Source organism: Puma concolor, chromosome B1 (genome assembly GCF_028749965.1).
Source record: "Puma concolor isolate L17-30 chromosome B1, mPumCon1.1.hap2, whole genome shotgun sequence".
Lineage (NCBI taxonomy): Eukaryota > Metazoa > Chordata > Mammalia > Carnivora > Felidae > Puma > Puma concolor.
Window position 1 is genome coordinate 168,678,486 of NC_141670.1, and position 144,179 is coordinate 168,822,664.

Consider the following 144,179-nt stretch of genomic DNA (forward strand, 5'->3'; position numbering starts at 1 on the left):
CTGTGCCGGGCATTGTGCCAGCTGCTGGGTCTGCAAAGAGAAACGAGACACCGGCCGACACTCCAAATTACCAACGATGATTAACAAAAAATAGCAGAACCTTCGTGAGCCTGGGGAAACGGATTAGGTACTGCCTTCCCTTGGAAGGCAGATTCAGAATCCAAATGCGGGAGAGAAAAAGGCAGCAGCCCCCGAAATAGAGTCAGGCAGGAGGGAAGGTCAGGGGGAAGAGGGAGACTTCTTTTCCCAGGGAGGGAATCTGTCAAGGCCACTCAAACGTTTCTCCAAGGCTGCGTGAGAGAAGAGGTTTGTTTTTCTTTTGGAAAGACGGAGCCCTTTTCCCTACTGGGCTCTGATTTCTAGTAGGAGAAGCCCCGCCTCTCAGGGCCGGAGATTGGCCCAACTCGTTCTCAGATAATTTATGCCAGCATCCTCTCGGTCTTATTGGCTCCCCTGCTCCATTCCGCCGGGAGTCGCATCCTACCTGGTTGGGAGGTGTACTGCCTTCCCACACTCTCCCTTCTCGTACTCACTCACCCGGCTGCTGCTGAGGTGGGAGAAAAAGTCCTGGCTGGGAGAGCTGAGCGGAAAAAGCAATCCTGATGGGTGCTTGGAAAGCTGTTCTCTTCTCCCCTTTTCTTTTGTGGAGCCAAAGTAGAGTGGTGAGGCTGATGTTCTTGTTACTGACCCTGCATTTGGGAAACTGGTGAGTACGCTCAAGGACTTGAAACTATTCTGTGGTATCCACTCCCTCCCCCCTCATTTCTCTTTCTTAAAAAAAAAAAAAATCATTCTAAGTTAAGTAATTTGCATTCCCCTGGGCACAAGTGCGATATTTTACCGTCATTTTATTTTCCGATTAGATCTACTTGTTTTCAGATAGAATGAAAGGAACCTATGTGTGAAAGCGCAGAGGGGAGTTGAGTTTGGGTTTGTTTTGTTTTGTTTTGTGTGACTTGACACAGTGGAAACTAGTAAAGGTTCAGTTACTGGGAGCAGGCAGGGGGAGTAGAAATGATTTTGCTACTAAATTTAGTGAATGGATGTCACTGATGAACTTTCTGGATAATTCTGCATTTTAAAGAGAAAGTTATTTTAGAAACTTGTTACACAACATGGTATGTATGATGCTTTTCTATAAAGTAACGTTGATTTTTCCCTTATCTTTTTTTTTTTTTTTTTTTTTTTTTTGGTATTCTGGAAAAACCAAAGTTTTACATCAAGAGAGATTATAAATATGGCTTAAAAATCTTTTGGGTTTGAGGGTGTGCTATATATAATTTGGAGATAACCATGTATATTTTATTGAGGTATGTAAATAATTTTTATTTTAATTGGTTGTCTACAAGTAAGAAAAAAAATGTATGGATGTGAATGTGTGGGGTGTGTGTGTGTGTGTGTGTGTGTGTGACAGAGAAGAGAGACAGAGAGGCAGAGAGAGAGACAGTAGCATCCCCAAGCCTCCAATTTAACAGGAACAAGACTCGAGCTTCTTGGATTGTAATATCTTCCGATAAAACTTTGAAATAATTCTGGTAGAAAAATAAAATGGTCAGGTATAGAGGAGTAGTAGCTGAATGGAATTAAAATATATTAACAGACACTATTTAGGTCTTGGATATACTATAAATAACATGTAAATGTATTTTGTATAAATGCATATTTAAAATTATATTATGTTATCCTGTTTAGAACTCCAGAATAAAATCACTATGCAGATGGAAACATGCCTCTATAACTACTTGTATCATTACTGAAATAAATTATTATGACGATTAGTTGTAGTATATAGCTAGAGTGAATATTGTTGTCATTACCAGCAGATAGAACAACTGTATTTTCTCTCCAAAAACAGGAAATGGATTAAGCTATACTAAGCAATATTAGGCTTGTCAGAAAATGTTTGACATGCAATGTTTTTTTTAAGTATTACAGTTTTAGTTTATTTACCTTTTTCCCTTAGAAACTTAAATGTTCTGCATGGGCACAAGCATACTACTGACTAATTATTTGTGGTATATAAGTTGTACCATGATGGCTTATTTCTTTGAATATATTATAAAATTATAGAAGATATTTTGATAGATCATGTATCAGTGCTTTCATGAATCTTCATAATACTACAAATGAATCTGTGTTCTCATAAGTAAAAACAGATTTACCCAGTGGCTTTCTGAAATAACAACCTGTATGCTCCTTTACCTTTGTAAGTAGGAGTTTCCCTTGCAACCTAATAGGCTGATTCTTAAAGGACATACCGTCTATCTACAAAGATGTTTTATTTAAGTAATATCTTTTTTTTTGAGGATATTTACATTGCAGTCCTCATAATTCGCTCCAGAAGTCTCTTCAAGCTGCTCAGAATTAAGAGTTGTGCAGTGTAGTTGACAGGGATGGGTTCTAGAAGTCTGGAGACATGATCACCTGTGTCAAGAGTCCCTAACCTCCTTGAACAGGTTCTTCATCTAGGAAATGAAGGGTGGTTGGAGATCATTAATGATTTCTACACATTTTCGTAGTCAATATGTTTACTATTTGAACTGAAACATAAAATACCTCAGTGGTTGCTCTACTGGGTTTTCTTTGCAGTTTTCAAGAGTGAAATTCTAATTGAAATTCCATGTAGTTTGTTTTACCTTATGTATGAGTCAGAGAGGAGGCTTATGCAGTTAAAATTATATATAGATAAATAATTATATATAGATATATAGATAGATGTATATATATAGATATATATAGATAAATAATATGTATATATAAACAATTCATTTTATCACAAGACTACAGATAATTTGGATTATTCTGGCCAATAAATAAAAAGAATATTAAAAAATAAAGCTATATATTGCTGTTATAATTAGCTCTCAGGGCCTCCATAATGAGAGTTTGTGTCTTCACTTTAAAGTAGCTACAGTTGTGGTGAAGTTTTCATCCTTTTAATATTTAGTTGGAGATAATTGGTTCAGCATGTATAAACCATTTACATTCATATTTCCTTCTCCCTTTCTCCTTCTTTTGAGGGGCCTTTCTAAAACTAATCACAGTTCTGTTTTTAAGAATTTTGATATGCTGGTTTCTAAAATAAATCTTTAGAGTCATCTATTTGGGGATTTACCAAATTGGGGGTTATTATTTCTTATATCTAATCAGAGACAATAGCTTGCTTCCTCATTAGTTTTCATCAAGTGCACAAAGAAGAGACACTATATTGATTTTTATATTGCTGAACTCTGAAAGCCTATCCTCTTATTGTAACTAAAAGCTGTAGTCATGGTACCTGTGTTTCATTCTCTGTGAGGCTCTATGGCATCTTGATAAGTTGGTTAAAATCTCTTAAGCCTGATTTGACTTATTTGTAATGTTGAGAAAAGCTAATTATAATCAGATTTTTAACAAGAGTTGTAAAAGTAGTCGGAGGTTTTAGTTGTTTTAAAAAGTAATTTATGATAAGCTTTGACTAAGAAGTTATATTCCGAAAGAGCCCAGGGAAAATAACTTGTTTTTTTTTTTTTTCAAACAATTTCATGAGTCAATAATCATACAGTTTAGCGTTCAGTTGCCCAAATGAAAATATTCAAATACGTTTGCTTTATAAAATATATTATTTTCAAGTAATTTCAGTAATATATTTTATGGAGGTACTAGTGAATGATTTTTCTTTAAGCATTTAGATTTTTGACTTAATTTTCTAATACAATACAATGCAAACTTGAAGACAAAATTACTGAGTAATGATATTCCATGATCATAAAATATTCAAAGAAAGACTAAGAGACAAATGCTTTTGAAGCTAAAATGCAAATATCATTATTGATAAATCTCTTGTGTTTAGACTCTTTTAGTTATGCCCTTCTTCCATTTTATTCCATAATATATTATGAGACACGCTTTTGCCTAAGCAACAAAAGGACATGTTTGACTTTTTATTCAATCATTAAATAGGCTAACCTAATATTTTATAGTTATATAAAGGTGATTAAAATTTGTCTAAGAAAATATTAATGAAGGCAGGGTCCCAAAGGAGAGGAGACAAGGTAGGGTGGAAAACCAAAAAAAAAAAAAAAAAAAAGGGCTCTTGAGATGTATTTATTTAATTATTTATATCAAAATATAATAAATGACTGCCATGAGAGAAAGAGGAAAGGTGGGCATAAATTAAATGTATGGACCTCAAGAGAATAATTCACAGGTACACATGGTACCAATTGAGAATCCTGGACTTGGCCATTAGAATGTAAATTCTAGTTTTAGCTCCACCATTTCCCACTAGGGTGATTTCAGGAAAATCTTTGAGACAGAGTCCTCATTTGTGAAAATAGAAATGACACTCTCCTTTCCATCTTGTTTCAAGACCAAGGGAGAAAATTTGTGCAAAGTACATAGCATTTAAAATTTTAACTGAAAAGATATAACGATGGATATTCTGGGAATTACAGTGATTCTAGTATAATTTATACTGGTTAAAGTTGTCTCAAGTACGGTAAAGTCCTTCAACCCTTATGCATTATTAGGTATCTTTGCGATTCCAGTGAGATCATTCATAATTTCATTCAACAAATACTTCTTGAATGCCTGTTACATGCCAAACAAAGTGCAACGTGCTGCGTTTGCAGTGGCAAATAGACTAGATATGCGTACAACCTATATGCAGCTTTTACTCATGGTAACTCCTGGATTTATGGTATTAATCAAAGCAAAACATCTTATAGTCACAATAAGGAAATATACATTCAGGATGCCAATGATAAACAGAAGAGTCTGCTGTTGGAACAGATCTCAATCAAGGAAAGAGAATTAGAGAGCCAAGAGATTTCTCACCAGCAATACCCGAAGGGGGAAATGTCTCCAGAATTCTAAAGCCACATGTTCAGCATAGAACATTATACTTAGCCAAATTACCAATCAAGTATGAAGGGAGAATAATATTTGCTTCTATTATTCTCCCCGTTTTACAGATGGGAAAACTGGGGCACAGCAATTTTTAAACTCGCTAAACATCTTGCTGATAAGTGCTGAATCCAACACTCAAATCCATGTATTCTATGCCCAGAGCCTGCGTTCTTAACCACCACACTTCTCAGATTACAAATGCAATTTAAATCAAAGCAATTAGCATGACTGTAGATGGAGGGGGGAAAAAAGGAAGAGAGGGATGAAAAGAATGATGGAAAGAAAGGACAGACCATGCAGTTGATGGAAGCATAGTAAGTATAAAAATTTGCGTCGCTATCACATAATCTGGAATACTATGTATAGTGCCAGATTAATTATTTTAAGAAAACCTTTAACAAAGTGGAACACTTGATCTAGAAAAAAACACCATAGGATAAAGAGTTAATAGCAAGAATTTGGAATCCAGAAAAGGTTTTTTGAGGACTCGGAATGGCAACTTATTTTTCAGGATGCTAAATAAAATCATGGTTGAATTTATTACACATAGGTATAATAGACATACCATCACTGACTAGTGGAAGCTACGTGAAGTCACATTTTCTTTCAACACAAAAGGCCTCTAACAAAATTATGGATGCCTTATCACCAGACTTCTTCAAGCAGAAGCTTGTTAGAGTTCTTGTGCACTGTGGGAGGCAGATGAAATTTATGTCTCTTTCTATTTTTAAATATCTCAGAATCTAATTCTATCTACACTAAAATAGTGTAACCAATTGAAGCCTCATGTTTCAGGAAATAGTCTTAGCTATTAATTCACTCAGTAAACATCTATGGAGCATTAGCACTCATTCAACAAATATTTACTCAGGGCCCACGGTGTGTTAAGCAGAGTTCTGACAGCTGGAGATGCACTGGTAAGTAAGACAGAATCCTTGCCCTAATAACATTTGTGTCCTGTGTATGGGGCATTTATGGAACAGAATATATGCTCAATGTACAGAACAAAGAAGGCAGAGTCCCTGTCCTCAGTGAACCTGCATTCTGGTAGTTTATGTTGATGATAAAATGCTATATAATTGGTATTCCGAATTCTAGATGAACTAACTATAGTGCGGGCATCATAGAGGCTGGCATCAACTGCAACTCTGGGAAAGGACTCAATGTCATGGGCATAAGTTTGGGTCAGTATTAGTGAAGAAGAAAGACAGAGTGGGAGAGACAGAGAGAGAGAGAGAACATTTCCTTAGTAACAGTTCTTTTTGAAAAAACTTCAAATTGTCAGAACCGGAATGACTAGAAAGATATTTTTCTTGTTTCAGTTCTACCCATTTGTATTCTCTTCTTTTTTTTTTTCTCAACGTTTATTTATTTTTGGGACAGAGAGAGACAGAGCATGAACGGGGGAGGGGCAGAGAGAGAGGGAGACACAGCATCGGAAACAGGCTCCAGGCTCTGAGCCATCAGCCCAGAGCCTGACGCGGGGCTCGAACTCACGGACCGCGAGATCGTGACCTGGCTGAAGTCGGACGCTTAACCGACTGTGCCACCCAGGCGCCCCCGTATTCTCTTCTTTTTTAAGTGAATGGTCTGAGAGGATCCTTATGTCAATGAATATATTTTAACCTCTCATTTTGTGATTCTAAGAGTTAGGGAAAAAAGGTGTATTTTTCTGCATTCAGAGGAACTCATTGCCATATCTTTATTCCACTCGATTTTAAGATCTTTTATTATGTTTTATAATTTAATAAGCTTCAATATTATGTCTCCACTTTGTAAAATTTTTAGCTGAATTATAGATTTTATCTGATGCATAAGAACATCAAAGGCATAGAGAATGTGAGTGTCATGAAGAATTTTACCGTTTCTTTTTTTAAAAAAAATTTTTTTTTTCAACGTTTATTTATTTTTGGGACAGAGAGAGACAGAGCATGAACGGGGGAGGGGCAGAGAGAGAGGGAGACACAGAATTGGAAACAGGCTCCAGGCTCTGAGCCATCAGCCCAGAGCCCGACGCGGGGCTCGAACTCCCGGACGGCGAGATCGTGACCTGGCTGAAGTCGGACGCTTAACCCACTGCGCCACCCAGGCGCCCCAGAATTTTACCGTTTCTATTGTATGTTCTCTCAGGGTCTATGTATATAAATTCGAACAATAGAGAATTTGGTGTTAATTTTAATATACTTTTAGCCCAATGGTCACTTTTTTAATAGATTATAATGAAAATTATGGTTTATTTTCCTTCCTGTAAGAATATGTTTTCTTTTTATTCTGGCAGGGCAAACTTCATCTAATAATTCTTTTTTCGATAATTTCCTATAAACTCCCATACTGATTCTTCTATTTAGTTATGAGGATTTTAACCTCATACATGTGAACTATGGGATTCTGATTAAAACTTCATTAAATTTACAAGCTAATTTGGGGATTATATATTAACGGTAGTGTCTTGTAGCCAAAATATATACGTTGCCTTTATGTTTTGTTTCTGTTCCGATAGTCTTCTGTTTTTTTTTTTTTTCACATAAGACTTGTACCTTCCCTGTTACATTTCCTCTTACTAATTTTATGTCAATTTTATAAGTCTGACAGTATTACTAGTATCAGAAAGTTACTTTGTTCTTTGAAATTAATTTTATATTAGGTTAGCTACATTAATAAGTTCTCCTATTAAGGCCAATGATTTTTGTTTTTATTTGTTTGTTTTCTTGATTCACTTTAATTTTACTTGCAAACAGCAAGATGGGCTCGAATATTCTTTCCATTCACTCAGTGAATTTTTTTTATGGGACACCTACTGGGTGTCAGGCACTGGTCTGGGTGCCAATGATATAACATTGAAAACCTTAACCGCTGCCTTCAAGGAGTTTGGAGATGTCCATAAATAAATAAGGTAGTTAAGAGGCCCCTGGGTGGCCCAGTCGATTGAGTGTCTGATTTGGGCTCATGTCACGGTGTTGCGGTTCACGAGTTTGAGCCTCGCGTCAGTCTCTGTGCTGACAGCTCAGAGCCTGGAGCCTGCTTCGGATTCTGCGTCTCCCTGTCTCTCTGCCCCTTCCCTGTTTGCACTCTGTCTCTCTCTCTCTCTCTCTCCAAAATAAACATAAATAAATAAATAAAGTAGTTAGTTAAGATGCAGTGTGGTCAATTTTATGGGAGAATTAGATACTGGACACTTTGGAAACAGAGTGAAACACACTGAATGTTCCAGGTTAGGGTCCTTTCTCCTTCCTCAAACTTCCTAAGTATTCCTCTTTGTGTGTGTTAAGTGATGAGTCTTACATTCTCTCGTGCTAAAAGAAAAATCATAGAATTGAGTGGGCTATCATTTCACCTCTCTTAACCTCCGAAAGTTCAGATCTGTAACCCTGTTATCTACCAGGCTTTTACTTCTTCTGCTTCCCTACTAACTTGTACAAACAATAAAAATGATTCAGAGCTGCAATTGTAGAAGGGAGCTTTGTCTAAAAAAAAAATTAGCGGCTAGAATATAGAGGAAAAAAGAAAGCAAGAAAATTCGCTTTTTTATTTTACTTTCATTTTCTTGGAATTTCAGATCTAAAATCAATATCTAGTCTCTAAAAACTAGCTCCTGTAGGCTTTGGCATTAGGATATCTCCTACTCAGAAACATGAGAACAGGTATGTTTCTTTCCTGGAACTTATCACTTGTCTTATGCTTATAAAAACATATTTGAAATTTATAAACAAAGGCTAATCTGTCATGAACAACAGATCACAGATGAGGCCTGGCTTTGAAGTATCATCTTGACCCTCTAAACAGATTAATGGAAGAGTTTTCCCCAGGTGTCAGAACCAGGGCATTTGAAGTCACCTTTATATGCACTATATACAGGGTGACTATGTAATTTATCATCCAAATTAGGTCATTTTGTGAGTAAAAGAGGTGCAATTATTATTCTAGGACAACAGATAGAAACCACGGCCATCCTGGGCAAACTCTGATGAATGTTTAGCTTATGTATGAAAGACAGTTTATATTACTTGATTGACTTGCTATAGACCTATTTTATTTTTCTCTGGCTATAAAGACGGTATAGCATATGTAGCGTTACAATTCTGTTTGTAATTCTCCTTATAATTATAGGGTTTGGTTTACTTAGTCTGTTTTAATTATTATTAGTTCAAAGCTCTTGCTTGTTTTATTAAGAATAGTAATAACTCATTAGAGTAGTTTTTCACAAACAGTAAGTATATAAACTGATTGATTTGTATAATGTATTAAAATAGCCTAGTAAAACAAAAACAAAAACAAGAAAACCCAACACTGATGTATGTGACTCAAAATTTTTCTTTAGTAAATAGTTAGCAGTGTCAGTTAAAAAATATGTGGGAGGCAGAAGCTTTGGAGAAGCGGATACCAAGCTGAGATTAGACACGTAAGAGAGTTTTTAATTTTTTTTTCTTACATTTATTTATTTTTGCGAGACAGAGAGAGACAGAGCATGAGCAGGGGAGGGGCAGAGAGAGAGAGGGAGATACAGAATCAGAAGCAGGGCTCCAGGCTCTGAGCTGTCATCACAGAGCGGACGCCAGGCTCAAACTCATGAACCACGAGACCATGACCTGCGCTGAAATCAGATGCTCATCCGACTGAGCCACCCAGGGGCCCCAAGAGATTTTTGAGAGCAATGCTTATGTAAGGTAAGCAAGAGGAAGTGGACATAAGGAAAGAGGCTTCAGATAATAATGGCAGTCTGACACCCGTGAACACGGGGGAGAAAGAAAGTTTGTGTCAAAAGAGTCTCAGGCTTCTAATCAAGTTTTGCGCAGGCTAGTGAGAGTTGTCTAACATAAGCTGCCCTTTAGAGGAGTCCCTGGTCCTGTAGGAATGGAGCTGTACGACTAGGATTTCTACTACGTTCAGTTATTGCTACGAGCAGCCCCAGGGAACCTTGGGTCTCCTGTAGATGCAGGTCTGGGCCAGAGGGCCGGCAGCTGGGCCATCAGTCAACCACGTTCCATGGAGGGAAACCTGAGGAGCGAATTTTCAGGGCTGCCCCTGCTGTTTTCTTGGCAGAGTATAAAGCCCCGCTTCGCTCTATAAAAGGCTCTGTTGAATTACTTAGGTTTATGATTAGAAATTTATTTCCGAACACTATCTGATGTATAGGAAAAGGCAGTTCATTTTTTAGGTAGGCATTAATGACAAATTAACTCCTTTTCGTGTATTTGTATTATAAAATTCCTCAGAAAGGTCATAGCATACTATTAATATACAAACAAAATTTAATTTTCTATAGCTCCACTAGTGTAGAATACTTAGAATACTCATTATGCAGCTTTCCCACCAAATCTTCAGCCATTATTATACATAGGCTTTGATAAAAGCAAATTGTTATATGTTATATATAATTAAATCATGAAAATAATGTTCTATTTTTTACAGACTGTTCAATCTGTATGGTACATCAGTCAAATGGGTACAATCAATCAAATCAATCAAGTGGGTACATTCATTACATCATAGGGCTCTATAATTATTTACTTAAATGTCCTCTTAGTATTTAAAATTTGTGCTATTATAAATAATACTGTAATAAATATCTTTATATGTTATGGCTTTCTGTGTCATTTGTTTAAATAGGTTTCTCCTTTATTAAAAAATAAGATAATCTAGATCAGTAAAGCAACTTTGTCTTATTTTCAGGACTTAGCACATTTGTAGTACATGATATTTACTCTATAAATGAGTTAAAGCATTGGATTGGAAGTTGAGCACACATGTTAGAAAGTCTTTTTCATCAGAGCATGTGGTTGTGATTCCTTGAAATTATTATTCTAAACCTTTGGAATTCAAGGATGGAGATTAAGCATCCTATTCGTGCACAATCCAAATATACGAATTACTTACCGTAAGAGTTGCTGTGTTCTTATGAATTAGAAAACTCACAGTCCAACCACCCTGAAATTTTTAATGAAGATAAAATGTGATGGTATTATGGAAATTTCCAAAAAAAGAAAAAAAAAAAAAAGTGAGAGAGACAAAACAAGTCTTCAAATTAATCAATATTCCTGGTTCTATTTTTTAAAAGGGTATATCCTGGAAATTCTAGAAATTTATTTTTTCTATCTGTAAAATAGAAACATTAATATTTATTTCGTGGGATTACTCTGGATTAAATGACATAAAATGTGGAAAGAACCTAGCACAGAATTACCAAAACATGGTAAGAACTTAATGATGCACTATAGGTATTCAGTAGTTGATAGTAACAATAAAAATGTCAATCATTAAGATAACAATTATTAAAATTTTATACTCAGTGGTCTAAATGTATTTCCACTAACTATAAAATTATACTTAGTTAAATTATTTAAAAGAAGTGCTTGAGTATGAGTCAAGAAATTCTCAGTGTTACCTAAGAAAATCATACTTCTTTCCCCTATGTGAATAGTCACTCAACATATGTAAACATTACAAATATCCCCCAGCCTGTGAAAGATACCGAGACATCAGATCAACTATGTGAATTATTTTTAAAATTATGACAAGTACTTTTTAATCACCAAAATAATACCAATAAGGTCTTCACATACTTAATGAATATTCTGAAGGTAATTTAGAAAGCTTGGAGGGAAGATACAGAAAAATTAACCATCATGAAATTTTCTTTCTATTAGTGCCAAAAATGAGGACAGTTAGTTTTGTGATAGCACTGAGAGTCTCATATTACCTTCAAGCCAGCTGGGAAAAGAGGACTATAAATCACTATGAACTTGTACTTTGGGATTATCAGGACATTGCTACTGTTAAAAAATAGAAAAGGCTTTTATTTTTTTTTCATGGAAACTTCCATTTGACTACAGTCATATTTCAAAGAAAGATCGACTGCTTCTATGTTCAGTGGCCTGCTTCAAACCACCAGATGTTTCACTCCATAAACTGGGAGTTTAAGCTAAATGGATGCTCTAGAATTTGGGTTGTTGCCAATATCTTAGCAATTCTAATTGGATAAGATAATGTTCCTGGAGGACACACCAGCAGGGACTCTTAATACTTCACTATTTTTAGTGATTTCGTTTATGAATGAATGTAGGTGTGTGTATATTTCATTGAGAGAAAATAAATTATTTTAAAGATGATCATATAGCTAGATTTCAGTAGTGTATACTTTTTGAAGTTAAATACAGCAATACAAATAATATAAATGAGTGCTTCCTTGAAAACCTGTTAACTAAATGTACCATTGAGTTTACGTAGGAATTTAAGTTGTATACAGTGGTAATAAAGTACGCCCAAATCGCAGTGGCTTACAACACTCAATGTTTCTCACTGAGGATGCATGTCCCTTGTAGATCAGCTGTGGCTCTGTCCGTGTTGCCTTCACTCTGGGAGTGAAGTAATGGAGTAGCTTCTACATGTTTCTGGTCATTTGGCAGAAAGACAAGAGAGATATGATGAACTGTGCTCTGACATCAAATCTGCTCGATAGTGATGCAGGCCACATATATTCCATTAGCTAAAGCAAACCACAGGGCCACCCCTGAATTCAGTAGAACAGGGAAGTACAATCCTCCAGCAAGGAAGGAGCATTTCAAGTCACATGACCAAATTAGAAGTCAGTGGAGTGAGAAGTATAATTTTCTGACAAGAAGGAGAGAAGAAATACTGAGAATAATAGTCCTCTCCATTATCTGTTGATAATAACCATCAATAGAATTACAATGGAGAAGAAATGACTAGTCCATACTTTAAAGATGAAGTTTTCATTTACAATGTTAATCTGTACTCATTAAGAATAAAAAGGGTGGATGTTAATTAAGCTTATTTATCTTTAAATATACATATAATTATGTTGTACACCTTAAATTTGTACTATAATATACATTGGCTATATCTCAATAAAACTGGAAAAAGTTTTTAAAAGATGAAGAGGGGGAAGGCTGCATTAGCAAAGATGTTTTAGGTCCAAAGCAAAAGAAATCTAAATGGATAGTGTGGAAAAATAAACTAAAGATACTGAGATAAATTTGCATGTTTACTGCTAGAGGGAAGCCTATCTCTGAAATATTTGGAAATAACTGATATATTTTGGATTTACCTAATTTCACCAGTGTAAGAGTTTATCCTTTTGACCCTTTTTCACTGGAGGGCTGAGATTTACTGGAGTAGGTGTTAAGTCTAGGATGATCATACTCATTTGAGGATGGCATTCTTTATGAATAATGAAGAGTAGTTTGTTACTTCTGATGAATTGTAGATGAATATCTACATTGCTGCATTTTCTACCACAACGCAGGATTAAGCTGCATCCTTATGCTTGTTAAACACAGGGGTGTAGTAGGAAGCATTAACTGAAGAGTTAGTTAGGACTTGTTTTTCAGTTTTCCTAATAAAAGTGAGTTTGTGCATTGGCTAGTTCCCTACTGTCTTCAGTTTTCTCATTTACAAAATGAAAGCAATGGTGTTATTTGGTTTCTAAAGTTTCACTTCTGTTCATAAAACTTGATAGTCGTGTCCCCCTTCATATATGTCAGGTGAGTCACCCATTCAAGATTTGATGACAAGACAATCTCTGAAAAAGTTCTTAGAATATGATATCTAGGTTCTTCTGAATTGAAAGAAGAGGCATAGATGTATTGAATACTTTTTCCTTTATTCTTCTTTTCTACACATGCATTTTTAAATATCTCACTACAGCAATTATTACAACTTTTCCTGTATTTATTTACCTTTTAATTTTTGGGGGGGATGTGTTGTGGCTGAGTCACCATAAACAGTTGTACAGATTCTATACCGCACAAATCTAAGACCATCATTCACATTTCCAGTGCATAATCTCTATGACCTTAAATGACACTGTGGATGTGGTCAAGATTTAACTTATTATGTAAAAATTATGTGCTACACTTCTTGTACTGAATTCTTAATTTTTGAGTATTATTATATCAGCATGATTCATATGAAGAAAGTATCAGTCTTACTGAATGTAAAATATTTTTAATGCTTTTTTTCTCCTCTTACTACTTCCTAATAAAGAAATAAGAATTATGATTATCTTAAACTGTGTTTTTAAGTACACAATTTGTTGAAATTTCTATCATTTTTGAATTATTTAGTGTTGATAAAGTGGATGACGAAGATGATGAGGATTTAACAGTGAACAAAACTTGGGTCTTGGCACCAAAGATTCATGAAGGAGATATAACACAAATTCTCAACTCATTGCTTCAAGGCTATGACAATAAACTTCGCCCAGATATAGGAGGTAAGTTTGAATTATCTGTTTTGGATTTTGGTGACTATGAAAATCTTATTTACTGATGTCATTTTAATCATATAACTCATATTCCTTGAGTGTCTGATGTATGTCAGAGACTGTTAAGTTTGATAATTTATTAGTTAAATTGGCAGTGTTAAGAATTCACAGTCTGATGTGGGAAGAAAGACATAAATATTTTTGATATAATTATTTTACAACTGCTACAATAAAGAGTACAACAGCAAAGTTTTGATAAAACTGCCTGAAAAGCTGAGAGATATTTCCTAAAAGAGATTATTTGAAAGGTAGGTAGGGATCTAGTTTTGTGCCCGTGCAGCACTGTTTTAATTAATGAATTCTAAGCCAGTAATAGTGCAGGTAATCTTACTTTGTTTTTCTCAGTCATTTGTATTTAAGTGTAAGTTTTATAATAATTAACTTCTAAGTGCCCCCCATGACTTTTTTAAAACAAACAAAAAATATAGATCAGCCAACATTTTCATTGGGATTGCATTAAATCTATGCTCAATATAGAGAAATTGAAATCTTTACCATATTGAATTTTTACCATACCAAGTTCATAAGCATCATCCCTCTCTCTCTCCCTCTCTATATATACATATATATGTATATATATATATACATATGCATATGTGTATATATGTATATATGTATATATATGTATATATAGTTTCCTGTGAAGAAATGTTGAATATATTTTACTAGATTTAATTCTATATATTTGGATTTTGTGTTGTAAGTGTAAATACATTTTTAAAAATTTATTTTCTAATTTTACATTAGCAATATATATAAAAATGGCTAAATTGCACATTTTTTGTCTTCAGAAGCCTTGTGAAATTTCTGTATCAATTTTAATCATTTATTGTTATATTCTTCTAGATTTTCTATAAAGATAGTTGACCATTACAAATAATTACTGCATTGCAAATAGTGTCTACTTTGCAAACAAAGAATATTTTACTTTATTTCCAAAATTATGCTTTTTTTCATGCCATGTTGAATTGGGTAGGACTAGAGTACATTTTGAATAGTCTTGGATTGTTCCTGGTATCAGGGAGAGCAATTCATACTTCACTATTAGGTATGATTGCTGTAGGATTCTTTTTTAAGATGCTTGTTAGTTTCTCTTATTTGCTAGAATTCTTTTTTTCCTCAATGTTTTGAATAATTTCTGTGCAACCACTGAAACAATCATATTGATTGTGTTTTGCCCTTTATTCTACTTACTGTTTGTTCTATAAGTAGCTTTGTCTGATTTTTAAAACTTTGCAGTTCTGTAACAAATACCAGTTGGTTGTGATATGGTAACTACAAAATATCACTAGATTCAATTTGATAATATTTTGTGTTGGAATTTTGTATCTATGTTCATGAAAGACATTAGCCATTTATTTTACTTATTTAATGTCTCTTTTAGTTGCAGAACTGAGATCATGATAGCATCTACAAATGAGTTATGGTTTACCTCCCTTTTCATCTCTGAGTTTATCTAAAATGGATGATATTTTTTCCTTAAATATTCAGGAAAATTATTTGGGAAGTCATGCTGGTCTAGAGTTTGATTTGGGAAAAAAATTTAACAGTTCAATTACTGTATTTTATTTTTTAATGTTTATTTATCATTTTATTTTGAGAGAGAGAGCATGCAAGCACAAGTGGGGGAGGGGCAGACAGAGAGGGAGAAAGAGAGAGAGAATCCAAAGCAATCTCCACGCTATCAGCACATAGCCCAACTCAGAGCTTGATCCCACAGATCATGAACTGAGCCCATATCAAGAGTCAGACGCTAAACCAGCTCAACAGAGTGTGAGCCATCCAGGTGTGCCGGTTCAATGAATTTAGTAATCAGGTTTAGTAGGCTGAACCTCTTAAGGAATATAAATTTTCAAATTTACTAGTGTTAAGTTGTTTCATAATAACATTTGCGGTATTTTTTGTATTTAAGATCTGAGGTTTTTTTTCCCTTTTTTGTCATTTCTTTTTTTAAAACTTTTAAAAGTGTTTATTTATTTTGAGAGAGAGAGAGAGAGAGAGAGAATGAGAACGCACAAGTGAGAGCCAGTGTGTGAACAGGGGAGGGGCAGAGAAAGAGGGAGAGATAGAATCTCAAGCAGGCTCCATGCTGTCAGTGAAAAACCAATGCAGGGCTGTATCTCATGAACCACGAGATCATGACCTGAGCCGAAATCAAGAGTCAGACACTTAACTGACTGAGTCACCCAAGTGCCCCAAATATCCATGTATTTTTATTTTATATTTTGAAATACCAAAATTCACTCTTATTATCAAAGTGTTTTTTTTTTAAACAATTTTTTTTCAACGTTTATTTATTTTTGGGAGAGAGAGAGACAGAGCATGAACGGGGGAGGGGCAGAGAGAGAGGGAGACACAGAATCGGAAACAGGCTCCAGGCTCTGAGCCATCAGCCCAGAGCCCAACGCGGGGCTCGAACTCACGGACCGCAAGATCGTGACCTGGCTGAAGTCGGACGCTTAACCGACTGCGGCACCCAGGCGCCCCCAAAGTGTTTAAAAGCAATTAGTTTTTACCATGAAATTATCCCATTTGTTATTCTTTACTTTCTTCAGTACTGTGTCCCCATTTAGAAAAAATATTCCTTACAGTGTTTCTTTTGGTGTAAATTTCAGGGCAAAAAATTATTTCTGTTTTTACATGAAAAATATTTTTATGTTGCCTTCATTTGAATGATATTTTCAGTTAACATTTAAACCCAGGATAGTTGCTGTTTCCTTTCCAAATTTTATTAACCTCACTCCATTTTATTCTATATTCTATTATTTCTGTTGAAAATCACTTTTCAACAACAATGTTGCTGTTCTAGAAATAAACTATCTTTTATCTCTGCAGGGTTTTTTTTTTTTGTCTTTGGGTTTCTGCAGTTTTATGTAAGGTCCCCAGACTTTTTGTTTTGTTTTTGGTATTTGGGAGAGTTCATAGGGCTTCTTGAATCTATTTGTTGGAATCTTTGATTGCTTTTGGAAAATTCTTGGTGAATATTTCTTCAAATATTTTTTCTATGTCAATTTCTTTGAGACTCCATTGCACATATGTTTGACGTTTTCCCTAAGTCTTTTTTTTTAAATTAATGTTTATTTTATTTTTGAGAGAGAGTGGGGGAGATAGTGTGAATGGTGGAGGAGCAGAGAGAGAGGGAGAGAGAGAATCCCAAGAAGGCTCTGTGCTGTCAGTGCAGAGCTCACTGTGGTGCTTGACTCCATGAACCATGAGATCATGACCTGAACCAAAAATCAAGAGTCAGATGCTTAAGTGACTGAGCCACCTAGGTGCCCCTCATTCTCTTTTATTATTGGCCTCTTTTCTGGATCAATAATTCTTACTTGCAGTATTTGCAAATGATTTTTAAAGTATTTCAAGTATTTATCAAATTTGCCATCTTTTTATCTATTTTCTTATACATATTAGCTGTAATTATTTTAGTCTTTGATAATCACAGTATCTTGATCACTTGTGTAACTTTTTAAAAAATTTCTTTTTCATTTTATGTCTTGGTTTAAGTTGATTTGCTTGTTTCATTTATTGTATGTTAATTTTTTATTGAATGCCAGTAGAGTATATTAAAAATAATGGAGGGGCGCCTGGGTGGCTCAGTCGGTTGAGCGTCCGACTTCAGCTCAGGTCATGATCTCACAGTCTGTGAGTTCAAGCCCCGCGTCGGGCTCTGTGCTGACAGCTCAGAGCCTGGAGCCTGTTTCCGATTCTGTGTCTCCCTCTCTCTCTGCCCCTCCCCCGTTCATGCTCTGTCTCTCTCTGTCTCAAAAATAAATAAACGTTAAAAAAAAATTAAAAAAAAATAATGGAGACTTAGATGATGTTATTTCCTTCCAGAGAGGATTCTAATTTTGTTTTAGTAGTCAAGTTAAGGAGATTGCCTTTATTTGGCCCAAACTGGTGTATTTCTTTTTGTAAAACTTTGCTTTTCCTCAGGGCATAACCATTTGAAGTGTTTCCACTGACAGCCTGAGGTTTGTACTAGGAACCCCTCTCCTTGATGGCCCCACATATGCCAGAAATAGCTGAAATCTCTACATATTATTTTAGATTCTGATTTATATTTGGTTTCTCAGCATCACACTGTGCATATGCACAATTTAGGAATTAGTAAATACCTTGAGGAGAAATTGCAGGTAGAATGTTTGATTAAATTCTTCTCTGTTGGTTCCTTTTTTTCTTTTTTTAATATGAAATTTATTGTCACATTGGTTTCCATACAATATCCAGTGCTCATCCCAACAGATGCCCTCCTCAATGCCCATCACCCACTTTCCCCTCCCTCCCACCCACATCAACCCTCAGTTTATTCTCAGTTTTTAGGAGTCTCTTATGGTTTGCCTCCCTCCCTCTCTAACTTTTTTTTCCCCTTCCCCTCCCCCATGGTCTTCTGTTAAGTTTCTCAGGATCCACATAAGAGTGAAAACATATGGTATCTGTCTTTCTCTGTATGACTTATTTCACTTAGCATAACACTCTCCAGTTCCATCCATGTTGCTACAAAAGGCCATATGTTATTCTTTCTCATTGCCAAGTAGTATTCCATTGTGTATATAAGCCACATTTTCTTTATCCATTCATCAGTTGATGGACATTTAGGCTCTTTCCATAATTTGGCTATTGTTGAAAGTGCTGCTATAAACATTGGGGTACTAGTGCCCCTATGCATCAGCACTCCTGTATCCCTTGGGTTAATTCTTAGCAGTGCTATTGCGGGGTCATAGGGTAGATCTATTTTTAATTTTTTGAGGAACCTCCACACTGTTTTCCAGAGCAGCTGGACCAGTTGGCATTCCCACCAACAGTCCAAGAGTGTTCCCATTTCTCCACATCCTCTCCAGCATCTGTAGTCTCCTGATTTGTTCATTGTAGCCACTCTGACTGGCAGAGAAGTCATAGCTGTTTGGACAGACGTTAACTTCAATTTTGTTTCTCCAGCCCAATGCAGCAGATGCAAATTCTAAGCCATTTCTGTGCAGTAAAACAGCAAATGCACCAATGGGGAAAAGTGGCCAGCATAATGTAGAGCTTACATCACTGCATTTCCAATCCTTCAAGGAAATTGTTGCATCAAATCCTGATTTTGTTAGCTGCTGTGTGATTCTTTCAATAATTTTAAAATTTTTAAATAAATTTTATAGTTAGTTCATTGGGAAGATTAATTTGATACCAAATATTTATCACAAGAAGCAGAAAACTGTAGTTCCATTTTATTTATCATACTTCACTATTATTAGTTGATAGTCTGTTTTATTCCAATAAATAAATTCCCTGAAAGTAGAAATCACCATATCCCTAGTTGTTAAAGCAATGCCTGAAGCATAAGGTTCACTTAATATTTGCTGAATGTATATTTTCTGAATAGAAGCCAGTACATATAGTCTTTTTTATTCCATATGTAGGTATTTTGATAGCTCTATTTAATCAATTTACATTTTAAGTATATTATTTCAGATCAAGATATGGGATTTCAAATTCTATGTACATCTGTGACATCATCACTTTGCTTAATAGTGTAGATTAAACATGTCCCAAGAACCTTGATAATCGTACCATGCATAGTAGCACTTCATCTGTGTACCTCAGAGTATACATAATGAATAGCTGACTTGTTTAGGTGACCTTTGCAGGCATTCCTCTCTGTCCAGAATTTCATCGCTATCTTTACTCTTCATTGATGCTATGAAAATTTATACAGTCAACTTATTGAGGACTTCTAAGCTTAAGGCAAATTAACATTAAAAGGTTGTCTAATTCTAGTGAATTTTCAACTACTCTATGTTGAATCTTCTTTTTTTTTATTTCTTAACAACTATTAAGATAGGGTCTATGGCTTTCCAAGGAGTTTTAGTGATTCAAATAGTTTGACCTAATCTAAAAATTAATATCTGAACAGAATCAATGCCATCACTCTCCTAGGTCATGGGGTAGGCAAGTGCTACTAGAGAGGGACTTGGTGGGGTGAGGTGGTGAGGAGGTGTATCTGCTCTTTTATTCCATCTGCTTAAGTCTTTGAGGTTCTTAGTGATGGGAACATGCAGGAACTACCAAGGGGGATGGTCTTCCTGTTCATTTCATTGGATGCAGTTGAAACATTTGTCTTGTTAGTTTCTACTTCATTTCAGGCAAATCCTAATTAGCCCTTGATATCCTTTGAGAGGCATTTGTATAAATAACAACGTTTATGAGTAGGAGGGTAGGATTGTTTTCTGTTGTTTGTTCATAGGCGTTTTATACTGTTTACTTCCTTGACCTGGGAAACCTAGATGGTTCTACCTTTCACCAGCATTAGCCCTTCCATCAGTAGATATGAGATGTGTGCTGCTGGTGCACAACTTTCTTGGGTCAAAAACCTAGTGAGATCCTTCTAGCCCAGTCAACTTCTTTTGATGTGAATTATGCCCACAAGAAATTAAAATATCCTAGACACACAAAAGAATGGGTGTGAAGATACTCCACTGCTTTTCTCTCTAGAACCCATGGCTCCTCTGTTTCTTTTACCTTGATCAGGTGTAGGAGCAGGAGCAGGTTGCTAAGTCTGCTGCCTACAGAGATGTTTAACTACAGAACAAGAGGCCCATCTTATATTTTCCTAAGAAGACAATTTCAGTAAATAAATATACATATATATGCTTAATTAAATATATATAAATTAGGTTATATTAAAAAAATTTAATGTTTATTTATTTTTGAGAGAGAGAGACAGAGCATGGGGGAAGGGCAGAGAGAGACAGAGACAGAATCTGAAGCAGGCTCCAGGCTCTGAGCTGTCAGCACAGAACTCGACATGGGGCTCGAACCTGCCAATTGCGAGATCATGACCTGAGCTGAAGTCAGATGCTTAACCAACTGAGCCACCTTAATTTATAGGTGCCCCCATAAATTAAGTTATATTAAAATAGATAGTTAAATATATATTAAAATTGTCATATATGTGCATTGGATACTTAAGTTGGTTATTGGCTATTGAGTATTGAAATGTTGTTTGTTTGGCTAAGAGAATACAGTTTTACTTTAATTTGATTAATTTCTATTTAAGTAAGCATATGTACCATGCATAGTAGCATTTTACCTGTATTCATAATAAATGACTTGACTGTTGAAGTGCTCTTTGTAGGCACTTTTTTCTATCCAAAATTTGTGTTAGTATCTTTTCTGGATTTTTGTGTTAGTATTGTGGCTACAGTATTAGACTCACTTAAGTACTTATTTACCCATGTGTACCTTTTCATCCACACATAGCCAAATACCTATGTGCCCATATGTAACCTGCAGAGGGAAATGGTGAGTGCTAGTTGACATTTCCCTGTTAGCAAGTCCTGGAAAGAAGTATCTGGACCCAAACCCAAAAAAGTATCTGGGTTGAGAACCCCTGCTGTCTTTTCTATGGCAAGAAAAACATTAATTATGGTTCTTTCAGAGTCAGTGTGTTATAATGGTATCATATGAATCAATGGGTTTGTTTCTTTTTTTAATGGAAAAGACTGTTAAACTTATGTTCTAGGATTAGAGTTTTTAATTGACCAGAATTAATTTTTAATTAACCTTAATTAATTAATCAGAATTAATATAAAATAGTGACCCAGAAGCTACATGATCTGCTAAAGATATCTTTATTTGAATATGTCATCCAAGAAAGCATGGTTAAAAATGATTATGAAGAGAATATTTTTTAAATCCATTTTATTTTATGTCTGAAAAATAGGTATCTGGTTTTAGCTATCTGGAAGCTGAACATGGAAATTTCATTGACCTCACTGCTTTCTTTTTCTTTTTTTTAATTCTTTTTCCTTCTTCATACTATTCTCTGCACTTTCTTTAAGGTGCCCAAAATGTCCATTCTTTCCATATATTCACTCCCACCAAGAGTTTATATTCTGGTGAGATACTTAAAGCAAAGTACTTAGAATCACAATGCAGAGAGGGGCTTTGCAAAAATAATCCAGTGTTGTCTACCTGCCTTCCATCTATGAAAAATGTAATTTGCTATGGAAGTACATGTTTTTTCAGCATTGTTATGTTGTCACAAAAAAGGAGATCTCTCATTTCCATGTGTGTTGAAAAATTAAACATAGTCTATGGCCACTTTCTAACGATCACTTAATGAGCTTGGAATGACAATGTTCTTTTAGTTTTCTTTTTTAAATACCACCTCTGCAATTAAACAACCTTGGACTGAGAAAATCATAGTGCTAAGAAAAAATATTTACTCTTCCAAGAAGCCTATATTTTCAGTGATTTCACCCACAAGTATTGTTTATAGTATGAAGCAATAAAAGTGGTAATGAGTCACTATTAAGGAACAATGCAGATTTCTGTTGTTTTCCTCATTACTGTATATTTTGAAGGATATCATCTCTAGCTGTAGTTTCAAAATTAATCTGAAATATTTTAGTCCACCTTCAGGCTTATTCTTCCTCATGTTTTGGGCCTGAAGTTTAAAGAACCGAATGAAATACAAAGAACCCAAAGATATAAAATAGAAGACACAATAACTTTAAAAATACTCCTGGTATGCAAATATATATTTGTTAAGTTATTTATTGAATATCTTCATCAATAGCTATGTTCTACATGGGACTCACTAAATGTGATTCTTCATTCGTCCCATCCCAGATGGACTTGTTTTATGTTGCTCATGAAATATTTCTGTGTGGCTATGCCTTATAATTGGTTAAGGAAATATTGATATCAGGAAACCAGGATAGATCACTCAAATCTAAAATGTTCTACACTGTAAATGTGAAAACTACATCCTGTATATAGAAATGTCTTCAAGAATCTTATTTCTTGGCATAGACAATGTTCAGCCCTTACTATCATGCAGTAAAGAGATGTTTAGTGTTTGTTGATTTATCAGATGAGCTGAAAAATAATCTAATTAAATAAGTTTGAACGTTGCCCTTAATTGCTTTAACTGGCAATATATATACTTACATATGGAACAAATCAACCTATTTTTTATTAATTGGGTTTCATAAAATCCATTAGTGTAAATCTGACCAAAATTATCTTAATTTTGTATGATATTTATTGGCTTATTTCATAGTCAAAAATAAATGGCAAATCATCTCAGAAGTCATCAGGCTTTATAAAGCCTTCTATAAATCATGTGACCTTACGTTTATACAAAATATAATTATTGGCTAGCAGATTGAATAACACAGTCATGTATTGTACAGGTCTACAGACCTAAAGTTTTGCATACTAAATCTACTTTTAGCAAATCTCATTTATCTTTCTAGTAAGGAAATATATATGCCACCTACTAAAATCTTTATTTGAGGAAAACAAACTATGTAAATGTTATTATGTTTTTCTAAGTGTAGTTTAGTTTTAATCACAAACGGTAAAATTTAACATTGTTTCAAAATTCTCTAGGCACTGTTTTTGCCAAATGCCTCAAGTATTCCATTGAATCTTGCTGGTGTGGGAGACCCTCTAGCTTGGAAGTTTCCAATACAGGGGCCTTGGAGCAGGATAGAGACTCTGACAGGTGGACTCAGCTATGTGTTAGAGGTGGATGTGTGTCCTGAGAGGTTGAACATAGTGTCAGAATTGTAAGAATGATAAATATTAGGCCAGAAATGGGAAATCAGATAAAATTTAGCAAGGGGAGCCGAGTAAATATTACTAAACATGCCACTTTGGTATAGAAACTTTCAATCTACAAGGTGTTTTTTTTTTTTGTTTGTTTTCTTTTGTTTGCATCATCTCTCTATAAATCTCTGTGAGGTATCTAATAGGTTTTCTTCTTGAAATGGTTTTCTTCTTATCTACTTTGTGAACGCTTTACATTCACTCCTCAACAAGTATTGTTTAAATCAATAAATGAACCCTTTATATTTTATTTATTTTTTTTTTTTAAATTTTTTTTTTTTCAACGTTTATTTATTTTTGGGACAGAGAGAGACAGAGCATGAACGGGGGAGGGGCAGAGAGAGAGGGAGACACAGAATCGGAAACAGGCTCCAGGCTCTGAGCCATCAGCCCAGAGCCCGACGCGGGGCTCGAACTCCCGGACCGCGAGATCGTGACCTGACTGAAGTCGGACGCTTAACCGACTGCGCCACCCAGGCGCCCCTGAACCCTTTATATTTTATTTAGTAGGATAAGGAGAATGAAAGAAACTATGTGACAATGTTTTTCACGGCAAACAAAAAAGCACAATTAAATATGGTGGCATTGTAGGTGTTTATTTAATCATGTCATTTGACAACATTTAAAAGGCTGACCTGCACTACACATTTTGATAGAATAGAAAAACAATGATATACAGTATATGCCATTTAAGACCAACTGCAAAGACAGAAATGGTTATGTATGAAACACAATAGATGAACTCTATAGTGACATCTCTACAATATACTCTGTGAAAGTTAGATAAAAATACACCTAACTCTGGGGCACCTGGGTGGCTCAGTCGGTTGAGCGTCCGACTTCGGCTCAGGTCATGATCTCACAGTCTGTGAGTTCGAGCCCCGCATCGGGCTCTGTGCTGATGGCTCAGAGCCTGGAGCCTGCTTCCGATTCTGTGTCTCGCTCTCTCTCTGTCCCTTCCCTGCTCATGCTCTGTCTCTCTCTGTCTCAAAAATAAATAAAAACATAAAAAAAAATACACCTAACTCTGGAGCCAACTTAAACAACCTAAAGGAATGTTGTTAACATGGGAGAAAGAAGAAACAGCAAATATTTATGAAGCTCCCCATAAGAATCAGACCTGAACGTAGATGCTTGACAGACATTATCTCTTTAATCCTCAGAACCATGCTTCAAGTCCATTGTGTGCTAGAACATGCTTATATTCGCTCACAATAGCTACTTGATATTGTCCCAAGTCTGCTTTCAGCAACTTCCCATTGGTATCCTTAAATGAGTCTCTGTGGGAATAGTCATCCATGGATATCTGTAAGAACGATAAATCAAGGCTTCCTCCCCACCCACTACTGGAGCAAGGCTGTTGTTAAACATTTACCAGCACACCATTGATATGCATTAAGTAGAATTATTTTATATTTAGCTTCTAATACCCATTCCAATTCTAAAATCCTGTAATATTGCAGAAAGCAAATTATCTAGCAATTTTTATTGAATTAACTTTGTTAATTTTAATGAATGATTTAAATATTTATAACACTTTTAGGTTGTACATTAAAATATTTTAGTTAAAAGTGTTAATTTTTACATACATAATTGATTAGTAAACTGAAAAGGTGTTTGTGTTTTTGTAATGGGCTATGTTTCCTCATTTTCTAATGAAGGATATTTTGTTATTTAAATGGTAAATGTTATTATTTATGAAGATTTATTAAAGCTAAGATTTCTTTAACACAACTTCTGATCTAACCTTTGACCACTCCTTGTGTTGGTATTTTGCAGTGAGGCCTACAGTAATTGAAACTGATGTTTATGTAAACAGCATTGGACCAGTTGACCCCATAAATATGGTGAGTAATGAATATTAAATAATTGTTTGCCATAGAGTTCTTGAGTATATACCTTCACAATAAAATGGTTATGTGACTAATTCTGATAGCTAATTCTGAATGAGCTCAGGGCAACTTGTGAAATTACTGTATGCCAGGTTCAGGGACTAGAGCTAGAATATTCCCTATCTATGACTGTGTAGTCTGTTATTCCGAAGTGCTGTGTTTGGTAGGAGTGATGCCAAGGCATAAAATTATCTGTAGAAATCTGGAAAGAGAACCAGAAGGACTGAAGGGAAAACAGAGAAGAAAAGGACTTACTGGGAGAGTGGAGAGCACACACAGAGTCATGGAGAAATGAAACAACCTAACAGGATCAGGGGAACTTCCAGCAGTTTGATAACACTGGAACATAAGGTGATATGTGAGGAAGTGAGGCTGAAAGATGCTTAAGGTCTTTATTAAAGATAGTCTTCCAAGCCATAACAGAAGGCTGTGTGTTGCATGAATTATATCCACTTGGATCAGAGAAATGACTGGAAGCTTTTCATCAGGAGGGTATCATAGGTGGATGTATATTTTAATAGATCACCATTATAACAGTGTAGAAGATGGGTAAGACCAGTTAAGAGAGTTAGAGAGACCACTTGAGAGGTTGCTTTAATCTGGGCAACAGATCTTCTATTATGGGGCAATCTAAAATTCATATTCTGAGGGAGTAGGGCATAGGGCTTTAACATATAAATTTTAGGGTGACACAATTCAGCCCATAACACCACCTAAAGATAATTCTTAAGATTGCTGATTTACTCTCTTACTTCATTTATCCATTAGTACAACAGTCAAATCATGTCTTTATTATAGATCTTAACCACTTTTTTATCTGAATAACCGTCATGCCTAACAATTGCCTGTGTCTGCTGATTCCTACAGTATTACTGTGAGCCCCAGGTTTTCTCTCACTTAATATGATGTTCACGCACTTGTCATTAGCTTTCACAGCTGCCTGCATTGACTACTGTACTGACAGTATTTTGGCCACACCATAACTGACATCCTTGTCTCCTTGTTGCAAATGAATATGAATTGGCTGTGGAAAGAAGTTGAATGTGAGAATCCAAAATGAGGAGCTAACTCTCAGGAAAAAGAGCTAGAACAAATATTTGTCAGAAATTAGCTAAACCTCTGAGAGATGGGAAAAACAGTCTTAAAGAGAAGGAAAGAAGGAATAAATATCAGACCGTAAGGAACACATACATTGAAAGACCTGAAAAATGAAGTTGAGGTAGTAGATGAAACATCAAAGCTGGCAACAAAAAGAAGATAAACAGTGGCAAAGAAACCAAGGAAAAAGGAAGCTCTAATAAGTTTTTGAGTATTAGCTCTGCCCAAATCGAATTCCTAAACAAATAGTTGATTTTTGTAAAGATGAAGCATTCTATATACTTGTGTGTATCAACATTATGTAAATTTGATTACCAAAATGCTCATTTTCTCCTTAGGAGAATCTTACATAATGTTTAATTCTAATTAACCAATGCTTAAAGAAAACAACCCTACTGCAGTTTATGGAAGGCTACGTTTTCTGAACTGTGTGTGTTTTGTCTTGGGCTCTTGTTTTTAATTTGTTGAATTCATTTTAAAAATGTGGTCATTGGGGCGCCTGGGTGGCTCAGTCAGTTAAGCGTCCGACTTCGGTTCAGGTCATGATCTCACGGTCTGTGGGTTTGAGCCCCGCATCGGGCTCTGTGCTGACAGCTCAGAGCCTGGAGCCTGCTTCAGATTCTGTGTCTCCCTCTCTCTTTGACCCTCCCCCATTCATGCTCTGTCTCTCTCTGTCTCAAAAATAAATAAACATTAAAAAAAATTAAAAAAACAAATATTTAAAAATGTGGTCATTAAAATAAAGAGAAATAGGATTTAAGGCTTTGTTAGTATTCCAGAGATGTTTTGACAAGAATGGCTACTGAGAGGCTTCTATAGTGTTTTTGTGTATAAAAGTTTCATAGGATTAAAGATTTAGTTTTCCCAGTAGGGCAAACTACACACTTGTAACCCTGGCCAGTGATAGTTTTTTAAAAAGCTAATTAAATGAAGTTGCTATTTAAACTGGTGATACTAAAAGCACATACAAGGGGAAAAAAAAAAAACACATGGAATAATTGATAATGTTTATTAAAGGGAAACATTGTCATACTGGGGATTAATAAGAAGCAGTTTACCTGGAAGTCTGTTTTAACTAAACAATGCAGGAAAATTAGAATTCAGTTTTCATAAAATGAACAAAATTGCTTTGAATGTGAGTGTCATTGAGCAAGCAGACTTGAGTGTAATTAAGCAAGTAGGAGGAGAGGGTGTTCTTTTTTTTCCCCTGTTAACTACTCACAAATTTAAGTTACTGGTAAGGAACAAAATTAATGTAATAGTTTAATGGTTTTATTTGTTTTAATTAGCCAAAATTTGGTTTCATGTACAACGGTTATTTCTTTTTCAGCTTGGCTATATAAAATGGTTTCTCTGTAAATTACTGAGAAGACCTAAAACATTATTCTACAGTAAGATATATTTTTCCTTTTTTTTTTTCATGGTTAGATTAATGGTTTCAATTTTGGTTTCACTATCAAAACTTAGGATATTCAGTAATTGACCACTGAAGAAATTAGTCAATAAATAGATTATTTCTATAGTTTACATTTAAATTCAAAATGAGTAACAGAGGCATTAATGAAGACTGAACAAAAATAAAGTAACTTGGATAAAGGCTGTTCAACTACTTGTGCTCTAATTAAAACTCTGAGTAATTTATGAGCACAACAGTGTATAAAATTGTTGAATCACTATACTGTACACTTGAAACTAATATAACACCATATATTAACTATACTGGAGTTAAAATTTTAACAAAAAAACCTTAATAATAATAAAAAACAATCTTAAAAAGAAAGAGAACAAAAATATACAATTGGAATTAAAGGAAAAATAATGTTAAAAGAGGTTATTAGCCGGGAATTAAAATGTGTTTTAATCTCTTCATTTTGGGGGCTTTGGGAAAATTATGAGTTGTTACTCTTCTGAATAAATATCTCAGGATAATGTAACAATACCAGCTTACCCTCTGACAGCTAAGACAGCATTCAACGCGTGTAGTAATTCTCTGACTCAAATGGAAATCACTAAGAGTTCTAGGCAATCCAGGATGACGTTATGGGTATCTAACAGAAGGGTAAGCACAAAGGGAATAAGTACAGAAACAGTCATAGGTGAAAATTCCAGGTATAGTTTGGAGGGAAAGACCAAGCAGGCACTGCACCAGGCGGTGGAGATGGGCTGGGGAATTGCGCAGGCAGGCACCATGATCTCCCTGGAAAACAAGCTCACCTTTTTCACTGAGGACCACTCCCACATCTTCACCTTTGGCGGATACAACCTCCAACCCCTGTGGCGACTCTATCTTTGGTCTGGCCCCCATGGCGAGCGACACGGACCAGAAGCCCTCCGCTGCCATCCTGTGTGGCAATGGGCCTGGCTACAAGGTGGTAGGCGTGAGTAAGAGAATGTTTCCATAGTGGATTATACTCACAACAAACACCAGGCTCAATCTGCTGTGCCCCTGTGCCCTTAGACCCATGGCAGGGAAGATGTAGCGGTCTTTGCCAAGGGCCCCACCAGCTGCATGGCAATCATAAGCAGAACTACTTTCCCCACACAATGTTACCTGCGTCGGTAACAACCACGACCACTGTGCTTTGGACAGCTGGAGAAGCAGATCCTCTCCAAGCCTCCTGCTCCTTCTGCTGGCCCTGCTCCCCTGGGCATTTTATTTTGAAGGCCCAGGGCCTGGGCCCCCACCAGCCTGTGACAGATGGCCGGTCTTCCTCTCTCAGTGCTGCCCACTGCCTGGGAGACCACACCTCAAGAACCGGGTAGGCGGGAGGCTTCACAGCCTCTACAGCTGCCAGGAAGAGGACCCAGGAAACCAAAGACTGCTGCCTGCCTCACTCTCCTCTGGAATTTTTCACTGGGGCCAGACCAGTTCCCGGCCTCCAGCCTTTGCTCCCCTCCCTCCCTGCTGCCCCTTTGACCAACAGAGTAGGTTTCTCTTGGGTAGTCAGAGAATACAGACTGCAGAAATTCTCAAAGCATCTTATTTTCCTAGCAAACATATTTCTCCAGGCCTGGAAGCCCTGGAGATTCCATGGAACATTTCGGATCTGACCTTTCCACTCCCCTCACCTCTAGAACCACCAGGTCTCACCATGCTCATGTCCCAACCTGCAGGGGAGAGAAAATCCTTCTCTGCAGGATGGGCAGTTTGCTCCCTCACTTTCCAAGGCCCAGGAATGAGTGAACTCCTGGGACTGGCCATCCAACCCCAGAGTGGCAGGGCTGGGAAGAGCAGCCTGGAGAAGCAGGCACTGCCCAGCTCTTAACATCCATGCCCACTCCTCTCTGAAGCGACACTCGTGTTTGGAATGGCAGTAACTTATTTTCTCTTTTTGGTGTTGGTTAAAAGGGAATACAAACCATTTAAATAAAACTTTCCAAATATTTGAGGCAAAAAAAAAAAAAAAAAAAAGGAAAGAAAATTACAGGTATAATTTGGATGTGACTTTACTTATAGACACTGGTGCATCCTTATATAGTTCAATATTAAGAGATAACCGAGATTAGTATTTTGATACCCTGGGCCAGAGAAACAGACTCAACATGGATGGACCTAGAGGGTAGGGCCTTAAGGCTAAGAAAAATAAGTCAGTCAGAGAAAGAGAAATATCACATGATTTCACTTGCATGTGGAATTCGAGAACAAAACAAATGAGCAAAGGAAAAAAAGAAGAGGAAGACGAAGCAAGAAACAGACTCTTAACTACAGAGAACAAACTGAACAGAATTTAAATAAAAACTTAAAAAAATATATAGGTAAAGAATGAGGTCCTAGTTCATGTGTGAAAAACTTACTTTATATCATTCTAACTGCCAGAGTAGTACATCACACAGTCTTAGGATATGGAGCTGAAGCTCAATAGATTCTTCCTGCATTAAATGGCGATTGGTCTTGGTAATGGAGTAAGGGCACCCGTCCTGAGGAGTGCGAGTTAGAAAGTAGCTAGAGCGCCAGCCAGACTGGATTGCAACATAACTACCTGCTGGAGATGACTACAAGGGGGTGAGCAGGACACAAACAGAGTTGAGTGAACTTAGCAAGAATCAGGATGCTTTCTTTCTGATCAGTATAGACATACTTAAAAATAATGCTCCCTTACAGATTCCTTTTACCAGAAAAGGAAAATCCAAATGTTCCCCATAAAAGAAAAAAAAAATACTCTTAAACAAAAGTATATGTGGAATCACAAAAGTAATAAACATGATTCATTATGGACCAGAAATAAGGGATTTTCCCAGCAATCAAATTTTGTTCTACTCATTTAAGTGGAACAGCCAAGTATCAAATGTGTGTATCGAGGGGGAGAGGGGGTTGAGGAGTTAGGGATTACAGTTAATAATCTGTGTGAAAATGGTGAGAGCTAACTTTTAAGTCTTTCATTACTTTATCTTATCAGACTCATTTTTGATAATAAACTCCCCATGCACATAACTTGTGTCTAAACATTCTAAATATATTGAGAAAGCTGGTGCTCAGATAGAGCTTTTTCTTGAAGAATTTCTTCCACTGCAAGGAATATATTTCTTCAGTATGTTTCATGCAATTGGTGCTAATATTCAACTGATTTCTCTCCTTCTCTCTCTCATTCCCTCTTTTTTGTCCCTGTTGCTTCTGGATTCCAGGAGATAATGCTTTAGGCATAGCTTCAACATATCAAAGAAACCCTGTTTATTCCTTTTGCTATATTAACAGGAATTAGTCACTCCTTGCCAAGTACATTAAGTTGAGGAATTATGAAACTGAAACAACAAAAGCATAGAAACAAGATATATATATTTGTATTTGGATAATTGACCTGGATATGCTAATGGAGAGGAAGATAAAGGGTTTTTGTTTTTTTGGCCATGACAAACTAACGTACTTGAAGAAATGTATTTATATTTAACAATTTTAAGTTTATTTGTTTGGTTTGTACGATATTTTAAGGCTTGTTTCCATGGTTTTAATTTTTTAACTTCTGCATATTATATTAATTTTTTGGCATTTGTTACCCTAAAATCTATTTATTTTCATAAGCTTTGTCTTAAAAACATTATAAATTTAGGAACTTTTTGATTCAACACTAGTAAAGATAAAATTATAAATGAACGAATGTTATTCTCATCTTTATGCTTCTTTGATCCAGTGTGCTCATTTGCCCCATAAGTAAGAAGTTAAAGCTCTAAGATTAAGAAATTAAATTAATAGCTGAATATGTAAAAGTTATTAAAATAATATTATTATTATTATTTGATGTAAACAAATACATTTTAATTTTTATTTTGTGGTTTTGTTTATCGTGCATTTATTTCCTGCCTGTATTATGACAGTTGGTGCATTGGCTACTAAGTTATAAAAGATAAGACCATCTTCCTTCAGAGAAGCATAAATCCTAATGGAGAAGATGGCTAAAAAATGCAAATCAGATCAATACAGAAGGGGGAGTACTCAAAAGAATACTGTGTATGAACCCATATGTATTTAAGTTACAAATGGTGACCTTATACTATTTATGTATGTATGTGTGTATGTATTTGTTTATTGTTATTTATTTATTTTTGAGAGAGAGAGAGAAAGAGAGAGAGAGAGCAGGGGAGGAGCACAGAGCAAGGGGGCTTTATGTACATAGTATTACCAAATGCTACAATATTATATATATTGTTTTGTAACTTTGTATATTTGCACTTATTATATCATGACTGTTATTCCATTAATTATTTTTTTTAATACCATTAAATTTCGCATAATATTTGGGAATGTATTTGTGCCATAATATATTAATAATCCATTATTTAACATTTGGAATGTTCCCACTTTATTGTGATTAAGGCGGTGCATATTTTGAATTCTTTTCTAATGATATGCCTCATGGTAGAGACTCTGGGCTAGTTACAATTTGAGTCCTTTATGAATTAGTAAATATAGAATGTTGTAGAATGTGCCTGTACTTCTTGGTAGTTCTGGCCTCAAGCTAGGCTTTAAGAGGGAAAGTTCTGGCAGAATGAGGGTCTAGATAGTATGTTTCAACTTGTGACTTTCACACATGTGATTAAAAGCTGGTTTTGGCCTTGCTTTCTTCTTCCCAGCTGCTCTAAGGCACTTTTTCATTTGTTATGGTAGATTCAAACATACCTCTGGATTCCTCCTTTTTTCACCCCTTTGTTTAAAACTGAATTATTTGGGTTATTTGGTACCTACCAAGGGCTTTCAATACTGAACCCAAAGTTAACAGGCAACCACTTGAAAAAAATTGTTTTGTATCTCAATATAAAATGTATTTATAGGAGGAGAGTGATATGTGTTAATGCTTTGCTAATAATATAAAAACATAACCAAACAATAAATGTCTAGGAAAAGGCGGTTTTGTACATGTAGTGGTACTTTAGCATGGCCTACGTTAACTTCAAGGGGTTACTATTTCCTCATTTTAGAAGATTATTTTCTAAAATTGTGTAGAGGTACATATTTTAGTTGAATGTTAAAAACCATACTTCTCTTAAATACACACACACACAAGTTCTGCTATGCTGTTTAATAAAGGGAGCTTGTATTTAGAAAGATGGCAGTCTACATGGTTCAGTTTGAGAGAAAACTACACAAATCTTCCCATTTGTAGATATCAACTCCAAAGTGTGTCCAAATGTCCTCAGCTCCTGCAATTAAAGATCTATTATTCTGTATAGCAAGGGTGTCTCTCTTTCTCTATTTTCTTCTACTTTTTTCTTCCCTATGCAAAAGCCTAGTCAATATAGTATAGAAATGCATTGAGGAAGGGCTAGAATCTTGTCAATATTTTCCAACCCTGTATTACTGAAACTGTATATAAATACATTTTTTAAAGAAAAATCCAAATTCTCAGCCATTGTTCCAAGAGACTTCGGTTAAGTAATTCATGACAGGGATCTGGAATCAGAAATTTGAAGTGTTCTTCAAAGACTTCTAGTCAACCAGGTTTGGCAGCCACAGCCTGAAGCCATATCCAACAATCAGAGATTAAATGGGATTAAATGAAAGTAACAAAAACACCTACAGAAGTATTTTTATGGGAGGAAGGGTCATTGAAAGACGACATGTCCATTTCAGTCTTTATCCTAGCTTATGTTTAAAAATTTTAAAGTTAATTTCTAACATTTTATAACATTCTCATGATCAACAATGTTCTCATGATCCCTGGACTTTAGAGCTCAGAAAGATCATAATAATGATCTTGCCTTGTGCCCTCATTTTTCCGGTGAGACAGAATAAGTGACTTGGTCAGCATTATATTCTAGAAAGTCACAGCTTTGGGACTATAGTATGATTTCCTGATTCCATCCAGCCAGTGTTCTTTACAACGACTTCTCACTGCAATATACCCTTTCAGTATCAGTATCCATTCTGTTATCTAACATGTATTTAAAATTGTGCATATAATTCAAAGAAATGCCTTATCTCTTATTCAATGTGTTATTTGTTCATTTTTTAGTAGAAAGGATTTTAATAAAATACTAAAGCTTTAGGTCTTAAATTGGCAGTGAATATGAACGAACATCAATTGCTCTACAATTTAATTAAAATGTGAAAGGAGAAAAACTTGTATAAATGTCTTGACATTTGATGTTTTGCTAAAATGGAAATTATGGCAAATTTCTATAATGGGAATTCTGCAAATTATGTGCTAAGCCTTGGATTTTCTAATAACACTCAGCTTTGTGATATGCACAATTATACCCAAACTATTGAGGTAAACACTGGAAGTCAGTGCTTCTAAAACAGTACACACAATGCCATTCTAGCAGCATACGACAGTGTCAGAAAATTCATTTTCTGCATTAAGAATATGGACAATGGAAATAATCTATAAAGTGGTAATTAATATAAATAATTTAAGACATGAGACATGTAGATTCTTTCTAAATACAGTATTCCATCTTGCTTAGATAGGAAGAATAATTCTTACAGCAAGAAATGCTTTTTTTCAGCTTTATTGAGGTGTAATTGACAAAAATGTATATATTTAAGGTGCACCACTTGGTGTTTTGATATATATATAGTTTGTGAAGTGATCAGCATAATCAAGCTAATTAACATAATCCATCACCTCAGAGTTACTTTTTTTCTTTTTCTTTTTTTCCTTTTCCTTTTCCTTTTTTCTTTTTCTTTTCCTTTTCCTTTTCCTTTTCCTTCTCCTTCTCCTTCTCCTTCTCCTTCTCCTTCTTCTTTTTCTTTTTCTTTTTCCTTTACTCTTTCCTTTTCTCTATGTGTGTGTGTGTGTGTGTGTGTGTGTGTGTGTGTGTGTGTACGTGTTGAGAGCATTTAAGATCTATCCTTTTGGGGCACCAGGGTGGCTCAGTCCATTAAGTGTCTAATTCTTGGTTTCAGCTGAGGTCATGATCTCACAGTTTCATGAGTTCAACCCCTATGTGGGGCTCCTACACTGGCAGCAGAGGGCCTGCTTGCAATCCTCAGTCTCTCTGCCACTGCCCCACTTGCACTGTCTCTGTCTCTCTCAGAATAAATAAATAAACTTAAAAAAAGAGAGAGATCTATCCTCTTGGGTTGTCTGGGTGGCTCAGTCAGTTAAGTGTTCATCTCTTGATTTGGGCTTAGGTCATGATCTCAGAGTTCCTGAGATTGAGCCCCACGTCAGGCTCTGCATTGATCGCCTGTAGCCTGCTTGGGATTCTCTCTCCCCTTCTATCTCTGCCCCTTCCCATCTTGTGCTCACTCTCTCACTCTCTCAAAATAAATGAATAAACTTAAAACAAAATCTATCTTCTTAACAAATTTCAAGTATACTATTGTTAACGAATATATTTTTAATACAGTGTAGTTACAGATGCAGGAATACTTGTCACACTCAGACCACAGACAAAAAATCTAGCCATCTAGCATTGAACCAATCAATGGCATTTTGCACATGTAGATGGAAAACAGATGGTTCATTGGTGATAGGGCTTCTCTAGGAAGCAGAGCCCTCATTTGAATACCAATCCTCTGTTGCAGGGAATTCCTTACCATGCTTTTAAATGTTTATTTTTGAGAGAGAAAGAGAGAGAGGGTGAGAGAAAGTGTGTGTGTGTGTGTGGGGGGGGGGGGTGAGGGGCAGAGAGAGAGTGAGACACAGGATTCAAAGCAGGCCAAGCACTGACCGCAAAGAACAGAGAGCCTGATGCAGGGCTCAAACTCATGAGCTGTGAGATCATGACCTGAGCCAAAATTGGACACTTAACCTACTGAGCCATCCAGGTGCCCCTACCATGCTTTTAAGAGTGTCCATGATGATTATTTCTTTCCAGATGTCATGATATGTATTTATAGGTTTCCCATTTCGAATGTAACCTTCTCTCACATGTTGACCTATATTTGTATGACTTTAGATCATAGACCTGTAACTATGAACTTAGCCATGAATTTATGAGATTTTGGCCTAATTCTTGAAGATTAATTCAAATGCATTGTAGACACCAGGGAGGAGATATATATATATATATATATATATATATATATATATATATATATATTTCATTTATTCCATAAACAACTATTTATTGTCTTTTATATGCCAGATGCTATTTTTCAGCTTTGAGTTTACAGGTCTGATTCTGCTTTTTATTTTTTGTTGATTCATTTGTTTTGTTTTTTAGAGTCCACATCTAAGTGAAATCATATGGTATTTTGTCTTTCTCTGTCTGGCTTATTTCACTTAGTATACCTTTTAGTCCCACCCATATTGTCACAAATAGCAAGATTTCATCCTTTATATAAGGCTAGGTAGCATTCCATAGTGTGTGTGTGTGTGTGTGTGTGTGTGTGTGTGTGTGTGTGTGTATACATATATATACATATGACATCTTTATTCATTCATCATTCAATGACACAAGCTGCTTGTATATCTTGGCTATTGTAAATAATGCTGCAATAAGCATAGAGGTGCATATTTCTTTTCAAATTAGTGTTTTCATTTTCTTTGGGTAAATACCTAGGAGTGGAATTATGAGATCATATGGTATATCTATTTTTAATTTTTTGAAGAAGCTCCATATTATTTCTACAGTGGCTATACCAATTTAGATTCTTGCCAACAATGCACGAGGGTGGGAGGTATATAGAGGTTGGACAAAATGAGTAAAGCGGAGTGGGAGATATAGTCTTCCAGTTTTGGAATGAATATGACATGGGAATAAAAGGTACTACATAGGGAATATAGTCAATGGTATTGTAATAGTGTTGCATGGTGACAGAAGGTAGCTACACTTGTGTTGAGCATAGCAAATCATATACAGGCGTTAAATCATTATGTGGTATGCTTGCAATTAGTGTACTATTGTGTGTCAACTGTACTTCAATTAAAAAATAAAAAAAATAAAAGAAGAATGCATGCTAAACAAGAGTTTAGGTTATAGTATTGGATAATCAAACACCCTTTGTCCTCATGGAGCTTACATTCTAGTTGGGGCAACACTATAAAATAAGTAAATATATAACATATTAAGTGATAACTAATAAAATATAGAGAAGTGAAGCAAAGCACTTGGTAGAGAGGGTCAGGATGGTGGGAAGGTTTTAGTGTACGCAGTATACAAGGGAAACATCACTCATTAGGTGACATTTGAATAGAAATCAAGAGTGTTCAAGGAGAAAGTCATGCAGATATCTGGAGAGTGCTTTGTCAGAGGCAATAGCAGGAGTAAAGGCTCTGAGATGTGCATGGAACAGCAAGGAGAACAGTACTGTTTGTAGTAAAATTAAGAAGGGTTAAAAGAGGTAGGAGAAGTTGTTGTAATTAGGGTTCAGATCATCTGGAATTCTAAATACATTTAAAGGTTGTAGCGTATTTTTTTTTTTTGTCTGAATGAGTGTGAGAATGTGATAGAAAAGTGTTGATCCACAGGAGTGATAATGATATGACCTAATATTTTCAGTGAGACCACTATCCTTCTGAATGAAGGACTAAGTATAAGAGAACAGTTGTGGAAGCAGGGAAATTAGTTACAAGTAATTGCAATAAATAAGGAAAAAGTTGATGGTGAAGCAAATCAGAAGTTACCAGATCCTGGAAGTAATTTGAAAATGGTGATTCCAGGGTATTTTGATAGACCAGATGTGGAGTTTTAGAGAAAAAGAGGAGTCAAGTATAACTCCAAGATTTTTTTACTTTAACTCAGAAGGATAAAGTTGTCACTTGATGAGATGGAGAAAAGATACAAGATTTTTTTGTTTTGTTTTGTAGGATAATGGAGATCAAGAGTTCTGTTTTGAAACTTTAAACATGAGGTGTCTATTAACCAATCCAGATGAAAATGTTAAGGAGGCAGTTACACAGACACGTTGGGATTTCCGGGGAAGCAGCTGTATATGGAATGTAGCTTTTGCAATTTTCAGGCGATATACGTGATACTTATAGTCACGAGATTGGATGAGATTACCTTGGGAGTAAAGAGAAGGGAACAGAGTGGTGCTAAACTAGGGCACGGCATTGCTCAGGCAGATTAAAGATGTAGAGGGACTAGCAAAGGAGACGGAGAAAGAGTGGCCACTGAAATAGGAAAAAAAACAACTCAACTGGTGTCCCAAGTTTTGAGTGGGCCAGATGTTTCATGAAACAGAAACTGATTAACTGATTCAAATTCTGCAAATGAACTAATAATATGAATATTTAGAATAAATTAGCTTTCCAGAAGCTAGAGACTTTTTCCGACTTGGAATATTGGTATTAGAACTGGCAGTCTCTATACATGAAGAAATTTCTTCAAAAATAAAACTATGTCTATAAAATGTTCACATCTTCCAGAGGAGGCATTGCATGGCTGTGTCTTATAATCCCTGTAAATTGTAATGTTTGCAAAAGCCCTGTTGCCCCCTTTTAAAAATGCTGAGAAGAGGGTGCCTGGGTGGCTCAGTTGGTTAAACATCCAAATCTCAGTTTCCGCTCAGGTCATGAGCTCACAGTTCTGTGAGTTCGAGCCCTGCATCAGGCTCTGCACTGATGGTGTGGAGCCTACTTGGGATTCTCTCTCTCCCTCTCTCTGCCTCTTTCTCTCTCAAAATAAATAAATAAATAAAATTTTAAAAAATAAAAATGCTATGAAGTCTTTCCTTTATTATTATGACCATAATATTATAGTATGCTTACCGTGTGTGAAATCATTGTTTTAAGTAATTTACATTAAATATTAGCAAGAACCTTATGTACTAAGCTCTGTATTGTCCCGATTCAAGAGGAGGAAAGAGAGCCATAAAGAGCTGAGAAATTTGGAGTACCTGGATGGCTCAGTCAATTAAATTCATCTAACTCCTGATTTTGGCTGGAGTCATGATCTCATGAATGTGAGAGTGAGCCCTGCGTTAGGCTGGGCCCTGGGTGTGGAGGTTGATTGAGATTCTCTCTCTCTCCTTCTGCCCCCCCGCCCCAGCTCACACGTGTGCACACACACACACACACACACACACACTTCCTCTCTCTCAGACAAACAAGCAAAAAAGAAAAAAGAAAGAAAAGAAAAAAAAAAGAAAAGAAAAAGCTGAGAAATTTACTTAAGGTCAACTAAAAATTATTATATTCAGAATTCAAGCCCTAGAAGTCTTCCCCAAAGTGCCATTCACCCCAGAATCACTACACCAAATTGCCCTTTTTAAATGCAGTCTCACCTCATGGGTTCAGAATAGTCCAGTTATGCATACTGAAAATAATTTGGGTTTCTCTTGACTATATATCAGATTCCTCACTTGGCTGCTTTTTCTCCAGCCATTTATGTTTCTGTTTTGGTGCTCGATGCAGTGCTATAGTGAATCTGGAGAGTCTTTCTTTTGCCTTCCAGATTGTCTTTGTATCTCACTTCAGCTCCCTGTGTGGCAGACATGTCTGTTCCTCTTTTATATCCATCTCAGAAAAACGTGGTGATGTTAAACATCGTTTTGATGCCTATGCATTGGGGAAGTTCGTAGAATTTTTTTCAAGAAATTGTCCTTCCATGTGATATTTGGTATCAGTTGCTCACAATTTTGATAAAATTTCACAAGACATGCATAACTATGGAAGGTTGAATTCACAAATTTATAAATGTTTAGGGGACCTTATTGTTTAAAGATCTGAAGTAATGGATTGCTCATGGTGTTCTGAGAGAAGGAGATATTGACATGTCCAGAACTTTTCTTTTCCTACCAGTAGATGCCCTGGAAGAGGACAGTCCATACTTCTTATCCTCCTATGAATGTTGCAGGGAATAGGCAATATTGTATGTTTGATCCCATGCAGTAACCTTAATGTAGGTAACATTTTGGAATTACTCTGCAAATAATCATGTATGTTATTTTGGAAGACCTCCAGTTGAACACTAGAATTTCAAATTTCATTATCTTTATGCAATACCAAAATTGAATCTGAAAACTTAACAAATGAACATCTGTATGGAAAAAAAATGGTAATCTATATTTTCTGGAGCATATTTTGTGTTTGAAAGGACCAATAAATAATTCTCCCATTTTTATCCCTCTGCATGGATTCTGAATCTACTGACAAATATTCATAGAAGACAGGCAAATGGAGATAAAATAAACAAAAAAAAAAAAACCCCAAATTTCTCCTACTAGTAATTAAAATGGGGCTGTAGAATAGGGTTGGGAAGGTGAGACTCAAATCGCTTTGACGGCACTCCTGTGCACCTACCTAACTCCCACCTTCCGGTAAGATTTTGAGACATTTCATTCAGATCAAGTTCAGGGTGCAGCACATGAAAAAGAGATTAGAACTTATTAATAAATGATTTTTAATGTACCCGATTTAGTCAGTTAAGAAATATGGAACAAACTTCTCTGAGAGGTAAAGTGAGTAAGAGATGGGACAAAAAGGAGAGTGTAGATTTATATAGAAAACATGAGTTGAGGAAATGTGATTCTTCCTACCACAAAAACTAGTTATTGTAATTTATCTAGCAAATAAACACATGCATAATTTTGGTTAAGGCCTCCTGAATCCATGAATATCCCACTCCTACTGCTGTAACTGTATAACAATGGTCTATTTTATGTGTCACGTTGGCTATTGTATAGTACCCAGATATTTGTCTAGATGTTGCTGTGAAGGTTCCTTTTAGATGTGACTGACACTGAGATTAGTAGACTTTGGGTAAATCAGCTCATGCTTTGTAATGTGGATGGGCTTCATTCAATCAGATAAGGCTTTAGGAGAAAGGACTGAGGTCCCTCAAGGAAGAAGAGATTCTGCCACCAGGCTGACTCTGATTCAAGACTGAAACATCAACTCTTCTCTGTTTCTTCAGCCTGCTGGCCTGCTTTGCCAGTTTTTGCCTTGAAAGACCCCAGAATTTCATCAGTTACTACCTTTAAGTAAATCTATCGATCCTTTCTGGCTATCTCTCTGTCTGTCCAGCCATCCACTGACCCATCCATCCATCTTAAGGGGTCTGTTTCTCTGGAGAACCCTGACTGAAACAGGTTCATAAGGGTTGTAAGGATCTTTCCCATGCCAGATTATTGGTTATTTATTATATACATCTAGAATCTAACTCTTTCTTTACTAGTATATATTATACATTTTTTAAGGAGTGGGAATTTTGTTTTATTTGTATACTTTGCAGGATTTAGCTGTCTGTGATCATATTAAGATTGATGTCTTACTCTTTGAAATTGTACATCGAATATTATAGAATAAATATTTAGCAGGAAATGTATGATTAAGCATGATGCATAAAATTAACACACGGAGTATTAGGGCTTTCAGTTCATAACACTCAGTTGAGTAGTACATGGGGATGGAATGGTGTCTAGGTTCCAAGTCAATTATTGGTAATTGTTGTCAAAAACTCTTACAGATGTAGAATTTTCTGTGTGTCTGAGGTATGCACATTTCCTGATGGACACAAAATACACTACGTTTTTCATTGTATATGACTTAAATTTTTTATCCCCATTATGCCCTACACTTTATTACCTCTTTACTTCCTCCCCACTTCTATTATTCGACCCCAGCATGTATCTGAATGTTCATAATATCCTTCAGTGTTTGGGTAAAATACTACTTCTGTCATGAAGTCTTCCTCAAATTTCCCTAGCTGAAAATCACCTCTACTGTCTCCATTTCTCTTTATCTGTACGTTTCCTAAGTTTTATTAATTTCTAATTTTTTATTTTTTGTATATAGTATATTCATAACAGGAAGGCTCTATTTTCATCTTTGTAAACCCAGAACAATATAGAAGTAACTTAATCACTGAAAAATATTTTTAAAAAGTTAATCGGTGAATGCACATGATGTTATGTTCTTTTGAAAATCTACATTTAGAGTCATAAAAATAAGAGCCCAAAGGGTTGGTAACAGAACCCAGGATTCATGTCTACTTTTTGATTCTCTCTCAGTATATTTCTGGATGACTTCAATGATTTATCATGACATATCCTCTTTGTTCCTTATCTCTTTTTCTAGTTGAAAAATAGAATAGCACCAAGCTTTATACTTAACCATATTGTGATAGTTTTAAGAATTGGTGTTTTTATAATAACTGAGCAAAGTGGAGCAGCTACCTATGAACTTTTACCACTAAAGCTATTTGTACTGTGGATTAGCTATGCCTGTACCTTTTGTCTACATGTCTGTAGCCTTCACATCTAATATATTGATAACCATTATTTGGCCCAGTATACTACTATTTTGACCACGGGAATAGATGGTTTAGGGAGAGATTAATGCCAAGATGTGAAGACCAGATCAGGATCAAACAAACTTCATGATGAAATTATACACCTACATTAGTTACGTAGGTCTGCATTTTGTGTGAAGTTTCTTCCATTACTAGGACAATAGTATTGAAAACTAGTACGTTTAATTGTGAGACACAGTGCATAACTGCAAGTCTGACCATGTGGTAAGAAGACTATAAGGCATATACTTTCGTCAACTATGCTTTGATTTGATTGAGTTAAAAATAAAATGACTCACTTCTTCGCCTTTATTCATGAATGCTGTTTTCTCAGCTAACTTGCAAGGAAAAAAGTAAGTCTCATAATGTACATTGGATCTCAAATGTTAAATGTACTGTGCCTTATTTCAAATTGTTTATCCTAGAAGCTATTGTACTTGTCCTGAGTGAATGGACATTCCTTTTCATGTTTTTTTTTTTTTTTTTTTTTTTTTTTTACTTATTTATTATCCAGTTAATTATAGCTTCTAAATAAGAACATGAAGAACAATAACACAGTTTGATCACTTTCTGGAAGTTGTACTAATACAAATGAGTAAACGAAATTGGATTTTTCGATTACATATAAAGTAGCAGAAACTTTAATGACCTTCTTATCTCAGTGAGGCACTTATTAAGGATTAGCAGTTTAAAAGAGCTTGAAAGTATTAGCATCTGCAACGGGTTTAGGAAGGTTGGATTATCAAGACATATGCTCTGTGTCTTTCTCTTCTTGGTCCTCACTTGAGGGAATAATTATGAGTAGAAAAATTTTCCCATTTCCCCCAAGACTCTCTCCTGGGAGAGTTTACTCTTTAGAAATCATAACTCTTTCAATGGCAATTAGCAGTTTTATCAACAGGTATTGTAAAGAAGATCCTGTCAGCTGCTAAGCAGGATTTTCAGCTGCTTGCTAATTCCCACCCCTAGACATGTTAGTTCTCAAGTGCAGCCTTTAATGCCCTGTTAGTTAGGAATACTGCAGCCAAGTATATGTCAGGTAGCATGATGTCCCCTTTACCAACCAGTGTTGGAGCTTTGCGAAGCCATAGTCCTGGCAGGAATGTAAGCCTTATCCGTTATCTTAAGCAGTTTATACTGTTTGATTCCATCCAAAAATACAAAATAATTCTGGCACATAATGTTATTAAATACTCTTTTTCGGATCCACCAGAGAAGAGACATGAGCATTCTTCTATTTGCATTTGCTATTAAAACCAGAAACCATGTCATTAACACATGTTACACTGTTAGACTCTGAGTGGTTAATTATTTGTGTCAGTCGAAGAGGCTGCTTCGATAAATCATAATTTATTCTAAAGAAAAGACATCTGGCTTGAGAAACAGGAGGTCAGAATAGGGGTTAAAGATAACTGTTGTAAAGCTGGCCAAGAATTTTCCACAAGATTTAGGGAGAAAGTACCACTGATAATGTCTGGAAGGACCCATTTTCGCCTCCCACCCCCAATAATGCATGCCTAATCCATTCATATTCCTTAGTGAGATGATTAAGCATCTACAGAGTAAATATACTTCAGTATTATGTATTATGAGATATGTCTTGCGTTACAACTCAGCTTGAGTTGTGAACATCAGCAAGTTTGTGGCTATGGAAGGTACTTGGTTGCAAAAGAAACTTCAGCCTATATTCCACAGTACAATTTGATCCCGTGCCATTCCATACTCAATTGGAAAAAACTAAATCTCAGTCATCTCTCCCTCTCTAAATTTCTCTGGCAACCTCATGGCAATCAAAACTATGTAAAGGGGAGATCATGATGTGAGTGTTTTTGTGCCTAAGGACTTCAAATCTTCACATCCATGCAAAACAATTGACTGGCTAGATGCTAGATGATACTAGACGCTAAATATATGGGTAGAGTATTGAATGATCACATATTACATCATTATATGGACAAATTATCCTGAATAATTTATCTATATTTCTTAACCCCTTTATAAAGAACATTTCAACTGTGTAATGTTTAGGCCCCTGTTGGATTTTAAATACAGTAAGACCTTGGATTGCAAGTAACTTGTTCTGTGAGTGTTCTGCAAGACAAGAAAACATTTCTAATAAATTTTAACTTGACAAACAAGCGATGTCCTGCAATACGAATGGTATGTGATGTCAAACATCACAGGATCACAACTGATCCAATGGTTCTTGAAATTTGCTTTGATATACAGGTGCTTTGGATTATCAGCATGCTTCCAGAATGAATATGCTCACAAACCAAGGTTTTATTTTAACTATTAATATGTACGTGCCTTCCCCAAATTGCAACACTGTTCATCTAAAATAGATAAGATGAGGGGCGCCTGGGTGGCGCAGTCGGTTAAGCGGCCGACTTCAGCCAGGTCACGATCTCGCGGTCCGTGAGTTTGAGCCCCGCGTCGGGCTCTGGGCTGATGGCTCAGAGCCTGGAGCCTGTTTCTGATTCTGTGTCTCCCTCTCTCTCTGACCCTCCCCCGTTCATGCTCTGTCTCTCTCTGTCCCAAAAAAATAAATAAACGTTAAAAAAAAAAAAATAAAATAAAATAAAATAAAATAGATAAGATGATGGTAGTTAAGGTGGTTAAGGGTACAAACTTGTAGTAAGTAGTAAATAAGCCATAGACGTCAAATGTACAATAATTAATATAGACAATAATGTACCATAATTATGTAATATGATAAATATTGCTACATTGGCAATCTTTGACAGTACAGAAATATATCAAAGTAACTTTACGTATGCTGTATGCTGTATGCCTTCAAATCATACAATGATGGGGGCACCTGGGTGGCTCAGTCAATTGAGTGTCTGACTTTGGCTCGGTTCATGATCTCGCGGTCTGTGAGCTCGAGCCTCGCGTAGGCCTCTGTGCTGGCAGTTCGGAGCCTGGAGCCTGCTTCGAATTCTGTGTCTCCCTCCTTCTCTCTCTGCCCCTCCCCCGCTCATGCTCTGTCTCTCTCTCTCTCTCTCTCTGTCAAAAATAAATAAACATTAAAAAAATTTTTAATTATACAATGTTACATGTCAAATTTATTCAATAAATAAAAATAAAACGCCAAAATACATAAAATAAGGTTTTCCTTTCTATTCTATATTCCTTATCTATTCTATTTCCTCTATATTCTAGTCAAGTGAATTATACTTATAAATATTCTGCTGGGAATTAGGATTTGATACAACTTTCCTCATAACAAGTTAACTCCTAGTCTGTGTACTTATTATTCTCTCTACCTTTTTAAAAAATCTTCATTCAATTGGTCAAACTCCTAATTACACTTCTCTTTCTTACACTAAACATGTCCGTCCATGTAAATTGGCCAATTGCTAGCCTTACATCGAGAGTGAGCAACCAATCTCTCCCACAACAAGTAATTCATATACTATTTCATATTTTTCAATTTACTCTTTTCTGTCTCTCTTAATATCAAAGTTGTACACATACATAATCACTTTCCTCAACAGCATCGATAATTACCGCATTCTTATTCATTAATTTTATCAAATCAATTTTCGTGCTTATAATGTGGCAGACATTTTGTCAGGATACAAAGGTAGGTAATACCTAATCACTTCCTCCAGGGTTCTCTCATAACCCTGGAATTTCTTATATACAGTCGCTGATAATGGGCACAGCCTGTGCTCTAATACCAGCACCCATCAGGCTCCACTATGACTACCATTATGTATGGTTGTCGTGGATGTGGATTTTGGATTCAGCCTGTGGTGATTCAGTCTCCTTATCATTTGCTTATTACCTTTGTGATGTGGGGAGAATTATTTTACTTCTATATTGCTCAGTAAATGCGACTTAAAAATAAAGGTTATAGCAGTACCTATTTCACAGGGTTGCAGTAAGGATTTAATGACATGATACATACAAAACTCAACATACAGTGCTTGGCATGTTAAAAGCGCTTAATAAGGGTATGTGTGTGTGCTTTGAAAATTTTGAGAACAGCGGATTTAAATAATTGTAATTAATTTTTTGGACAAAAGAAAATGTAAGGGATTTTAGGTAATTTGGTATTTGCATCTTGATTTTGTATTTATTTGTGATTTTTTTAACCGATGCTCCATGTGAATGTCACAAAAATTGATACAATTGTTGACATTAAGGTAATTTGCTTTTATATTAAATGACTATATACTACATATTATAAAATCTTGAATAAAATTTACAAAACAATTATGAAGCCGCACTAGGAAGCAGTTATTACTAGAAATCTTGGACTTCATCTTATATGACTCAGGCAAATAATTAAAAATGAAAATTAAGGTAATGGCATATTTTTTATTTGAAAACACTGAGTTTCAGTGCTATTCACTTACAGAAATTTTATAATGTAAAAATGAAAACATCTAAAAAAAGTCTAAGTAGTGACTTTACTATAAGTTGTTACCTTTCTTTTTATCTTTCAGGAATACACAATAGATATAATTTTTGCCCAAACCTGGTTTGATAGTCGTTTAAAATTCAATAGTACCATGAAAGTGCTTATGCTTAACAGTAATATGGTAGGAAAAATTTGGATTCCTGACACTTTCTTCAGAAACTCAAGAAAATCTGATGCACATTGGATAACAACTCCTAATCGTCTGCTTCGAATTTGGAATGATGGACGAGTTTTATATACTTTAAGGTAATACTGTTTTAAAAAATATAGCTGCTTTAATTTATTTTCCATACTAATATTTGGTCAAGTCACAAATTTTCCTTTTTCAGTATTACAAAGAAAGAAATATGGAGTTCCTTTCATACACTAAAATCTAAAATAGCGGTATACTTTGGAAACTTTTTTTAAAGCTCAGAGTAACTAGCATATGAAAGGAATGAAAAACAAACAAGAAAAATCTCTTGATTCCTCCCTCCTTCCCTCCCCAACTCTGCAACAAAAGAGGGTGTGGTGTGAACATTATGTATTTTAACCTATGGTGCAAATAGTTGAGATTTTCTCTAGGAGCACAATCTACTATAAAGTTTTCAATAATGTAATAAAGCATCCTTAAGAAAGGATTAAATGAAGGTTGATGTATATAAGATTCAAGTTTATTTAATTCGTTGTCTTGAACATATCTTAACATATCTTATCAAGGATCATCCTAATCTTAAGAATCATCCTTAGTGAAAAGATGTTCATGAAAACTTAAGAGAAAACAATCACCTTACATAACCATGTATACTCAGTTAATTGTGTGTGAGTGTGTGTGTGTGTGTGTGTGTGTGTGTGCAATGTGTTTTTGTGATCCTGAAGTATAAAGTTTTAACCGTAAGCAGATTTACTGAAATGTATATAGTGGTAGCTTAATTGGCTGGAAAGGAAAATGTTAGAATTTTCATACTCACTTATGAATGTTACAATATTAACATTTAAAACTTTGAAGTATTATAATTATTATTATTTTCTAATATATCACAGACTGTTATTACAGGCCAAAATCATTCTTGAATATTAGACAAAGGATTTTTAATGCTTGAAATTATTTATTATTTAATATTTATTTTTTCATTTAAATAGATTGACAATTAATGCAGAATGTTATCTTCAGCTTCATAACTTTCCTATGGATGAACATTCCTGTCCGCTGGAATTTTCAAGCTGTAAGTGACAAAATGCATGATAAGTTCATAGGGTTTTAGCCTCAGACCTGTTTATTTAAAAATGTAAAATAAAGTGAGATAAATGCAATTTATATAATTTTCTCAGGTGGGGATTATATTCTTCTCTCAGATAAAATAATTACAAATGACATATTTGTTTCTGGCTTTTGAATTAAAAAGTGACAATGAATGCATAGTAAATGTATATTTTATTATTTCATTCTTTACAAATTTTGATTTTATCCCAGTGCCTTTTCCTATTTTGATTAAATAAAGTAGTCCTGAAGATAGTGTTCAAATGTTTTAATACTCCCTTGAATAAAATGTTGATTCAAATTTTATTTGTCTCCCTGAGGCAAGATTTAACTTTATTACATTGGATTTTAAAATATGTTTCAAAGATTGGTTTGGTGAATAATATTTACTACATGAATACTAAATCTTTGAGACTTTAATGAGTTGGAAAAGCCAAGGTAGAAATAAGTTTATTTTATTTGAAAGAAATATTGAAATACAGAGAAATGATTAGAACTAAGTAATTTTGATATAAAAATATTTTATTTCAAGAAAATAATTGTTACCTTTCTATATGAATATCAATTCTATTTCATAATTACTGACATATTTACGTATATATCTTATAAAAGGTTTTTCTAGACAATATATAAATGAGTAAGTCTTAAAAACATGTAAAATGATTTTAAGAAATATTATTGCTTATATCCACAAATTGTCTAGTGCTATTTTCCTTCTATTGAAATTTGACTTCTTTGTATATTACATACTAAAATCTATTCACACTACATTTTATGTATTCACAAGTATTATCCTGCTTCTTCACTCACAAAAATCCCCAAATATCTCTTGTTGCTTTTATTGAATTTTCTTGACTTTTCTTAATGATTTGTGTCATATTAAAATATCCTTTTAAAGTTATAATCTATCTCACTGGCCAAATCATACCAAAGACTTGATGAATACAACATTCAAAGAATAGTTGATATGAAAATATTTGAAAATGTAGCAATTATTGTACTTGCCTCTGGATACCGTGACTACATCTTTGGTGTGATATCTCTTTGACTATGATTTGGAAATTAATTGTTGGAAATAAATACTCTATCCTTGTGAATTCAATTGGTTGTCACCTACATAAATATAATGATCACAGCTAACTTTTTTCAGGTATTCCATATCGATCCAGTAGAGAATTAAGTTTTCTATTCCTAATGTTTTACAGCAAATATATTCAAAATATTTCAATATATCCCCATTTCAATAGTCAATATCATGAAATTTAGAGTAATTAAGTAATGAGCTCACTGTTTTTATTTCTACCCACACTCCTATATACTATATTGGATCAACAATGATAATTAAAAAAATAGAGATTATGGAAAAGCAAGACGGTTAGAGCCTATTGAACAAGACAGAAAGCGAAAAAAGAAAAGAGAAAACAGATTTTTAAAACAAGTTAGTGGAGAGATGACAGCTATTTTATCATGGCTGATGAAGAGATCCTGGTACAAAATGATATAATGTTCTGGAAATTTTTAAGGTTGATAGTGGATTCTGTTCTTATAATATGGTAGACCAACTCTTCTGTTGAAAACAATTTAAAACTTATTAAAAACATTCTCAAAAACATGTGAGTAATCACCAGGAAAGAATTGAAGCAATAAAAATGAAACCAGAAAGTTGAGCTTTGAATTTGACAGATTTGTGGATTAGAGATCTATTAGAACATAATTTGTACATACAGCTGGGTTACAAAGGCTGGGAGCTTAGGGTAACATGAGTAACCTCCCCTTCCCCCATATACACTCTCTCTCTCTCTCTCTCTCTCTCTCTCTCTCTCTCACACACACACACACACACACACACACTAAAGTCTAAAAGAACAGTTGCCTCTGCAATCAGCATACTAGGGGTGAAATAACTCCTTGAGAGGATATAATTGCAGACCCACCCTCACATGAATTTTCAGCCTGAATTTCCTTCACTCGATTACTTTAAAAAGCCCTTGTGGATTTTCCTGACCTGTGTCAGACACAAACATTTTTTGAAAGAATGCACCTCCATGGTAGGCAACTACATTTCAACACAAGTAACTAACAAAAATCTAATATTCAGAGTATGTAGATAACAGACTAAAAAAGGGGGGGTGGGAAGAAAATCCAATAAAAGAACAGGTAATAGAACAAGCAGTTCTCCAAAGTAGAAACCCAAGAATCTAATAAACATATGAAAAAATTACTAAGTTTCATTCATAATAAGGAAAATGTGAAATAAAATATACTTAGAGACCAGTAAAAATAGGCTGTCCACATCAAGTTAAATGAGACTGTGGATCCACGTGTATTTTCACACACTGGCTGGTGAGAGAATATATGGTATGCTCTCTATGAATAGAAGATTGGCACTGTTTCATAAGGTGGAAATTCTATGCCATCCATGACCTAGCTCTTCCATACATAGATATATGTCCCAGAGAAACTTTGTGTATATGTATTTTGTGAGGCATGCATGGTAATGGTACAAACAACACTGTTAGTAAGAGTCAACAAGAAACATTATAAGCATCTACAATAGCAAAATGGATAAGTAAATTTCAGTACATCTTTACAATGGAAGAAATTTACTAAAGCTGCGTACATTGGCATGGATGACTATTATAAATATCATATCAAAACAAGTAAAATATAAAGTAATGCATGTAGTATGGCACCAATCAAGTAGAGCTGAAAAAACCTAAAATATGCTATATGTTTCAGAAATGCATATCAGAACATCTATTTTCTGATTTCAGAAATCAGGTTAGTGGTTACATTTAGTTGGGTGAGGGACTACTACATTGGGATGGGGACATGAATTTCCCTAAGAAACCAGCATGATTCTGTTTTTTGATTTAAGTGGAGTGGCATGGATTATCATTATTGGATCATTATATGGTTATTTTTAAACTATACACATATATTTTATGCTGTATTTTCTATATTTGACATATCCTATCATACAAAAATGAATTTCAAAGAACTTGTCTTTGAATAATGGTATTGCAACAGTAACAGATTTGGATCTTGCTAAACTCTATATGTTTATTTTAATTTTTTTATCTAGATGGGTACCCTAAAAATGAAATTGAGTATAAGTGGAAAAAACCTTCTGTAGAAGTGGCTGATCCTAAATACTGGAGATTATATCAGTTTGCATTTGTAGGGTTACGGAACTCAACTGAAATTTCTCACACCATCTCTGGTAAGGAAACACCAATCAGTGAATGATGCTAGCATCAAACGGCTTTGTATTTAAATCTGTTGGTTCAAACCTATGCTTTTATGTATTTTAATAGCAAAAATAAAACTTTTCTTTTCTTCTAGGGGATTATATTATTATGACAATTTTTTTTGACCTGAGCAGACGAATGGGATATTTCACTATTCAGACCTACATTCCGTGTATTCTGACAGTTGTTCTTTCTTGGGTGTCTTTTTGGATCAATAAAGATGCAGTACCTGCAAGAACATCACTTGGTATGATATGTAATATTATGCTATAGTATCATAGGACTGTTGAAATATTTCAGTGTGAAAGAGTTTGTAGTTGAATATATTCGAATATCGCTCTACATTACAATCAAGCAAAACTTTAAAAAATACTCCAGTGCAATACAAGGTTGAAAGGAATATATGAAAAACAAGTAGTAAATTGAATCACAAAGAATTTAATTTCAGAAAATTTTATATTTTTTCCTGCTCATGGAGTTCAAGGGAAGCATAAATACTCAGCAAGAATTAATAAGCGAAAACCACGCATAATTCCTGAATCTTCATTTGGTCAATATTTTCAATCACTTTTCATCAAGATTTTTATTCTTTTGCTGAATCATTGATAGCCAGCATTTATTGACTGATGTGTGTTTAGAAGGCTTCGGAATCTCCTGCTCTTACAATGGTGCTAATCAACAGCCAACTTTTCTAAAGGGCAAGTCGCTGAAAGGGACAAAAACTGCCAGGCTTCTGTAATCTATAAAATGTGTAATTAGTCTATGAATATTTTGAGAGTTGCCTGTACAATAACACTGATTAAAAGGGCAATTTGTGATTCATACTTGATAAAATAGACCTTTGGTTTCTTTCTTTAGCAGTCAATTGCAATAATCAAAATCATATAAGAAAATATGCCTAATTACTATACATTTGTTTAAAAGAAAATAACATCCATTTATGTATTGATATACAAAGATATCTTATTGATCAATTTCATTCCCAAGATCAGTACAAAACATGATCATACTACTGAAAATTGTGTCTTAAAAAATATAAAGTTGGGATAGTCTATTTTCAACAAAGGAGGTTTTCATGTGGTTTCTATGATAGCTGGTGAATAACTACATTTAATAAATACAGTAAAATGCAAATCACACAAAAGTGGCAAGGTAAAGCCCGAGGCACCCAGCTCTGTATTTGAAAATTCAGTGCCTTTGAGAGTCTAAAGAGAGGTGTAGATATAGCCAGTGAATAAAATGTACTCATACCTGAGTTTTGTTTCCCTATTTAAACTAGTATTATAATTTCAAATTATTTTATGTCCTAAAGTAAGTAAAGTATTTCAGATTCTTTGTATGCTACCATGAGTTGTTTTAAGAAAATTGGAATGGGTTGTTCTATTCTACTATTATATTTGTATAAAGCCAAAAAACATGCCATAGTTTCAGAAAGGGTATAGCCAATTGTGGAATTGTGTTGTTATGTGAATTCATAGTTATAAGTTTTAGCATATCAACTATGAAGCCATAGCCAGATCTATCTTGAAGAATATCTCTTATAATTGTGGGCCCTATGTGTTTGGAGGACCAAGATTTTTCTTAAAACGAGTGTAGGTACATGCATACATACATACGCACATAATTGAAGGACAATTTCCTGAGTTTACTTATGTCACATTTATCAAATGTTTTTTTATGAAACAAGCAGTGTTTTGGGGGCTTTAGTGTTAACAGTGAACAGTAGTTATAAAATCCTCATGTTTATGGCATTTATGTTTTAGTGGGGTATGCAGGTAATGTACAAATATAAAAAGCATATAATATCAGTGAGTAATAAAGGTTATGAAGAGAAAGCAAAATAAATATAAGAGTATGTCAGGGGATGTGCATAAATATGCTGTTTGCTATTTTGTGTTATGGAGTCAGGCCAGACTTGTTTGAGGAAGGAGCAGAGACCCAGTCAAGTGTGGGAGCTAACCTGGTGGATATCTGGTAGAACGATAATCCAGGCAGGGAGAACCACCAGGTCCTAAAGTGGGATCTTCTTTGCCATGCTGTGCTTGAAGTCCCGGAAAAAAAAAAAAAAAAAGCAACAATGGCTAGACTGACTGAGAGGTGGTAGAAAATGAGATTGGAGACATGCCGGTCGTTAGATCATATTTTTAACAGGTCATTTTACAGACTTTGGATTTTATTCTCAATGTGATGTGGAAGACTTGTAGGATTTTGAGCAAGGGAAACCAAGGAGGCAATATCAATGAATCTGCTTAATAACCCAAATATTTTTTATCATTATGGATTCAAAGATATTTTATAGGAAATCCACTATCTTATTTTTATGTGAAAGACTGTGATATTAATTACTAAATTAAAGACATAAATATCTGAAAGCTAAGTTCTGTAGCTTTCATTGATTTATGAATACAAATGTAATAGTACTTTAGTAAAGTGAAATTTAATGCAGTCACTGATATTGAAATCAAAGCACACATTGTCTTTAAATTTTTTTTTAGTCAATTGGGACAAAAGTATGGAAGCCAGGAATACATTTGGAAATCTATCGTTTTCTGAGTGTGGCAATGTTGTGATTTGATAAGTTACCAGAAAAAAAGGTGTAAGGTGAGGAAGAGGAAAGACTTGTTTATTCGTGGTAATTGTTGAGCACTTCCTGTATGCCTAGCCTTAATAAATAGTTTTGGTTTAAAAATCATCGCAGCAAAATTGTCAGGAATAATAGGGTAAAAAAGAAATCTGTTATCATATTTGGATATTTTAACATTCTTTCTCACTCATGGTAGAACAATTACGTGGGAGAAAGATCAATGAAGATGTAAAAAATCTGAATGAAATTATCAACTACTTGACCTGATTAATATTCATAGAAGACTATCCCTAACTACAAAACATACCATACTTTCAAGTGCATATGGAAGTAAATTAAGAATTAATATACATAATATAGATAATAGTGGCCTTATCTATTTGGAAATTTTAAAATGACCTTTTAGATAACCCTTGGGTCAAAATGGAAATTAGAAAATATTTCAAACTAAATTTTAATAAGAATTTAACACATAAATATCTGTAGATGCAACTAAAGCATTGCTCAGAAAGGAAGTTATAGTTTTACAATGCTAATGTTAGAAAGGAAGATATAAAATCAATATTCTAAGTACCTACTTTAAGAACTAATAAATAAAATAAATACCTCATGTGTAAATTCGTTATAAGTAGTAAGATATTACTATGCCAGTTTTTTAGATGAAAGGCATAGAGACGTTAAGAAACTTCCTTAAGGTCACAGAACTAAAGGAAGAGTCAGAATTTGGGGCCATGTCTGGTGGACATAGAATGAGAATTGTAGCAGTTTAGGTAAGAAGAGATATGGTATGTGCAGCTGTGAGTTAAGGGTGCCAAGATGAGCTGTGGTAAGAACCACAAGAAAGCCATAACTAAACACAAACAGATACCTCCAGAGATACATACACAGGGCTGGGGCCCAGGGTGACATCCCAATTTTATATGCTGAATTCTTCAAAATATGAAGATTTTCTCTGTGCTTTTTAGGTATTCAATTGACATAATCTTGCTCCTATTCTTTACTTAAACTTGAGATTAAAAAATAACTTTAATTCAAGTTATTGTATAAGAAAACACTGTACTAGTTTGGATTCATTTTAATTGTCTGTGACAGAAAACCGCAAATCTCTATAGCTTAAATTAGGTGGAAGAGGATTTGTTTCTCATGTGAGAAGCCAAGAGGTAGGTAGTGGAAGGGCGATTGCAGTGTGAGGGGCTCAGGCTCCTTCTAGTTTTTTGCTGTGTTGTGGATGATTTTAATTCTCATGATTATCTAATGTTCTAAGATGGCTGCTGGTGCTCTAGCCATCGTATTCCTGCAGAAAGCTCTGAGGAAGAGGGAAAGATGGGCATTTCCTATCTCTTTAATGCCATCTTTTATTTTTATTGAAATACAATTGACATTATATTAGTTCTAGAAGTACAACATAATGATTCAATATTTGTGTATATTGCAGATCGATTACCGCTGTAGGTCTGGTTAACATCCATCATTATACAGTTACAAAATGTATTTTCTTGGGATGAAAATTTTTTTTAAGTTTATTTATTTTGAGAGAGAGAGAGAGAGAGAGAGCAGAGGAGGAGCAGAGAGGAGGGAAAGAATCCTCTAAGTAGGCTCCAAGGTGTCAGCATGGCCAGACCTCACAAATCATGAGCTGAAATCAAATGTGAGTTGCTTAACTGACTAAGCCATCCAGGTGCCCCTGTGATGAGAACTTTTAAGATCTACTGTCAGCAACTTTTAGATATACAACACAGTATTATTAACTATAATCACCATGCTTTATATTACATCTCCATGACTTACTTTAATTTTTTTTTTTTCAACGTTTATTTATTTTTGGGACAGAGAGAGACAGAGCATGAACGGGGGAGGGGCAGAGAGAGAGGGAGACACAGAATCGGAAAGAGGCTCCAGGCTCTGAGCCATCAGCCCAGAGCCCGACGCGGGGCTCGAACTCACGGACCGCGAGATCGTGACCTGGCTGAAGTCGGACGCTTAACCGACTGCGCCACCCAGGCGCCCCTCCATGACTTACTTTATACCTGGAAATTTGACATTTTTGACTCCCTTTTTGCATTTTTAATGCCATCCATTGGCCATTGTTTACACCCTTGACTTACTTCTCCTCAGCTGTGTCCACACATAACTGAGAGAAGGGGGCAAAGAAGTTCTTCCAGGCAGCCACATGCCAGCTAAAACTTGGAGAATTTATTGCTGTGGAGGAATGGAAGAATGAGTACAGGGAGTCAGATATCTGCAGTCCACAAATTTAGATGAGGAAAACTCATACAGACACATGGGTCTCCTGGGTGGCTCAGTCAGCTAAGCATCTGACTCTTGATTTCTGCTCATCGTAATCTCATGGTTCCTGAGATCGAGTCCCACGTTGCGTTCTGCACTGACAGCACAAAGCCCACTTGGGATTCTCTCTCTTTTTCTCTCTCTCTGTCCCTCTCTCACTCACTGTCTCACTACAAAATAAATAAATAAGCTTAAAAAGAAAAATAAAATTAATACAGACACAAAGAGCACATTGAACATAATGTAGCTATGGTTACCAGTAATGTTTTGTGTAAATCAGGAGTAATCATATCCTTTTGTTTCCATTGTTTGTGACCGCTTACAGCATTGCCAAATCAGATGGAAGAACTAAAATAGTCTGTTACTTTTTATCTCCTATTTTCCCCTCCCTCCGCAGGTATCACCACAGTCCTGACTATGACAACTCTGAGCACAATCGCCAGGAAGTCATTACCTAAGGTTTCTTATGTGACTGCGATGGACCTCTTTGTTTCTGTTTGTTTCATTTTTGTTTTTGCAGCCTTAATGGAATATGGCACCTTGCATTATTTTACCAGCAACAAAAAAGGAAAGACTTCTAGAGATAGAAAGCAAAAAAATAAGAGCTCGGTATGTTATAAAAATCTGTTTATAAAATGTTTATAAAATAACATCAACTTATTATAATAGAGATGGTGTTCTGAATACTCATGCTATACTTGCTTAGACAAATATGGATTCTTGAAGTACCCAACAAAAGATAAATAACGTTAAGATGACACCGGAGTACCTAACATGGCCTACCAGGAGAAGTATATTGATAGTGCCCCTTAGAAAAGACTCTAAATCCCCTTGTAAAGGGTGGTTTCTTACATTGTGGATTTTCCCCAACTGGTAGATTTTTTGTACCCCCCAAATTATTTAAGATCTCTCTTTGATGCTATTTTTGTGTTAGGATTTTCACTTCTAACAAAAGGTGGCCCACAAAATTACTTGATTTTTAGAGATAGAGAACCCTCTTTAATATTAGTATTCAGCTGTGTTTGAAAGTCATAGCTATGAAGTGTTTTTGATTCGCCTATATTTGTGCTCTCTTACTCCCCCTTCCCTATCATGTATCTACCCCAACATACATCACATCAAATTGATATATTAGAAGTGGCTCTATTGATTTCAATATACTTAAGTATTGGATGACCAACTATAATCTATTATAATGGCAATTGCAGCAACCTTCAAGTAATATCCAGCACTTACTGAGTATGCCAGGTATTTTATGTGCATGATTTCATTTATGTTCCTATGAGGACAAGTTCAGCGATTTGCAGAAGGACAGACAGCCTTAGGAACTGAAGAATCCAAGACTCAAACCTAGGTCTTTTTTGGTGCCAGAGCTGAAGCTTGTAATCACTCCTTGGTATTTCCTGTTCTTATAGGACTCAGAAAAGTCAACATCTGTTCCTCCAGTATTGACCAAAAAAAAAAAAAAAAAAAAAAGGCCACTATTTTGCTGATTCCAGGAAATGTTTTTTTTTTTTTTTTAAAGCGGATTTTTTCCCCAAATACCTAAATTAACGAGAACAGCTATCCTGAGTGGCAAGCTTGTAAGCCTACCATAGAGCGTATATAATAAGTCACGGAGTTTTCTATATTATCTCCTAACTTAGCAAGTTCTAGGATTCAATGCTTTTCTCCCCTCCTCCCATTTTTCATTAATTTCTTTATCACACTTTGACATCATTTTCAATTGTATTTTACTTTTCATATTATACTCCAAGGACCAAACCCTATGTGTCTTTGCTTTCAGTTTCCCGCAATATTCCAAGAAAGTGGAGCACATTGATGGCAGTACACATTTGATAACCTACATTGCAGAATTAGTCTGTGACTTTCTCAATTTGACTTATTTTAGCTTACCCATAGGACATAATATAACCCCTGAATGGATAAACCATCAGGGAGCCATAATGTCAATGTTAATATCCATTTGCTACATTTTTAGGTAAAGAAAAATGCAGGTTTTCTACCATTTTCCTTTAATCAAAGCCAAGCATCCTCTCTGGATTTTCCATTTCATCATTTACTCATCCATAGCTATGTTCAATGACTACTTTGAAAATTTTACTTCTGGAAACTGAATAAAAGGCAGGAAATCTATAATCTCACATAGATTCTCTAATTTCATTATAAAAATATACAATGTAGCGACTATTATTATATTATCAAAGACACTCAACCAAAAAGTGGCTACTCTACGACTATAGCGAATCAGTTTGGCTATCACATTCACTCAGTAAACTTAACCATTGGAGTGCAAATTTTAAAACTATGATTTTTTAAAATAATTCATTCACCAAATATTTGTTGGGGACACCCATATCCTAGGCAATGTTCTAGAATTTAAGGGAAAAAATCTATACACTGGGTATTTAAAATTTAGCATCAGGCCCAGGAGGCAAAATAATAAACATGAAAAAATAAGGAATAAAAATTAAATAAGAGCTTTGAAGCACTAAATTTCAAACATTAAAAGTTAAATTGATATATATTGTTGACTACCTAGGTACAAAAAATATTTTTATTAGAGCTATCCAGAATAAAGTTCTGTAGTCTCTCCTTTCTGTTCAGTTATGTGATTTATGAGCTCTTTTAATAGTAAATGACATTTTGATTGAAAAACCAGGATCAGTAATCAAATCTGACTCCCTGCTTGGTTTTGTGTTCAACCATATGGTCTTACTAATTGAGTAAATCAGATTGCACTTTCATGAAGAATAAACAGCTTTGCTTGTTGTCTCGAGTGCTCTACTTAATGGTTTTGTGGAGTCTGTTCTTTCTTCTGCCAGCCAGGACAAAAAATTGCATAACCTAGACCCAGAAGTCTTGAAGCATCTTGGCTTTACACCTTTTCAAATGTTTCTGTTGTTGTTGTTGTTGTTGTTACTGTTCTCATCTTCCTGTTTTTCTTTTCCTTCCTCTTGTTCTTCCTCCTCCTCTTCCTCCTCCACTCTCCCTCCTCCTCCTTCTCCTTCCCCTTCTGTCTCTCTTCCTTCCATACCCCCACTTTCTTTCATAAACTCAAAATTCTGAGTAGTTTAAAACATAGCATTTTCCCCTTTTTGTTCTCTGAATGACTTACAGGAACAGTCAAGTCAGAACCAAAGACCTCGACTAGAGTCACTGAAAGATCAGCATGTCTATTATTAAGCAAAACCGAAATCCCCTTCTTGAGGTCTCTTTGCTTAACTGAATCTCAGATTATTCAATTTATTTAAAAAAGCGATAATATTTGAATACAATAGATTTTTAGCTCCAATGACCCTCTTAAAAAAACAAATTAATAAAAATACTTTTCACCTTACTCTCCATGTGATATATTAGGCCTTTTCTCTATTTCCCTTCCTTTTTCTGTTCTCTCTTTCTCTCTCCCCCTCTCTCTCTCACTCTCTGTGTCTCCCCCTTTACCTCCCATCTTCCTTCCTTTCTTCCGCCCCCTGCTTCCGTCTTTCCATATCTATTTCTTTCCTCTTTATTTTTTTTTTTATTGTGAATATCATTGACATTTTAATTTGGCCCATATTTCCATCCCATATAATACATATTATTGTGTTTTTATTCATACTCATTAAGAACATGCTTCAGGTGTGTTTATGTCAACATCTGTTTTGTTTTTCTTTTTTAAATCTAAGAAGTTAAGAGTGTTGTAGCATGGAATCCAGACTCTACAAAACAGGTAAAGGTCATAGAAATACAATTGTAGTAAGCCATTCATTATTAACTAAAGAGTAGTTCGTGTTGAAACTAGAATATTCATCCCATAGATGATTAGAAATCTCAGAAAACCATATTATACCTATATCAGGGGCCTGGTATACCCATCTGAGGAGAGACTTACTTATTTGTAATCTCTTAATTTGGTTAAAGTATGCAATCATGGAAATGTACAAGGCACTTTGGAGAGAAAAAACAATAGAATGTGTTCTTTGCTTTCATAGATCTTAAATGTAGTTATGGAAAAATATAATATACATGTAAACATAAGATAAAGTATAATACAAATTAAAAATAAAAATGAAGATAATAAGAGAATTAGCTCAGAAGACTGGGTTCAAATACTTTTTCAGAAGCAGTGTTTTCTATAGTAAATATATATTAGCATATTTTAAAGGAAATGTTCATATTGAAATAGAGACAAGTACCATGAAGCCTGACCTATGTGGTTTATCCCTCGCATTGAGGAAGTCCAGAAACACCAGGTGACGTGGTCTGTGAAACACTGACTTCAGCACACAGTGCTGAGAGGAGGTTATGTTAATGTGAGTCACGATGGAATGGGTGGTTTCCTTCCATTTCCGGTGTAAATAACTCACTCAGAAAGTTGTAAAGTAATGCTTTCAAAGGGGATTTGACAGAGAAAAATTCATAGGAAGTGTGATGTCATCGAATTCGTTCTTTCAAGAGTAAGTTACAAAGTTCAGGAGAACAAATTAGGAAGAATATTTAAGATAAAGAACCATGTGAGCCAAGCTGAGTCTTATGTGAGAATAAGATATAGACTTATGAGACTTATGAGAATAAGATATAGATAGACTGGTATATGTTCCAAGCTGTATTGTCCAGTGCAGTAGCCATTGGCCATATATCGCTAGGTTGATTTAAATTGATTAAAATTAACCCAAATTTAAAATTCAGTATCTTAGTATCATTAGTCATATTTCAAGTGCTCAATAGCTGCATCGGACTAGTGAGCACCATGTTGAACAGTGCAGACACAAGACATTTTTGTCATCATAGAAAATTGTACTGGACAGTGCTGGTCTAGAAAATAGGAATCTTAGGAAAGAAAATAACCTAGGTTGGGGATAGAAAAGCGGTAAATGGCCAAGTTGTGGAAAGTCTCCAGTACCAAGCTAAAGAATTTATATTTTGTACTGTCAGGACTGTTAAGCCATGAATGTTTTTAGGCAAGATGGCATATTTGTATCTATGTTTCTGAAAGACGATTAGAGGTAGCCTGGAATATGCACTTGAATGACAGACAAGGCAGGGAGATAAATTTGGAAACTATTGCAGTAGTTCAAGAAGTAATATATCACAGAGAGCAGGACCCAGGATATTAGAGTGAAGATAATGTGTGGGAAAGTTTTTGTTTGTTTTGCCCATAATCCCCACCCCTCAGCTCCTTCTCTTCAAATAAATGATCTTATTTTCAGTTAGTACATATCTATATAAATATTCATCTACCTTTGAGAATACTGAAATAAAAGCCATATAAATACGCAGTTTCACAAATTATAAATCTTTCCCTTAATGGCATTTGGCAAAGCCTCTAGGAGAGATCATTTGATATTGATGAGATGTGAAATACAAGGTTACTTAAATAACTGTAAGGTGTCAGTAGGTGTGGGATGTTGTCAACAGACAGCATAGCCATTTAATATCAGCTGTGACAATGGTCATATAAAGATCCTCGGGAGGTATATAAATACCAACAACAGTAGCTCTTTGTTTTTTTAACCTCGATTTCCAAATAACACTAATATTTCTCTACCTACTTAAACCATCATAGATTATTATAGCTGAAAGGGACCAGATTAGTCACAAGTAAAAAAAAATCTCATTGAAAAAATTAATTTTAGGAGTGCCTGGGTGGCTCAGTCAATTAAACATGGAACTCTTGATTTCGGCTCAGGTCATGATCTCACTGTCCATGGGATGGAGCGCCATGCTGTCAGCACAGAGCCTGCTTGGGATTCTGTCTCTCCCTTTCTCTCCGCCCCTTACCCACTCGTGCCTGCGCATGCTCTTTCTCTCTCTCTCTCTCTCATGCACAGTTGAACAAATCAAAAAGTATAAAATGTACAAGTGAAGAATAAAATTCTGTACCGTGAACACTTGCTCCTAGTCTTTAGAATTAACCACATTTTATCATTTTGCTCTTACTTTCCTCTGATGATTATTTCCATTATATATCCGATTCTTAAGGTACCAAGTTTATTAAAGTTGTGACTCTTTGGTATAAAAGAAAAATATAGCTTTCCCACCATCTCCATCTTATGCTTTCCTTTAATATTTTATCTTCCTTTTAATAACTATTGTTGACTACTTCTCAAATTTCAAATAATACACTTAAATATCTGCCTTTTAATTCATTATCACTAATTATAATGCCAATCTGATTATTATTTTGATAGTAAATCTTTCTCTTTCTGACCTGAAAATTTTCATCTCATCTCTTTTTCCATGGTGTTAAAATTTCTGAGGGCCAGTACACTCTCTGTTTTTTTTTACCTCATTTATTTCATTACTTAATATTCCTATCTTCTATTTCTGAGAATTTCCTTGATTCTTTATTTCAATTATTTTCTGTTTTCTCCTAAATTCCTCATAGAATTCTTACTAGATACATGTAGGCCTCCTAGGTTAATTATCCATGTGTTGCAGATACTCTTTTTTTTATCCTATTTTTTACTATCCTATTTGTTATTGATACATTCTTTGTCTGTATATTGTGGGCAACTTCCTTCCTTAAGATTTTATTTCACAATGTTTTAGATTTTTTTTCCTGAATTTACAATGTTTTCCTTAATTTCCGAGAGCTTTTATTTTCTAACTGCTCTCTATCCTGTTTTCCTTAAATGGATACAACTTATCTCTTTAAGTATTTCTGAGTGAACTAATGCAAAAGGTTAATATTCTCTTATGTTTCCTGAATTATTAGAATCAGTAATTCTAGCTGTTCATCTCCATGTTTTTCTTTTGTAGTGTTAGTATCTTGAAAGTTCACCTTGGAAGTTCTTGGCGATTTTTCTCCAATAGGCCCTGCAAGCTTGGCATGTCATTCTTGAATTTCCAAGGGTCAGATTTCACTTCCGTGGTGGGGGTGGGGATGGGGACCACGACATCTTAGTGCTTCCAAACATGCACACATACACTCTAAATGATGATGAGGGTTTTACTAGGACATTCCAATACCAACTTCAGGAGCCCTAATCCTCCCTGGAGTGGCATGAGATGATCTGATGGTCGAAGTTTCAAGGTTCTAAACGTGAGCAGACATCAACCTGTGTGCATCTCTACTTTCTACATGCGTGGATGAGTGATGGTTCAGACCGCAGTAGCTATTCCGGAGATGGGCATTTCACAAAGGCCATGTTTTCCATCCTGTTTTATCATTCCCATTCTTCCTGCTTTAGAGTAAGCATCTCTGAAGCTTTGATGGGAAGAACAGCTCTTCCCCTCATGCTTCCATTTCCTGAGCCTCTTCCAAAATGTGGCTTCCTTTGGTCCACTTCGCTTGTTGGCTTGTTTTCACCTGTTCTTTGTCTTTCAGGAACAGCACAAACTCTGACATGCTGATTGGCCACTCAGCATCACTAAGATCCATCTCACGTCTGTTGTTAACACTGATGTGGATTTTTGTAGGTTTTGAAATGGATTTTATAAAAGTACGGTGTCTTGAGAAAACCTGTGCTCAGGCTGGCATTCTCGCATGTAAAGTTTTAAATGGGAAATTAAGGACAGTAATATTAGTCAGTGTTTCATAATATTGATAACATGACCTAATAATATTTCATATTCACATTATTGATATTTAATAACATTAATGATGTTAGTGTATGATACAAATAATAATATATAAGCATACATAAATATAATTTGTACATAAATGTTTTATTTACTACTTAATAATATTTATTTGACATTAATGTGTCTTGATGCTTGAAATATATTTTGTATACCTATCTCCTTTATTAATATCTACATAGTGTAGTCCTTAATATATAACCAGACATACATATCTTTAATAATGAGACCGTGATCAATTTATTGTAATGTTAAGTTCAGCTATATTCTTAGTGACGTTTTCAAATAACAATATAATGGTATATTCTCAAAACTATATTATTTAAAGTAAAAAAAAAAACTTTGATTATGTAGTTTATTTTTATATCACTTAACCTGATTTTTTAAATTTTTTCAATGCTTGCTATTTTGGGGGGGGAACAGGACCTTTACTTGAGAAATTATAAGATGGGTAATAAAGTTGCACTTCAGATAAATGAGGATTGGAATGTGCATATTCTACTGATTAATTTTTTAGTGGTTTCCAGGTCACAATCTGTGTGTCAAAATATTTTGTTTTATTGCTACTGTGTCAGCTCTTGGGATATTTTTCTCAGCACATATAAAATATATTTCTGTTCACATCCATCATTCATTGAAGTGTAGCTTCTTTCGGTTTATGGACTTGTGGTGTTTTGAGGGACAGCAGGAAACTGGAAAATTGTCCATTTAAAGTGTCACTGCAATAGAAGCTCTCCATGATTTTGAACACTACAGATTAGTCCATTTTTAAAATTAACCACTTGCAGTTTTTCTCCACCTTTGTGCACTTTAATGTTTAATCATCCCCTCATACACAACTGATACCTTCTAACAAACACACCGTCTTCCTATTTATGGCAGTGCTGAGGGATATTTGGAATGTATTTTGTGCCATATAACCTTGAAATTGCCTATTAACAAAGTTGTATTTAATTTTTTAACTTATTTATTTATTTATTTATTTATTTATTTATTTTGAGAGACAGAGCGTGCACAGGGGAAGGGCAGAGAGAGAGGGAGACACAGAATCCAAAGCAGGCACCAGGCTCCAAGCTGTCAGAACAGAACCTGACGCAGGGCTCGAACTCCCGAACTGCCCAGGTGCCCCAAACAAACTTGTATTTTAATCACTTTCCACTCTGATTAGCACTTGAACATATGTTATTTAAGTACTAAGTGACAAAGAAATGAATACCAATTTGCCTCACTTTGTACATAATTTTAGTGCTCCATTAAAGTTTCAGAGTCTTATTCAAGTATCCCCAAGTGTCAACCTGAAAAGATATGTCGTTAACATTTAATAATATACTGCTTCTGCTTTTTATGATACATCCAGGCAAGTGGAGTCATGAATTGATTTGTGTTTAAGGCATTGCTCCTTATCTTTAGGCTGCACATTTTGTTTCTAATATTATGACTTGTGTGATGCATTTATCTTTTTAAAATATCACTCTATGTAATTATTTGCTACTTTTTACATCTACTGAATTTTAACATTTAGTAGTTTGGTTTCTATGTTTCTGTTGAAATAAAATGGATTTTAGTATAGATCCAAAGTTTTTTAAATTCTCTTTTGTTTAATTTTTAAAATCTTTTCCATACAATATTTAATATTCAAGGCTTTGAGATTTGTCTCTTTCAAAATGCAGGATGAAAAAATGTAAACATTTTCATTAGGAAGAATTTAGGATCAGGTTAAAATAATTTTTGTGATCTCAGCATTATATTTAGTGTTTAGGTAATAAAATTAATGAGTCTTACAAGTTGTAGGATTCACATTTTAAGATAGTCCCTAAATATGGAGAAGTTCTGAAGGAAGAGTTATGGAAACTGGAATCTTCATTAATATTTTAATTGCTGTTTTATTCAAGGGTTCATTAATTTTTTTCCCAGTAACATTAAAAAAAATTTTTGACATTATTTATTATTGAGAGACAGGGAGAGAAAGAGCATGAGCAGGGGAGGGGCAGAGAGAGGGGGAGACACAGAATCCAAAGCAGGGTCTAGGCTCTGAGCTGTCAGCACAGAGCCTATTGGGGGCTCAAACTCACAAACCAGGAGATCATGACCTGAGCCGAAGTCAGAAGCTCAACTGACTGAGCCATCCAGGTGCCCCTCCAGTAACATTTTTTATAAGGTCCATGTTGTTGTTGTTACTGTTATTGTTGGTTAGCACGTCTTTTATACCAAATTGTGATATGTCTCCCACAGGCATCAACACTAGCAATGGCAATAAGATTACCTATTGGCAGCTGAATACTTGTATGTTTCATATTTTGCTTTGTGCTTTATGCACATCATCTCATTTAATCACCAAATGGATCTGTGTACTACTGTGACTTTTGTACAGCAGAAGACACGGAGACAGAAGGAAGAGCACTAACACTTCCTGTTCGAGGTGACATAACTCTGCTGGGCAGAAATGGAATTGTTGACCAAACCTGTCTGACTCCAACGTGATTGCTTTAATGTCTCACAGTATCCTGGACTTGCTTGATTTTTAAATATTAAAAATTTTTTTATTATATAAGTATTATTCGGAACCTGGTATCATAAAAAATTAATTTGATATGGGTCCCACATGATCCTGATAAAAGTAGCTGCTATAAGTGGGCAAGATGGAGCACTTATCATTTAAATAAGTCATGTAATATACTCATCACAGCCATCACAAAAATCAGGTGCTGATATAATTCCAACTATGAGGCTAGCTATATTGGTAGAATGTACTAAATTTTGGACACAGTTGTTCTCAAACAAAAACCTGAGTTTTTAACTCCTGCATGTTGTTTCTTCCAAATATGATGCCTTGCACTTATCCTCTACTACAAACCCTGTCCATGTCTTTTTTTATTCATTCACAGTTCTTCAAAGCTTTTCTGCATTATCAAAATTCCATCTTTGCTATTTGCTCTCATTATCACCAAAATAAATAAATTATGTAATATAATAGTAGCAAACAGACGCTTAGAGAATTATAAAGGTTTTAGTGTAAAATATATATTTTTGTTTTAGAATTAGATTCATGGTTAACAATATTTTGGTGGGCCAGTTTTCTAAAGGTATACAATATATTGCACATTTGAGCATTTTTTTTCCCTGAAAGGTCTTTGGAATGTATAATAATATTAAGTTATGTGTTACAAAGTAAATTATAATCTAAAAACGCGTTAGGATTGAACACCTCTCTGATTTCTAAAAACTAAGATTATTTTTATTGCAGAGTTTGCCTTGAGGAGCCAAACTGATCTTTCTTTATGAGATTTTTTTTTTCTGAAAAACTCATTTATTATTTTACTCAGATGTCCCCTGGACTCCATCCTGGATCCACTCTGATTCCAATGAATAGCATTTCTCTGCCACATGGAGAAGAGGATTATGGGTACCAGTGTTTGGAGGGCAAAGATTGTGCCAGTTTCTTCTGCTGCTTTGAAGACTGCAGAACAGGATCATGGAGGGAAGGAAGGATACACATACGCATTGCCAAAATTGACTCCTATTCTCGAATATTTTTCCCAACAGCTTTTGCCCTATTCAATTTGGTTTATTGGGTTGGCTACCTTTATTTATAAATTCTGTTCACTAGGCAAAAACCATAAGAAGTTTAACTAAATCTGATAAAATCTACTGCACTTCAGTAACAGGAAGTTTTAAATTTAAAATGCAGGAAACCAATGTAAAATTAAAACTATTAAAATGTAAAACTATTGAACCATTCTATGGCTTCAAAGGTAAATAAAGTAGCAGCTTTCATATTAATTTACTTAAATGTATGTAAAATAAATTAGTTGCAAAATTCAGTATATAAAATACTATTATATATTTTTACTTTAATCTTATTTATTTTACTTATATCCCATTAGGATTTTGAATTTGTTAAGTTCTGTGATTCATATGTTAAAGATGGATTACTTTAATTATTTTAATAATATTATATTTAAATATAATCTGTCCCTTTTTGTAATGGGAGCATAATCTCATGCCTAATGTTTATATAGTAATTTTTTGCTTGGAAAATATTGTTATTTTCATTTTTCTCTTACTTTTTATTTGTATGCCCTGTTTTCAATAGAGCTAGTGAAAACCATGATTTCCTGGCATTTCTATCCAGATGTTTTACTCCCAAGAACAAATTAAATTAGAAGAAAAGGCCAGTTTTTACCTTATTATAAGACCAGTTTTTAATCTGTATTTTAGTCAAGTCCATTTCCTGACACAATATTAAATAGAACTCTAGTTACATTTAGTTTTGGTGATTTACCAACTAGGATGGAAACCACCAAGGTCATTTCTTTTAAATACAAGGGGAAAATAAAATGTTACACTTATCATTTTATTCTCTGCCTCACAGCATTTATGAAGTATGAAGAAGTTAACACTGAAATGTTTGGATCTACCAAGACTGAAATTAAATACAGAAAGAATTGATTTTTTTCTTTATGCTCTACAAAAGCATTGCATTCTCTAAATTAACAAAACGTTGAAGAATAGTGCTTGTATATACTTATTGTGGATAAAGAATTATTATGTAACAAAGTGAGTAACAGTTCATATTGAGGATATGGGCTTAAATATGTATCATTAATAATTGCCGGACTAAAAACATTCTAGAAATATAGTTTTAGGTGCGTGTCATATATTGTCTTTCCCAGCTCCTACGTTTGGCTCCTGTCAGTTTTACATCTTTGTTATAAATTGTTATGATGTTCTCTTTTTTAAAAAATGAAAGCAAGCTCAAAAATCATGTTAAAAGTAAAATTCTATTATAGGCATCTCTAAGGAACATGAGTGCAGGAGCCCTCTAACTTCTTAGAGATAAAAGCAGAGAAAGCCTCACTGTAGTGTAAAGCCTGTTGGTTAATAGTTTCCCAAATGCCTCTTTCATGAAGAGGAGAGTTAAATTTAGGCTTTAATCATTACATTCTTGTAAATAGTTTGGCATATCAGTTGTTTATTAAGAACTCCATACTCATTCATCTAATTTGGGGGGAAATCACCAAAGTGATCTTGGTAATAACCTTTAAAAATAGTTTCCATTGCCAGGAGCAAGTATGAGGATAAAGAGTGCTGTGATCAAAGCCTAGCCTACGGAATGTGGAGGAAGCTCACACCTGTGCATTTGACACTAGTTTTTAGTACAGAAATTCCCCCAACTGGTTAGTGAATACATGAGTGAGGCTTTGACATGGTTATACTTATCTTTTTAGAATATATAGTTTTTTTAAATCTAAATACATTTCATTGTGTGTTCCTTAGCTAAATCAGATTTTTTTTTTTACTTTGATTATAAACCTCTGAAAAAAAAGTAAGCATGAATTGACTGGTAATGCCCAAAATATCCACCGACACTACCTTTTTTGAATGGAGAGCCAAATTAAACTTTGGCCATGTATATATTCACGTACAAATTATTCACGCGTTCATTTTTATAACGTTGAGTATTGATGGATATTCTTAATGTGAACATTCATTTATGGATAAATGAAAAATGAACTATCCATGGAGAATAAAACACTTCACTAAAATGTACTATGGCTATTTCTGTGTATTAAGCTATAACCTGTTCATTTTCATGAAGGCAATTTTAATTCTGGGATTCCTCAACTCTATCTGAGCATGACTGTATTTTAAAATACTTTAAAATGCTTAATATAAATAGCTTGGATGTTCTCATTGGTGTTCCATGAACTTGGCTTCAAATGTTGGCAATATTAAGAAGTGGAAATAAAATTGATGAAAATATGAAAGATGCTTTACTATATACATTCATTGTATATATCATGGAAACAAGCACTTTGCTTTCAAAGCAAGTGGCATTTTGAGCAGTTTGATTTAAATATGTAGATCAGAAAGGTGTACAAATCTTGTTATTTCTAAAAATGAGAATAAAAAGAGGAAGATGCAGCTAGTCTCTTTTTACAAGAATTCGGGACGAACTTATTTTCAAAGCAAATGCAGTCTAATTTCTGACGGTCTCTTCCTCCAGGAAGTTTGACCATCTTGAAAAACAATTTTCGGGGGCTCCTGGGTGGCTCAGTTAAGCGTCAGACTTCAGCTCAGGTCATGATTTCACAATTCCTGAGTTTTGAGACCCGCACTGGGCTCTGATCTGACAGCCTAGAGCCTGCTTCGGATTTTGTGTCTTCCTCTCTCTCTGCCCCTTCCCTGCTTGCACTCTGCCTCTCTCTCAAAAATAAATAAACATTAAAAAAAAGAAGAAGAAGAAGAATGATTGATAGTACTCTCACATCAAGGGGCCCATAATTGTAAAATGTGAAATTGTATTCCAAGTCAATATTGTTGACTGTTATGGAGCCCTTGACAAGCCACTGTAAAGTCACAGAAACCATTACCAAATCACCGTCAAAAGCATTCCAGATGGAGTTTTCAGACACAATTGACATGGTTCTAGTAAATACAAGGTCAGTTGTGCCTCTTTTGTGTTTGCATTTTAGAAGTGACATAACCTAATTCAAAATGTTTATGCAGCACTTTCTATTGTCAAGGTCCTGATTTAGATACAATGGGGAAGGTATAAAGATGAACTACCAAGAAACATATATGAGAGGATTAGTTACATAATTTAAGGGAGGGAGGGTAACTGGGAAACTTTCTAGAGATGGGAATTGCGAATGAACTATGTCAGTAGGTATGGGTAACTGTAGATCACACTCTCCAGTTGAGTAACCAACTCAATTAAAACTTCCATTTTCATTGAAAGTTAAGATGCATACGTAGACAATTAAAGATGAGGCTACAAAGCTAGGTCGGGCCCTATGGTAAAGGGGCAAGAATACAAATCTCAGGAGGCTGCATGACATTCTAAATTCATGGAGAGTTCACAAAGATACCTAAGTACAAGAGACAGTATTAATACTGCAGAAGTTTCATCTTACCAGGGTCTGATGTTTGGAGTAGGAAAAGCCAAAGCCAGTTCTAAAGCAGCTATAAAACATGAGGTGAGGGAGGATGAAGGTTACTACTGCGGGGATAGACATTCAGGGGAGGAGGGGGAAGATAGCCCCTAAGTAAGGAAGGACAAATGGAGACATGAAGCTGTAATTAACAGGCAACATTAACAGAGTGACACCGTGTGTTTGTGAGGGGAGCAGGGGTCCTGTATTGAAGAGTACGGATATGTAAATAGATACTAAGACACTACAAGGATGCATTACAATCTTGTTTGCTGTTCCTTTAAACATTTTAATCAAATGTCATTTTTTTCTATTGATCTATGTTTTTACCATATTAGGGATGAAGAACAAGAATAATCCCTGAAGTACATATCACAAAGAAGGTCTACTAAGATTTATTATTATTGTTATTATTTAAATCTGTTTCTCATTAAAAGGGATTTCTCTTCAGATAATTTTCTCTTCTTTCTGAGGAAAAAAAAATGTATTCGGACAAAGAATGGAGGAAAACGGGGAATAGAACTAGGCTGCTGTAGGACCAGACAAATCCAGGAAGTTGATTTGTATTCTCAATTTCTGAAATGTTTGTCTCAAAATGAATAAATACATTTTTATTGTTGGACAATGACATGTACCTGGACCATGAATAGTTTGAATGTGAATAGTTAAGATAAGCCTGTGATAATTATAATGCAATTAAGCAGAAAGGACTAATTAACAGATTTACAGACATGGCTGACCTAAATGGAAATAGTTTGGATTTCAGTAAGTTCCTGTAATAACAGCTATTTGAATCCATTAAGTGTATGCAGTCACTCCATATAATAAAAGTTTTATGGCTTGTGGTTGTAATGGCTCCTGTTGTCTGTCTCTGCTTTATCATTTTGGGGAGCATTTTGTGAATGTAAGGCAAAGTTATGTCAACTTTTCAAAGTATTGTGTGCTTTCATGATCCTAAGCGCAAAAAAAAAGTCAGTAACTTGTAATAAAAAAAAGTTACTTTCTCTTAAAATGTGTTTTATAAAAATAGTTTTCATACAGATACATCCCTTTATTGTTTTATAGTATATAATCATGACTTTAGCAATGAAATTAATTTCTGATCAATGTTTCATATTTTTCCAATTAGGAAATTAAATGTAAGGGTTTCCCTTTGATAGAGAGTTCTGAAAATGAATTGAACTTTAAAAAAGTAGATAAGGAGAGCTCGTATTTATGCATGCTTTTCACTGCAAAGGCTATGAATTTCTGGATTCTTCTAAACAACTTGTGACTTCACCCTAATATGAACTGCCTGGTATGCTTCCCCAGGTGAGTCAGTGAGAGCAATATATATTGCATGGATTGATACCCAGGCCTTTCCAAATATCCCATGTTATGAGAATGTCTTATGTTATTTGAGGAAATAGTGCAGGAAAATTAAAAGCCAGAAAATCAGCAAAGCGGGTATTTCCTGCTGCATCTTGCAGTCCTCTGTTCTCTGCCACCATGGTCCAGTACTTTTTTATTTTTTTGAAGGTTTTTTTTTTATGAGTCTTCCTTCAGGTCCAATGCTGTTTCCATAAAATGCTGAAGAAGATGGAGGAGGATTTTTTTTAAAGCTTCTTTTCCGTTATTTAAATTTTATTTTATTTTATTTTAAATATTAAATTTATTGTCAAATTGGTTTCCGTACAACACCCGGTGCTCATCCCAACAGGTGCCCAAAGATGGAGGACGATTTAATGTTACCTGAGCACCTGCCATTGTCTGGAACTTCAAGCATTATATGTTAATAATATAGTATTCACAGCAAAGAGCTCTATTTCATAGATGGGAAAAACAAGCTAAGAATATTAGATTCATACTGTAACCTGAAGTTAAATGCAGGGACCTTTATCTTTCAATTACATGGAACTACTCTGATGACAAAATGGTTGTTCATATTCCAACACTAGAGCGGGTTTCCTTCTCCAAAGAGGAGTTTAGATCTAAAGCACAGCCACTCACTTCTTCAAAGCACAGAAATACCCTATAATTTAGTAGGAGCATGATCTTCATCAGCTTATTTGTTATTTCTAATGTGAACTTCATTTCGGCTGAAATGTTTGAAATATGTACTGAAAGTGTTCTGAAAAAGTCTCCGGCCATCCAGTCAAATATAATACAGAGTACTGACTTTTTAGAAAAGGAGTTGGCAGACGAGGGTCACAGCACTGGTGATTTGAACACAGCCTTTCCCATCCGTGTACATATCATCTACAGTTACATTTACACTGTAATAGCAGAGGTAGGTAGCTGTAACAGAAACCAAGTGGCCCATATAGTGTAAATATTTTTCTCTGGCACTTTACAGAGAAGGTTGGCCAACTTGTATTTTTGAATAACTTTACTTGTGGCATTTAAAAAGGGACCACATTTTAAAAAAGGCCTTTTCTTAATTTTCTTTTTAATTTTAATTTTAAAGGAAAATAGTCTTGGCTGAAAAGAGTTTTATGGGAAATAAATGCAATCAATCGCCCTCCAGTGTACTTTAAAGTTTCAGCTCCTCTCAAAGAGACACTAATCGAAGCTATGTTCTCTTATTTAGAATTTGTGAAAAAAACATCCTCTAAATCTGTTTTATTAATGGAAATACATGCTTCCTCATAATTGTGTCAATGTTATTTGAAACAGATAAAGTAGATTAATCTAGAAAGAAGATTGCTGTTTCCGCTAAAATTGACACAAGATGCTTTAAGTAAAAGAAAAGTGATAAATGCAAATCTTAAAGTAATTTTAATATTTTCCCTCTCGAGACAACATGAAGTATGTTTCCTCATTAAAATTGTTTGTGTCAATATAAAATCTTGCTTTTAACATTTTTCACAGTATTAAAAATCTAAGCAGCCCTTTCTGAATAATTTCACTGGAATAAATATTTAATTTACTTTGCACATTACTCATGTACTTTCCCTCCACATTTCAGGATGTGCACTTCAATTATTAAAATTTACATTTCAAATAGTCACAAGGAGTAGTTTGTTAAAAAGTGCACATTCTGAGTAAAATAGGAAAGCTTCTTTAAGATACTATAAGAAACTTTAAGATAATAAGAAACTTTAGTAACCTACTACATGTTGACATACTCAACATTTACCATAAACCAAATTCTTAATACTGTTTCAAGTACACCACTAAAGTTTTCTTATATTCATATTAAGATTGAGATTTTTAATTATTTTTTAGCTTCTAACCTTCAAATTATTGTGCCAACATTTCTTCATTCTGATTTGTCTTTTTAAATGATTACTCATAATAAACATTTTGACAACCTCACTTTACACTAATATGAATAATTAATATTAGCCTACTGCTTTACTGCACGAGCTTCTTTATATTAATGATCTCAGCTGACCATTAGCAAAGTCTATGGGATATAAGAGACCAATAGTAAGCACTCCATTTGGCAAACAAAACAATAGTGAACCAGACACTGTGGGAGATCTAGTCAATAACACGCATCAAGCTCAAGCCTTTTTCTTATAAATTCTGTGTTACAATGTAAACTCCAAATTTTAAGAAATTTAAGAATATTTATTTTAAGAATAAATACAATATTTAAGAAATATTGTAAAAGAAATTGAACCATTTGTACAGCATGCATAATCCCACCCATCTTCCCTAACTCTGTCTCTCTTTTTGTAAGAAAACGTATCTCCACCTCAGTGTTTTTGATGTGTTTTTCATTATGGTCCCAAAAAGAGAATAATGAGATATTGGAGTTGTGTCATGTGAGAAGGATTTTTTTTTTAATTTTTTTTTCAACGTTTATTTATTTTTGGGACAGAGAGAGACAGAGCATGAACGGGGGAGGGGCAGAGAGAGAGGGAGACACAGAATCGGAAACAGGCTCCAGGCTCTGAGCCATCAGCCCAGAGCCTGACGCAGGGCTCGAACTCCCGGACCGCGAGATCGTGACCTGGCTGAAGTCGGACGCCCAACCGACTGCGCCACCCAGGCGCCCAGAGAAGGATTTAATAAAAGGATAATTTATGAAAGTATGGACAAGTATTAGAAAAGTTCCCAAGCATCTTCCAGAATCCTGAAACTAATTACAGAAGGAGGAGCTGGTGCTAAAGGACCAATGGTAGGGGAAAAGGCAGGAAGCTAGAAAGAAATATCTGTGGGCCAAAAGACATTTGACAGGCATTGTGACCTTCAGCTGAAGGACACTGACAACTCATGGCATCTTTGCTGGAGGGAACTTGTAGAATAAAAATCTCACGGCATCTCTTCCCTCTGATTTTCTGCTAGTGTTCATCATTGGCAAACCCTACTGGAAGCCAGGGGTCAAGGGCGATTTTGATATTATCCTTACAAGTCAGTTTTCTGGGATACAGAGCAGACAGCAGAAGGCTAGAGAGATTTAAAGGGAATATGGAAAATACCAAGAATAACGTTTGAGGACACAACTGGGAGATTCAGAATTGATTACAATTAATACACCTTATGGTCATATATTTATTTTCTCTCTACCTGGAAAATAAGAGGTAGAGGCACCCCAGGCAATTCTGAGGTCTGTGCTTCCCACTGCAGGGTCAGCAGCCATGGTTGGGCCAGGATGTCTTGGCAAGCTAGACTCATGCATCCAGGAAGCTTCTCTGTCTCTCTGGCTCCATTTTCTATGATATTGCCATGTAAAATTTTTGGCACATTGTTGCAGTAAATTTCTAAGTATATATTTGCTCTAAGAACCAAGGACTATTTTGCTAGATTTTTTAAATTTTCATTTGTTGCCCAAGTTCCAATAAGACATTATTATTTTATTATTTTTTGTCTCCATTGTACATTTTTTTTTTCTTGACAGTTTGAATGGAGAAAGAGAAGCTGGACTAAGAACAACTAGATCTGGATATTCCTACTTCCTCCTTTCTTGCTAGGATTACAATGAAGTGACATACTTTCTGACTTTGATAGTTGTCATAAAGCAGAAAATAATATATGCTGAGCTTTTACTCTGTGCATAGAATTGTTTACAAAAATTCAATCATGCATGAGTGTGCAAGTTTAAAATGTATTGACAGTATTGGCTGCTCTCACAATTGAATATTTGTGATTCAACATGAGCACACCATATAGTTCAATTCTAATGTAACCACTTTTGACAAATAATCAATATAGGAAATTGCAGGTGGCCCGTTGAATAACTATGGCGGGACTAAGAGCCATGTTTTTTTATCATGACTTATGAGACAGAATGGCTTCTGAGAATAAAAAATGAGTGTGCAATAACAAATATCATGACAGTAAGAAAAGTAATTATAGTTAGCACATAATATTTACTTGATATAATCCGAAGAACGTTCTTCATAATAACTAGCCTAATCCTTAAAACATCCTAAGAAGTAGCTAGTATTATTATCCCCAATTTACACAAAGGGAAGCTGAGGCACAGGGTCCTTGAGATATTTGCCCAAAGACACAGAGAAAATGAGTAGTACAAACAGGATTAAACCCAGGCGTCCCAGCCTGTTCTCTGTATCACACTACAAAACTGTCTCTCTAGGCAGCCAGGTTCCATATACCCCCTGCCAAGCCCTAAAGTATTACTGTAAATGCATTTCTTCTGTAGTCACTGACATTGAAGGATAGAATCAGCAGGACATGCATGTCCAGAATGGGATTAAAAGCAGAAGATTTCATTAAGAGTCTGACAATCTTGAGAAACAAGATTATATATATGGATCCATATAACTGGAGAGTCAAAGGCCACAGGTTAATTCTTGTACCATAAAACTACAAGGATGCAGGGGAAAGATTTCCAAATGAAATATATATATATATACATATATATTTTTAATTATTTTATTGATTAAAATTACTTCCAGAACGATCCAGCAATACTGTCTATGTCCAAAAGAATTGAAAACAGGATCCCAAATGGATTATTTGCACACCCATGTTCATTGCAGCATTATTCACAATAACAGGTGGAAACAACACGGTGACCATCAATAGAAAAATGGATAAAGAAAATGTAGTATATACATGCAATGGAATATTATTAAGCTTTTAAAAAAGGACTAAATTATATGGCATGCTACACCATGGGGGAAACTTGAGGACAATATGCCAAGTAAAATAAACCAGTGACAAAAACACAAATACTGTAGATTCTATTACTATGAGGTATGTATGTATGGTGGTCAAATTCATAGAAACAGAAAATTGAGTGGTAGTTGTCATGAATGGGGGAAATTCAAAGTTGTTCAATAGGTATAAAATTTCAGTTTTGCAAACTGAAAAGTTCTAGAGATCTGTTGCAAAATAATGAAAATATAATTAACACAATTATACATTTAAAAATGGTTAAACTGATAAATTTTATATTCTGTGCTTTTACCACAATTAAATATATATCTGTTAGTAGATTGGTAGATGATAGACAGATGATAGAGAGATGATAGATAAATTAGATAGATAGAGATGATAAATTAGTTTTAAAATCTTTTACAGAATGGATATAGATGGGTGGCATCTGGAATAGTCATTATATTTAGGAAAATTGAAACCCTTTTTGTATAGTATAAAAAGAAACAGCTTTTGAAATTATGTAGAATTGGAATAAAATTCTAACCCTCTCTTATTTTGTGTGGCCATGGACAGATTCCATACACTTACAAGCCTTGCCATTTTGTTTTAACTGATTTAAGAAAGATTACTTTTACAGAAACTTTTGGCATCTTTCAGATGCTCCAAAACTATTAATATCTTCCCTGATGATAATGTGAGGAGAAAGACTTATGAAAAGGAGGTTTCTTGAAATAATGACTTTCTGATCCAGGATGGTAATAAGAAGCATCATTGTACCCCTGCTGAAAATGTGATGCTGATTCAGATGCCCAGTTTGTAGCCCCGCTCTATTAGCTACTGACCATAGGGCACTGGGAAAACTGCTTAACACTTCCAAGCCACCCTCATCTCGACTGTAAAACATGGACAATAAATGCAGTGACTTTATAGGCTATGTGTAGACGAGGTGAAGTGAGTGCTAAAAAAGAATAACAGGTCCTTTCTTCCCCCAGCCTTTCTATTCTACAGAGTCAAAAGAAGAAAATAAATATTTGTCTCCTTATACTTTTTTATAATTTAAAGATGACCACGTGAGCCAATTGCCGGATTAGTTCCATTAATTTAAAGAGTATCTGAGTATTCTTTCTGGAAAACTCCTTTTTCTGTTAAAAATTATACTAGACTGGAGTGTGCATCCAGTCCTTAGATCTGTTAGCTTTTGGCCTTTCTTTCCTTCCTCCCTTGAATTCAGACACAAGACCTGGAGGTGTAAAAGTTGATGTTTGGGAAGAACAGGGATCATTGTACCACTTCTGTGTTGCCAAATAAGCCTTGGACTTCTTATTCCAGATTTCTTGTCTTTATGAGTTAAAAAAAAAAAAATAAACCTCTATTTTTTAAGACACTGTACAGGCATATTGCAAGCAGTGAAAGAAGAAAAGGAAATAAAGCACTTATCACAGTGACTTGCCTACAGCAAATTATTATTGAGAGACATATATGTCAAGTTGAATATACATCTCATGATGCTTCTATTTCATATTCTATGATGCAAAACACATGTTAGAAGAAGAATGCATTAGTATCAATTTCCTTGTAAGTGATAATTCAATATTTTTATCACTTTATTAACTTTTGCCAATAAATACATGATCATAAGAGGCCAATTGTATTATGGGTTTCCTCAGTTTTTTACAGGGCTGGTGTCCAATATATTTTGACCGATTAGTTGAACAGTAAGAAAGGTAGACATTCAAGAATGTATGTGAACATATGGTAAGAACTTTCAAAGGGTTTGCAAAAATAATCATTTTTGGTAAGGACTTCATTTTGCATTAAAAATTTGCATGTGCATCTATCTGGTTTGGACCATTTTAATGAGTTTAAAATATCTCGGGGGGAGTAGAGTGGCTATACCATATGCTGAAGCCTTAGTTCATTGATTAGTTTATTGAGCCGTGCTGACTTCCTAGTATAAAGCTGATTCATTCTGTGATTCATCATAGGAAAGTTAATAAGTTGAAATGCTTCTTTGACTGTTCAGAAAAATGTGTTTCCTAATGGTCTTTAAATGGTGTGGTTTTCAACCATGACCCACTCTCCTTAAACTATCAAGCTGAAAATTAAAATAACATTTAAAGTTAAGATGATACATTCAATGAAGTAATGATGTGACTGACTCTTTGCAAGTAGCATATAAAGCAAATCATACTTGCAGAGTTCCATTATTTACTGAATCAATTGCACGGTGGATTGTGTTTTCCAGAAAGAGGTGTAACAACATTTACAATGCACATGCTCTTTTTACTATGTGATTTTGACCTTCCTCCAATTAAGAGGTAAGACTTATGTTATTTCTTTATAATCTAGAAAGGCTTGTAACTTTAGTGGAAGTAATGATGTGAGCATTCCAATGTTGGATTGTGAAAAGAATATAACTTTTACCTAGTTCTTTTGGGGTACTTAGTCCTACAACTTAGCTAGTCTGCTGTGAAGAAGCCCAAAATAGCCTACACAGAGAAATCACATGGAGAGATAATATGCGGGTGGTCTAGCCCTTAGTCCAGCTAAGGTCCCAGCTGACAGCATCAAATTACTGAACATGTGACTGAGATGTCAACAGATTAATTCCTGTCCTCAAGCATTGAATCGCCTCTATCCAATCTTCTTCCCTGAGGTTCCAGACATATTGGAATCAAGACAAATCATCTCCATTGTGCCATATCTGAATTCTTACTCTACAAAAACTGAGAGCATATTAACATGAATGTTTCATGCAGTAAGTTTTGAGGTATTTTAAGCAGTAATAGCAAGTACTGAAACTTTTCTTCTTTAGAAATCATGTAGCTATGAGTGATAGAACCTAGGATTCTCACTATATCCTGTCTCCAATTATTCTGAATAATATGAACCTCACAAATTCAGGGATATGTATTTATCTTTTAATTTAAATACCCTCTAGGCCAGGTGGATTATCTAAATATACAATTTCTGAAACAACCTACCCAATACTGGTATGGGTAGATAGCGTAGCCACCCTAAAGCATATAGTCTAAGTAAGGCATTTAAATTAATATTTGCTTCAATATTCTGGGAAAACCTATATATACTATACACACTACATACCTATTGTTTCTACCTTCAGATTTCTTTCTTTTTAAAAAAAATTTTTTTTACATTTATTTATTTTTGAGAGACAGAGAGAAAGCATGAGCAGGGGAGGGGCAGAGAGAGAGGGAGACACAGAATCTGAAGCAGGCTCCAGGCTCCAAGCTGTCAGCACAGAGCCCAATGTGGGGCTGGAACCCACGAACCGGGAGATCATGACCTGAGCCTAAGTTGGACGCTTAACCGACTGACCCACCCAGGCACCCCCAGATTTATGTCTTTATAGCTCTACTCATAAACACTATCTTCATTACATCTCTTGAACTCCTAAATTGGTTCAAGACTCTGTTGTTACCCTTTCCACCCTTATTCATTACAATCTATTCTCCACACAGCAATTTGAAGATTGTTTGTTAATATAAATTCATTAGTTACTTATTTACTAGAAAGTCCTTTAATATATGGCCTTGCCAACAAGGCCAAACTAAACTATACAAGATTATTTAGTGCCATTTCAAAGATGCCGGGATATTCACAACTAAGAACTTTAAGTATAATTTATTATTTCTGTTTAGATCATTCTTTCCCTTACAGTTTGCTTTGTTGGCCCTTTGTTATATTTTAGATCTAAGCTTAATTGTAATCTAAAGGAAGCATCCTCTGACTTTTCTATAAATGTGGAATCCCACCATTATTTTCTGTTCTCTACATCTGACTGATCTGAGTTCATTTATTCACTTTATAGCACTTATTATAACAAGTAACTTTTATAAATTTATACACAAATATTGATTGATTAATTAATTGATTGTTTTCTGTGTTGTAAATTTTAGAAAGTCGGGGCCAAAATAGCTACCACATAAGAGGAAATCAATAACTATTATTGAAAAAATTATTGAAATAATGATTTAAACAGAGAAAAGCTGGAGTGTCTAGGTGGATCAGTCAGTTAAGTGTCTGACTCTTGATTTCAGCTCAGGTAATAATCCCACAATTGTGAGATTGAGGCCCATGTTAGGCTCCACACTGAGCATGGCATCTGCTTAAGATTCTCTCTCTCCCTCTCTGTCTCTCTCTCTTAAAATAAATAAATAAACGAAAACAAAGAGAGAAAAACTATAATCATACTCCAAGTTGAATACAACAAATTTGTGAAAAATTAAGTATGGAATGCAAGATATAGTCAATCAAGTAAATAGACAATATTTAATGTTATCATCATCAACTAGAATAAAAGAAAACAGATTGAATAAAAATTCAGACAAATAATATAGCATGTGCAAGAAAACTGGAAAAGAAAATAATAAAGACAGAAAATTATAAATTGATAAACATGACACGAATTTAATGGATTAACACAAGCAAGCAACTAAAAAGTAAAGATGAAAAATCATGGTTAAATAAGTGAGAATAAAGAAGATAATTCATGTAATCAATATTGGAAATGTAAGGAAGATGAAACATCCGATAAAGACTTGAGACATCTTAGAATACTTTGTACAATTACACAATAGTAACAGGGCAACAAGAACTACCCAAGATTGACATGGAAATATTAACTATTGAAATAACAATGGGAATCAAGAATGAAAGGCACTAGAGCCAGAGAAATGTAACAAGGAACTATTTTACATTTAAAGGAAAAGACTAGAAATATTTTTTTTAATTTCTCAATTAAACTTTCCCAGAAAATTTATTTAATTTCTGAGAAAAGAAAAAGAGGAACTGGTAAAACTATAGCCCTATTGCCTAAGTGTTAGTAATACATTTTATATAAAATTCTAGCCAATAAAATTCAGCAATCATAATTCCACGACTGACAGAAAATGCTGGCTACATATCACTAAGATCTTCTGAAATGATAATCCAAGAGGGTTGGGATCACCAATATCTCACAGAAATCGTGAAGACATAGCTAAAATATATTATGATACATTCCTTATGCATTTCTATTATAGATGTGTGTGTGTGTGTGTGTGTGTGTGTGTGTGTGTGTATAATATGTATATAAATAAATACATTGTTTCACTTAATTTCTGCAGTTTCCCTATGAAGGGAAATGAAGTAGTGCAGGTTTTGGTGCTAGAATTTTCTGTTCATATCATGTTGTTGGTAAATGGCAGAGTACGACTTGAAGTTCGATTAGCCTGACTAATTACAGTGTGTGTGTGTGCGTGTGTGTGTTTCCTTCCTTCACAGTTTGATATAGAGAAAAATGAAAGAAATGTGGTTACCTCTATAAAAAGCAAAATAAATTAACAATCAAATCACAGAAACATTAGGAACAGTGGCTCTCAATGTGAAGTATTATAAACACCATGGATTTTTTCCTCAGATGGTATTGTTTTAGAATAATATTTCCAGCTTGCTGAAGTACCACAAACACAAACATGTTCTCATCTCAAAAGTACATTAATAAGTAATAAAAGTGAAGTGAAAGTAATAAAGTAAAGCCAAATTGCCCTCAGGATTGATGAGAGCACCTATTAATGAAATAAGACTTTTAAATGCCATAAAAATAACAAGTAACAAACTTAAACTTTTCTATTAAATTGTAAAAAATGGAAATAATCAGGCTGTTTGTGATAATCATTAAGTGCTTGAGGAATATTGCTATTGCTTTAATGCCTATTTAAATTGATTGGAATCTCAATGTGATTTCTTTGGCAATGGATTTCAGTGTTCACAAACCATCCATAACAAAGAAAAAAACCATGGACTCAGCTTTCCTCTTCTGCCTCTATCAACTTTCCCATGGATCACTTAAAATTTTCAGTTCTACTAAATATAGAAATCCTTCACTAAATATTCAACATTGAATTTCAGAGGACGTTTACTCAAGGGTATATTAACAAATTTCCAGTTTGAAAATGTTTTCTGTTATATTTGTTTTGTGAAATTCTGACTGTAATTCTAAAGGTAACCATTTGATATATATTACACCTAGTCATTTCATATACCCCAGGAAAAAAGGTGCAATTAGAGTCAAACAGACCACTATCCATCTACTCTATCCAATCACATTAAATAAATTACTTGAGTTTTCCATTTACCAGTCTGGAACAATTAGATACAGTCCAAGTGTTTTGAATCTCATCTTTAATATCTGAATCAAAAGTCCTTCCAATGTATGAAAAACCATCTGTTACTCACTTCTGTTTCAGAAACTTCTTCCAGACACACTGCATGACATCTATTCGTCTTGAGAATTAGCATGGAAATATTTGGAGACATAAGATCTAACATTAGAAATTAAAATCCATCAAGCAATTTCAAATACAGTTGATGGTATTAAGAGTAACAAGACAGCCTCATCTCACCAGAGAATCAATGTTTTTTCTCCCTGGTACTGGTTTCAAACTACAGGTGTATTCTATCCATTTTTTAATATGACCTTTTTGAAGTAATGTATGTGTGCAGGGTAGGGTAGTACATGTAAATGTATGGTGGGATGGTTGGTAGTTCTCTAAGAAAAAGAAAGCCATGATGGGATAAGTTATGTAAAATATTTATTAAGAGGGATGCTAGAGGAATTACCATTACCATTTCTACCTTGTATGGTTTTTTAAAAATAAAAATTAGATATAATGTAGTTAAATGGTATATTTCTACACCTAGGTTATTAGTAAATGTTATCAGTTTCTTAATATGGAAATGATATCTATAGATATCTATATCTATATTTATCTCTTGACTAAATTTACCTCATTCCTAGGCAGTATTCCATGACATTCCCATCATTTCAACAATAGAGGAGAGATCTCATCTCTGGAAACTTCTGATAAATATTCAAACACCTCTTCATAATGGCAGAAGGCTTCCAGGGAATTGTGACTGCCTTCCTTCCACTGGCATGGATATGTTTATCTGAATTGTAATATCTACTTGCTTTTTATGTGTTTTACTGTTTACAAGGCACCTTAGGGAACCTTATTTCATTTAATCTTCAAGCATTAAAAATACAGCTACAGAGAATTACTTAGCCCCACTACACAGTTAAGAAAACAAGAGGTAGTTGTTTTCTGAAAGTTAGGGAAGTAGTCAATGAAGGCCAAAGATTTGAGACCTTTCAGGGCTAATTCCAGAGTTCTTTCTGCCACGACACCATTCCTTTCTGATTAGTGACTTTCACTTTGTCCAGCCCAGAAAAATCTAGCCTTGTGGGATGTGAGGAAGGAGACAGAGGATTCTGGCTGAGATAAGGGACTGGGCCCACAAGAACAAACATCCTTTGTTAAAAGACTGAGATCATTTGGACTGGTGGGCAACAAGGAAGCAGAGTGGCGAAAAGCTGAAAGCATTGAGAAGTAGAAAAAGAAGACTACAAACTTCCCTAGGTGTGGTCTACCTATTGCCACATAGGAGATCCAGTACATTTCCCCAAGAAGTTCTACAAATCTAATATTGTAATAAAAATATTACAGTGTTGAATAGTCACCATATATGTCATAATTAAACTATACCAACTAACTTGATTCATGAAATAATGTTTTGATATTTAATTTTAGAGCTAAGAAGATTGGAATTTAGAGAGGTTTGGTGACTTTGATAGAACTCATCAGCCAGCAGTTTCCAGATTTGAAAACAGAACCAGCTATTGACAATCTATTCGTGCTTAATTTTCTCTACATAAATCTCAGTGAACCGTGCTTGTCATGTGTAAGACATTTTGGTCCTTTGAGTCCTAATGACAACATTAAGAATAGAATTAAGAATAATATTTAAATAATATTATAATTCCTATGAAACATGAAGTACTAGGTAAAAGGGAAATCATCTGAATAGACAGATTTCACTTTTCATGATGATGCATGAGTATCTTTATTTCTACATATCTAGAATCAAAATGGAATTGGTTTTGACTGAATTTTAGTATTTTGTCTTTTCAAGAAAATCTTAAAACATGTTACATATTCAGGTGTCTGGGTGGCTCAGTCAGTTAAGCGTCCAACTCTATTTTCAGCTCTAGTCATGATCTCACAGTTCATGAGGTCAAGCCCCACCTTGGGCTCTGTGCTGATAGCATGGAGCCTGCTTGGGATTCTCTCTCCCTCTCTCTCTTCCCTCCCCAGCTCCTGTGCTCTCTCTCTCCTCTCTCTAAATAAATAAATAAACTTTAACAGCAACAATAACAAAACCATGTTACATGTTCAATAATGAGAGATTTTCATACAGATTATTTCTTGTTTATCAATTATCGTACTGAGCAAGCAATAAAAATAAGTTTGGGAAGATTAATTAATTATAGTTATACTCCAGTAATTTATATAAAACCAAATTTGTGGCTTACCATTAATTCATTGGGGGTATAATTATTTAACAGTGTTGCTAGAAGAGTTAGCAGGAGAAAGAGCCTAGTGAGTAAAATATGATTTATTGATTTTAGTATCATTTTTTTGCGAAGGAATTCATGGGAACATGAAAGCATTAACATAAGGCCAGAGCAGTATTTGCCTACAAAAATAGTGCTTATAGGATTTTTGGAATAACTACCTGAACATCAAGAAATGTTACTTATGAAAGTCACTGCTTATAATATATTTCACTGCAGAAAAACACCTCACTATAAATTTAATCTACACAATGTCAGTAAAATGTACTGACTTTTTTCTGATAACATTTACAAAAAGATGATTTACACTGTTACAAGCTCAGTTAAACTAAAAAAGAGAACTGAGCCATCAGTGATGGAGTAACCCATTCAGGCAACAAACCAAAATGAAAGTGTTAAATCTGTAATTACTTACTGCTATAATTTATTTTATTTTATTTTATTTTATTTTATTTTATTTTATTTTATTTTATTTTATTTATTTTTGACAGAGAGAGAGAGTAAAGAGACAGTGAGCACAGGGTAGGGACAGAGAGAGGGAGAGAGAAAATTCCAAGTAGCCTCCATACTGTGGAGCTGAGCCTGACATGGGACCCAAACACATGAACCATGAGATCATGACTTGTGCTGAAATCAAGAGTTGGGCACTTAACCAACTAAGCCACCCAAGAACCCCTACTTCCTGCTACAATTTAAGCAAAAGTTTGAAACTGGAAAAAGTTTCCATCCCCCCATTCCATTTCCCCACCTCAAACAGCACACCCATCCAGTGTCAGGAGAATAGACAAAGACATTGGGGTTGGGTTGGTTCACTGTTGAAGAAACCCTGAACAAGAGGTGCTGGCAGACTTATGGACTTGGGATTGGGGGAGAGACCAAAGAGGAAGGGCTAGGAGTGGAAAAGTACTGGGTCAGCCTGAGTAAATGTGCCATCAGGTTTTCTTCCCCCTTCCCGCATAAGGAGGCCTCAACAGAGGCACTCAAAGACCTCTGCCCCAGGCCTCAAGATAGGGACGTAAGGAAAGAAAGTCCTATAGATAGGAATGTACATATGAGAAGAGAATGTACATATGAGAAGAGAATGAGAAGTGGGTCCTGAGCTCTTGACTTCCCTTCCCCCCAGTGGCTGCAAAATAGTGGCTGTGCCCCAAATCTGCTATGGAGTCTGGTGTCCCCATAAGGTCTGCCATGTAAAGCCTTTGTAATTACCTGTGGCTGGGTCTGAAAAAATCACACAGGTTTGTAAACAGAAGCATATTCCTCATACATTTCTCTCTTTCTCCTTGTGGAGGCAAAATTTTTTAATTCTAAAAAATAAATGATAATTCATGATGAGTGCAGATAATTATTCTTTATTTTCAAGACGTATCTTCATTTGTCAACTGTTGCAACTATGGTACTTGATAGGTCTGATTAAGGAACTTTAATCCTCTGTTCTGTTTTTAGGGGATAGAAGTTGGTACTTAGTTCTTAACCATTAGACCATTTTCTTTACTAATTCACTCACATCCTAATTGATTTCATCCAGTAAACATTACTTAATGCTAATGAGTCCCCAATTCATATCTCTTCCTTGAACTCTATACCCAGCTACCAAATTATCATATTTTGTTGGTTCTCCAGTAGACATCATCCTCTTGCCACAAGCTCTTGAGTTCCATCTCCTTAAACATGCCCCTCCTTTAGTCCTCTCCCTGTTAATAAAAGATATCTGCATCCTTCCGGTTAGTTGCTCAGGCTCAGTTTGGGCCTGACCAAACATTTAGCTTAGGCACAAATCATGCTGGTTCTTCCTAAAAACATGTCAAATTTATGGTCACTTTCTGGTTCTTCCAAAGCTCTTTCCATGGTGACAAGTTACTATCATATCTTGCCTGGATTGAATAGACCCTTCATTTGCCTCCTCTGTTCTCCACACACCACAGAGTGATCCCTTTGAAATGTATGTAAGACAGATCATGCAAGTCCTCTGCTTGAAATGTTTTCATGGCTTCCCATCTCTATCAAGTAAAAATCCAAAATTTTCAAGCCATAAAGTCACATGAACTGAGTTGGTATTACCCTCCAGACTTTATCTACTTTCACCCTCTTCCTCTTTTTTCCCCACCTCAGCTGCACTGGTTTCCTTGCAGTTTGCTCAAATACAACGTGCACACTCCAGGCCACACTTTGTACTTGCTGTTTCTTCTGCCTAAAAATGTCCTCCTTTGGATATCTTCATGATTAGCCTGCTCGCATATCACTGCTCACATATCACCTTATCAAAGAGGCCTTCCCTAACCTACACAAAATAGCAACAACTCCTTTCCCCTGTCTCCACTGCAGTTGATAACCCCTCACTTTGCTTGACTTTTCTCCCTGAATTTTGGTGGCCATGGTGAATAAATCAAATGATTATTCCCTGCTGTTTTTTCTAAATATTCTGTTAAAGTGTTACTAAGGTTAAGTATTTTTTACTTAGGATTTTTAATGGATAAAACTATTGTGTTACAACCCAGAACTGGTGCTCAACAAATCCTTTTGAAATTACGTTCTTTCAGTATTCATTTTAACTAAACTGAAGCCCTTTTTAATTTTCTTAACAAGTCAATATGTGGGGCTAGAGTTTACTATTATGTAAAAAAAATATTATAGGGGATAATAAGTAATTTGTGAGATACTTTCTTCTGTTGAAACAAACTCCTCAAGCATTGTCATTCATTTTTCTTTTCATTTAACCATTTATATGTACAGAAAACTTTTACTTGGTTCCTTCTACATATATCAGGCTCTAAGTTAGCCATCCTATTTGCAAATCAAAAAAAAAAAAAAAGCATGGCCCCCACCTTTATCTTTTTCAGAAATGAAATGTCCGATTTAATCATAATTGTGATCTAATCAATAAAGCAGGTCCAGTTAAACTATCCTTACGTGTCAACACCATTGAAAACGACTTCATATTTTATTATCTTGGTAAAAGCTGATCATCTTTAACCAACTTCCCAAAGATTCTGGTTTTTCAGCAATTCGGGTAGTATTTCCTAATTCCACATCAGTGAAGTTTGATATTATCATTTATTTCTCCCTTGCCAGAAACTGTTTTGGGGCCATTTAAAAGAAGACTAATTTGTTCCTGCAATATCTTGCTGAGTTAATTGACATAATTTTCATCCACCTATATCCTTTGCAAGATGGATATACTCATATTTCAAGAAACTAAACTTATACAGTATCTGCTGTAATTCTTAAATCATGAAGAATAGGACTACTTACACTGTTTTATTCAAGAAGGGCTAAATTCACATCTAGATGACTTTGGATATACATAGACTAGTGGAAAATGTTTGCATTTTCTTCATTAGTCAGAGTTTTCATTCTTGCTCCATAAAAGATTTCTTTAAAGCAGTGAGGTGTCCTAACAACAATTTTCACATGGTATTACTTATTATAATAGATCCACATGCATATGAAGTTAGATGTTAGAAGATCTAGGTTAGATGATTTTTATAATATATGTTCTAGTTATAGAGAATCTATTTTTAAATGCCTTGATATTTGACTTTCCAACTTTAGAGAAGACAAGGAAATTTGATAAATCGAAGAATGATCTAGAAATTTTAATAAACCATCCATACTGTAATAATTGTTTTATACTTGTCATTTTGTGACAGTAGCTTCAAGAGATATTTCAAATTAGATTTTTAAGTAGTGATCAAACAGATGTCCATTATGACAGGATACCTGCCTACATCAAGCTTTGAATTACATCAAAAAATTACCAAATGACTTTCTGTTTCTATAACTGACTATTAGCTTTTAATCTTAAGTCAAAATGATCTCCTAGGCTCATGGTGCATACCTGCATCTTCCCAGAAGCTAAGAAGGAAAGAAGAGATATAAAAAAGGATAAAATAATGCCCCTTAATTGTAAAAACTTACAATTTTGTTAGTTGTTATGACAAAGTCAGCTGACATTTCAATTACTTTAGGATATGAAAATTATGATATTTTTAGTCAGCATTATAAAAATATGTTCAACTTGGGAAAAGTGATAAATACAGAAAGCTCCTAAATTTTTTTCTTATAAGGTCAATATTGTTTCTGATAGGTTTATTTATTGCTTCCTTATTGTTTCCTTAATTTTCACCAACTTAGAAAATGTAACCAATGGAAAAAAAATTGAGGTAGAGAGAAAGTACTATGGATCAGGTGGTCAGCAAGGAAATATCTAAACAAACAATTATAAAAAATAAAGAAAAGAAACGGAATGTGTAGGTAAAATACTTTGATCTTATATTTTGATGTTAGCTGCAGTTTGCTGGAATGATACAAAAATAATTGAGAAAGAACATATGGCACATCAGAATTCATCAAGAAAAGAGTTAATGATTCTGAAGATTAGGGCCAGAAGTGGAGAATAAGCTACTCAATTTAGATAATTGGTCAAAATATTGCTAAGATTTCTAAGTCACATCATTGAATTCAGAATCATTTTGGGGAAAAAATAAAACCATCAGCCCTGCATCCAGACTTTTAACATAACTTTTCTATAAAACCTCATTCTTTTATGTTTGTCAATCAGTGCTCATAGTTTCAGTTACAAAGAATTAAGCCAAAGGTAGTGTAGAAAAAACACTGTATGAAAAGTCATCCTGACCTGAATTTAATCTTACTATGCTAGTTACAGAATAGTGATTTTTCTAAGTCCATCAATCTTTTGCCAATTATTAGTTGGTATTCTACTGTAAGAAAGAGCTTTCTCCTCTCCCTGAGTTTATTTGTTTGCTTGGTCTTTAGAGTAAATATGTGATTCATGAATTCTTTTGTGCTTGCTGTGGCTTGTTTGTTCATTGACAAAATTTCTTCTCACCTATTTTCACAGCATCCTTGGGTAGTAGGAAACTAATCCTTTAGAAAACTATAAATGAGTGAGCCACTTATTCAAAATATTTAGCATACTGTATATAAATAAACAATGTTTAGTTCTCAAGATTTTTAATTTTACAAGATAATAGTCCCTGTGTAGCTTGATAGTTATATATGAACCCTTGACAACACAAGGATTTGGGGCACCAACCCCTTGTGAAGTCAAAAATCCGCATAAAACTTTTGACTCCCTCAAAACTTACCTACTAATAGCCTACTGCTGACCTGAAGTTTTGCTGATAACCAAGTTAATTAACTCATATTTTGTATGTTATATGCATTATTACAATAAAGTAACCTAGAGTGAAGGAAATGTTATTAAGAAAATCATAAAAAGAGAAAATATATACAAATTACAAAAATTTCCACTTTGTGCTGATGATACCAATTAAATACAGTAAGGTTTTACTTTCCCCATTCTGCATTTATTTGTCTTTTCTTCCATAGTAAGAACCCTGGCTCCCACAATATCAATGTATTTTCTCATTTGCTGAGTTTACAATACACATGACATAATTCCTGTTTCTATATTCTTCTTTTTTAAAGTAGGACCCACGCCCAATATTCAGCTTGAACTCATAACCCTGGGATCAAGAGTCATATTCTCTATAGCTGAGCCAGCCAAGCACCCCTCCTGTTTCTACATTCTGAAAGGATATAGAAGTAATGGAATACTAGTCTCAGTGAGCACACCTCACAGCTTATTTTCTAAATAAGTACTATACTTTATTTATATTTTTAAAAATCTGTGTGTAAGTGACCTGCTAAGTTCATCAGTCCAAACCCGTGTTGTTTAAGGTCAACTGTATGTATGTGTGTGTGTGTGTATATATATATATACACACACACACACATACTCCTGCTGCACATCTCAGCTTTCTGCAATAATTTTTAAAAATACTCCATTGTGTTCTGTGTGTTTTGATTCATGACAGTCATTCTTTATTTTGAAGATTTACTTTCCCAGATTTGGTCAGTGGCCCATTTGTCAAATTGGTTCTTGTATCATTTGTATGTGATCCCTCATTTTTGAGTGATTGCATCCTTTCTGGCTCAGTAAGATATTCCAGAATCATCTGTGATCAGCCGTAACTCTAAGTACTCCTGCGCTTAATGAGACAGTATTTAGAAGACAAGTTGTGAGGTGTGCTCACTGTGACAATAGTTCCATTACTACCATATCCTTTTAGAATATAGAAATAGGAATTAAATCATGTTGTATTATAGAACTGAGCAAATGAGCAAACACAGTCGTACTGTTGGGAGCCAGGGTTCTTACTATGGAAGAAAAGACAAAGACAGAATGGAGAAAGAAAAAAATCTTACTGTATTTAGTTGGTGTTATCGCATAAAGTGATACTTTTTGTTTTTGTCATTTGAACTTATTTTCAGTTTTCTCAACTAATGGACTGTTGTTCTTTAACTTCCATTCCCATTGACATAAATACAAGTTTTGTAAGTGTTTTTAAGGGAACACTATTCCCACAAGATGCTTGAGAGTTGAATAAAGATTCTGTAGTCATTAAGTTTGAAAAACACTGTGCTCTCCACCTCCTTTCTCGAGACAGATAACGTGTAACTGCATTTTAAACTCTTAAGAAATCCATCAGTAAAGGAACCTGTCTAATCAGTTTCCCTAAACTATTTGATCACAGAAGCCTTTTCCCCTTTTGAAAGGCAAACCTAATGAAACTTGTATTACACAGAATATATTTTAAGAATGCTTTTCTATATCCTTTCTACAGATATATATCCACTAGTTTGTCAATGGGGCCCTTAAGCAGCAAGGGCAAAGCTAGAGGGAACATATTATTTTCACAGGTGCAAACTGTGAGGGATTCTTTGCTGCCTTGTAAAAGGAAGACATCCAAGGATCACTTTTTCTGGCAAGATCCAAAGGCAAATTTAACCAGAGTCTGCTGATGAGGCTCTTCGCTGCCTCCTGTTTACGGCTTGTAGGTGATGGTTCGATATTTATTAGGCAGCTCTGGTCAGTGGCTTAATGATCATTTGTCCAAAGCCTCTTTTTAACACCAAATCCAGGAAACAAATTGCTGCCTCCTCAGTCCCAAAGAGATTGTCTTTCCTTATGTAACAGCAATGATTTAAGTGTAAAAAGACTTGGAATTACCATATGAGAAATATTACTATATGTCTAAGATCCAATTACTACACATCTACCTCTGCTGTGGAAATATTTATGTCAGCCTGAAATGAACAAAGACTAGTTGAAAGTGTCAAAAGTGAAGTTAGCATATGTAATACAATTTTACTAGTCTTTAGCAAAATTATATTACATATGCTAACTTCATTTTTTATACAAATTATACATTTTTACACAAATTATACAAAAATTATACATTTTTATACAAATATGCTAACGTCATTACCTTATACAAATTAAAACTCAAAGAAACTCTTTGCAAACCCTAGATAGACATATAATTTTGTTTGTTTGAAATGATGGACCAGTTCAAGTCACTATTTCTTAAACTGCATAACCCTTTAATAAATGAGAGAATACACAATTTAAATGATCTAGCTTCTTTTACTATTTCTTTCCTGGTTGCATATAAGGAATTGGAATCATGTTAGAAATTTCAAAAATTATTTTCTTCAGATTTGTATCATGCCTCCATAAGCATCAAAGCTCTAAAGATAAGATATCTTAAATAAAATTCATTGACATATATTTTTGCATGATTTTTATACTGCCTTTATTTCATATAGGTGACACTGTCTCTTCCGTTCAAAACTAAAGTTTTATTTACTCTGCAAATATTCACTCAGCCCTTTCTATTTTCTGGATACAATTTTAGAGGTTTAGAATACAAAAATAAAGAATACATGGGTCCTGCCATCAAGATGCTTACGGTATAAAAAGAAGACAGGCATGCAATGAGACACATGAGTCAACAGTGGCAGAGGAGCCCTAATATAATGAATGAAGCATTATGGGACGTCAAGAATAAATAGATCAATGCTGCCTCTAGTGTCTATAAACACTGATGCTTTTCTGAATTAATTTTCATCAACAACTTCACCTGAACTATCAGGCTAAAATTCTGTAAAGGCAGGAACAGAATGAATTCTAGCATTCAGGAAAAACACTGATATGTGAATTAGAAAATTTCAGAAACAGAAATACCATTTTATTGCCTTTTATTGAGTTCAGAATGATGGCAAAGAGATTGCCGGTGTGCTAATAGAAGGAAGGAGCCTTCTTCAGTATTGTGGCTTGACATGAAGCATCCTTTTCCTATTTTGGTCCTGATTCAGAACAGGATTGAGAAGACACAGGATGCCAGAGACTTCCAACTCAGTTGTTAGAGCAGTCTGATGAACCTGTTGGATTATATGATTCTTAAAGGGCATTTGAAGTTTAAGATTTTATATATCTGGTCATAACACCATTAAGTACGAATAGAGTAGAATGTAAAAGAGGCACATTGGAGCAGGAGGTGGGCCAAGTAGATCACTGGACTGAAAAAATTCTGACAATCAGGGGGATCCAAAAGTGTGTGGGCCTCTCGTGGGGAAAGGCTATAAATGATGGAGAAGGTAGCAACAGAGTTGGGCGTGGGGAATGATGTGTAAGAAAGAGAAGGCCAGGTGAGGACTCTTGTCCAGTTCTTTCTCCATTACCACTACCAATGGCAGGAACATGTTTTTGTTTTTGTTTTTTTTTTTCAGGTATTATTAAAAAAAAATGCTTGCTTTGATTTTCCATGTGGTAACTCAGAAAAGCCAAACACCTATATATTCGTCTCCACTCTTTGCTAGACTGCAAGCACACAGATCAGGGAGCTGGACAGCCAACCTGGAGAGAGCATCTTCTCTGGACAAGGTAACAGGTCTCTCTTTTTGCTCAGATGAAAGGGTCCTGGGCTAAGGGGAAAACATTCCCCAAATCTGAATGAAATCCCTTTGGTGTACCATTTATGCATAAACTGGTAGGAGGCAGTTTTCATGTGGTTTGGGGTTTTCCGATAAAAATTTCACACTGTTCTAGTTTGTTGGTTTCCCCTAGGAATCTTCACAAATGAGCCTGTGTGAAGCAGTTCCCAGCAGACATCTCACTTTATTAGCTTTCCTCTTTCTCTTGTGGCTGCTTTTTATCTTTCTCTTTCAAACTCTCACAGCCTAGTCCCTCACAGCTATGTGGTAAGTCAAATTTTCATGGCACTGCTCTCTGAAGGCCCCTGGTGGGGGTGAAATGCTCCTTTCAGTGTAACATGAGCTGAACACTCTGGGGTGTATTTTTTCCAACGGAAAGCGAATGGGAGTCCATCCAACCCAACATCTTTATTTCCTAGAAGATGAACTTGAGGCTCAAGGAGGTTAAGTGAAATTGACTTCTCTACGTCTATGACCCTAGTGACTTGAAACTGCCACTATGCCTTCCCTTGTTCGCTGCTCTACCTTAAGTGGTATCATTGTCTTTAGATTTGCCTTTTTCAATCCACTCTCCACACCGATAAATGAGTGATCATTCAAAAATATATTCTTCACGGTGATGTCATAAAATTTCTAAGGTTTACCATTGCCTTAAAATAACCCCTAACTCCATTACAAGTCTGTGACTTATCTGGCCACTTCTGATTTTCTGCTTGAACTCTTCTCATCTCTCCTTCTCAAGGGCTATCCTCCAGCCGTACTGACCTCAGCATGCTTTGGCATGCCTCTGCTGCTCCCTTCTCTACATGGACTTCCACCTTCCCCTTAAATTTGACTCCTACAGATTACAGGTCAGAACTTGAATGTCACCAATATCTCCTACATACTGCCTTAGTTCCCTGTACACACGCCCTCCCCCCAGATACCACTTAGCAACCATAAGATGTATTATAAATATTTTTTTTTAAATGTATGTTTATCTTCTAGACTATGAGCTCCACTGGGACAGGGTTTTTATTTGTCTTTGCTAATTGCCATAAGCTCCAAAAGAAGTAGAGTGTCTAGCACATAAAAGACTCATGATAATTGCTAATAACAAAGGCAAAACTGGAAACAAACATTTCTCCTTTTCAGTCTAATGTTCTTTTCACTACTCCATATATTTTAATCACACTCGAATCACCTATAATTCCGCAGTAAGCTTGTTCATGTCCTAGCTCTATGCACTATTTTTTTCACACTGTGGTTGCAGCTTAGAGGATTACTTACTGTTCCTCTAAAGCCCCACCTGACTTATGACTTTGTTTCTCTACTTCCTCTTCAATCTGGTGAAATCTAGTTCATAGATCACCGTTTCTATGAAGCCTTTTCTGACTCCCCTGGTTGACATTCTTATGCCTCCACTATATTTTCATTGCAATAGGGACACGCTTCCAAGATGATTTTTACTATGTGTATTTGGCACATACTTCCAAGATGACATTTTCTGTATTAGTTTCTTTGCTTGTCACCATAAAAGCCTCAAGATCCATGTGTTTAGGATTATGATTTACTTTTTTAAAGTTTTTTGATGTTTATTTATATTTGAGAGACAGAGAGAGACAGAGCGTAAGTGGGGGTCAGGCAGAGAGAGAGGGAGACACAGAATCTGAAGCAGGCTCCAGGCTCTGAGCTGTCAGCACAGAACCCAATGTGGGGCTTGAACTCATGAACATGGAGATCATGACCTGAACCGAAGTCTGACACTTAACTGACTGAACCACCGAGGCACCATGATTTACTTTTTAATGTCAGTATTTATCACATGGTCTGATGCCAATCATACCCAATGAATACTTGTTGAATAAATAACAAAACTGGTATAGTATTTTACCTGTTTTTTGTCCCTTTAATTCTTACAAATAAGAGAGAAGCACCCACATAGTTTAAAGCCAAACATACATTAAATATCAGAATACCCCAGGGTTCCACTTTTACCATTTATGAGCTCAGTTACCTGGGGCTGTTCATCTCACTATTCTGAACTTCAACTTCCTGATTAATAAAATGGGTTGAGAATAAATAATTTAATAAATAAATAAAGCTTAAATTAAGATATTTAGAGGGAATCCTTAGGAATCATTATGACAATGAATAAAGTTTTTTAAATCAGTGGCATGATATTCTGATGTTGTTATTATTAGAAATATACAGATTGGAATTGAGATCTGGAGGGGGTGGTAAGACCGTGGTGTAGTAAGAAGACACTAAGCTTGCCTCGTCCGCCAAAGACAGCTGGATAACTATCAAATCATTCCAAATATCCAAGACATTGACCTGAGGACTGGTTGAACAGACTGCACAACTAGAGAGAGGGAACAGGCCACATGGAGAAAGGTAGGAAGTATAAAGACGTGGTTTGGGGAGAAACTGGTCCTGGGTGCTGTGGACCAGGGAGCCCTGGTCATGGAGAAAGGCACGAGAGGGTAGGAGTGCACAAGGGGAACACTTCCCCAAAGCCATTGGCCGGGAAATGAGAGCATCTGAATTTCGTGAGTTTTTGTTACTAGCGGGGCTCAACGACTGAAGTTTTAGACGTCTGTGGGCTTGGCTAGGATAGAGACCTGAGGACACTGCCCTACTTGGGGAAAGAAAGCACCCAAGCAACCCCAGGGTAGATGGGCACAATCTGAGGATCACCTAAGGTGTACGGGGAGAGACTGTTCCTACTTCTTTTTTTTTTTTCTTTTTTTAATTTTTTTTTTCAATGTTTATTTATTTTTGGGACAGAGAGAGACAGAGCATGAACGGGGGAGGGGCAGAGAGAGAGGGAGACACAGAATCGGAAACAGGCTCCAGGCTCCGAGCCATCAGCCCAGAGCCTGACGCGGGGCTCGAACTCACGGACCGCGAGATCGTGACCTGGCTGAAGTCGGACGCTTAACCGACTGCGCCACCCAGGCGCCCCTGTTCCTACTTCTTAATGTGCATCTGTGAGAGGTGTCATTGCCGCTCCTGGAATAAAATAGCCAGCAGGTGCCATTTCTTTCCCTACCCCTCAGCATAGGGACAGAGACACCTGCTGAGGGCGGCCAAACCAAACATTGGCTGTTCAGCTTGCTTTGCTCCCAAATCCACGCCCTATACTCTGGTGGGACTGCCCTTCTGGGTCAAACATATATTCATCTGAGCACGGTGAAACCCTCCCCCAGATGACCAGTGCAGGCCCCTGCCAAACCAGGTTCCTAACGTTTGGAGTTTAAAAAGTCAGCAGACTTGGGGCGCCTGGGTGGCTCAGTTAAGCATCTGACTTCGGCTCAGGTCATGCTCTAGAAGTTCGTGGGTTTGGGCCCCATGTTAGTTTCTGTGCGGACAGCTCAGAGCCTGGAGCCTGTTTCAGATTCTGTGTCTCCCTCTCTCTCTCTGCCCCTCCCCCCCTCATGCTCTGTCTCTCTGTCTCTCTCTTAAAAATTAATAAAGGTTAAAAAGAATTTTTTTTTAAAAAGTCAGCAGACTTGGCTAGCATACAGCCCAAAGTGCCCTGCACTGCTCTAGCAGGCAAGCAACCCAGACACAGACAGTGTGAAAACAGTGATCTGTAAAATGCCTAAGATGCGTGAGGGGAAATTATTCACTCTTCTGAAAGTGCTTCTTTGAGATCAGCAGGCACAGACTCCCCTCAGAGGGCACAAATGGCTGGAGCCATTTTGCTCCCCTACCCCTCATCATAAACCAACTTCGATAAACAGCACAGTGCCAACACTGGCTCCCTAACCTACTTACAGCAAGTTCTGTCACCCTGCAGTCTGCTGGTACTCCTTTCCTTGGGCAAGCATGTCTAAAAATCAGTGCAGCAGGCCCCTTCCCTAGAAGACCAGGACAAACACCCATGCGCACCACATCTACTAAGCATAGAGTTCTGCAAAGCTTCACTTCTAGTGGAAAGAGCATCAGATCTCATTAACAAACAGACCAGAGCACACCTAATTAAAAGTTGCCACACTCTGGACAAGGTCCAAACACTCCCCATTGCAGTCAAAGAAAAACTCAGCAGACAACTGACCTGAGGAAAAAAGCAGCCAAACACGCGTGCAGAATGCACGCAGCACATACCAGAGACAATTCCTGAAGCACCAGGCAATAGACATTACATGACCTCTTCTTCATAAAGCCATTACTCTCAGGAGCATGAAACATAAAAAGATATTCTAACACACGTTGGAAAACAGAGACTTAGACAAAATGCCAAGATGGAGGAATTCATCCCAAAAGAGAGAACAAGAAAAGATCACAGCAAGAGATCTAATCCAAACAGATATAGTAATATGCTTGATGTTGAATTTAAAGCAACAATCATAAAGATTTTTGGGTAGGGGACTATCCAACAAGAATATCTAACAATTTTAACTGTTAATGCCCCCAACTTGAGAGACCTAAATATACGAAACAATTAGTAACAAACATAAAAGAATTCATTAATAATAATAACAATAATAGTAGGGGACTTTAACATCCTACTTACATCAATAGACAGATCATCTAGGCAGAAAATCAACAAGAAAACAATGGCTTTGAATGACACACTGGACCAGGTGACTTAACATATATATTCATCCTAAAGCAGCTGAATAGAATAGACAGTCTTTTCAAGTGGACATGGACATTCTCCAGAATAGATCACATACTAGGTCACAAATGAAGCCTCGACAAGTACAAAAAGATTGAGATTATATCATGCATCTTTTCTGACCACAATGCTGTGAAACTTGAAGTCAACCACAAGAAAAAATTTGGCAAGACCACAAATACATGGAGGCTAAAGAAGATGCTACTAAATTGGGGTGCCTGGGTGGCTCAGACATTTGAGTATCTTATTCTTGGTTTTAGCTCAGGTCATGGTCTCAGGGTCATGGGATAGTGCCCCAAGTTTGGCTCTGTGCTGTGCGTGGAAACTGATTACGACTCTCTTTTTCTTTTGGGGTTCCCGGGTGGCTCAGTCAGTTAAGTGTCCAACTTCAGCTCAGGTCATGATCTCATGCTTGGTGGGTTCGAACTCCACCTCCATGTCGGGCCCTGTGCTGACAGCTCAGAGCCTGAAGCTTGCTTTGGACTCTGTCTCCTTCTCTCTCTGCCCTTCCCTGCTCATGTTCTCTCTCTCTCTCTCTCTCTCTCTCTCTCAAATAAATTACAAACTCAAAAAATTTTTTTGAATAAGAAAAAATAGGGTCGCCTGGGTGGCTCAGTCGGTTAGGCATCCGACTTTGGCTCAGGTCTTGATCTCACAGTTTGTGGGTTCAAGCCCCACATCGGGCTCTGTGCTGACAGCTCAGAGCCTGGAGCCTGCTTTGGATTCTGTGTCTCCCTCTCTCTCTGTCCCTCCCCCACTCATGCTCTGTCTCTCTCTCTCTCAAAAATAAATTTAAAAAATATTAAAAAAAAAATTCTCTCTCTCTGTCTCTCTGTCTGCTCCTCTCCCCTGGTTACACTTTCTCTTCCTCTCTCTAAAAAAAAAAAAAAAGAAAGAAAGAAAAAGAAAGAAAGAAAGAATATATATTCTACTGAATAATGAATAGATCAAACAGGAAATTAATAAAGAACTTTAAAAAAATACATGGAAACAAATGAAAATTTAAACACAAGGGAACAAAACCTTTGGGATTCAGCAACAGCAATCATAAGAGGGAAGGATATAGCAATAGAGACCTACCTCAAGAAGCTAGAAAAATCTCAAATACACAACCTAACCTTATACCTAAAGGAGTTAGAAAAAGTACAACACACAATGCCTAAAGCCGGCAGAAGAGAAATAAAGATTGGAGCAGAAATAAATGATAAGCAAACTAAAAAATGGTAGAACAGATCAATAAAATCAGGAGCTGGTTCTTTGAAAGAATGAATAAAATTGATAAGCTCTTAGCCAGACTTATCAGAAAGCAATGAGAAAGAGGCAAAATAAATAAATCACAGATGAGATAGGAGAAATAACAACCAACACCACAGAAATACAAATAATTATAAAAGAATATTATGAAAAATTTTATGCCAACAAATTGGATAATCTGACTTCACAGGGGAAGTCTCCCAAACATTTAAAGAAGAGTTAATATAATTTCTTCTCAAATTATTCCACAAAGTAGAAATGGAAGGAAAACTTCCAAACCCATTCTATGGGGCCAGTATTAACCCTGATTCTAAAACAAGACAAAGACTCCGCTATAAAAGAGAACAAGCCAATGTTCCTGATAAACATGGATGCAAAAATTCCCTACAAAATACTAGCATTTGAACCCAACATTATATTAAAAGAATCATTCACCATGATCAGATGGGATTTATTCCTGGGCTGCAAGTTTGCTTCAATATTCATAAATCAATCAACCTGGTACACCACATTAATAAAAGAAAGAGTAAGAACGATATGGTCCTCTCAATAGATGCAGAAAGCATTTGACAAAGGACAATATCTATTCATGATAAAAACCTCAAAAAAGTAGATTCAGAGGGAACCTAACTCAACATAGTAAAAGCCATATATGAAAAACCTATAGTTAGTGTCATCCTCAATGGGGAAAAGCTGAAAGCTTTTCCTCTACAGCGAGGAATAATACAGAAATGTCCACTCTCAACACTGTTATTTAAATAGTACTGGAAGTACTAGCCTCAGCAATGAGACAACAAAAAAGACATAAGAGCCATCAGAATAGGCAAGGAAGAAGTCAAACTTTCACCATTTGCAGATGACATTATATAGAAAATCCAAAAGGATCCACCAAAAAATTGCTAGAACCGATACACGAATTTAGTAAAGTAGTAAGATACATAATCAATATAATCAATGTATATACATCTTTTGCATTTCTATACACCAATAATGAAGGAGCAGAAAGAGAAATCAAGTAATTGATCCCATGTACAATGACACCAAAAATAATAAAACACCTAGGAATAAACCTAACCAAAAAGGTGAAAGGCCGGTATCCTGAAAACTATAAAACATTGATGAAAGAAATTAAAAACACAAAAAAATGATAAAACATTCCATGCTTGTGTATTGGAAGAACAATTATTGTTAAAATGTCTACACTGCCCAAAGCAATCTGCACATCTAATGCAATCCCTATCAAAATACCAACAGCATTTTTCACAGAACTAGAACAATCCTAAAATCTGTATGGAACCACAAATACCCCGAATAGCCTTAGCAATCCTGAAAATCTTTAAAAAGAAAAGCAAAGCTGGAGGCATCATAATTCTGGACTTCAAGTTATATTACAAGGCTGTAGTGCTGAAGACAGTATGGTACTCGCACAAAAATGAACATATAGATCAATTGGAACAGAACAGAAAACCCAGAAATGAACCCACAACTATATGGCCAACCACTATTTGACAAAGTAGGAATCATTTGTAAATAATTATAATTATTTATAAATAATTTAAAATTTTACTTTGATGTATTTCTCTCAGCCTTGCTTCTGAGTACCCAATGGAAAAAAAGTCTCTTCAACAAATGGTGTTGGAAAAACTGGACAGCACATTCAAAATGGATGAAAGACCTTAATGCGAGACTTGAAACCATCAAAATCCTAGGGGAGAACACAGGCAGTAATCTCTTTGACATCAACGTTAGCAACTTCTTACTAAATACGTCTCCTGAGGCAAGGGAAACAAAAGCAAAAATGAACTATTGGGATTTCATCAGATAAAAAGTTTCTCACAATGAAGGAAACAACAAAACTAAAAGGCAGCCTATGGAATGGGAGAGGATATTTGCAATGACATATCTGATAAAGGGTTAGTATCCAAAAAACATGAGGAACTTATAAAACTCAACACCCCAAGAAACCCCAAATAATCCAGTTAAAAAATAGGAGAAGATATGAATATACAGTTTTTTTCCAAATAAGACATACGGATGGCTAACAGACATAGAAAAGATAATCAACATCACTAATCATCAGGGAAATATAAATCAAAACTACAATGAAATATCACTTCACACCTGTCAGAATGGCTAAAATCAACAACACAAGAAACAACAGATGTTGGTGAGGATGTGGAAAAAGGGGAACCCTCTTGCCCTGTTGGTGGAAATGCAAACTGGTGCAGCCACTCTGGAAAACAGTATGAAGTTTGCTCAAAAAGTTAAAAATAGAACTACCCTACCATCAAGCAATTGGACTACTAGGTATTTACCCAAAGGATACAAAAATACTGATTCAAAGGGATACATGCTTCCTAGTGTTTATAGCAGCATTATCAGCAATAGTCAAATTATGGAACGAGCCCAAATGTCCATTGACTGATGAGTGGATAAAGAAGTGGTATATATACACAGAAGACTATTACTCAGCCATAACAAAGAATGAAATCTTGCTATTTGCAATGGCACGAATGGAGCTAGCATGTATGATGCTAAGCGAAATAAGTCAATCAGAGAAAGACAAATACCACACGCTTTAAGTTTTATGTGGAATTTAAGAAACAAAACCTATGAACATAGGAGGAAAAAAAGACAGAAGCAAATCAGAAAATAGACTTTTAACTATAGCGAATAAACTGAGGGTTACTGGAGGGGAGATGGGCAGGGGGAATGGGTTAAAGGTTTATGAGGGATTAAGGAGGGCACTTGTGATGAGCGTTAGGTGTGTAGTTTGTTAGTAATGAAACACTGAATTCTACACCTGAAACTAATACTGCATGGCATGTTAACTGTTAACTGTGTTTATAATAAAAACTTGTTCTTTCTGTTAAAAATAAAATAAAACAACATGAAGTAAATATAAAAATAAGATCTGAATTTTTCCTATAGCAATGAATTAATTTTATTTCAAATGCTCTTTTTAGTGATTTAAATGTCTATGAATTATTTTCTCCCTAAAGCAAAGTTTGCTTTGCTATTTTATAATATATCCTAATTATATAAATATGAAACATTTAGAAAGGTATAAATAACAAATCATATTTTGGTTTTTCATCTGTAAATAATTTAAAATCCTACTTTGATGTATTTCTCTCAGCCTTGCTTCTGAGTACTTTTTATTTCCTTGTTTTACATAGCTGTGATCATAGCACATAGTGTACCTTTTATTCTTCTTTTTTAAATTAACAGTTCACCATAATCATAGCTCATGTTATGTTCCAAAATGCATCTTAATAATTGAAATTAACATAATTAACAGTTACTTTTATAATTTCACATTGTTTAAAAAATTCACAGTTATGAATTATGTTATACTAAATTTTTGCCTACAGCTATTTTAACCTAACAGCAAAATTGCAAAATATCATTTTTAGGTCAAATAATAAAAACATTTTAACTCTCATGATAAATATTGCCAGATCGATTTCCAAAATGGTTATATGAATTCACATTCCCATTAGCAATATGCAAGAATGTTTTTAAGGGTAAACTTCCTGAATAATGTTTTCTTACATTTTCCCATATCTATGCTACTTTTTTAAATTTTTTTAAAGTTTATTTTTATTTATTTTGAGAGAGAGAGAGAGCAAGTCGGGGAGGGACAGAGAGAGAGGGAGACAGAATCCAAGCAGGCTCCATGCCATCAGCACAGAGTCTGACGTGGGTCTCAAACTCACAAACGTGAGATCGTGACTTGAGCTGAAGTCAAGAGTCAAACGCTCAACCAACTGAGCCACCCGGGGCCCCTATACTACTTTAAAAGACAAAAAATATTTTATTTTTTTCAATATATATTTCTTTGCTTACCAGTGAAGTTTGCATTTCTCATAAACAATCTATATTCTTTTTTTTTTGAGTTATGTATTTATGTCTTTTCTCCATTGATCTATTTTAAATATTTCTAATAGATTTATGAGAAAAATTAGTATAGCCAAATATCATCACATTTGTTGAAAACATTCATTCTCCTTGTTCTTCATGATGACTTTTGATATTAAAAATTGAGTGCTTATTTTATATCATGTGCTTTATCAAAACAACCCATGCAGTTGGGCACTGTGACTATCCTTACTTTTGATAATATATGAGTTTAATGCACAGAGAAGTTAAATAATTTGCAGTGGGAAGTTCGAATTCTTACCAGATGGTGTGCTTCAAAACCTATAGTGCTTGGCAGAGTGTTGTGCTGTGTCAAGATCCAAATTAATTTAAAGAATGTGATCATTTGAAAAAAATTATTTCATCTTACAGTTTTCTACCATTCTTGATGTTATTCAAAACCTATTCTTGTTTGCTGAGTAGTAAACTATGTGGTTCCACCAATTTGGATTGTTATAATGTTGACATATAACATAAATATATATTTAAATTCCAGATTCGGAACTCTACTAGTCCCAGAAGTCCATATGAAATTGCCAAGAATTCACATGCCTGCAATCACTTAACTGACTGTAGAAAAGCAAGAATCTTTCATCAGACACTAGGATATGAAAAAACGAAATCTCTTCTAAATTCACCATGCACTCCAATTTGATATACAGATCTGGCTTTGGTAAAGTGAAACTTTACCTGCTCAAAATGACCTGCCGAAATCTCATTTGACTTTTATTCTCCCTGGAGTGGAATTCAAAAATATCAACTATGGGGTTTTTTTTGAAATGTCATTATTCATAAATATTGCATTTACTATTTCATAGAGATTCTCTGACTTCCCATGAGTTGCCTGAGAAATTATTTGCAATCTCGAGATAGCAGGTCCTATGTAAACATCAAACAATTTGATCTATTAGATAATATAGTGGCAGGGTAATTTACAATGTACATTAAATAAGCAAGAGAGCGCATAAAACAAACCTTCCAGCTTGAATTTTTGTGCATGAGACAAGGGCTATATAACTAACATCAATATAAAAGATGGTACTTACAGCATTTTCACTGAAAAAGAAATAAAAGCACAAAATCCGTCCTGATTTTTGAAAAAGCTGACCTTGGTTTTGAATAAAAGGACAGACTGCATTAAACAATACAACATGGAAACGAATCTTGTCATGTTAGTTTTCTATGTAGCATGAGGTGATAGGCATTGTGTTTTACGACCAGTGGTAATATCTACCATCGGAGATGTCAGGAAGACATTTTATTCTGAAATTTCAACTCTAAAGTCCTGCTTAGTGTCTTTCAGATAAAATGAATTGTTTAAGAAAAACCCATAGGAAGATGCAATTATTCTTCTCTACTATTATCAGCAACGTAATTTCTGGATGAATACAATTACCACACATCACACTTGTTTTGCTGTTATGTATTAATATAAAGCTATGCTGAATATTTTCTCTTATATGTTATATGGCACCATAGTATATATTGATATCATATATAACATGTATTGAACACTTAATATGTACCAAATTTACTTCTTATAGCAATCCTTAGTGGTAGGTGTTGCTAGTATCTACTTTGAGAAAAATTAAGACATGCTCATAACACTTTCTGTTGATCCTAAAACATAATATTTGCTATATTTGTTGTCATCATTGCTATCATTCCATAATTAGTAACTAATACATATTGAAGGCACATGTGATTAATTTAATCACTAAGATTTATGCAGTGAGGAAATTTCAAAACCATGTTTTAAATTCTTAATAAATAGGAAGAAAAAGAGGAGATAAAGGGGCTGTTAATGAAGACATATTGCATACAGTACAAAGCAACATTTTATTAATATGTATTATTGAAGTGACTTAAAAAGAAGACTCTCAAGTTTTATGTCATTCAAATACCAAAGACAATGATCCTTCTCATCAGGGGGAAAATGCTGCTTACTGTAGTTACAAATCAAGACATAAACATATTCTTTGTCATATGTTCTGTTTTAATGAACAGAGTTCTGTTGGGGTTGCTAATCTTGGATAACTGAAAAGAAAATAGCAAACACATTTACACAGACAATGTATTATGTTAACATGTGGAAGCCCAATCACAGATCAGTATGGGAATCAGGCAGGCAGGAAGAGGGAAGTGGCTTGGGAATTGATCTGGCCAAGATTTGATGAACACAAGAGAAGGACCCAGAGCACTACACCTAGAGATGTGGAATAAGTAAGCCTTGGTCTGATTTACATCCACTAAATATCTAGGGGCACTAGTCAGGCAGGTGGCACGCATCCATCATAGGAGTCTCTAAGCACAAATGAGGGGATGATGAGCCTAAGTCTCACTGAGATCATAGTGAGTAGAATCTTCTCAACCACAGAGGACATACTGATGAGGATTTTGACCAGTTGCTATAGCTTCTGACAAGTTCAAGATGAAACGAAGACATAATCAAAATGCTGTGGCAGAAATGTCCTCACACTGATTTTCTACACTTGGCAGAGAGAAGGGAATGGGGAGCAGTTCAGTTCAGTCCTGGGGGCCTCGCTTTAACCATTTTAGATAATGGGCTGGAAACAGAAAACAAAACGCTGACTCTGGCTTTTGCATCCAAAGACTTTTAATATGCTATCAGGTTCATTGCTAGTTGCCTGGGGACAGAAAGGAACAGCGGCGGCATCTGTCAGGCTTCATTAATTGGGCAGCTCAGCACAGGCACGAAGGGACAGAGATCATAAAGCATTAGGATTACATTTGTTATTTGTGAAGTAGTGACCACTGAATCCCTGGGAAAGAATAAGCTCTTAAATACACAAGCAAAATCCACCAGTGAGAGAGGAGTGGACATCTCTGATTATAATATCTATTCATTACCTCAACAAATCATAACTGAGAATCTAAGTGTCAGACATGTTTACAGGTGCTAGGGTTAAAACTATTAAAAATAGTAGATGCTTATACTCTAGCAGGGCAAACTCGATTTCCCTTTCCTTTTATGCAAACCAAAAAATAATTTATTTTACAATCAGAAGTTCTGTATGTATATTATTGTTATGGTAAGACTGAGCAACACTGAATTTTGATTGTATGTCTTTATATGATTTCCTAGAAGGTTTTTAGGGTATTATTCTCTAGATACATGATCAAATGTAAATTTCGTTAAGGATTTGTGCAAAAATGGTATTTTAACTAACTGTGACAAGTTGTCCTGAAAAAGCCTGAATACAGATGAAGTTGTTAAAATAGCAAGGTAGTTTTATTTAGATTTCAACTGAGAATAGGTTAGATCATGCTTCACTTCCACTCACGGGACTCTATCATCATCAATCTTTATAAGCCCTCTCTTGTACTTTATGTTTTATTTTATTTCTTTCCTGCATTTTATTTTATTTTATGCCTATCCTTCCCTTAAATAGATTCTCACATTCATATACCATCAGGGAAGTGCATAGAACTTTAAAAAATATACAGCATTGTTCAGTGTATGTACATGTTTTAAATACATTTTACAATAAATTATAAAGTTTTAAGAATTATTCGGCTCTTATTAAGTGCCAGGCACTCTTGAAAATGGTTTTGAGGGGCACCTGGGTGGCTCAGTCAGTTAAGCATCCAACTCTTGGTTTCACTGAGGTCATGATCTCGTGGTTTGTGAGATTGAGCCCTGCATCGGGCTCTGTGCTGTCAGCTTGGGATACTCTGCTTGGGATTCTCTCCCTCTCTCTTTGCCCCTCCCCTGCTCATACTCTCTCTCTCTTTCTGTCTCAAAAATAAATAAATAAACTTAAAAAAAAAAAGAGAAAAGAAAGTGGCTTTCATATATACTGACTCATTTAATTATTACAACAATTTTATTGTGGTGTAAGTACTACCACAATAAAAATAGTACTAATTTTTTCTATTACTTACGGATGAGGAAACTGAGACACAGAGCTAGTGAGAGTTCCTCAAGTTTACACAGCTAACAAGAAGTCATATGCAGGTAATATGGCTATGGGATCTGGAAGTTTTAACTTGCCTCTATGCATGCTGCCTTTATATGTGTCGCATTGTGATGTAGCTCTATTTTCCATATCTTGATTTTCCACTTGACACTGTATTTTTAAGATCTGTCCACCTCAGTGTAAGAATGTTATTCATTGCTTCCAACTAGTACAGCTGCATACCATTCTATAGTATATATCAAGTGCATTTTTCTTTAACTTCTTGTTAGAGACACCTAGATTATTCCAACTCTGTTTCTACAAACAATACTGTGGTAGACATTCTACAGGATTCTCTTTTGAGGCCAGCTTGTATGTTTGGATGTGGAATGGAATTGTTGGGTCATGCTACATACACATGTTAAATTGTACTACATCTTATTAAAGCGCTCTCCAAAATGGCTGTACCCGTTTTCATTCCAAGAGGTAGACGTGCACATCGCTGTTTTGTTACCTAATACACAATCCTTGATGTTTATCATAGCATTTGTCAGTTTGCCAGTCTGGTTGAAGGTATATCACGTCATTTGCTGTTTCTCCTTTTAGAGGAGTTGTCTTTTCATACGGGTTTAGCCATTGGAGTTTTTTGTTCGGTAAACGCATCCTGTTCTTCATCCATTTTTATAATGTGTTTAGCTGTATTTTCTTGTTGGACATTTTTTAGACTAATGTAGAAATCTTTAAAAATTTTTAAATTTAAACCCTTTTGATTTTTTTTTTAACTGGCAGTTCTGGTATTAACAATCACAAATTGCAAGCAGATGTCTGTAGTGGAACCAAGAAATTCAGTGATAACCACAGATTATCATGACTGAAACAAAGAGAATAATGACAAGGACAGCAAATCCACAGCACAATGTTAGAGAAAACAGACTAGTGTACTGCATAAGAAGGTTTACTAACCATAACAACCTGGGGAAGCGGGTATTGTTATCCCAATTTTAATGATGATTAAACTGAAACTTTGGACAGTTAAGTTACTTAACCATAGGACTGGTAACTGAAGGTCAATCGTACTTGGGCAAAGTAAGATACAGTGGGTCCTGTATATTCATTTCTTATCAATAGAAAGAGTGATTCTGATGGATTCGTTCTTTGCTAGCACTTAAGAAAGACTGTCTGTCTAGGGGAGCCTGGGTGGCTCAGTTGGTTAAGCGTCTGAGTCTAGATTTCAGATCAGGTCATGATCTCATGGTTCATGAGTTTGAGATCCACATCGGACTCTACACTGACAGTGTGGAGCTTGCTTGAGAATCTCTCTCTCCCTCTCTCTCTGCCCCTCCCCTGCTTGTGCTCTCTCTCAAAATAAATAAATAAACATTAAAAAAAAAAGAAAGACTGTCTATCTAAATCTATATGAGTGAGATTTGGTGACTACTGCTTTATATACAGAGGAGAAAAAAAATTATCAAAGCATAAGTAAGGGGGAAATGCCAGCTGTCCTCTTTCTTCTCTCTAAAGCTATAAATGCCAGAGTATCTCTTGGTGCACATAGAAGGGAAAGGCAAGTTTTGGTAAAATATGATTGAAAACAAAATCTTCTGTCAATCCAGGAAACCTGTCCATAAATAGAGTAGAGAAAGAAAACAGTTTATTACTGAGGAAGCATTAAGTCAGAAGGTGATGTCCTTCACAGGCAGTTGGCTAGGAGGTTGCAAAGACAAAAAGAAATGTTATCCTTTCATATAGTTAAGAAGACACAACCTGTTGTGTATATGTTTTGAAGATAAACAATAACTAGTCTTCCAGCAAAGGGCTTGACAGCCTCCTGATCATCCATAGGGTAATCACCTATGATCACCTGGCAATTGGGGTGACTCAAAGGAATGATAAACTTTTCATATCTCTGTGACAGAAGACAATTTTGCAGCTGGAAGCCAGCTGAAGTTAGTCTCCTAGACAGGGATCCTACCTTCCTTGTATGTTTATATTCCCAGGTCCTCAAGAAGGCCATTTCTGAGTATTCACACAGCTAACAAAACACTTGTTTAGTTTTAAAAATGATTTCCATACATTTAAAAAGAGAATTTACGATGATGAATATTCTAAAGCAAATTGTCAAAAGAAAAAAGGAGCAGAGGCAGAGGGAAATCTTTTTCCTTATTTCCAACAAGGAGCATTACATCTTTTATTTTTATTTATTATTTATTTATTTTTAAAAGTTTATTTATTTTGAGATAGTGTGCACATGTGCACTAGCGAGCACAAGTTGGGGAGGGGGCAGAGAGGAAGTGGGGCAGAGAAAGAGGGAGAGAGACAGAAAGCTAAGCTGGCTCCATGTTGTCAGGGCAGAGCCCAACACAGGTCTCAAACTCACGAACCCTCACATCATGACCTGAGCCAAAATCAAGAGTCCCAAGCTTAACGAACTGAGCCACCCAGGCACCCCTGTCTCTTATTTTTAATTTGTACTTGCCTTTACAGCTGCTAATGTATTCTGCAGTTAATACTCAGGGGTACTCTACAATGTCTGAGTGTCTTTTACCCGCTGGTAATTTTAGGCTAACAATGAATATATTAGGGTAGAACAAGGCATATGCTTTGATAAAGTGTTTTGTGTGTATTAAAGAGATTTGTTCTCACCACAACCTAGGAGAACAATACTATTACATCTCCTTTTCTGGATGAGAAAGTAGAGCACAGAACTGAAATAATAAATCCAGGTAGCCTGGTTCTGAAGTCTAGATAATTAGCCACTCTAATATTCTAGAATCTCTTTCAGCTCTGATTTTATCTCTCTCCTAACCCCCTTATATCTTACGCCTTTCCTTAAGACAATTTTGATGACATTTTAATTCTGAAAAGCACTAATAGTTTCCTTCCACACACATACAAGCATAATTTTCTGAAGGAACCAGACTACTGTTCTGACAGCAAATGACTGCTAATAATTTTAAATGTTTGGAATTTATGTGTTAATTTCTGCTCAACAAAACAAAAATGTATAAAGATTTAAGACATGGGATACAAAATCAAAAAGTGCTTGCCTCATAGTCTTTGTTTCTACACATCATAAAGTATATAAGATGTCTTCAAAAATCTGAAATAGTTTATTATATTTCTATTAAAGTGATTTTTTTTTTGTATAAGACAGTCATGCCTATGAGTATATAGGTACCAAACCAAAAATCTTGCCTTCCAAATATATGTTTCTTATTGAATCTCCAAGGTAAATTCACTGTGAGTATTGGGCTAAACACTGAGAATAGTTGAGGAGGATAAGGTCCTGGCCTTCAGACATTTACACACTAATGGACAAGGTGGATCCATTAATGTTCCAAACAGTGTAGCAGTTCCAAACCTCTTTTACATTCATTAGCTTATATGATCTCCATTGTAACTAGCAATAGAGGTCTTATTTTAATTCTCGCTTTGCAGGTAAGGGAATTGAGGCTCAGAAAGGTTAATTAATTTGTTCAAATTTATACTCTAAATGAGAGCTGAAACCAGAACTTTCCCCTAAATTTTATGCTCAATAAAACTGCACAATAGCTGTTTCATTTTCTAATCCTGCCCTTTAAAATATAAAACCAAGATTTCTAGTATTAACCAATTAGCCAATATTTTACTAAGAGGTATTTTCGTTTGTTTCTAGAATTTGATTTGGAGAATGTAGTGGAGCTCTCTTGTTTTGTACTACACAGAACTCATATTCTGGTAGCTGCAGCCTGGTTTTCAACGGGACGGAATCCCTAGCTACTCCTTGACCTTAGGGTTTGGAGTAAACACTGCTGCTCCAATCTTTTTCAGGTTCTTCATGTCCCTGCTCAGCACCCATGTGCATTTGCTTCCAGTGCCCTGAGTTTAAGACTTCTTTTCCAAAGAGTGCCCTCAGGACTGTGGACCGCTCTGCCCTCACACACAGGAGGCCTGGAGTTTATGTTTACTTATGTCCAATAACTGAAAAGAGTAGGAGTAAAATGGAGGGAAGGTTAAAGACATCTCCTTCTGGACAGTATCTGAAACACACTCTTATTCTAGACTCTGTCTTAAATCACACCCTTGTTTGGTGTCCTTCCCATCTCTGTCCTCCTTTCTGGTTTCTCCCAGGAGTACTATCTTAATCAACTACAGAGGGATCATTGCCTTTGGGATCAGATTCTGGAGAATCATGTGAGTGACCTGGCCCTCAGACAATTGAGGACTCATATTCTTCTGACATACGTTTGTGTTAAGGCTTGGTATCCAATTTAAACCAAAGAGATGCACTAAAATTGTCCCGATAACTCTATTGGAAAGAACATTGCCTCTTCCTAAGAGAACTGAAGTTGAAAGAATATAAAACCTTGACCTCCTACAGCTAGTATTTCTAAGCCTATTAGAGAGCAGAGCCAAAGCATGAAGAGTCAAGTTAAGCCAAGTGATGAGGAGAAAACAGATGCTTAAGGACGTCATTTATGCCAGTACATCAAGCGGTGCTCAAAGGCAGCCCTACCTCTGGACTTCTCAGTTACATGAGCCAAAAAATTTCCCTTTTTGTTTCTGCCAGATTGGCAATTGGCACAAATTCTCTGAGAAATAAAGAACTACTCCTTCTTTTTTTTAAAGTGTCAGGGGTGGGAGGGAGACTCTAAATACTCTTTATTTAGTTTTTTAAGTTTCTGTTCAAATTCCAGCTCTTTTCTTTTCTTTTCTTTTCTTTTCTTTTCTTTTCTTTTCTTTTCTTCTTTTCTCTTTTCTTTTCTTTTCTTTTCCTTTTCTCCTTCCTTTTCTTTTCTTTTGCATTTTTGTGCATTTTTGGGAGAGAAACAGAGATAGAGACAGAGTGTGAGTGGGGGAGGGTCAGAGAGAGAGGGAGAGACAGAATCCAAAGGAAGCTCCAGGCTCTGAGCTGTCAGCACAGAGCCCGACGCAGGGCTTGAACTCATGAGCTGTGAGATCATGACCTGAGCCGAAGTTGGATGCCCAACTGACTGAGCCACGCAGGCACTCCTCCAGCTCTTTCTTTTTTTTTTTTTTTTTTAATTTTTTTTTTTTCAACGATTATTTATTTTTGGGACAGAGAGAGACAGAGCATGAACGGGGGAGGGGCAGAGAGAGAGAGGGAGACACAGAATCAGAAACAGGCTCCAGGCTCTGAGCCATCAGACCAGAGCCCGACGCGGGGCTCGAACTCCCGGACCGCGAGATCGTGACCTGGCTGAAGTCGGACGCTTAACCGACTGCGCCACCCAGGCGCCCCTTCCAGCTCTTTCTTAATGGAGAAAACTGAAATACACTTTTCAATTGGGATAAAGGAGAGTTGAATCCTCTTTTTCTCAGCAGTTAAAAAAAAAATCTTGATACCATTCAGTATACCCAAATTTAGGTCTATATAATAAAGACAAAGATCAGGTCACTGCCTTTTTTTTTTTTAAGCTATTGGTACAAATGTTTTCCAGCAAAATAAAAAGCTTTCTCTGAAATATTGTTTCTGTGCTGAGAAAAATTCCATCTTTGGCAATAAAACCAGGTTGTAAAGTTAGTGCAATACAAATGATTTTAGTAATTTTTCACTAAATTAACCCAAAGCTTTATATATTTTATGTAAATATACATAAATTTATATATATTATACTATCAATTACTATTTATAAATGTTGAGCGATAAGGGGTAGTAGGAGGTAGTACATCCTTACCAAAAAGAGATAATGCTGTTATTATTATTACTATTATTATTAATTTTTATTGGGGGTTCCTGACTGGCTCGGTTGGTAGATGTGTGACTCTTGATCATGGGGTCGTGAGTTCAAGCCCCATGTTGGGTGTAGAGCTTACATTAAAAAGAAGTTATTATTATTATTTCTACTCTTATTAATTAGAAGCAATACATCACTGAGAGTATGGTTCTGAAATAGTATGAAAATTCTGACAGATTCTAGCTGTCTACTTGTATAGTTTTTGGGAAGCATAACTTTTCTGACACTGAATAACCTTAACTGTAAAATGAGAATTATGATGGTATTTATGTATTTATCTGATGAATAAGTGAGATAATGTACATTTAAATTCTTAGCACAATGTTGACCATGTAATACAAATTTTAAATTAGCAATTGTCATTGTTTCCATGGGGGAAATAATTTACTCACATTTGTTATATACACAATTTTTACAAAAACTACTCTTTTTTTCCATGAAAAATATCTTAGTATGTAATGTAAAAAGCTCACATAGCTAAAAGTAAAATATTTTACTTTATATCATATCTCTGGAGAAGTTCTCCCTGCCGTATGTACAGTGATTAAAATTAGAAAATGTGTGATATGTTTTGAAAAGGTGCATTAGGAGCGTTTATTGAATTAATGAATGCCTCTTCACTGTGAGGTTGTGCTTATGTGACATCAAAAAGGTGTGAAAATTCAATTTTAACTGGTCGCTTGCTTTTTTATATGACATGTTTGAACAAAAAGTGTTATTAACTTTTAATGAATGTTTGTATTTATTTTACTCTATTAATAAACATGTGCAATTAGTATTAATACAAATGGGCAAAAATCACAACTAACCAGTGTAGTGTTACAAAGCTTTTACAATTGTGAAATAGTTTTAAATATATTAGCACATTTAACTCAAAATCTCTATGGTTAAGAGGTAGTAATACTACCTCCGTATCACAAATTAATAAACTGATACTTATAGAAATACAATACATTGAATGAAGTTATGGAGTTGAGATACTGAATCTGCCACTTGACCCTAAATCTCATTTTGCTCCGAACAATTCTGCCATTTTGAATTACTCACTCATGGGGTCTATGAGAAAAGCTGATGAAGGAAAATTTGGTGATTAAATTTGTGACAAGCAAAGGCAGGGGATCTCTGCATGATCTAAATCCAATCCAACCTGATACATAGCATATCTAGACTAGAGCCAAAGACAATGCCTTTATTCTGTGACAGGATGGTAAACAGGGTTCTGACCTTCACAGTGTTCTCTTGGTAGGCATTCACCAAATTGGTAGAACCCTGCCTGTTGTTTTAGCTGAGAAAACTTAATAGAAGAAATGCTAAGCGAGAATTGATTTTTTTTAAATTATAAAATTGTAAAAAAGCAGAAATGGAACACTAAAGCAGCGGTTATTAAAGTATGGTCCTGGGGATCACTAGGACTCTTTTGGGAGGTCTGTGAGATATAAAAATATATGTGATAATACTATGGCAAGATTTCCTTTTTTTCACTCTCACTTTTGTCCCCTACCACTGGAATTTTTATAGAGAATATATAATGTGATGACATCATCAGTAATGATTAACAAAATATGTGGTGTGTATTATGTTTTCTAGAATTTCCAGTTAATAAGTTTGGAAATAATTAAATATGTACATACTTAAAGATTACCTCAATTTTTTCTTCTATTATGATCTTTCTAGGGTATCTGTGGTCATACCTGTTATAATGTCTATAACATCCTTATTGTCTAAAAAATAATTATCTTGAAATCCAAAATAATTTCCTTATGCATATATATAAGTAATAATAAAGAAAGTGCACTTTGTTATATTTTTGCAATAATATTTTTATTTTTTCTAAACACTTCTATGAATTTACAAATTTCATGTATATCTGTTATTATTTTAGAATTTATAATATTTTACTTAAAGTAAGATAAAAATTTTAAGGTTTTTCAGTTGTAGGAGTTGTAAACTCCTAAAAAAGGTGTTTAAGTGCGCCTAGGTGACTCCGTCGGTTAAGCATCAACTCTTGATCTCGGCTCAGGTCATGATCTCACGGGTTCTTGAGTTTGAGCCCTGCATCGGGCTATGGACTGTCAGTGCAGAGGCTGCTTGGGATTCTCTCTCTCCTTCTCTCTCTGCCCCTCCCCTGCTCTCTCTCTCTCTCTCTCTCTCTCTTTCTTTCAGAATAAACTTTTAAAAGGGGGGAGTTTAGAAGAGTTGCTTTCTCAAAACACAGCATATCTTACTCTTAACTATAGAGAACAAACGGTTACCAGAGGGGAGGTAGGTAGGGGGATGGCTTAAATAAGTGATGGGGATTCTGGAGTGCGCTTGTGATGAGCACTGGGTGTTGTATGGAAGGTATATTATACACATGAAATAATATTACACTGAGGTAACTACCTAAAATTGAAATAAAAACCTAAATAAAAGTAAAAGAGCTAAAAAAGATGAAACTGATGCAAAGAACTTTTGGACTCAAAAAAAAAAAATTCCAACAAAAACACTGGCACAAACTGAAACACAATGAAAACTGTTTTCCTCATGTTTATAGGTGTTAATAATTTCCCTGATTTTGTCTTATGAACCAACATTTTCTAAGAGTATTACTGAAATATTTAAGTTGTGTTGTTATCAGAGATAATGAATTTCTTCAATGGACATTTGAGAAGACTGGACACAGCAGAAGGAGAAAAATAAGTGAGCTTGAAAAGAGGATCATTAAAATTATTCAAATCTAAAGGCAAAGAGAAAAATGAGTGAAAAAAAAAACAAAACAAACCATTCAAGAAGTATGGGACATTATTAAATGTTCAGACATATGAATATGGTAATGGAGTCTTTAAAGGAAAAGAGTGAAAACTGGGCATAATAAATATTTGAAAAGACAATGGCCATTTTTTTTCTTAATTAATGAGAAGCAGTGAAACATCGTCTTAAATCTTAGAGAAATACAATGACAGACACAAAGAAAGAAACCCTTAGTTGTATCATAATCAAAGTGCTAAAAACCAAGGATTAAAAAAGTAAATAAGTCCAGAAAAAAGAAAAAAAATATTAGAGAGGAAAAAAGAAATATAGGAGCTTTCAGAAACAATGCAAGCCAGAAAATAGTGGTGAGACTTATTTAAAATATTGAAGAAAAAAATACATTCTCAAAATAGAAATCAATAACCATTGCGAATAACTTTAAAAAAATCAAGATAAAATAATAGCAAGAGAAACTATTGCCAGCACACCTGCCCTCAAGAAAATATTAAAGGAGGTATTCAGGCAGAAGGAAATGATACTTGATCATTGATAATTTGGATGTATACAAAAAATGAAGATCAGTGAAGATAGTGAAAATAAGTGTAAATGTAAAGAATTTTTATTTTTAATCTCTTTAAAATACAATTTATTACTTAAGGGAAAATATTAACACAGTATTGTGATGTTTATAGCACATGTACAAATTAAATTTATAAAAATAATAGCACAACTGTAGGTAAGAAATAAAAATAAACATTCTATACAGAAAATAATATTATTTTGAGGTAGACTATGGTAAGTTATATATATTTTGTTAACACAAAAGTATGCTGTAAAGTAATAAAAATATTTTATAAAATAAAAATACCAATGTTTTAGATTTCAAAATTGGAAAATGATATTAGTTTCACATTTAAAAGATATAAAAAGTCCTGGGATTTTACTTTAAACTATATTCTAAAATTAATATGCACGGGTGCCTGGGTGGCTCAGTCGGTTAAGCGTCCGACTTCAGCTCAGGTCACGATCTCGCCGTCCGTGGGTTCGAGCCCCGCGTCAGGCTCTGGGCTGATGGCTCCGAGCCTGGAGCCTGCTTCCTATTCTGTGTCTCCCGCTCTCTCTGCCCCTCCCCGTTCATGCTCTGTCTCTCTCTGTCTCAAACAAACAAACAAAAAAACCCAAAAAACCCACAATTTCACAGGTATAGTTGGAGTTTTCAACATACATCTTCTTGTCATTAATTTTTTTTTAAATACAAAAAAAGCAACTTTATCAATAATCACAAAAAAACTCTTCATCAAATGTTAAGTGGATAAGTAAGGCATGGGATGTCCATACAGAGCAGTACTATATAACACAAAGGAATGAAGTACTGACAAATGCAACGAGAGGGATGATGTCGATTGCATTATGCTAAGAAACACAAGTAAAGAAACCAAACACTACATACAGTATAATTCTATTTATATGGCATCTGAAAATGCAAAACTATAGAGACAGCCTATCAATTGTTGCCTGGAGCTGGATTCACCTTAAAGTGGGACAGGGGAACATTTGGGGATGATGGAAATGCTCTATGTATTGATGCGGTAGTGTTTGCGTGACATACATTTGTAAAAAACTACTCAAACTATGACTCAAAAAGAAGTGGACTGTTGGGATATGTATACAAACATGAATAACTAAACCGGAGTTTAGACAAATTTTTAAGGTAAAAAATTCATCTGAAACTTTGTAGTGGGTAGCAATTTACTTCTACTCAAGAGTCTGCTCTTTTTGTGTAAAGTGATAATAAAAATATGTAGCTTTGATCAGTGTTATGGGGCTGGCACTCAGTAAGCATGAAATCAATATTAGCTACCTTTATTATTTTTTTTATAAATTATGATATATTACAAGCCTTATAAATATATAAATTATCTGACTGGCACATCAAAAAAAATCAATTAAAAATTTGTCTTGTTATCTCTAGACAATGGAAATAAATTAAATCTACTAGTTTAACAAGAATTTCCAAAGTCTAGTACTTAGTTCCTAATTTTAAAAATTATTTATATATAATTTTTCTTTTCTATTTTGAAGTAGTCTGTATAATGGAATATTTTTGAACCATTTAGCATAAATTTATGGAAGAATATTCAGATTTATAGATATGGACATTATATATTTTAAGTCAAAGAATCAGGGTAAAATTGTATGTATAGTAAGATCTCATATTTGTAAAAATGATTAATATATGTGGATTGAAAAATGTCTGGAAAGATGTACTCTGAAATTTGAATATTGGCCAATTCTGAGTTACAAGATACTAGTGTTATTTCAATCTTTTCTCTTAATCATATTGTCATTTTTCATATCATTACTATGTTTTACTTTTCAAATAGAAAACAAAAGAAAAAGACATAAAGAAAAAAGTAAGCAATAAAAAACATGGCTACCGTTGCACATGCTCATCATAGCTAGAGAACACACTGAAGCAAGCAGAAATTTGTTGTTTCCCTAATTGCTGAGACTCATCTACACATGGCAAATTTCCTAAAAACCATCTATCTGTCAGAGTATAAGTAGGAGTTATAAAGAACACTTTCCCAAGTATTACAGAGCCACCTAGGTCAGAAAATCTCAAATACTGCCAATAGCCTTGTTTTCTATGGTTTAAGCCATGCCTTCTGGAAAGACATGCATTTAAATAATTTAGAATCCACACAGTTGAAAAACAGAGTTTATGGGCCATTTCTCTAAAGGGAGAAATAAATAAAAGCTGTCTCTTTAACAAGATTTTCAAAGTCTACCATTCAGTTTCTTAGATATTTTATTGTTTAAATTTTTAATTTCCTTCCTCTGGTTCTAGTTTCGAAAATTCAGAGTGGAGAGAACATTAAAGCAGAAGCATACAGCAAAATAGGTACAAATGACTTAAGAGCTTTGGTCTTTGATTCAGAAGAAAGACCTGGGTCTTAGCTGACTCTGAACTAGGGGAGACATGGGTCTTCAAGAGTCATATTAAGTGGGTGTTGGGTGGCTCAGTTGGTTAAGGATCTGACTCTTGGTTTCAGCTCAGCTCATGATCTCAAAGTCCTGTTAAGTATCTCTGAGACTTAATTGCCTTATGTAACAATTAAAGTTAAGATTAGGTGAATAAGAAGTTCTTTTCAGTCCCTAAAATTACATTTATGCATTTATACATTTACAGCTAAAGGCCTATGGTCAAAAATAAACACAAAAAAATCTCAATACAGATTAATGTGTTAACTATTTGCACTATAAATTCTCATGTCTGCCAAGATCACATAAACAAAGTTTTCTTATGAGCAATACCTCAAAGCTTGACAATTAACTCTCCTAAGTGATATTCTGCTGCTTTCTCTATTGAGAGCAATAATATATATTTATCTGGAGGTTGGTTATGATATTAGCTCCATTTAGGGGCACCTGTGTGGCCCCATCGGTTAAGCATCCAATGTCTTGATTTAGGCTCAGGTCATGATCCCAGGGTCATGGGATCGAGCCCTGCTTTGGGTTCTGCTCTGAGAGTGGAACCTGCTTAAGATTCTCTCTCTCTCTCTCTCTCTCTCTCTCTCTCTCTCCCTCCCTCCACCCCTCTCCCCTGTTTGTGCTCTCTCTCACTCTAAAATAATAATAATAATAAAAATAAAAAATATCAGCTCCATTTAAAGGAAAAAGCAGGGGCGCCTGGGTGGCGCAGTCGGTTAAGCGTCCGACTTCAGCCAGGTCACGATCTCGCGGTCCGTGAGTTTGAGCCCTGCGTCAGGCTCTGGGCTGATGGCTCAGAGCCTGGAGCGTGCTTCCGATTCTGTGTCTCCCTCTCTCGCTGCCCCTCCCCCGTTCATGCTCTGTCTCTCTCTGTCCCAAAAAAAATAGATAAACGTTGAAAAAAAATTAAAAAAAAAATAAATAAAGGAAAAAGCAGCATAACTTGTATTTCCTCCAAAAATTTATAAAATTGTTTTGGCTCTTTCCAAATTCATAGAATAGCTTAAACATTAGTTACAAAATTTAAATAAGAGACAAAAATTAGAGATGAAAGAAGGAAAGAATATAGGAAAAAAAGAAGTAGGGATGTATGGAAATGGAAGAGAGAGAAGTACAATTGTTCTTGATTCCATTAAGAATATTTACATTAGGGATGTCTCAGCTCAGGCTCTCTTAAAAAACAAAGCCTGAAGTGAAACCTTAAATGCTAACATTTTGTGGGTGAGTGAAATTTCAGGAAAACTGGAGTGAGGTAAAATGAGCTATGGATGGAGGAACACCCCATACAAAGGGGTGCATTTCTGAGCTGGCTATATAGCCAGAAACAAGCACAGCCAGTTGTTCAGTGTGAGGGACATCTGAGACAACCACTGGGTGCAGAGTTACTTGGTTTCCTACCTCCTACTGGCCAAGTTCACCCCATAGAGTTTTTTATACTCAGAGTTCTAGGCTTTCCCATTCAGTATTACTGGGAAACTTCTGGGGAAGCTGAGCTCAAAGCCAATTTCCTGTGGGACTAATAGGAGAACTCATGGTAGAAGGCAACTGGTGTAGCTAAAGGTGTGTGTGGTGAAATGCCGTCCATTTATGTCAATGAACAACATGGCAAACCAGGAACCACGGCTTGAGGGTGGCTTGAGGGTCTGGCCACCCAGCCAGGTAGAGTACATGAGTCTCATCACAAGGTGGCATTGAAGCTCAGAGGGACTTCCTCTCAAGATTAAACCCATCATAATGAGGATAATTCCAGGCAATATTCTTGGAGGTGAATCACAAGCAAAGAACAGAAAGTGATGGCTGAGCAAACTTGGAGAGACACATAAACTGAGTCCCACATATGGGGTGAAAATTCTCCATTTCTGTACTTTGACTTAGAATTACAACTTTTGTGTTAACTCGTACACGTTTCTAATTTATGCATATTCTGAAGATAGGTGGCATTCTGAAGGAGGCTAATTCATGGCAAATCAGTCTGCAAGGAAGTTATTGATAACAGAAAAGAACAGATCTCCGTGATAGCCAGGTGTATTCACTGTCTGAAATATTCTGTCAGATTGTAAGGGGAAGCATAGTAATATAATTTCCACCAATTAGCTTTTATGTAATCCTTAGGCGACCAATGAAAGGATTTTTCTTTACAATGATTATCTAAGGATAAATTTCAACTAGACAAAAGATTTTTGGTAATGGTTGTCTTGTCTTTTTTAAAAATATCAAAAAAAGAAAACAACCAGCAACTGTCTCCCTTAAGTTGATTTTGATATAATTATAGGACTGGAACATTAGCTCTTGGTCCTGTCAAACTTGTGTCTTTTAAAGAATTGAGCCTTACTTGAGAGAGAAAAGAAGCCATCAACACTCTGCTGAGCAGTGTTAATGGATGACTGGTTTTTCCTTGTGTAACTGCAGAGAAAGATAAACCACGAACCATAAATCTGTTTCATTTTTCCTTAATCTGTATTCAACTTCAGTTCACTGACATCCGAAAGATTCCTTGTCATTAAAAGCCTGCATGTTACTGAGTTAATTCAGAAGAAATTACTTGTGAATAGGAAAAAAGATGGTATTTCAATAGATCAGTAGACTGCTTATTGATTTTAAAATAATTATTTTGGTGACACATATGAAGTACCTTAAGATGGCTTTGAATTCTGAATTTTTATTTATAACAGAATCCAGACCTTCAGATATTTCCTAAAAATGAACTGAACATATATAATTTTGTCCACAAATTTTGTACCTGAGACTGAAATTTTTTTTTACTCTTTTGAAAGTTTATTTATTAATTTTAGAGAGAGAGAGAGTTCAGAGGTGGGCAGATAGATAGGAGGGAGAATCCCAATCAGGCTCTGCACTGCTAGTGCAGAATCTGATGCAGGGCTTGAACCCACCAACTGTGAGATCATGACCTGAGTCAAAATCAAGAGTCAGATGCTTAACCTACTGAGCCACCCAGGTATCCTAAGACTGCAATTCTTATTTCAATATACATTCTCACTGCTTTTTAGTAATAGAATCCTTAAATATTAGCAAGATATGTGGTTGTCAGAATAAAGATTGTATTGCATGGTGTTCCTTGCAGGTAGGTATAGCCACCTAACTGAGTTTGGCTCATGACTTGTGAATGAAAGTATATGTACACCTTCTAGATCTTGTTCTTGAAGAAAAGGAGAACACCCTCCACTTCTATTTTTATTTCTTGCCTCTGGCTGAAAGAGACTACAGTGGCAAGCCCTTTTAGAAAGTGTAGGCTGCAGCAGAGACAGTAATGCTCACAAAACATTCTATGCATTCCCAACATAGCTTAAGCCCATATAGTCCAATAAGACCAAATGACAACTTCTGTTCAATAAAATATGAATGGAAGTTATCTATATCACTAACTGGCTTAGTCAGAGAAAAACTCTGGTAACAATCTTCACTCTCTTCCTCTCCAGGGTGACCAGGAAGCCTCATATTCCATCTGATGGTGCTCTAAAATGGTAGAGTGGCCATTGGCCCATGTCCCTAAGTGACTTTTGGGAGCAGAACCCTTTGCTGATGATATGTTACAGAGTGAGTAGACAATAACCTTATTTACATTAAGCCTCTGGGACTTAATCTGTTACATAAGGTAGTTTATCCTCACTAACAAATGGATAGAGACAACATCCTATGAAAGGCAGAACACAAACTTGAAGGAACGTGGGTCTCCAGCATTGCAGATCTTCTGCATAAGTTTTGGTTCTCTTATATAGTTAGGCAAGAGGGAAATTAACATCTTCTTTGTTTAAGTTACTGCTGATGACCTTATATATGAAGTTCCACACTATCCCAAGAGTCATTTACCAAACGTGAATTTAAATTCCCTTTGTTCACATTTTCTAACATAAGAATTATAATTGTACATAATAAAATAATGATTGCTAGGATTTTCCAAGCCACCATTTAGATATCTCCTTTGAATAATAGTCTGTGAAAATGTTCTCATCCAAGATTGCTGTATTTTAAAATATATATAACTTTGAACCTTTATTGCCTCTTTCACATAGAAATGAACTTTTATTGAACTATGACTACATTCTGGGAGTTACACTAAGCAATTTATGCCCGTGAATTTGTTTACTCTTTACAAAACTATGCAGTAGATACTATAATTATAATCTCTATTTTAGGTGTGTGTGTGTGTGTGTGTGTGTGTGTATGAAACTGAAATATACAGAGGAAAGTAACTTGCTGAAAATCACATAGACAATAAATGACCAAGACAAGGTGTAAACCAAGTTCTTAATTATTCCAGAACCTAATCTGTATTCATATTCATGATACTGTATTCATGTTCATAGTGAGATACATGCATACATGTTAAAAAATCCTTTCTCTGTTGCTAATTTTATATTTATTTCTTCTCTCTTCTTTCCTCCCTCCTTCTCTTCCTCCCTTCCTTCCTTCTGTCCTTCCTTCCTTCCTTCCTTCCTTCCTTCCTTCCTTCCCTTTCATCCCTCCTTCTCCTACCTTTCCTTTCTTTCTTTCCTGTATTCTTGTGTCTTTTTTATCTTTCTTTGATTTTTTCTTCTTTTAAGAATGGAATGCACCCTATATTCAAGATTAGAAGTCTGTAGGATTGCTGTGTTTGTCTTTCACTATATGACAATAAATCTGTTTGAGAAATCATGAGTTCTCTCTGCTTGCATCAAATCTCCCATGACTCCTGTAGCCATAATTTTATATCCAGGAAATTACTTTTTGAAGACAGCAAATTCATTCTGAAGGATTGTTGTGCCGACAGTTCCAAGGGTGGGATCAATCTCCTTTTTATTGTCCCTTTCTCTCCATTTAGTAAAGGTGCCTGTGTTGCTCTTTGCATCCCAAGTGGCTGGATAGGCAGTCCCTCAGTGTACAGAAAGCAGCCTGCAAGTGGGGCTAGGGGCTTGCTTCTAGGTAGGCTCACAGGGTGAGTGTGAAACTTATGGCAATGTGAGAAGAAAAATTATTGCTACTGTCACTTCTAATATAATTTTTATATGTCAACATGTGAAATATATGGCAAGTGCTAAAGCTACAGGATTAAAAAGCATAATCTTACAAAAGGTATTTCAAGACTGAGAAATAAACAAAGAACACACATGATTAAAGTTTGATAGAGATCTCTTCCCTGTACTGTGGTAACAAAATGAGATGTGGAACTGAATTTAGTCAGAAAGCAGAGGGTAAAGGTTTGGGGAGGCTCTGGGAGGAAGTGGTCATTGCTCTGAATCTTAAATAATGAGTGGTAGTTAGTGAGAGAGATAATAATAGTAATATTAAGTTGGGATGTATGGAACTGCTGACATGCAACCTTTTTTTTTAAATTATAAAAATGACAGTTTCACGTCGTTTAACTTATCTAACCTACTGATCTAAGGTTCAATAATCATTCATTCCTGTAGTTCTCAGAACAATCAAAGAAGGTAAGTCCTGCTGTTTTACATATGAAGAAATGGCCATAGGAAGGTTAAGTATATTCTTCAATATCAAAAAACTATTAAAAGAAAAATCACAGTTCAAATTCATGCGTTTTTGCTCCAGAGGGCATCTTTTTTTTTTTTTTTTTTTTTTTTTTTTAATTTTTTTTTTTCAACGTTTATTTTTATTTTTGGGACAGAGAGAGACAGAGCATGAACGGGGGAGGGGCAGAGAGAGAGGGAGGCACAGAATCGGAAACAGGCTCCAGGCTCTGAGCCATCAGCCCAGAGCCTGACGCGGGGCTCGAACTCACAGACTGCGAGATCGTGACCTGGCTGAAGTCGGACGCTTAACCGACTGCGCCACCCAGGCGCCCCAAGAGGGCATCTTCTTAACAGCACTGATTTGTAGCAAGGACAGTAAGGGACATTCCATTCCTCTTTAAAAGTGGATGATTCTGTTTACACACATCCACATCCAACTCATAAACTTCCAGCATTCATGCTAGTCGAGAGCCCTCTTAAATAATAGAAAAGGGGAATGCTTATCTAAAATATTGATTCACAGAGAAGTGTCTACCTCTTGATGTCTTTTGGATTATGACATCAGCAAAGTGACATTATTAAGATGTTAAAATTTCGAAGATATAAAGCAAAAGTTTACTAAATTCTTTTTTTAATGTTTATTTACTTTTTGAGAGAGAGAGTGCAAGCAGGGGAGGGGCAGAGAGAGAGGCACACACAGAATCTGAAGCAAGGCTCCAGGTCCTTAGCTATCAGCCCAGAGCCCGATGTAGGACTTGAACTCACAACCTGTGAGATCATGACCTGAGCAAAGTTGAACGCTCAACTGACCAAGCCACCCAGGGGCCCCTTACTAAATTCTTAACAGTTTAAAAAAATTGAAAATTGAAATATAATTGACATAGACATGGTATTAGTTTCAGGTATATAACATTATCATTCTATAAATGCATACATTGAGAAACGATCACTACAGCAAGTCTTCTTAACATTTGTCACAACATATAATCACAGATTTTTTTTTTTTTATTGCGATGAAAACTTTCAAAATCTACCTTCCTGACAACTCTCAATTATACAATGCAGTAATATCAACCATAGTCACAAGGGCTGTGCACTATACCCCCAGGGCTCATTTATTTTATAACTGGAAATTTGTACCTCCGGTGTTTTTTCCCCCAAATTAATTGTACTGTTTTAAAGACTTAAGAGTGTATAAGTTTCGGGGCGTCTGGGTGGCTCATTCACTTAGGCATCCAACTTCGGCTCACGTCATGATCTCGTGGGTTCGTGAATTACAGCCCCGCGTCAGGCTCTGTGCTCACAGCTCAGAGTCTGGAGCATGCTTCAGATTCTGTGTCTCCCTCTCTCTCTGCCCCTCCCCTGCTGGCACTCTGTCTCTCTCCATCTCTCAAAAATGAATAAATGTTAAAAAAAAAATTTTAAAAAGAGTGTGTAAGTTTCTGTTTGATTTCTTCAGTGTGCCTCAGATATAACCATTCCAATGTGAAACTCTCTTTAGTCAAATGATGCCAAATTTTACTTTCTGTTTCAGGCTTTTAAATATAAAATGTATTTATAGCTTAAAAATTCACCCAAAGTGACAGCTAATATTTCATAAACAAGGTTGAAAGCCAACTTCCAAAAATATTTTATTCATTTACTTTTACTGCAAGTCTAAACAATTTTAAATGAAGAAGGAAAATTCAATAAATGTACACATTTTATGCTCAGCCACTGAACTCAAATTGTGTGTAATCAGGGTAAAATCACAATGTCACACTGTGACGGCTTATAGTATTGATATGACACAGTTATTCATAGGTAATTGCAATTCTCATATCCACATCTAGAAATGAAGAAAAAATATTAATAGAAAAGATTAACAGTAAGGGAATTTTAATTTGTTTCTGGTGTCACCACCACCACCACCATCATCATCATCAGTTAGCTAAGGAGAATGGCTAGTTTGCTACATTTGGAGTAAAATTAATAGATATTTCCTGTGTCCCTGAAACCTCTTTTCAATATCAATAATTTACCAGCCCTACTAAAGACCTCCTCAGGACTTCATCAACTTGTGTAAGTTTTACGTAGTGTCTGTGTGTTTGCTTATCTTTATATCCATCCAGGATAGGCTTTCCACATATCCAAACTTTGTTGAGGCTTCTTGCTCCCATTGTTCCTTCCTGAGAAGGGGAAGCTAGGACCTTTTTCAGCCAGTATTAAGTAGTGAAAGACCTTGAACCATTTGCCTCCACACAACTGAATATCCTTATTCTAGTAAACACTTCTAGTAAAAAATGAGTGTGTTTCCCCAGTCAGGAGTATCTTCCCTTACCATTTCTCTTCTAATTCCGGGATTAGGTTTCCCAAAAATTCCTCCCAGGGTTGAAGAAAATCATGGGCTGGGGTCCATGCTCAGTGTCCCCTGCTCAGTAAACCCTGCTGGGTAAATAGCACCCCTTGATGATGAGCGCGAGCGTGAAGCTTGCGGGCCTAGCCATCTCACAATGGATTGAACTCGCTCAAGTTTACTCTATATCCTGGTCAGCACTGTTATCAATTTTACTGTTTGTCTCAGTCAAGCTCCTACTATGTGCCAGGAACTTTGAGGAACCAGGTATGTTCTGGGGATCAAAAAATCCTGGGTGCTTATTGAATGCTGCGGTTGCTGTCCTCACCTACTCAAAGACCTTTTTTGTTTAGATGAAGGCAACTAAGTCACCTCCTTCACTGCTGTGCCTGTTTCCTACAAAGAAGATAAGTCCCACTAGAGGTTCCTGAGGCCAACGAAAAAGCTGCTCTTTAGCGATGTCTCCTAGGTAGGGTTTTACCTTTTATAACTCCTTTTAAATGCCCCCTTATTTTTAGTGTATCTTAAGAGCTTAACATATGCTTGGAATAATGAAGAGGCCTATCTTACCGGGATAAGAGAAAGGAGAGAAATCTGTGGCATTCTTACCTACAAAAGTGTCAATGATTTAGGCCTTTGGTAATGTTTGAATTGCAGGTGTTTGAGAAAACTTGGGTCATGAATCAAAAAATTGGATTATAATTTGGAGAAAAGCAGAGTAGAAGACGTTCAGATAGGGAGCATGGATGTTAAAAGTTATTTTTTTCCCTCTCATTTCCATGTAGTTGAGTTTATTCCTCCCCTTTGAATTTGTTCAAAGAGCATGGAAGCCCAAGTCTCCTGGCTCAAAATTTGGAACGCTGCCTCAGGGACCTGCATTTTGACTGAGGAAGTTCTCTTCTCTAACCAAAGAGAACACATGTGGCGCAAAGTCAAAACAGCGAACAGACAAATAAAAAAGTGAAAACATGAAAGTTTGAGCCAAAAGACCAGGGTTTATCTAGCTGCTACTTTTTAGTAAGTTGGATAGATAGATAGATAGATATGATAGATAGATATCATACCAAAATATATTTAATTTTTTTATCCTGAAGTTTCTCATCTATGTAAAATGGGAGTAAAATACTTGCCCTTCCAACATCACCTCATTTTCATGGCAATTCTATAAGATGGTGAACATTATAGGTATTTGGAAAAACAAATTGCATTTCGAGTGCAGTATGGCTGTAACAAAGTGTGTGTAGGAAAATTAGTAGTTAAGTGCATGTACTTGGAAATCAGAGAGATTTTACTACTTATTATCTGTGCTATTCAGCAATTTCTTTAACCTTTCAAAACGTACTTTCCTCATTAGAAAAATGATGATAATCACTCCTCATAGGGTTTTATGATATTTCTGTGACATAGTGTATATTAATAGTCTCAACATAAAGCCTGGCATATATGAGCACTTAGAAAATGGCAGCTGGCATTTTTCTTCTTCTAGAGAAATGCATGTATATTGCACCTTTATATAAATGATTTTTGATACGACTAAAGCCCCATATATTTTAAATATTATGTCAAAGTTAAACCAGAAAGCCTCTGTATGTTGGAGAGGTACAACATCCTTGGGACTCAGGATCCTAAATCAAACCAATGATGCATAAAATTATTTCTATCCTGTGATATTATTTATCATGCTACTGCATTCTCAGTCAAGTAGAGGCGATGAAACATGGCAGACTATGGTCTTATGATCTATCTCATCATTGCATGTTTGCTCCATTTGCGTAGTGTTAGACAAAGGACAGCTTGGAACACAAGAGCTTGTTTGTTCCGGATGGTGAGAGATTAGTTGGCTCTTGCATTTCTCAGCTTCTTTTTGTCTTTAGAGAACACTTTTGTCATGCAACCAGATTTTTTTTGTCTAAACATCAAAAATTATACAGTTTATGGGCTATCAGTCTGTAAATCAGGTTTCCTTAATGGGTATAGGCTAATTATCGCCACTCTAAATGACTGTTAATAAAATGCAAATATAGACATTCACCACAAGAAACTTGTTCGATCCATTTTAATGTGTTTCTTGTTCAATTCATGGGAGTCATTCCTTAAATATGTTCATGTCCTTTGTTTATATTTAGCTAAATTAAAAAATTATATTTCATTTTAAAGTTCTCTTCAGGTAATGAAATATTTTTCATTAATAGAAAAGCTTGCTAGTTTGGGAAGGAAATGTGTACTTGTTATCATTTTTATAATTTACTTTGCTAATAAAATAAGTAATTTAAGATTTCTACATTTCAAAGAATCCTAAAAGATATGTTCAATTATTTCAAAATTAATTTACATTCAAACTTATTTTTCAGGTACATCTACCTGAATATTTTTAAAAAGTCACTTAGCAGAATAAAACGTGAACTTTCTCCTATATGGTGTTCTATAGAATTCTGTGCTTGTTGTGATCCTTATCACAATTTTAATTACTTGTTCTATGATTGCCTTACCCATCAGGCCAGAGACTATTTCCATTTTGTTCCCTGTTATATCATCCAATTTTCTAAGATAGTGCCGGAATATAGTAGGAGCTCAATACTTATTTGTCACTGACTGAATGAAAGAATAAACTGAAGATACAATTTCAATTGTAAGTATTTATCTTATTCAATAAACAGAATGGCATCTTAAAAAACATAACAGGCTTTTCCTCTTCTATTTTTCCATGTAAGGATCTTGTTTCTACTTCACCAGAAGTATCCAATGCCTGAGGAGTAACTAGAATTGTCATAGAATGCACAGAGGGGGAGAACAGTGATCAGCTGTTAACTTGGAAGAAATATAGTGTGTGTGTGTGTGTGTGTGTGTGTGTGTGTGTGTGTACATGCTTGTAAAGCAAGATAATAACCTCAAATAACAGGCTTTGGGTAGACAAACAAAGGATTTTTCAAATTTCATTTTTATGTCAAAAATGTCAGGCCACTAAAGACTGTATAAGTCTCAGCGAAGACAGGGCTCAAAATGAGACAGAAGGGAATTCTCACCCACTGGAAGAAAAGAATGAGCACTTTTAAGACCTCAAGAAAAAGAAGATAAGACAGAGAAAGGAGAAAATAAGAAGTTAGATGACAGACAGTTCTTGATTCTTCCTCTACTTCTCATTTGGGGTTGAGCTTTATGGGGAATAACAGAAAGTACACAGCTAAGGTGGGGGGTGAAAGAGAGTCCAAAGCAGAAATATTTTTTAGCCTGTTTGAGTTCACCTACCTTCAGTGTAGACCACCACTGAAGGTGTACTTACTCCCTCATGGACATTATGGAGGAGGAAGGGAAGCATGTTCCAGTTGCAAAGGTCAACACTAGTACTCCACCATCGCTTGGTTCCATTATTTCCTCTTGGCTCCTTACGGAATGCAAGGTAGACTTTTCTCTCTTGTTCTTTTAAGAAGAACCAGAAAAATAGGCTGGTTCTATCCTGCCTGCTGTTGTGATGAAGGGAAAGGAACATCATGAAGATGACAGCCCAACCAGGAAGGGTAGGAGTGCCAGTGATCGCTGTGCTGGGACTACCGTCAATGCTGTGAGGGCAGATGCAGGGGCCCTGATAATTCACAAAGAATTGTTCTTTGAAGTTGCATCAAGAGGAAACTCTCTACAAATGTCTGCAGTAATGTATTTGCTCAGCAACTGCATAGGAGAAGATACATTTCCTGGGGAATCCAGATTTGAGGACGGCAGACCAGGTAGACCCATCCCTACTGCCACGAGATCACTTATGTGCTCTCTGACACCCAGGAGTCTTTCTAGGTAAATGAAAAGAAGAAAAGTTACCAGTTGAGAGGAGAGAATTATCCCTACTAGACGGTTAACTTTGAATTGACTGAATATTTGCCCCCTAAGAGATCATTTTATATTGAGAGAGATTGTTTATATTCAGAGGGGGCTAAACTTAGTTTTCTTGGCAAGTGAACCACATCCTCCTCTCACCTCTAAAAGGGATATGGACTTGAAAATAAGAAGACAGATGGACTCTGTTGTATCCCATGACTAATGTTTGACATAAATTTCTTCTTTAAATCTTTAGAATAATTTTATATAAAATACATTATTCTCATTTTGTAGATGAGGCAAATGACAGAGTAAAAGACAAATCTATGAGATTTCAAACACAGGTGTGCTTTTCTTTAAAAGCAGCCCTTGTAAATGTCATGACCCACTAGTTCACTCCTAAAGCAATAAACTTGTCAAGACCTCTCATATAGTTTATTATTCAAAGAGCCATTAATAAGAGCATTTGGTAGCCCCTTCTTGCTTCACATAATAATAATTGTTATTATTGCTATGATTATTGTTATTATTCTGTAGCACTATCTAAATATCTTACTAAGCAAAATTTGCATCCTCATCTTGTTACTAAATGTGATGCTTTTCTTCTTCCACCAGTGAATTTTTGTAACCGTGTGCACTGCTTGCTTTAAGAGCGCCCACAGGCTTGTGGAGAACTCACTTACCTTATCAAAGTTTACTGTGACTCATCTAAACATCAGTATTCAACTAAAGATCTTTCATGGTTAGTGTTCTTGGTTAAAAACTACAGAAACCAAATCACATTAACTTACACAGAAAAGAGGATGTATTCAAAGTGTGTCCAGAGGTTTGTAGAAGTGATAGAATGCTTCAAACCAGAATGACCACAGACAAGGCAGAGCAAAGGTGCAGGTTGATACTAGTCAGGCACAATAGCCAATACTGGATACTTTGGGCAAGGGCACCCATCTAATCAGCTGTGGGAAGACTCTGGCTCTTAATTGTTATTTCATGTCTGTATTAGTCAGGTAGGGTTGCTATAATATAATGCCATAGATTGGGTCAACTGAAAAAATCAGAAATTTGTTTTCTCACAGTTCCAAAGGCTGGAAGTCCAAGATCAGGGCACTGGCAGGGTTGATTTCTTTTGAGACTTCTTCTTGGCCTGCGGTTGGCTGCCTTCTCACTGTGGCCTCACATGCCTTTCCTCTGTGCATGTGAGGAAAGATGCATGGGCATTGCTACTGTCTCTCAGATGTCCACATCTCTTCTTCATCTGATTTGATAAGGACCCTCCCTAAAGGCCTCATTTTAACTTTATCACCTCTTTAAAGGTCCTCATGTTCTGAGGTACTGAGGATTAGGACATCAACATATGAGATTGGGGTGATACATTTCAGTGCAAACACTGTCATAAGGTCCAAAGTCCTGGGTAGAATCTTTAACCTACGTGCTGGGGAGCCTGGGTGGCTCAGTCCGTTAAGCGACCGACTTCGGCTCAGGTCATGATCTCGCGGTCCGTGAGTTCGAGCCCCACATCGGGCTTTCTGCTGACAGCTCAGAGCCTGGAGCCTGTTTCAGATTCTGTGTCTCCCTCTCTCTGACCCTCCCCCGTTCATGCTCTGTCTCTCTCTGTCTCAAAAATAAATAAACGTTAAAAAAATAAAAAAAAAGAATCTTTAACCTATGTGTAGATTTATTATTTATTTATTTATTTATTTATTTATTTATTTATTTATTTTAGCTTGTGTTAAGTTTGGTTATATTCTTAAATGTTTTTGGAGAAATCAGTCTAAAGTATCTATAAGTTACAATTACATTTTGTAACCAACAAAAGGTATTTTTTTTCCATTTCTTTCAAATTAAGTATAAAAAAATGTTTTCTATCGTATTGCTGTATAACAGATCACCTTAAAAAACTGGCTTAGGTCACGATCTCGCGGTCCGGGAGTTCGAGCCCCGCGTCGGGCTCTGGGCTGATGGCTCAGAGCCTGGAGCCTGTTTCCGATTCTGTGTCTCCTTCTCTCTCTGCCCCTCCCCCGTTCATGCTCTGTCTCTCTCTGTCCCAAAAATAAATAAACGTTGAAAAAAAAAAAAATTAAAAAAAAAAAAACTGGCTTAAACGGGCGCCTGGATGGCTAAATCAGTTAAGCGTCCGACTTCGGCTCAGGTTCATGACCTTGAGGTCATGATCTCAAGGTTTGGTGCATGGATTCGAGCCTCGCATCAGGCTCTGTGCTGACAGCTCGGAGCCTGGAGCCTGCTTCAGATTCTGTGTCTCCCTTTCTCTCTGCCCTTCCCCCACTCATGGTCTGTCTCTCTCAAAAAAAAAAAAAAAAAAAAAAAAAAGCTGGCTTAAAAATATGCTACTATCTTTTATGGTTCTATAGGTTAATTGGATTTATCTGAATGGTTTTCATTCAGAGTTCAAATGTTGTTTTAGTACTTGAGTCATGGGCTTGCACTAGAGACATCTGAAAGTATACCCGGGCTGGATGTCCAGATGGTTTCTTCACTCACATATCTGGCACCTAAGCAGGAATGGCTGGAATAGCTGGAGACTGGCTGGCATATCTTTCTTTCCATATTGCCTCTCCACATGAGTAGCCTTGGTTTTCCTACAGGATGGCAGTTCAGGATAGCAGAACTTCATAAAAGGTCACTAGCTTTATTCATTATGCTTTCCAAGATGCCCAGATAGATGCTACAAGCCTTCTTATGAGCTTGCCTTTGAAATCACTATCACCACATTCTATTTGTTCCATGGGACCAGCCCAAATTCAACTCCAGAGGGGACTAAACCAGAGCATGAATATCAGAAGCATGGTTCAGTGGGAGAACATTTGGTATATGAACTACAACAATTATTTTATAATGGGATTAACAACAATGACTGCAATTAGATAGAGATAAGGAGAAATTTTCAACTATTCCCTAAAAACTGTATTAGTAAGTACAGAATCCACAGTGCCATAAGTAAATTTTACCTAGTTGTTCAAGTAAAACTGAGTCGAAAAGTCTCTTAAATATTCTTTGTTGATGATGGCAATATCCTATATAATCATTTGCACACTGAATGCATAACTAAAGTACTCCCTTATAGGCACTTAACATAAGAGGAAGTCAGCAGCCACTAGGAAGTTGTCCTGCAAGCCCTTTCTACCCAATAGGAAATGACAATGAACAATACATAACCATTAGCAGAAAAAATGAAATGTACCAGTAATTGTATAAGACTTTTTAAAACTAATTGCCTCATCATGTCCTCACTGCAGCCTTTTTGAAAGAGCCATTATTATTCTCCCTCTACTGGTGAAGAAAAGATAAGAGGAGAAATGGAGTAACTCTTCCTAGTTAGCGTATCTAGTCAAGGCCAGAGCTGGGATTTAACTGGGATTGATTGACACTATGTTTTCAACTAGGTACCAGCTCTAGGAATCTTTAAGGTAAATCTACGACACGCTTTCTAATCAATCTACCATTTTGGAATTAGTTGAATGGCCAGTGTAATAAAAAGTCCATGGTGGTAAGAGGAATGGGCAGCTGTACTAAGAGATTTTCACCTGCTTTGCCAGTCATTGTCAAGGGAAGAAGAACCTTGTACTGAGGGTGACTTTACAGACACTCGGAGGCAAGAGGTGGCAAGCCTCTGAAGCAAGCTAAAGTTAAATGTTACCTCTTTTTTCTCTATAGACAATGCAGGCATATCATCCTTTGAATAGTAGACAGGTAGACAGTACAACAGTTACAATATTCCTGTAATTGTCTTTGTGGAGTCACAGCATCACATTCTCTCTTACCATTAGTGTTTTGACAAGCATTTAGTTGTTGTGATATTAGTGATCAATACAAGTATTTACAGGTTGATGTAGTGTTTGCTGATCACGGTGAAGACTTTTAAAGGCAAAAGTGATAAATAAAGAGTTAGCAAGCAAAACCGCTCAATACTACAGATACTTTACAAATTACATATCTAGCTGGCAACTTCAAACCTAATAGTAAAAAACAAATCAGAAATTACCTCAAATATAATTTGAAACTTAAATGTAATTTAAAATATTTTCTCATGTATTAAACACAAGATCCTAGGCTAAGTTCATATTGTCAATTTAATGTTTTACAAACTTCTGAAGGAGAGATATTTAATTACATTCTTATGGTTTTGAAAAACCCTACTTTGAATCTGTTCATATAGGTGATATCTGAAAGCGAAAAACAGACACCATTTTTAATGGGATGGCAAATCAGAGAGTGCACGGATTACTTAGTAGAGTCTATTTGGGGAAATATAATTAAAAACAACATTTCCTACCAACCCAGGAAACCTCTCCACAAAGGCAGAAGAGAAAGAAAACCGTTTTGCTATTGACTAAGCAGTAAGTTGCAGTATGATGTGCTTCACGGGCAATCTGCTGAAAGACTGCAGAGAGAGATACCAATTTTAACTTTTTATAGAGCCAGACACAACCTGTTACACACACATTCCCCAAACCAACACTGACCAGCGTTCAAGTAAGAGGGCATGACAAAACCGTTTGTCACACATGGTTCATCCTAAATCCCCCTGGTAATTGAGGTGACCGTGAGGGTTAGTTAATTGGCTTTAACCAAAGGAAAATAAACTTTTCATGTCTTCCTGACAGGAGGTTGTTTGGGAGCAGGCACCTGCTGTAGTTAGGTTCCTATTCTCCACCGAAACTGGTAGATAAGGACAGAGTCTTTCTTGATGATTACATTTCAAAGAGATGGTTTCTGGGCCCTGGGGAAAGACATTCTGGTTCTTGAAGTTGGCAAGAGGCTTATTTAGCTTTTACAAAATATCTTGGGGCACCTGGATGGCTTAGTCGGTTGGGCGTCAGACATCAATCGGCTCGGGTCATGATCTCAGGGTCCTTAATTACAGCCCCGCATCTGGCTCTGTGCTGACAACTCAGAGCCTGGAGCCTGCTTCGGATTCTGTGTCTCCCTCTCTTCTGTCCCTTCCCCCACTTGTGTTCTATCTCTCTGTGTCTGAAAAAAAAATTAAAAACTTTAAAAAATTTTTAAAAAGAATACCTATATACATTTCAAAGAGACAGGAAAATAACTTACATTTGTGAGTTTTCTAAAGTAAATGCTTTAAGAAAAAAAGGGCAGGGAAGGAAAAGGAGTCCCTTTCCTTCTTTTTATCAGGGAGAATTAAATCTCTCATTTTTAATTTTTTATGGGTCCTGGAAGCAGTGAATCAATTTATGAAAGAAGGCCAACATAAAGATTCTACAAGAATCGGGAATACTAGAAACTATCCATGTTTTTAGAAGAACGTATTTGGGAGGTGCCTGGGTGGCACAGGAGGTTAAGTGTCCAACTCTTGATTTCAGATCAGGTCATGATCCCAGAGTCAGGCTCAGTGCTGAGCATGGAGCCTTCTTGAGATTCTTTCTCTCTCTCCCTCTCCCTCTGCTCCTCCTCCACTCACTCCCTCTCTCGCTCTCTTTCTCTCTCTCTCTCAAAAAAAAAAAAAAAAAATATACCAATGTTTTAGATTTCAAAATTGGAAAATGATATTAGTTTCACATTTAAAAGATATAAAGAGAAAAGTCCTGGGATTTTAATTTAAACTATATTCTAAAATTAATATGCAGGGGCGCCTGGGTGGCTCAGTCCGTTAGGCGTCCGATTTCAGCTCAGGTCACCATCTCGCCGACCGTGTCCGTGAGTTCGAGCCCCGTGTCCGGCTCTGGGCTGACGGCTCAGAGCCTGGAGCCTGACACTCTCTGTGTCTCCCTCTCTCTGTGTCTCCCTCTCTCTCTGCCCCTCCCCCATTCATGCTCTGTCTCTGTCTCAAAAATAAAATAAGCGTTAAAATTTTTTTTAAAAAAATAATAAAATTAATATGCAAAATAATAAGGTATTTATGTGGTATTTTAAAAAAATGCTTATCATTTTTAGTCTGTCTAACCTCTGACCTTTCAAGATAGAAATATTCATTTTATCCCGTGCCTAAATAAGTCACTGTGAAAATGAATCTCCTTTGAGTTATGTTGTTATTTGTAACTTCCTTTTATAGGACCTCTATAACTGCAACTTTATTAAGATATAGTAAGTAGATCTCATTGCTTAATACAGAAAAAAGAACAATGCTCCATTTTTTGTTTTACCACTTTGCTTTTTCATGATTCCTTCAATTACCCCAGGAGGGTTTTCTCTTCTTTCTTTCTTTTTTTTTTTTTAAGTAAATACTTTAATGACTTCATGAGACTTCTTTCAATAGCTAAATGAATAAAGAACAATAAAACTGTGTGAGGCTTGGATATTGGGAGTTTGTCCAGGCTCCCTTCATAGTGAAGGGAATTAATCATATATACAGGTTTTTCATGCAAAAAATGTAATTTAAATCATTATTTCAGCAAAATCACAATTAGTACATCTGAAATTTTGAGATAACAGAGTGCCTGGGTAGTTACTTCATACTCAGTGGCCAGGCATGCCTCTCTGTGGAAGTAAACATTTAAGGTTAGGTTATTGTGGGATAAATCAGGGGGAAGAATGCTACCTTGACTTTCTTAGGTTGATGGTGGGGGAATGTTTGTTATATTCTCAAACCTAGAAGAAATTAAAAATGCTTATACTGATTGAATAGCGTTTCCCTCAAATTCATGTCCACCTGGAACCTCAGGATGTGACCTCATGTGGAAATAGTCTTTAGTTATTAGTTACAGGAAGTCATACTGGATTGGGGGAAAGGGGTCCTAATCCAATGACTGGTGTCTACCAGAAAACAGAGACCTCCAGACTGGAGAAGAATGCCCTGTAATGAGATTGGGGTGAAGCACCTAAAGCCAGGGAATACCAATGATTGCAGGCCAACCACCAACAGCTCAGAGAGATGCATGGAATGAATTCTTCTCAGAGCCTCTGAAGGAAACAATCCTGTTGACATCTTGATTGAGACTTCTGAATTCCAGAACTGTGAGAGAATCAATTTCTGTTGTTTTCAACTGCCCAGTTTGCTGTCATTTGTTACAGCAGCCCCAGGAAACTAATACAATGTGTTACCCAGACGTTGACAAATTTTCCTGTGAAGTGCCAATCAAAAATATTCTAGGCTTTGTGGATCACATAAAATCATTGTTGCTTGTTCTTCTTTGTTTCATTTTTATTATCCTTTAAGTGTAAAACCCATTCTTAGCTCTGTGGGCCACACCCAAATCGGCCCCAGGCTGGGTTGCCTCCCCTGCCTTATTCTCTCAATCTATTGCTTGATGAGAAGAAGAGATTACATGGTCAAAAATACAAGGATAATACTGATGTGGTTTGAAGTGGGGTTTGGGAGCCAAAGGCCTGGAAAGAATTCTTGAGATTTTGGTGCAAAAATAGTGTTTTTATTATAGCACTGGGGCAGGACCTGTGGGCAGAAAGAGCTGTACTGATGTTGTGAGGACTGACTGATTATGTAAGATTTTCTATCCTATGGAGGAGACGGTGATGTTAGGACCCTGGGAAAATTGAGTCCATAGGTTTCTGGAGGCCTGTCTATTGATAAGATTGCTTTTTTTCTTATAAATCACTAAGACAGTTGCAAACTGATGGGGATTCCTGTTCTGCCTATTCTCTCTATCAATTAACCATTTGTTTTTCCTCTTCCTTTGTTCTTGGGCAGGCAGGAATGCCTGAGGAATGTCATACATACCCACCTGGGGATGGGGGTGTTGTGGGGTGCTAGCTTGTGCTTTGTTCTCAGCTTGCCTTTTGCTTTCTCATCAAAAAGGAGTCTGTTAGGAGGTGAAGTGTGTGTATGGGGGGGTATGAATATAAACAAAGATGGATTTGGAAAACTCCTTTACATAGTGAACGTTTTGTTGGATTTCTTTTTTCCCCTCACATTTATAGGACACTTCAGTGCAATGCCTGGTTCAGAATTAAAGTTTAAAGAATGGAAGCTGTTGCTAATTATGGTTGTTAACTTGAGGCATAAAGCATTATGAGCATTGGTTCAAAATGAAAGAAGTTTGACTCCTTGCAATGATCAGAGTAGAATCACATTTGGATCATTGTCATTATCATCTCCTTGTTTTGCTGTTACACATTGCATACTTCTGTTCAGTGTTTGATTGGAAAATTCAGCTGCTCAGCTCAGTTACAGATGATATGGAATGGGTGATGGTATTGTTTCTGGGATGATATCTCAGCCTAATGAGATAAAATTAATTTAAGCAGGGCATCAACCTGGCCCTACTTGACCTTGAGATTGACAGAGATTAACTGATTTCCTATCTTAACAGAAACTCAGTAAACCATCTCTCCTCTGGTCAGTTCTTGAAGGACAGAATCTAAGAATCAAATGAGCCATCTTTCCCCTGGGTGCTGCGTTATAAGAAGTAGGATAAATACATTGATTTGGAACTAACTCTTCCTTTTGGAAGGTTGACTGTACTAGGCTTTTGCCCTTTCTTAACTCTCCTTGCCTATCAAGGTTATACTGTTTGTAGACCAAAGGAAAAAGCCTGCCAAGAATAATTCCTCATGTAGTCTGCATGAAACTCCATGATCAGATTATACATGAAACTGGCTTGGAATATGAAACAGTGTAATTTGTGTTCTGTGCATCCCTTCTGGATATCTCTGTCCAGTTCTTGTGGCTACTTTTTCTATTAATTGTTTGGCTAGCTTCTTACATTGGAATGATTAACAGAAAAGATTAGATCAGTTTTCATAAACGTTGAAAACAAACTTTTTTGAAGTTAAGAGATTTAAATTCAGAATTTTCTTCTTATCATTTCATCTTTGCCTCATTTTTTGCTTCAGTGGCTGCTTACTAGTTAAAGGATTACAATAATTGAATTGGTAAAACTAGATTTCTTATAGAAGTTATAGGAAAGGAAAGTTTTCTCAATAGTAGCGATAAATGTTTGAGCCAAACCATGTTCCCAAGATTCTTTTGAGATTGCCTTCTTTCCCATTAAATTAAAAGTATTCTGCAATGCCACTAAGCATGGAAAATACAACTACAGTTCAAAATAGTTACAAATCAGTAACAGCAATGTATTTCAAAGTTTCCTTCAAAGTCTGATCTTCATTAGTTTCAGAACTCCCCATGTAGAAACATTTCTAACACCAATTACAATGAAACATATAGACCAAAGGAGGATTTTTCTCCGCTTTTTAATTGATGTATTTGTTTATATTCTACCTTGTTTCAAAACAGAGTTAAGAAGGCGCAACAGATGACTTAATCCCTTCCCAGTGAGATGCATGAATATACAATATCGTTACCTAGCCTCCAGTACAAAGCTGATATATAAAATTGAATACAAAAATTGGAATGAGATTTAAAAATGGCTACTTAGAAATGCTGCATTTATTCAAATAATTATTAGAGGGAAGATTCTATGAGTCAAAAATGGAAAAAGGACCGTAAGCCAACATTTTGTCTCTTGGTAGATTTTTCTCAAATATATTCTGATAGAAATGTCTGGCTTTTAGATTTCTCAAGGGGAAATGGATTTCATAGCATCCCTAAATAACTTATTCTAAAGCTTAAAAAGCTACTGTCAGAAAATATTGGTTAAGCAAGTTTGAAATCCGTTCTGTTGCTTTCTCTGTTCAAACTCAAGTATAGAGAAGCAAAACAAAAGGACAGTACTGTTCATATAAAAATACTTGTAATGTGCTGGTATGCCCCTCCAGTGATAGGATCCCATCAACTTGTGTGTCTCCAGATACATGATAGGACGTTGTAATTAGCGAGGCCTCAGATAATCTCCATACATAGGGAGGAAAATTTGTCATAGCCAGGGACATAATTACAAAGTCAGTATGAATACACACATTAAACATTGCTCCAAAAGAGAATAGGGGAAAGTCAGGTGATCAGTATCATTTTAAAATTCTCTTGTCATATTCATATATCACAGCACACATTTTCACAATTCTATAATGCTGCCATATGTTTGATCCATACAATCATTTTCTAGCTTAAGTACGTGGTTATTCTCCTTATTATTACTTTGCAGTTATTTCTGCTGTTGTATTCTGTGGGCAATCACTGTGGATTTTCCAAACTGTGTTAGAAAATAAAACTTGCTCAAGGTTTGCACACACAAATAGAAGCAGACCTTTTAGCCACTAAGAAGTACTTGTGGAGACGTTTTCAAAAATCAGAGAACTCTTTAAGACAATATGCATTTAGAGGTTGGTTATTTAGCACACAATTTAAGGGACACGGGAGTTCAGACAAGATGAAGATAAATGAACACAATTTCCTTTCCTTTCCTAACCCAGATGGAGAGATTCAAAAAGTTAAATTTCAGAGGGTTTTTTAGTCTTCCACATCAGGAAAACCAACCATGACATAGCAGGAACAAAGAAAGACAAAAACATACATAAGCAAAGGACTTAGAAACCCAACAGATCTTGGATTATAATGTGACATTGATATTTATTTATTTTTTTTTTAATTTTTTTTTTCAACGTTTATTTATTTTGGGGACAGAGAGAGACAGAGCATGAACGGGGGAGGGGCAGAGAGAGAGGGATACACAGAATCGGAAACAGGCTCCAGGCTCCGAGCCATCAGCCCAGAGCCCAATGCGGGGCTCGAACCCACGGACTGCGAGATCGTGACCTGGCTGAAGTCGGACGCTTAACTGACTGCGCCACCCAGGCGCCCCTGTGACATTGATATTTAGCTATATGATCTTTGCACAAGACAACTAAACACTTGGGTTCTCAGTACCTTTACTGTCCAAATCAAGGTAATGCTCCTTCACATGGTTTATTTAAGGATTGGAGAAAAATATCAAACACTATGTCACATAGAAGTTATTCGATACATGATAGCCACTCAACCATCAAAGTTATTAGGGAAGTCAGGAAAAAAAAACAAACCGTTCCAACTCACAATTACCTAAACCTTTACACCTGAATAAAAGTCTCTCTTTTCATGATGCACAAAATTAGTGCCAATTTTGGAAATACACATGAAATAGGTCAGCTCCATTTCAGGCAAAGATACAGTGCTAATGGTTTTTGTGATTTTTTTCCCTCAACAATAAAAAGAATAACAGACGTCAAGCAGAATCAATACTTTCAGAGTTCTGTGAGAGCAGTAACTTTTTACTCTGGACACTTTTAACAGGAGGATTTTGAATCTTAGACAACAACATCTTTTAGAGTTGCTCTTAGGTTTCTAGAAGGTGCTCTTTATCTGGTGAAAGACCTGGAACTTTTTCCAGGGGAAACAAAAAGTAATTGTAAACTGGAAGAGATGGTTGGCCTTCTGTTCTCACTTCAGGTCAGGGCCTTTAAGAGAAGAATGGTTGTTCAGAGACAAAAAGTGCTTGGCAGAATTCTACCTCTCTATGATTTCAGTTTAATTAAATGAAACTGATGAATCATGCAATGAGGAAATAGCATTATGGCGTCAGTGATTCAAAGCTGGAAATGAAAGCTTGTATATGAAATGAATAAAATTTCCCTTAGTGGAAACACAGATGGTGAATTCTAAATTCTGCTTCCCCATGTTAGTGAACCTGCACAGAGCAATGTGTCTTTTCCGTCATTTTTACATACAGAAGATATAAGATGTGCTGAATTTGTCTCAAGTCACCATTACCCTTAAGGATCCATTATGGATTTCCAGGTTTTACACATGCAAATTTTAAGTCAGGTTTTCCCTCAGATGTCAGTAACAGACTGTAAAGCACAACTTATTTTATGCCTCGATGATTTCAATTAACTAGACCAAACCTGAACGTCCATTCCTCTCTGCTTGGTGTATCAGACAAGGATATATGCTTGAATATCATACAATTTTTATTCTCTGCAAGGATAGGGATAGCAGGATTGTGGGGATCAGTACAAGGAAAGAAAAATCAAAGCAAAAAGTGGATACCCCCAACTGATCTCCTCTGGAACTTTTGATCTATCCTTTCTACAAATCAAAAGATCTTGTTTCAGTAGCTGAAAAGTGACCTTTAGATCTTGTCAGATCACAGCCATGCTACCCTCTGGAAAAAGTGAGCCTATGGGTAAGTATCAGGATCAGCTTTCAGAGGCCAGAAAGGTTTAGATGCATGGCTTCCATGTTTCCAAACAACTATACAGTTACTCTCCCATAAGGGTCAGCCAACTGTGATCTGCAGGCCAAATCTGGCCCACTGTCTGTTTTTATAAAGAAAATTTTATTGGAATTTGTATTTTAATTTGGAACATCATCAAATGATCACATTTCTCCTGCCCAATCATTTTTAAAAATCTTATCAATCCGTGGGACACCTGGGTGGCTTGGTAGGTTAAGTATTTGACTTCCGCTCAGGTCATGATCTCACAGTTCATGGGTTTGAGCCCTGCGTTGGGCTCTGTGCTGACAGCTCAGAGCCTGGAGCTGGCTTCAGATTCTGTGTCTCCCTCTCTAACTCTCTGTCCTTCCCTGCATATGCTATATCTCTTTCTGTCTCTCTCTCTCAAAAATAAGTAAACATTAAGAAAAATTTTTAAAAAATCTTATCAATCCATGTTTCTATATATTTCATTAGAGAAAATAGAAGACTTTTAGGCTGTGCTATACTCATAATTAAAACAGAGTATTGAGCATAGTAAACATAAACAACATTGCTTGATTTATTTTCCCTGGGTATATGAGGGTCATGTTAAAAATCAAAGCCAAATTCTTATCAAACCATCATAAAATGTGGCCAACTTCTCTTAAATAATTGCATTTTACACTTGGTATTTCCATTTGACCCCAGGGCCAAGCCAGGAGTGACTCACAGGTCATTGCAAATAAAACTCTGTAAACTAAGGGCAAGATTGAGTAAAAAAACCCATCCATCTTCTTCAACCCAGAAACCAATGTGATATAGATTTGTCCTGAGCTACACCTAAAATATAACAAATTTCTTATTTGTAATCAAGGCACACACTTAAAAGTCTGTGGGAGGGGCGCCTGGGTGGCGCAGTCTGTTAAGCGTCCGACTTCAGCCAGGTCACGATCTCGCGGTCCGGGAGTTCGAGCCCCGCGTCGGGCTCGGGCTGATGGCTCAGAGCCTGGAGCCTGTTTCCGATTCTGTGTCTCCCTGTCTCTCTGCCCCTCCCCCGTTCATGCTCTGTCTCTCTCTGTCCCAAAAATAAATAAACGTTGAAAAAAAAAAAAAAAGTCTGTGGGAGTTTGAGCAGATTTGCAGAAAGATCCCTTCCTCGGTTGTATTTTATATAATGTGTGTTATCCCAGATATTTCATATTAATTTAAGCCTTCTAGTCCTCCCCCACTGCTCCATGTAAGAGGGATCCTAATGCCTTATCTTCATGAAAGCAAGAAACCAAGCACCATAGTATCCTGAGACCCCTTCTAGGTCTGAGATGAATGTGGCAGGTGCTCACTGACAATTAAGTCAATCTTTATTTTTTGTTTCCACTGACAGCTTCTACTGCTGCTTTAACAAGAGAAAAAGAAAACACACACTCATTCATACACACAATTAAGTTTGTTTAAATGAT

At 35.7% G+C, this 144,179-nt stretch overlaps 1 protein-coding gene across 1 annotated transcript; it reads left to right on the plus strand.

Moving 5' to 3' along the window:
• The first annotated feature begins 258 nt into the window (after nucleotides 1-258).
• On the plus strand, nucleotides 259-71,528 carry GABRG1 (gamma-aminobutyric acid type A receptor subunit gamma1). Its single transcript, XM_025921567.2, has 9 exons — nucleotides 259-706; nucleotides 13,974-14,122; nucleotides 25,550-25,617; nucleotides 46,836-47,056; nucleotides 47,933-48,015; nucleotides 51,136-51,273; nucleotides 51,396-51,548; nucleotides 56,569-56,780; nucleotides 67,061-71,528. Exons 1-9 carry the CDS (start codon nucleotides 603-605, stop codon nucleotides 67,328-67,330), a joined length of 1,398 nt encoding a protein of 465 aa, XP_025777352.1. The 5' UTR covers nucleotides 259-602; the 3' UTR covers nucleotides 67,331-71,528.
• The last annotated feature ends 72,651 nt before the right edge of the window (nucleotides 71,529-144,179 follow it).

Excerpts from the sequence above, each read along its gene's own strand:
- GABRG1 (XM_025921567.2), top strand. The coding sequence starts at position 603 with ATGGGTGCTTGGAAAGCTGTTCTCTTCTCCCCTTTTCTTTTGTGGAGC. Across the intron at positions 47,057-47,932 it reads CGAGTTTTATATACTTTAAG|ATTGACAATTAATGCAGAAT; the intron begins GTAATACTGTTT and ends TCATTTAAATAG. Across the intron at positions 51,274-51,395 it reads AATTTCTCACACCATCTCTG|GGGATTATATTATTATGACA; the intron begins GTAAGGAAACAC and ends CTTTTCTTCTAG.